The sequence below is a fragment of the Furipterus horrens genome, unplaced genomic scaffold (genome assembly GCF_987537825.1).
Source record: "Furipterus horrens unplaced genomic scaffold, mFurHor1.1.pri manual_scaffold_4, whole genome shotgun sequence".
Taxonomy (NCBI): Eukaryota; Metazoa; Chordata; class Mammalia; order Chiroptera; family Furipteridae; genus Furipterus; species Furipterus horrens.
This window is the reverse complement of record NW_028327174.1, coordinates 81642549-81786727: the sequence shown is the minus strand read 5'-3', so window position 1 is coordinate 81786727 and position 144179 is coordinate 81642549. Positions and strand designations below refer to the sequence as shown.

At 36.3% G+C, this 144179-nt stretch overlaps 1 protein-coding gene and 3 pseudogenes across 1 annotated transcript; all 4 read right to left on the bottom strand.

Annotated features, from left to right (window-relative positions):
- Positions 1–3397: 3397 nt before the first annotated feature.
- LOC150012296 (putative ATP-dependent RNA helicase DDX5 pseudogene) lies at positions 3398–5240 on the bottom strand (annotated as a pseudogene).
- Positions 5241–19021: 13781 nt separating this feature from the next.
- Positions 19022–19975, bottom strand: LOC150012295 (ribosome production factor 2 homolog pseudogene; annotated as a pseudogene).
- A 28664-nt stretch (positions 19976–48639) lies between these two features.
- Positions 48640–111354, bottom strand: LOC150012294 (C-myc promoter-binding protein pseudogene; annotated as a pseudogene).
- A 12643-nt stretch (positions 111355–123997) lies between these two features.
- On the bottom strand, positions 123998–124618 carry LOC150012293 (large ribosomal subunit protein eL20). Its single transcript, XM_090275670.1, has one exon. The coding sequence runs from the start codon at positions 124586–124588 to the stop codon at positions 124058–124060; it is 531 nt and encodes a 176-aa protein (XP_090131796.1). The 5' UTR covers positions 124589–124618; the 3' UTR covers positions 123998–124057.
- Between the last annotated feature and the right edge of the window lie 19561 nt (positions 124619–144179).

Here is a 144179-nt window from a genome sequence, read left to right as displayed (position 1 = left end):
GGTATCAACTTTAGCTTTTCCTGCCCAGTTTAAGCACATTTACATAAGTATGGGGACCCTTCTCCCAATTGTTTGTCAAGATCACAACCACTTTCCACATCCTTTATTTTTTAGGAATATTTTATTGATTATGTTGTTACAATAGTCTCAATTTCTTTTCTGTTCACTTTCAGCTTCCCAGCACCCCCCTTCCCGCTAGCAATTCCAAACCCCTTTATTTCATGTCCATTGGTCTTGTATATAAGTTCTTTGGCTTTGCCTTTTCCTATATTATTTTTAATTTCCCCCTGTATATTTTGTACCAGCCAATTATGCTTCTTAATCAGTGCAACATTTCCCCATTTCTCCCCCTCCATCCTCCCAGCTGATACCCCTCTAAATGAACCCTATACCTATGATTCTTTTCCTATCCTGGTTTGCTTAGTTGAACTTTGTTTTTCTTTTTTAGATTCAGTTGTTAATAGTTGTGAGTTTCTTGTCATTTTAGTGTTCATAGTTTTGATCTTATTTTTCTTAAATAAGTCCCTTTAACACTTCATACAATAATAGCTTGGTGATAATGAACTCTTTTAACTTTAGCTTGTCTGGGAAGCACTTCATCTGTCCTTCCATTCTAAATGATAGCTTTGATGTATAGAGTAGTCTTGGTTGTAGGTCCTTGCTTTTCATCACTTTGAATACTTTTTGCCAGTCTCTTCTTGCTTGCAAAGTTTCTTTTGAGAAATCAGCTGATAGTTTTATAGGCACCCCTTTGTAGGTAACTCTCTGCTTTTCTCTTGCTGCTTTTAAGATTCTCTCTTTGTCTTGAAACTTTGACATTTTAATTACAATGTATTTTCATGTGGTCCTCCGTGGGTCTAGCTTGTTTGGGACTCTCTGTCCTTCCTGGGCTTTTATGTCTATTTCTTTCACTAAATTTGGGGACTTTTCCTCCATTATTTTTTCACATAAACTTTGAATTTCTTGCTTTTCTTCTCCTTATGGCATTCCTATTGTTTATATATTGACACATTTAAAGTTGTCCCAGAGGTTCCTAAGCCTCTCCTCATTTTTTTTCAATTTTTGTTTCCTCATTCTGTACTAGTTGACTGTTTTTTGATTCCTTATGTTCCAAATCATTGATTTGAATCCAGGTTTTCTTCCCTTCAGCATTGGTTTTGTGGGGATTTTCCGTCATTTCAGTTAGCATAGCCTTCACTTCTTTCCTTATGTGATTGCTGTACTTAAGCATATCTGTCAAGCCTGTGAGCATCTTTATCATCAGTGTCTCAAATTCTGTGTCTGTTAGGTTGGCTATCTCCTCATCTGTTAGGTTGGCTTAGTTCTCCCACTGGAACCTTGATCCATTTCCCCTTTTGGGCCATACTTCTCTGTCTCCTCATCTTGACAGGTTCCTGTGTTTGTTTGCCTCTGTGTCTTACATAGGGCTGTCACTCCTGTTACATTTTAAGGGCAGAGCCTTAGGTATTCATCAGTAGAGGGCGACCCATTTCACCTCATTGTGGTGGTGTATGTGGGGGAGGGGTCAGAGAGGCAACAATGCCACTTGCTCAGCACTTGCCCCTTTTCCAGGCACTTCTCCCACTTCTATATGGGACTGGCGCCTCTCTAGCTGTTGCCCTGGCCATTGCTCTCAGAGTGAGTGGATTTGCAGATGTTTTAGGACTGTGGGGGCCCTTTAAACAAATGGACTCTCCTGAGAGACTGGCATTTTCTTCCTCCACCCAACTCCCATTGGTTTTCTCAGTCAGAAGCAATGAGGCTTTATTGTCTCCAGTGCTGGAACCCTGAGCTGTGTGATCTGATCTAGTGCTGGGAACGCTCACCAGGTGTTCCTCTTGACTTTTTAAAATGTTTAACTGCACTTTCTGCCAGCATATTTCTGCAGCTGCTGCAGCCACCACCACACCACATTCTTTCCACACTGGCTCTGCTCTTCTTACCTGTTTGGATGAGTATTTCTTCTTTATAGCTTTGTTTGTTGCATTTCCATATGGCTCGATTTTCTGGAACTTCTGGTTGTCTCTAGTTTTGAGGTAGTTGTATGACTTTTTAGTTGTGAAGGGAGACAGAGCATGTGTTTCTAGTCCTCCATTTTGGCTGGAAGTCTAATTTGTTCTTGATTTTCTAAATGCTTTGGATAAAAAGTTATATCCATGATTTTAAAATGTGTTTTTTTGTTATATATATTTCTCTGTAAGGAATTCCTTAGCAGCATTCCACAAAAGTTATATATATATATATATATATATATATATATATATATATATATATATATATATTTATGATTTAATTTGAAATACTTTCTAAATTCCCTTGTAATTTCTTTGGAATAGTAGTTATGTAAAAACACGTTATCTCTTTTCCAAACATTTGGGGATTTTTTAGGATAACTTTAAAAAATGTTCTTTAAGTAACATTTTAAAAAATAATATCTTAGTATTACTTATTTGAAACTAATTTAATTGTGGTCATAAAACATACTTTAATTTCAGTTCTTTGCCATTTTGAGTATTTATGGTGGAATACATTATCTATCTTTATGAACACTACATTTGGACTAAAAAAATGTGTATTTTGATTTTGTTGTTTTTAGGTTCTCAAAGTGTCTACCTAGTAGTTCATGTTGGTGATCAGTGTCCTTCAAATTTCTTACATTTTTACTAATATTTTTGTTTATTCTTTTAATTATTGGAAAGAAATGTTAAAATTTCCAAATATAATTGTAGTTATGTTTTTTCTTCTTTAAAACATGTTAAATTTTGCTTCATGTACTTAGAATTTCTGTTACTATAAGGTACATGCACATTTATAATTCCTGTGTCTTAATAAAATAGCCCTTTGATTATTATGAAATTTCTTTTTCTCTGGTAAATCAATTAATTGAAGTTGTCTGTGTCTAACACTAATATAGTAATATTATCATGAATATTATTTCTATGGTTTATTCTTTTTAATATTTCTACTTTTAACTTACTTGTCCATTTATATTTAAAAAGCATACCCCATTTCATCTGACTACGCCAGTGGCTTACATCCAGTCAGACAGTCTCTGTCTTTTAACAAGATTGATTAGGTTTTTTTTTTTTTCAGTTTTCAAATATATTTTATTGAAAGACCATGCATTGCCTTCATTCATTGTATTTCAAATCACTGCATATTTACTTTGGGAAAGCACTTCCTGCATCTTCTAGTGAAAAGAAAAAAAATACCCTAAAAGTTGTTTCAGGAATGTAGAGAAATATCCAACCTAAATTGTAAAAAAGTACACCATAACTACTGCTGTCCTGCAGTCATTTCTTCATTTCCCATGTTTCTTAAATAGTTATCTTTTCTGATAACACACAATATAAAGATCAATTATGAAAAATAGAGATTCACATAAACTTCTAAAGTCTTATTGAGAATATTCTGTTGGCGTTGGATAACCAATCATAGGTGCAGCTGCAGTAGCAGGATATGCATATGCCTCTTGGTTCATACCATTCATACCATTGTGCATATTTAGAACATTACTTCCATATTGCTGAGTGCTATCATAACCATTCTGGTAAGTCCATATTGGGTTACCAGTCTTAAAACAGGTTTGTATACCAGCAGACACAAAATCACTTCCAAAGCTCCCATTGGTGTAATTGTTAGCACTGTAAACACCATTCTGGGTTTTTGTCCCAAAATCTATCTTAAGCAGTCTAGAGTAATGTCTGTCATAATTTTCCATGTCTCTAAAGGTATTAAGTCCTCCCCTTTTGTCCACAGAGTATCTATCCCAATGTTCATCCTTCATGTTTTCTCTAACCCTGATATGACCTGAACCTCTATCTTCAAACAACTGAAGCAACTTGGGATTAATTGCTTGATTAGCTTCACAAAGCACAGAGATAAGGTTGCTCATCTACTTTATATTATTAAGTGTAAAGAAAGTGTATGCTGTACCTGTTTTGGCACTGTGAGCAGTTCTTCCAATTCAATGAATATAACCCTCTGAAAAGTTAGGGTAGTCATAATTGATGACAAATTTCACATTTTCCACATCTAACCTACTGGAGGCCACCTCTGTGGCAATCAGAATAGGAGTTTTTCCATGTTTGAATTCATTTAGAACCCAGTCATGTTCCTGTTGACTCTTGTGACCTTGGATATCCATGGCAGGCCACCCATCTTTCCTCATTTTTCAGGTAAGTTCATCACATCTTTTGGATTCAACAAAGATAATGGTTTCATTCTCCTCACTTATATTCTCTTCCCTCAGATAAGTACATTTTCATCCTTTTCTACATAATGTCACACATCCACAATCTCAAGAATGTAGTGATTTGAACTCAGTTCTAGTGCACCAATGTTTATATGTCTATAGTCCTTCAGGAAATCTTCAGCAAATCATCTCTTATTTTGGCCAAGTTGCACTCCAAATTAGGATTTGCCTATCAGGTCTTATCTGATTTACAATCTTTCTTATTTGGGGTTTGAAGCCCATATCAAGCATTCTATCTGCTTCATCAAGGACAAAGTAGATGGTTCTTCTCCTATTTGTTCTCCCACACTCTAAAAAGTCAATCAGTCTTGTAGGTGTTGCAACAAAAATTTCTACAGCTCTCTTCAAATCACATACTTGTGGTCTTTTGTGAGCACCACCATAGATGCAAGTAGACTTCAAATGACATGCTCTGTAGCATTCAGCAGCTACTTACTGCACTTATTGGGCCAATTCCCAAGTCGGTTCCAGCACCAAGAAAATAGGCCCATCACCTGTCTCCAGGAATGGCTGATGATTGATGTGGACAATGGCAGGCAGCAAATAAGACAATGTTTTCCCAGATCTGGTCTGTGCTACTCCGACCATATCTAATCCATTTAGACCAACTAGCCATCCCTGAGCTTGAATAGCAACAGGTTCAGTGAAGTTCTGTCTTTCAATCGAGTCCATGGTATTTTCAAGGAAGTTTTCTTCATAGAAATTCAGAACTGTCTTTGGGCAGTTGTGACATTTAACTATAATTTCCTTGCTGCTTCTGTATGTCTCCACCTCTTGAGCTGTGCATCTGGCCAAATCAGGGTGTTTTTGATAAAAATCCTTGTCAAATTTGGGCAACTCATCAAGATTCCACTTCTTTTTAACTAATTTCTCCCCATGGTTTCCAAACTTCTTTCCTGAGAGGCTCTGCTCTACATCCTCCAAATAGAGGCACACCAAACCCTCGATCCCAGCTGTGGTCTCAGTCACTGGAATAGCCAGACATGGCATCAATGATTTCAGTTGGTGCAGAAAGAAATGGAGAGACTTGGTTGCAATGAGTCACGGGAGGTGCCTTCGGCAACAGAGAAGCCTTGCGGGAGCGACGGCAGTAGGGTGACAGCTATGACAGCAGGAGGAGCTGCTCCCCTAGAGACCCCTGGATATGAATAAGGTTATATCATTTTTATTTAATGAAATTATTAATGCTGTTGAGCTTAAGTCAGCCATCTTCCTAACTGATTTGTATTTCTCCTATCTGTGCATTCTTTCTTTTTTCTCCTTTTGTTATTTCTTTTTCACGTTTTTAAAATAAAAATAATTTATTTTATTCCCTTTACTGCCTTTTAAGCTGTATCTGTAAATGTTTAGTGTTCAGCATAGACATTAAAAATTACTTTTGAACTTATCACAGTCTACTGTGTAAAGTAAGTCTACTTTAACTAAATGTAATAAAACCTTACAATGAATATCATTGATCCCTAAGCTATCCATTGTGCTACTATTGTAGTGTCTGTTACTTTTTTGTTTTAGCCTGAAGAATTTCTTATAGCAATTCATATAGTCCAAGCCTACTAGGTACAAATTCACTTGGGTTTTATTTATCTAAAATAACTTTATTTGTTTTCATTGTGAAATATATTTTCATTGTATTAAAAAAATTAAGTTGGCTTTTTTCTTTCAGCATTTTAAGATGTCCTTTCATTGTTTCCTGCCTTGCCTTGTTTCTGAGAAAAAGTTACTTTAATTGCTTACTGTTGTTCACCTGTATATAATTTAATTATATAATTAATTAATTTAAATCTGACTAGCGTTTTCTTTTGTTTGTTTTGTTTTGTTTTAGTAGTTTTCCTTTACTCTTGGTTTTCAACATTTTGGTTATGATGGGTATTCAACCTGAATATTATGTGTCAGTTCTTGAATCCCTGGGCTGATTATTTTTTTCTAAGTTGGAGGAAAAAATAATCTTTAAAAAGTTTTGTTTTATACTCTCACATCTAATTATAAGACCTCAAATGCTTGTGTGTTAGGCTGCTTGCTGTTATCCCACAAGCAATTGATACTCTGTTGATTTATTTTAAAATACATATCTCTTCCTACTGTAGTTTTGATAACTGCTATTGACTTTCCACATTCATTGATCCTTTCTTCTTTAGTTTTCAAGTTGTTCTTAAGTTCATCCAATACACTTTTTAAAAACATATGTTGTCTTATTTAATTATAGACTCTGCACCTCATTTTACTTTAGCTCTCATTTCTTTACATGATATTCCTGTTTATTTAAATATTTTCCTATAAGTTTTTAAAACATAGTTAAAATATTAATTTTAAAAGTCTTTGTATGTTAGCTCTCATTACTGATTATTTCTGGGTAGCCTTCTAATAATTGTGTTACCTGTTAATCTGGGGTTACAGTCTACCCCTGGAAAACATGCTTTTTTTTAGATTATTCTAGATCATTTTGTTGTAAAACTGTAGAGACAGAAGTATAACTATATTTCATTATTTTATTACAAGGCGATCCATGCCCTTTCTTTGTGTAATAGATAGTGAGGCTGATCCTTCAGGTTCTATTTCCCAGTAAACTGAGTGTCATCTGGGCCAAACTTAAGTAGACTGAATTCACCTGTAATTAGCCCAATCCAAACCTCACTGAATGTGCTTTTTTGTTAATCTTGTCATTTTTTTTGAACTTGTAGGAAATGGGGCTGCATTCCATATAATTTTAAATTATGCTTAAATTTAACTCAGGTGCAGCCCTAGAATATAGGTACCATGAACACATCATTTCTCTCTATTCTCCAGTCTCCTCTACTGTTGCTCTCTGTACAAAAGTTAAAAATAAAGATGTCATGAGAATTAGTAGGCCTAGTGATTTACTTTTGCATTTGGGAATCTTCAGGATTATACACTATCCCTCTAACTTATAAGTCATTCAATACTGTCTTGTCACTCTAAATTCTCCCCTGCACCAAGACTGTTCCGCTCCTCTGCTCATTGCTAGAAACAGCACTGCAATAATCTGTTGCACTGCAACAATCTGATGCTTTTTTGTTGGAATCCAGTTCATCAAGGCTTTCTTGGAATGGCTGTTCCTTATTAGCCCCATAGAAAGATATTTATGTTGTTCCAGCTTTATCTTATTTTATTTTTACCAAGGAAATGAGATTATTGTGAGCCCTTTAACAGCCTAATCTAAAGCAGAGTTCTCTATCCGAATTCTTTCAAAATTTATTTTAAGCTTGTCTTACTCTTCCATACTCATTCTGTCAATTTTAGATTCTGTATCAATTTTACCACCAAAGCTTTCTGATGCTCAAAAATACCTACCATAGAACTAGTATAGAATCCCAATAAACAGATCTAATAATAATGTTTTAAGCTCTAATAATTTTTCAGGTTTTGTCATCATTAATTTAAAACATTATTTCATGTACTCTAAACAGTCTTAGACATATCTCCAATTCCCAAGGTTTCCTTGAGTTAGGAAGGCCCTCAACTTTCACTCACCCAGACTTAGGAATTCTAGAATTGAATGCATTTTCTTTTCATCAAATATCATTTTAATTTATTTTTTAATGGTCTTTAGGAATGCAGGTTTTCAAACAATAGCATCTCCATCTGTGGTCAAAATATTCTGTACATAGGACAAAGTACTGGTGTCTAAATAAGACAATCTGATAACATGGAAAATCATGGTGTGGGAGTATTTGTCATGTAAGGGTATTCATTTGGTCCCCTGTAAACAGAACATATGAATCTAGTCACCAAGGTCATAAGTAACATTTCTAACTATTTCTCAGACACCACTTTTCTGCCCTCACTCTTACTCCATGAATGCTCATCCTAATCAAATCTTACTGGTGACATTCATGCTCAGATTTGGCTTATATATAAACTAATAGTGGAGTAAAATATGTCTGGATTATACAGATGGTATGGAAAAAAGAAAAAAATAAGAAAAAGACTGAGAGAAATATACAGTCTTAAATTATATATTTTGTAGCATTTTGTTGAATTTATTGAGGTAACATTGGTTAATAAAATTATACAAGTTCTGCTGAAAAAAGTCTAACTATTGTTAATATAACAAGAATGGTTTGTGTGACATTGATGTAACCTGACAGCCAAGGAGAGTGGACTGGAGTGTGCATGTGTGAACAATGACAACTTCACTGTACAGTTAGTGAGGTTGGTAGATGCTGTTGAGTGAGCATGTGTACTGTGCAGCTGTCACATTCAAAATGACTGAGTAACGAGTGCAATAAATCTGCATCAACTTTTGCATTATGCTTGAACATTCCTCTGTGGAAACTATTTGTATGATTCAGAAGGCCACAGCTATGGGCAACTCATGACTGACAGCTTTATCACAACAGCATGTGTGCTCATGCATCACATCTTGTGCAGAGTTTTTGTTGTTGTTGTTGTTTGTTTTGTTTTGTTTTTCAATGAAACATCAAATGACCCAGGTGACTCAGCCCCTCTACAGCCCAGATTTGGTGCCCTACAACTTCTGGATTTTCCCAAAACTAAAATCACCATTGAAAAAGAAGAGAGTTCAGATGCCTGATTAGATTCAGGAAAACACAATGGGGCAGCCAATGGAGACAGGAAGAACTGCGTGAGGTCCAGGGTGCCTACTTTGAAGGGGGCTGAGGTGTCATTGTCTTATGTACAATGTTTGTTGTATCTTGTATCTTTTTCAATAAATGTCTGTATTTTTTATATTACAAGGCTGGATACCTTCTGGACAGACCTTGTACAGTTCTACAATACATCATCTGTATATTGTATTATGCGTAATTGTATCTTGATATTCCTCATTTAATGAAACTTTCATCAGTGTACTGAACAAACCCAATGTCATGAACACTCTCTGAACATTTTTATATCTTTCCTCCTGACTTGCAGTTTTCTTGCTCTGAGCATTTTATTTAATAACCCAAGGCTACTTCCTGGGACATTTTATTAGCTGGGAAATTTAAAAAAATAATTTCAACTGGGGTTTTGGTTTTTTGCAAATCTAAATTGTGTTTTTAAATCATTTATATGTCCCTTGTCCTTGTTCTGTGATATGTCAGGCATCTCATTATATTCAGCATTACTGGCACATGTTGCAGTGATGCTTTTACTCCTGCCACTCACTTCTCAAAGACATCAATAGTCCTTTTCATATGTGAACTGAGTTGGTAAATACATATGTTTCAAGGGTTGGGTTTGAAGATTTCCAGACCACCAGTGTTCTTCAGAGTCTTTTGTTAAAGAGGATATGCCATCATTATTAAGCGCTCACAAATTGGAAGTGGAACTCTGTGAACTCCCTAGCTCCTCATACTTGCCTTCATTTCCATTCTGGCACTTCTTGAACAATACCATATTATACAGAAAATGCATGAGCAGCAAAGTAAAGAGAAAAAGAACATAAGATCCAGAAGAAAAAAAGAAGAAACAAAGAGAGCAAAAAAAGTTAACTATAAACATATTAGTTTTAGAATAGTGGATTTCTGATTGTGCCCCAATCCATATTTATATACTCAAGTATGAATAGTCTAAAAATATGACTATCAATTCTTGGCGACATTCTCTTCAAACCAATTATAAAATTCCAGGAACCTAGCTTTAGACTGTTAGAGTAAAGAACACTCCAAATACATAAATAGCAACTTAAAAGAATAAACAAACAAAAAATAATTAAGTAAAAAAAGGCAATAAATAGAAATGCAATGAAACAGAAAAGATAATAATTGCATAGCCATGAAGTCAATATTGTAATTTTTGATATTTAAAAAATTTTGCAACAGTAATTTCCATTACTCCAAATCTTTTACTCTTGAGATGCTCTTTAGAAAATACACAGACATGAGGTTTATGACCCTGTGATTTATCTATTCTGAGTCAACCAGATGCCACATGACTTACTACATATTTTCAGTACTGAAATGTAGATTTTATTTCATTACTATTGACCTTTGCCTTGTTCTTTGGTCCCTTCTACAAGGTTGTTTTAAAAATAAAACACACATGAATGATAGCACACTGTAATAGGTAAGCTATTTCTTCCCAGTTCAATTATCACTGAGTCTCCCTAATTGAAGACTGGAAGGCTAACCATATTCAAACCTAAGTATGATGGACAACCTCTCCTCCAATACTTCCCTAAAGGGAACTAACTATATAGCTATCTTAGAAATATGAGTGCCAATTAAAAACTTCACTTAAAAAAAATAATTTCCTTAGAGACATCCCATGGCAAGATTTCAGTACTCTGTGATTTTAGGAGCTTTTTAAAATTGGGTTTTTAGTCTTGTTTTTTTATGTGAAGGAGGTCAAACTGTTCTCTAGCACCTCTGATTTAACCCATAAATTATCCTTTTAAAATATTTATCTTTGACTCATTTAATATTTCAAAAGTTAACATCTTTGCAGAACAAGCCATCAAATCATGGGAGGGAGGGAGGGCTGGAGGAAAGGGGGAAGGGAAGTGGAGAGAGAGAGAGAGAGAGAGAGAGAGAGAGAGAGAGAGAGAGAGAGAGAGAGAGAGAGAGAGAGAGAGAGAGAGAATTGATATACAAACCCCAAAATAGAAATGGCCAACAGGAATTTCTTTTAAAATCTCTTACAGTGCAAGCCTGCACATACAAATTCACTCAGGTTTTCTTTCTTTAAAATGACTTTATTTGCATTCATTTGTAAAATACATTTCCACTAGATAAAGAATTTTAAGTTGAGATATTTTCTACAATGCTAACATGTGGCTTCATGCATGAATGATCACTTTCTTACACTTGTCTTCAAGCAACACTCAAGAAACGAAATCACCTCATGTGATCCAGTACAGCAAATAGCTGATCCCATGGTTTCCCTCATTGCACAGGCTTCAAAAATACTCACTTTTTCTTCTACATTTTGGCATAAGTTCTACAAACATATTCCCTTTTATTAATTATGTTTGTTTCATATACCACCTTGCATAGTTCTTAATAATTCACATTCAACTTGAAGATTTAGGCTTAACTTTAGTAGAAGCATTTAAGTTATTGGAAACATTTTTTTTTTTTTGTTCCTTGACTAGACCCTTCCCTTACTTATCCCCCTTCTCTCCCTCCCCCTCACCCTTCTGACTACTATTCTAGTATTTGCCTATTTAGTTCGTTTGTTTGTGTTGCTCTTTAGTTTCCTGTATTAGGTGATATCAAATGGTATTTTTCTTTCTTTGTCTGGCTTATTTCACTAAGGCTGTTTCCAGCACTTAGCTATTGTAAACAGGGCTGCTATGAACATAGGGGTGCATGGGTTTTTTTGAATTAGGGTTTTAGGATTTTTCGGGTATAATCCTAGCAGTGGAATTGCTGGTTCAAAAGGCAGTTCCTTTTTTAGTTTTTTTGAGGTAATTGCATACTGTTTTCCATAGTGGCTGCACTAGTCTGCATTCCCACCAACAGTTCAGTAGGATTCCTGTTTCTCCACATCCTCGCCAGCATTTGTTGTTTGTTGATTTGTTGATGATGGCCATTCTGACAGGTGTAAAGTGGTATCTCATTGTGGTTTTTACTTGCATCTCTCTGATGGCCAATGATGTTGAGCATTTTTTCATGTGCCTATGGACCTTCTGTATGTCCTCTTTGGAGAAGTGTTTGTTCAGGTACTTTGCCCATTTTTTAATTGGGCTGTTTGTTTTCTTGATGTTGAGTTGTATAAGCTCTTTATATATTTTGGAGATCAGTCCCCTGTCTGTGATATCATTGGCAAATATGTTTTCCCATATGGTTGGTTTCCTTTTCATCTTGCTGATGTTTTCTTTTGCTGAGCAGAAACTCTTTAGTTTGATGTAGTCCCATTTGTTAATTTTTTCCTTTATTTCTCTTGCCTTAGGAGATGTACCTGTGAAGATATTGTTACGTGGGATATCTGAAATTTTCCTGCCTATGTTTTCCTCTAGGACTTTTATGGTGTCACGGCTTACATTTAAGTCTTTAGTCCATCTTGAGTTTATTCTTGTGTGTGGTGTAAGTTGGTGGTCTAGTTTCATTTTTTTGCACGTCCCTGTCCAGTTCTCCCAGCACCATTTGTTAAAGAGGCTCTTCTCACTCCATTTTATGTTCCTTCTGCCTTTATCAAAGATTAGTTGACCATAGAGGCCTGGGTGTACTTCTGGGCTCTCTATTCTGTTCCACTGATCTATATGTCTGTTCTTATGCCAGTACAAGACTGTTTTGATCACAGTGGCTTTGTAGTATTGTTTTATGTCTGGTATCGTGATTTCTCCTGCTGTGTTCTTTTGTTTCAAGATTGCTTTTGCTATTCAGGGTCTTTTTTGGTTCCATATGAATTTTTGGAGTATTTGTTCTATGTCAGTGAAATATGTCATTGATATTTTAATATGGATTGCATTGAATCTGTAAATTGCTTTGGGTAGTATGGCCATTTTGATGATGTTGATTCTTCCCATCTAAGAACATAGTATTTGCTTCCATTTATTTGTATCTTCCTTGATTTCTTTCTTCAATGTTGCATAATTTTCAGTGTACAGGTCTTTTATCTCTTTGGTTAAGTTTATTCCTAGGTATTTCATTTTCCTTGTTGCTATAGTAAATGGTATTTTGTTTTTTACCTCTGTTTCTGATTTTTTATTTTTGGTGTACAGAAATGCCTTAGATTTCTGTATATTTATTTTGTACCCTGCTATTTTGCCAAAATCACTTATTATATCGAGTAGTCTTTTAGTGGAGTTTATAGGGTTTTCTAGGTATACTACCATGTCGTCTGCAAATAGTGATAGTTTTACTTCTTTCCCAATTTGGATGCATTTTATTTCTTTGTCTTGTCTGATTGCTGTGGCTAGGACTTCCAACACTATGTTGAATAGAAGTGGGGAGAGTGGACAGCCTTGTCTAGTTCCTGATTTCAGGGGGAATGCTTTCAGTTTTTGTCCATTGAGTATGATGTTGGCTTCAGGCTTCTCATATATAGTCTTAATTATGTTAAGGTATGCTCCCTTTATTCCCATTTTGCTGAGTGTTTTCATCATAAATGGGTGTTGTACTTTATCAAATGCTTTTTCTGAATCTATAGATATGATCATGTGATTTTTATCTTTCATTTTGTTTAGGTGATGTATTATATTTATTGATTTGCAAATATTAAACCATCCTTGCATCCCTGGGATGAATCCCACTTGATCATGGTGTATGATCTTTTTGATGTATTGCTGGATCCTGTTTGCCAAAATTTTATTGAGGATTTTAGCATCTATGTTCATCATTGATATTGGCCTGTAGTTTTCTTCCTTTGTTTTGTCTTGACCTGGTTTTGGAATTAGGGTAATACTGGCTTCATAGAAAGAGTTTGGGATTTTCCCCTCTTCTTGGATTTTTTGGAATAGTTTGAGGAGGGTAGGAGTTAGTTCTTCCCTAAATGTTTTGTAAAATTTGCATGTGAAGCCATCCGGTCCAGGGCTTTTGTGTGCAGGGAGATTTTTGATTACTGTTTCAATTTCCTTCTTTGTTATTGGTCTGTTGGGACTTTCTACTTCTTCTTGATTCAGTTTTGGAAGGTTATATGTTTCTAGAAATCTGTCCATTTCTACTAGGTTGTCAAATTTCTTGCCATATAATTGTTTGTAGTAATTTCTTATAATTGTTTGTGTTTCTGATGTATCAGTCATGATTTCTCCTCTTTCATTTCTGATTTCATTTATTTGGGTCTTCTCTCTTTTTTTCTTGAGCCTGGCTAAAGGCTTGTCGATTTTGTTTATTTTTTCAAAGAACCAGCTCCTACTTTTGTTGAATTTTTGGATTGTTTGTTTAGTTTCTATGTCGTTTAATTCTGCTTTGATCTTAATGATTTCCTTTTTTCTTCTTGCCCTAGGCTTTGTTTGTTGTTGTTGTTCTAGTTCTTGTAGCTTTAGGATTAGATTTTTTATTTGCGATTCTTCTAGTCTTTTCAGATATGCCTGTATTGCTATGAACTTCCCTCTTAGGACTGCTTTTGCTGTGTCCCATAGGTTTTGGGCTGTTGTGTGTTCATTGTCATTAGTTTCTAGAAATTTCTTGATTTCCTCTTTGATGTCATTGTTAACCCATTCATTATTTAATAACGTGTTATTCATTCTCCATGAGTTTGGGTGTCTTTGATTTTTTTTTCCTGAGGTTGATTTTTAGTTTCAAGGCATTGTGGTCTGAAAAGATGCTTGATATGATTTCAATTTTCTTGAATTTTTTGAGGCTTGTTTTGTGTCCTATTATGTGGTCTACCTTTGAAAATGTCCCATGTGCCTTTGAAAAGAATGTATATTTTGCTTCTTTGGGGTGAAAAGTTCTATATATATCAGTTAAGTCCATGTGGTTTAGTGTGTTGTTCAATGCCTGTATATCTTTGATGTTTCTTTGCTTGGATGATCTGTCTATTGTTGATAATGGAGTGTTGAAGTCCCCTACTATGAGTGTGTTGTTGTTAATATCCTTCTTGTGGTCTTCTAGTATTTCCTTTATGTATTTGGGTGCTCCTATGTTGAGTGCATATATGTTTATCAGTGTTATATCTTCTTGATGGATCATTCCTTTAAGTATTATGAAATGTCCTTCTTTGTCTCTTTTTATTGCCCTTGCTTTGAAATCCGTTTTGTCTGATATGAGGACTGCTACCCCAGCTTTTTTTTTTCAGGTCCATTTGCTTAGAATGTTTTTTTATATCCCTTTACTTTTAGTCTATGTAAATCTTTTGTTTTGAGGTGTCTTTCTTGTAGACAGCAAATATGTGGGTCCTGTTTTCTTATCCATTCCGTTACCTTATGTCTTTTAATTGGAGCATTTAATCCATTTACATTTAAGGTTATTATTGACATGTATTTATTCACTTTCCTTTGTATCTCTGTTCCTCTACTCTTTTTTTGTTTTTTCTCTTCCTTTTTCTTAGAATATTCCCTTTAGAATCTCTTGTAATGCTGGTTTGGTGGAGATGTATTCTTTTAGTCTTCTTTTGTCTGAGAAACTCCTTATTTCACCTCTATTTTGAATGAGAGCCTTGCTGGGTAGAGTATTCTTGGTTGTAGGCCTTTGTTTTTCATTGCTTAAAATATTTTTGACCATTCCCTTCTGGCTTGTAATGTTTCTGTTGAGAAATCAGTCGATAGCCTTATTGGAGCTCCCTTGTAAGTTATTTGCTGTTTTTCTCTTGCTGCTTTTAGGATTCTCTCTTTGTCTTGGAATGTTGCCATTTTAATTATGATGTGCCTTGGAGTGGGTTTTTGGGGGTTCCCCTTGTATTGGAACTCTCAGTGTTTCTTTTTGTTTTTTTTTTTTTTTGGAAGCTAATTAACATGTTATTAAATAAACAATGAATGGTTTAACAGCGAGATCGAGGAAGAAATCAAAAGATACCTTGAAACTAAAGAAAATGAGAACACAACAATCCAAAATCTATGGGATACAGTGAAAACAGTCTTACAAGGGAAATTTATAGCATTATAGGCCTACCTCAAGAAATAAGAAAATCTCAAATAAACGATCTAACTTTACATGTAAGAGAACTAGAAAATAAAAAAGCCAAAAGTGAGTAGAAGAATGGAAATAATAAAGATCAAAGCAGAAATAAAGTAGAGTCTAAAAAAAAAAAACCAAAAACAATATGGAAGGTCAATGAAACCAAGATCTGGTTCTTTGAGTACATAAACAAGATTGACAAACCTTTACCCAAACTCATCAAGAAAAAGAGAGGACCCAAAGAAATAAAATCAGAAATGAAAGAGAAGTAACAACTAACACCAAAGAAATTCAAAGGATTTTAAGAAAATCTTATGAACAAGGATATGTGAATAAATTGAATAGTCTGGACAAAATGGATAAACTCCTAGAAACATGGAATTTTCCAAAACTGAATCAGGAAGAATAAAAAATCCTTGATACACAGATTACAACTAACAAAATTCAAGGAATAAAAAGAAAAAGAAACAACTCCATTATTTCCAGATGATACAATACTGTATATAGAGAATCCTAAAGATCCAATTAAAAGAAAAAACAAACTGAAAAATGAAATCAGTAAAGTAGCAGGATATAAAATAAATATCCAAAAATCAATTGCATTTATATACACCAATAATAAATCATTAGAAAGGGAAACTATGAATACAATCCTGTTTACTAATGCATCTAAAATAAAAAATAAAATACCTAGGAATAAATTTAACCAAGGATGTAAAAGACCTGTACTTGGAAAATTATAAGACACTGAAGAAACAAACTGAAAATACTATACTATAAGGCCAGAGTAATAGAAACAGCATAAAAAATACGTAGACATATAGATTAATGAAACAGAATAGACAGTCCAGATATAAGCCATGCCTTTATGGCCAATTAGTATTTGATGAAGGAGGAAAGAACATACGATGGGGTAGACAGTCTAGTCAATAAATGGGGATGGGAAAATTGGACAGATATGTGCAAAAAATGAAACTAGACCACCTTCTTACAACATATACAAGAATGAATGCAAAATGGATTAAAGACTTGAATGTTGGACTTGAAAACCATAAAAATCCTAGAAGAAAACATAGGCAGTAAAATCTCAGATATTTCTTATAGCAATATTTTTCTAATATATTTCCTCATGCAACAGACACAAAAGAAAAAATAAACAAATAGAACTATGTCAAACTTAAAAGGGTTTGTACAACAAAGGAAATCATCAGCACAACCTACTTTAGGAGAACATATTTGTCAGTGATACATGTGATATGGGGTAACAGCCAAAATTTATAAAAAGCTTATAAAAACACCACCAAAAAAACAAAAAAAAAAAAACCCCAATTCAATGAAAAAATGGGCAAAGGACCTGAATAGACACTTCTCCAAAGAAGTGGCCATCAGATGGCCAACAGACATATGTAAAGATGCTCAATGTCACTAATCAGAAAAATGCAAATTAGAACCACAATGAGATATCACCTTACACCTGTCAGAATGGCTGTCATCAATATATCAACAAACAACAAGTGCTGGTGAGGATGTGGAGAAAAGGGAACCCTCATGTACTATTGGTGGGAATGGAGATCACTGCAGCCACTGTGGAAAACAGTATAGTTACCTCAAAAAATTAAAAATGGAACTGCCTTATGACTTAGTGATTCCACTTCCAGGACTATATCCAAAGAAACCCAAAACACTAATTCGAAAGAATATATGCACTCCTATGTTCACTGCAGCATTATTTACAACAGCCAAGATTTGGAAGCAGCCCAAGTGCCCATCAGTAGATGAGTGGATAAAAAACAAACAAACAAAAAAAAAAAAACAGTGGTACATTTGCACAATGGAATACTACTCACTGTAAGAAAAGAAAGCTTACCTTTTACGACAGTAAGCATTGATCTGGAGAATATAATGCTAAGGAAAATAAGCCAGACTCTTTATAAAGACAAGCACCATATAATTTCACTTATATGCAGAATCTAATGAACAAAATAAACTAACAAAGAAAACAGAAAGACTCATAGGTGTCAGAGGGGAGGGGAACTGGGGGTGCTGAGTGGACAAGATAAAGGGATTGAGCAAAATAATTTTAAAAAACTCAGACACAGAAAACAGTATGGTGATTACAAGAGGGAAAGAAGTGAGGGAGCAGAAGAGGGTAAAGGGGGAATAAATGGTGATAGACTTGACTGGGGGTGGTGAATACATAATACAATATACAGATGATGCATCATAGAACTGTACACCTGAAACCTATATAATTTCACTAATCAATGTCACCATAATAAATTCAATAAAAAAATTAAAAAAAAAGAAAATTTCATGAACAAAATAAACTAATGAGCAAAATAGAACTACAGGCATTGTATCATGGAACAGATTGACAGTTGTAAGAGGGAGGAGGGAAGTGGGGACTGTTTGAAAGAAGGTGAAGGGATCAAAGAACATGTATGATGGACCCATGGACATGGACAACAGTGTGGGGACTATGGAAATGGGGAGTGAGCTGGGCAAAGGGGGAAAAACTGGGACAACTGTAATAGCATAAACAGTAAAACATTTTTAAAAGCTCAGTGTGCAAACACCCGGGGCCTTTGCATGGCCTTTAGCTGCCTAGCACCCTGAAGTGCCCTGTGTCTTAAATCCTACCCATTCTTTCCTTTCTCACTCTACCCCTATTAAACTTCCTTTCTCTCAGAGAAGTGGGCCTCCAATTAGTAGCAGAATCTCTTGAAATAATCAATAGTTAGGTAATATGTCAATGATCAGGTAGTAAATATCTTTCTTAGAGACCTATGTTTTATGACACAAATATTAAAATTTCAAATTAATGTCTAACTAGTAGAATTTCAGGCAAAATAACTGAAAGGTAAAATATAAAAGCCAGATTATAGTTATGTTGGGAGATGGTGACAACTTTCCATGTAGGTCATGCTGCATGTGTACACACTTTCTTCAGGCCATTTCTACTTTTCACGGCTTCCTCCTTTTCTCTAAAGCTTAACTCAGAAATTCTCTGAGATACCAGTGGCTGTTCTGGAGATCCTCCTCACTTACCCAACCAATGAGATAGGGGATTTTGCAGGGTGGGTGGAGACACAGAGGTATATCATGGAGAAAAAAATGTCTTTAGTAAGAGGCTTACTTTCAACCTAATAATAGTACATTACTGTTCATAATATATGTAATTTATAGTTTATGTAAATTATTACTGTATAAAAATATACAATACAATCTTGTAAGAAACTTTGAGATAACTGATGATTGATAATTCTCTTTAAGTAAACAGACTACAATAAAACTAGTTACTGGCTAAGTTCCATCAATTTTTTTTAATTCTCTTTGATTTTTTCTCCTGGTCTTCTGTTATCCTTTCTGCAGGTCGCTTCTTCAACCCCTTCATTTTCCTGGTTTGTAGTTTGCTCAAGTCTTGCTTCTCCATATGAATCCTTCCATAAGTTGTACCGAAAGTATCATGGGAGATATTTTTCTTCTTCTTTGGCTTGAGGGATTTTGGCATTTTCATGGATAACTTATAAAGGTCATCTGACAGCAGATGCATCCTCCTTAGAACCAGATCCAATGAGGGTCCCATGTCCTCTAATTCAATCCGTGGTGTTCTGCAGCCAGATTTTTTCAACAGCAGCTTATAGCTTCAAAAGTAAATCTTCCCATTCAGTGCAGTGAAGTGCAGGACATAGTCTAAACCAGCCAGGCGGATATTTGATACTGTGGGGCCTCTGAAAAAATCAATAAGAAGACTTTTTAGCCTTCTGTAGTCTTCTGTTACATCAAAATCATTACCAGCAAATATTAACATGAGTTTTGTTCCCTCAGGACATTTACTATTCTTAATATCATTTAGAGAGACAAACTTCTCAATACCTAATTCAATCATATCCAGCACATGGTAGTCATACATACGACCTATTACCAGATTATTTGGCCGCTTCTTATTATGGGAGCCAAACATAAATAAAGAACAATCTGACTTCTTTGAAAAGAATTCCAATGATGTCTGATCCTCAAATGGTCTTGTTATATTTTTCTTTTTATACAGAACTCAATATGGTTTTTTCAGTGCATACACATCTCTAAGTACTTGTGTCACTGTTGAGTTTGCATTTCCACCTTTAATGAGCATGGCATTTTTAATATTTTCACTGAGTATCGGTTCTCTCTTCTCAAGGAATCTCTTGGCCCTTTTCGTTTTGGGTTTTACAACCCGATCCAAGGCATCCATCGCTACCGCAACATGAACTGAGGGAACACACGTCTCTCAGTGTTTCTTGAACTTGCATAACTTTTTCTCTCATCAGGTTCGAAAAATTTTCTGTCACTATTTCTTCTATCAGTTTTTCAATTCCATGCTCCTTTTCTTCTCCCTCTCTTATTCCGATGATCCTGATATTATTTCTTATAATGCTATCCTATAATTCCCTTACATCTTGTTCATATTTTTTCAATCTTTTTTCATTTTGCTGTATCGTTTGAGAATTATTTCCTACATTATCCTCTAACTCACTAATATGATCCTTTGCTTCATTTAGTCTGCTTTTGGCTGATTGTACTGTGCTTTTCAGTTCAGAGATTGCATTCTTCATTTCTTCCTGGTTCTTGTTGACAGTTTCTATGTCTTTTTTTATGCTGGTGTAGTTCTCTGCAAGTTCCCTGTAATTTTCTTGGAGCTGTTGGTAACTTCCTTGGAGATTGTCATAGTTGTTTTTGAGGTTTTCGAGCATATTGAGCTTCTTCACCACCATAGTTTTGAATGCCATGTCTGACATTTGGGCTATGTGTATTCCATCTACCTCTCTTTCTGGGGATTCCTCTTTTCTTTTCATTGAGAGGTTGTTTCTGCGTCTTACCATGTTGGATTCTTCTTGTTTGTTTTGTTATTTGGATTTGTCTGCTTTGCCTTCCCACCTTTGTGGTATGAGATTCCTTATGGTAGATCTGGGGGTTTCAATGGTGCAGTCTCTTTGATCTCCTGAGCCTGATGTTTTTGGGGTACCTTTTATATCATTTGTTTATGCTGTCTGGTTATATTTCAGATGTTTTTTGTTAGGATCTTCCTTCTGGCTAATTGATTGAGAGTCACTCTAACCACTTTATCTTGAATTCTTTTGTGGAGATGTCAGTTCAGCCTTTGTGTGTTGTCTTGTTTTTCTGTATCCACAGCTGGTCTAATGAGGTGGGTCAGAGGTTCCTGTTCCTTGCTGCAGTGGGCCCCCGCACTGCGCGTTCCTTCGGTGTCTGTTGGAGCTAGCCAAGGTGTCTTTGCAGGCACACCTGTGAGCGGGTAAGGTGGCCCGAGAGCCTGCCTCAGGCCTGTCGTGTAGCACTCCGGGAGTTTCCCAAGGTGGCCAGGGAATTAGCCTCAGGTCTGCTGCACTGTGCTCTGGGAGTTGGTCTCTCGCCTGCCAGTGCTGGGCCCCAGACACTCGTGTACAGTGGAAGTGAGTGATTGGTGTCTGTTGATGTCGGTGAGGTATTTTTGCACTCGTGCGTCCCTGCTTGCCCAGGGCAGCCGGGGATCTAGCCTCCAGGCAGTGCTCTGGGTGAGTGTCTGTGAGTCGCTGCTGCCTGCTGTTCCTTGCGCCACAGCCGCCCACTGTTCCCGCACCCGCCTGGGCGGGTACGCACCGAGCCTGAGTGAATGCTCTGCATTTCGGCCTGGCACTCGGGCCTGGCTCCCACTGGAGCTGGCCAGGGGCGACTGCACACAGTCTTCTGCGTATCCAGAGGTCCCTCCCTGTGCCCATTGGGGCACTGATCTTATGTCTGTTGGGGTGTGTCCGAGGGGCCCCTGGACTCACGGCCCTGTGCACATGGGCCAGTGAATGAGGGCACTTCCCTATGCACGCCCACGACCCAAGGGGAGTGTTGGGGAGTGAGCGCGTGCACCTCTGCGCCTACGCTCCTCAAGAATGTACTTTCACCCCCAAACATCCCCCCCTCCGTAGTTCACAAGAGAAAAATATAAAGAAAAAAATTATGATTTCACTTGCTCAGCAGCACGCTGTCTCCCGTCTTTCAGTGCCTATGCCGCCTGGTCGAGTCCTGTCTCTGCCAGTGGGCAGAGATCCGCTTTCCTCCTGACTTCCCTCTGGGGAAGCCTGTGGTTGCCAAAAAGCCTTTGTGTCCTTTCAGCTGCAGCTCAGGCAGCCACCCCAATCAGGAATCCCGTTTTGTCTCTTTTTCTTCTTTCACTATCTTCACTAAACAGGTTGTTCCCAGGTGGTTTTTCTCTAATCCAGCAGTGCCAAGGCTCAACTCCTGCCAGTGTCCAGCTGCTCACTGAGATGTTCTGTCTGCAATTAGTCCAAACTACAGATGGGTCTCGGGAGCCTGAGAGTGCAGCCTCCCCTCACTCCTCCGCCATCTTCTGCCACTTTGGCATAAGTTCTATAAACATATTCCCTTTTATTAATTATGTTTCATATACCACCTTGCATAGTTCTTAATAATTCACATTCAACTTGAAGATTTAGGCTTAACTTTAGTAGAAGCATTTAAGTTATTGGAAACATTTTTTGAGCGTCACTTATGGGATGGCCCTTTGCACTCTCTTTAGAATCTGTATTTTCTTAGTGATGCAGCACAAAAGAGTATTGATACATTTACTGAGATTTCTGCATGCAAAAAGACTTTCTCAATGACATACAATGTCTCCTTAAGCCCCCCAACATGATATATGGACTTGATATATGGGAGCTTTAATTCACTCCCTTTTATGGATGTTGAAACTGAGATGCAGGAATTAACTATTTTTCAAATATCTCAGAGTCTTTAAGAGCTGTGATTTAGAGCCAGCTTTGTCTGACTTCGAAATCAAGGTTCCTAAACATGACACACTACTGACAGGCACGGAACAGGTTGTCAATCAATGTCTGTTGATTGAATGAATGGTGGCATCAAATAATCAATCAAACAATGAGGCTCTTCCAGAAAGAGTGACCTTAGCTGCCTCTCCAGTCACATCAATGGCTTGACAACAAAGAGGTCTCTCTTAACCAGCTTGGTTGTGTGAAACTTTCACAGCAGGAAGCTGTATGCAACCAGAATTTTCCCCTAAAAATAGGTTGCACAAATTATTCTAACTGGACCATCACACACTGTTGTATGATGCACCTTATCTCTCATCAACCAATCCTGAAGTACTTTCCTGTAGCAACCTCATCACCAATAAGCTTGTTAACATATGTTCTGGGCTGTTAATCAAACTTGTCAAGCCAGACACTGTGGATTTCCTGTTTACTATACCAAGTAGTACATGATAAATGCTAAAATTTGGATATTTTTAAGTTTTAAGAGTCAGTCTGAGCCAACTGATCTACTAGCTAAAGTAAAAAGCTTAGTTTTCCTCAGAGCTCTCTCCCATACTATCTTTAATATTTATTTTTATTTCAGATTCAGCCTTTTCCGTTAGGTATGTTCATCTGTGCTAGGTTATTAGTTACTCACTCTTCAAGCCTAGGCAGTTCAAATTTCTCTGCTCATGGCCAAAAAATTGTTGCCAAGACCAATGGCAAAGAGCTTTTTCCCTGTTTTCTTCTAAGAGTTTTATGGTTTCAGGACTCATGTTTTTGTCTTTAATCCACTCTGAGTTAATTTTTGTGAATGGTGTAAAACAGAAGCTCAAGTTCACCTTTCTGCATGTGGTTGTCCAGTTTTCCCACCACTATTTATTGAAGATACTATCCTTTACCCATTGAGACTTGCCACCCTTATCAAATATTAGTTGACCATATATGTGAGGGATTGTTTCTGAGCTCTCTATTCCATTTAATTGATCTTTGGGTCTATTTTTTAAAGCAATTATGTTTTAAAAATGATTCATATTAATATGTACTAATACAAAATTATATCAGATATTTTACTAAGTCAAAAGCAAGGTTCAGAAAGTGTCTCTGTGTACTTCTTTGTCTGAATATGTGTTTGTAAGTGTGCATGTATCCTTAGAAAGAATACACACTACAGATTAACCCAGTGTGAGTTGGGAAAGTGGGCAGACAGAGAAATGAAAACACCCTTGTCTGCCATCCTAAGGATATTGTACTTGATTATACAGGTAAACTATTGAGGAAGAGAATTGAATAGTAGTGGGAAAGAAACAATTTTATTGCTGTTCTTTTGTATTCAATTCTTTTCATATAATATTGAATTGACCAAATAAATTGGTTTTTTTTCATAAGATGTATCTTGTAGTGCTTACTCGTCTTTAACTTCATTTGAAACAATTTTGTTAGATTGTATTGTGACAGCTATCATATCTGTCATAAGTTTTTTGTAAAAAGTTACCAAAATTGGTGAATTTCTGTGTAGCCATTTTAATATTGAAGATGGAAAAAAATAAGCATATTATACTTCATTATTTCAATAAAGGTAAAAATGCAGCTGAAAAAAAAAGAGTTGTGCAATTTATGGAGAATGCGCTCTGACTTATCAAACATATCAAAAGTGGTTTGCAAAGTTTTTGCCAGAGATTTCTCACTGGTTGATGCCCCATAGTCAGGTAGACCAGTTGAAGTTGAAAGTCAAATTGAGACATTCATTGAGAACAATCGATGTTATACCATGTGGGAGATAGCTGAAATACTCAAAAAATTCAAATCAATAAATGTATTGATGAAAATTTAAAATGTACCTTTTGTTAATTAAAAAAAAAAAACTAAACAGACTTTTCGGCCACCCCAATACATGTTAAAACAATAAAGAAATTAAATTCAAAAGTACTATGTTATACTTGGTTTTACACTCCTGTTTCTAAATTTATTTTTTTACCCAACCTTATGTACTAGGAGCCTTACATACTAGGAATTAATAGCTGTATATTATGTAAGTAGGTAATTAAATTGAGTATAGTACCCTTGATATGGACATAATATTCCCATTGTTGATCGCTTCTGGTCATATGTACCAAGTAATCTTCTTCCAAGTGACTAAAAAATACAAACAAATATAGTATATATTAATATACCCTTTAATTTTAATCTTCTGTGTCAAATTTATTTTTAGAATCAAGAATTCTTAAAGCTCTTGTGATAACTACCTTAATGCCAGGCAGAGATGAATCATTCTTATTATCCTTTTAAAGATGCTTAAATAATGGTTTTTCCTAAATGCCTATGCAAACTCTTGCTATAATTTAAATTTTTTTACTCAGTTTCTCCTATAAACAGAAAAAAATAAAAAATAAAACTATTAACATCCTTCTCTAAATGGATCTACACAAACTCATTATATCTTTCCTCATAAGAATCTAGTTATTATCCTTTTAGGTACTTTTATCATGCTTTATAGGGCCCTTTCTTATTTACTCAAATATTTCCTAAAAATTAATTATCAGAATTGCAAAGTTAGGTTCACTGTTGTACTCATATAAGATTCCAATCCGATTGTATTTATGCTACAAATGTCAAGATGACTTCAAATTATTATGTACTAGGGACATATTATATAATTCCAACTCTGTAATGGGAAAAATCAATACTTTTGATCTGATAAACATCTATTGAAAGTCTACTGTGTGTCAAACAATATAAATATAAAGTTCCATCAAACAATGTAAGAGACACTGAAATGAAGGGTCATGTACAATATGAGAAGAGCTTCAAGACAGGAGCACCCATGATGCTAATGGAACTGAAAGGACAAAACTTTTCATTCTGTCATAGTTCAGGGAGAGAGGGAGGGGAAAGAGGAGAGAGAGAGAGAAAATAGAAGATATTATTAGATAAAATACCATTTTAGTTAACTCTTATAAGGTAAATAAAAATGTTATCTAGTTAGATGAGAAAAAAAGACATTCCAAACAAAGGACATGTATAATATAAAAAGAAAAGTTAAGTAGCCAGAAATAAAACCAATGTGTATGGAACTAAATAGTGCTGCAATATATGGCTAGAAAAAACAAACGAACAAGAGACTAGATTATGAATAATTGAAATCAGCACAAATAGAAATGTGCAAGAGATTATAAAATTATGTATTAGAATTAACAAGATAAACTAGCTAATCCCAACCAAGGTGACTATACATACCCACAATATATGCATGCACACACACACACACACACACACACACACACAGAGTCATATATATACACATATATGTACCTCTCTGAGCACAGAAAGGCTACTGTGTATTTTTTTAAGTACTTGATGGAGGTATAATTGACATACAGAAATATGTACATATGAAATATATACAATTTGATAAGTTTGGAAATAAATATACATCTGTGAAACCATCTCCACAGTTTATACCATCAAAATCTCAAACACCTCCAAAACTATCCTTTTACTGTCCTTATTTATTACTAATTATTCCTGAGATAAGAATATTTAATATAAGAGCTACTCTTTTAGCGTATTTTAAAGCATATAATACTTTAAACTATAGGCATTATACAATACGATAGATCTCTAGGAGTTATTCTTCTTGTATACCAACTTCATACCTTTTGACTAGTACTTTCTTATGTCTCCCCCCCCCTCCTTCACCCTACTCCTGGCAAACACCAGTTCACTCTCTCTTATATGAGCTTGATTCTTTTAGATTCCTCATACCTGGGCATCATTCATGCAGCTACTATAGAATATAATATAAAGGTTTTTCAAAAAATTAAAAATAGAACTTCCATATGCTCCAGTAATTTCACTTCTCAGTACAATAAATATCCAAAGCAATTGAAATCAGAATCTCAAAGAGATGTCTCCACTTCCATGTTTACTGCAGTATTAATCATAATAGCCAAGATATAGAAATAAATCATATGTCCAACAAATGGGTAAAGAAAATGTGGTATATACATACAATGGAATATTATTCAGCCATACCAAATGTAAGTCATGCCATTCATGACAACATGGATGAACCTGGGAAATATTTTGCTAAATGAAAAAAGGCAGACATAGGACAAACTTGTATATGGTTTTAAAACTGGTAAATATCAAAGCTGAAATGTAGATGTATACCTAATTTAAACCATGCTTTAGTGCTTATAATATGTTGCCTCTGATTCTAATTGGAAATGGAATTGACCTTGTTTCTAACTTTATTATGTACATATTACTTTTAAATTTATCTTTCCTTAAGATCATGCAATGTCTTTGCTACAACATCTTCAATTATTTTCTATTGACTACATAATAAAGTATACCACAGCATAAATTCATAGTCTGATATCCATGACTCTATAACTTGTTCAAAAAGTTTTATGGCCATATTTCTATTTTATTGTTCAAAGAATTAAACTTTTCATTCTAGCATAACTGCTCTAAAAGTTGTTTTCCATTTTCATGCTTTTTATTACTGCAGTCCTTTCTACTTTGAATATCCTAAATCTTATGTTTGCTTATTTGAAATCCCTCCAGTCAATAAGGTCTTTAATATACTCATTTTGTAAAACCGTTTTTATTTATCTATTTTAAAGTATATACATACATACTCTGTGTGTATGTACATATATAAGACAGACAGATGCAGATATAGTGTTTATTGAATAAAAATGATTTATAATTTTAAACCAAATTATTGTCTAATATCTAGGATTTTTTGAATTCTACTGTCCTATATATTCCCAATTTTAGAAAACTATACTGTAATTAATGAGCAAATCTTTATTTTTTTTTACCATTGAGATAGGATAGAAACATTGCTCTGAAAAAACAAATACACTTCCTAAACAACTATCAGAAAGTGATTCAGAAATGACAGAGGCTGTCATTTTTTGGAAAATAAAAATAAAATTTTTTAAGGGGGCGATGCCCAGGGCCAGTGATGCATTTAGCCACCAGGCGCCAAAGCTGCTGGCCGAGCTCTGTGCCCAGGGGGCCCAGGAGCATGACAGCTGCCAGGATTTTATCTACCATCTGCAGGACCACACCAGACCTCGTCTCCACAACCCAGAAAAAGCAGAAGCTGAGCAATAACAAGATAAATCAGGCCCCATTCTCTGTCTTTAACCTGACAGCTGATCACATATTGAATAGATTAACAACTAAAGGAGACAGACAAAGGCAGTAGATCTCTGGTACTCTCCAACAGACTGCCTAGGCCCGGACTGGTACAGGATCTGATCCAGGAAGTGCAGATCAATCTAAGAAGCAACAACAAACAATAAGAGTCACAAAAATGGGGAGACAAAGAAACAACCCCCCCATCAAAAGGAAAGGAAGAATCCCCAGAAAGAGTGCTAAATGAAATGGAGGGAAGCAAACTATCAGATATGGAATTCAAAACATGGATTATAGGGAAGCTTAATGAGATCAGTGAGTTCAAAGAAAACTGCAAAGAACTCCAGGGAAACCACAAGGAACTCCAGGGAAATTATAAGGAACTAGTCCAGCATAAAAAATGGCATAGAAGCTATCAAAAAGAGCCAGGAGGAAATGAAGAATACAATTTCTGAATTGATGAACACAGTAAAATGAATTCAAAGCAGGCTAGAGAAAGCAGAAGATCGGATCAGCAAGCTGGAGAACAATGTAGAAAAACATTCCCAGGCAATGCAACAAAATGAAAAAAGAATAAACAAGAATGAAGAGGTTTTAAGAGAGCTGCAGGACAAGATGAAATGTAATAATATTGATATAATTGGAATCCCAGAAGGAGAAGAAAAGGAGCAAGGGATAGAAAAACTATTTGAAAAAATAATGACAGAAAACTTCCCTAACTTGATGAGAGAAAGAGTCACACTGTTCAGGAAGCACAGAGGGTCTCGATGAAGATGAACCCCAACTGGCCCACTTCAAGACATGTCATAATTAAAATGACAAAATTCAAAGGCAAAGAGAGAATCCTAAAAGCAGCAAGAAAGAAACAGCTAATAACATACAAGGGAGTTCCAATAAGGCTAGCATTAGATTTCTCAGCAGAAACACTACAAGCCAGAAGGGAATGGCAAAAAAAAAAAAAAAAAAAAAATTCCAAGCAATGAAAAACAAAGGCCTACAACCAAGAATACTCTACCAAGCAAGGCTTTTTTTTCAAAATGGAAGGTGAAATAAAAGGTTTCCCAGACAAAAGAAGGCTAAAAGAATACATCTCCACCAAACCAGCATTGCAAGAGATGTTAAAGGGTTTGTTTTAAGGGGATGAAAAACAGAGAGAGACAGAGAGGAACACAAGCTCAAAGGGGGAAAATGACAATGAATAAGTACCTATCGATAATAACCTTAAATGTAAATGAACTAAATGCACCAATCAAAAGACAAAGGGTAGCTGAATGGATTAGAAAGCATGACCCACATATATGCTGTCTATAAGAGACCCACTTTATAACAAAAGATCTATACAAACTGAAAGTGAAGAGATGAAAAAAAGTATTTCAAGCAAATGGACATGAAAAAAAAAAAAGCTGGGGTAGCAATACTTATATCAGAAAAAACAGATTTCACAGCAAAGACCATAAAAACAGACAAAGAAGGACAATTTATAATACCTAAGAGAAAAGTCCATCAAAAAGATATAACCCTACTAAGCATGTATGCACACAACATAGGAGCACCCAATATATATAAGAAAAATTTTAAAAGACTTCAGGAAGATATAGATCGCAATACACTCATAGTTGGGGAATTAGACACCCCATTGTCAACAATTGACAGATCTTTGAAACAAAGAAACACCAAAGATATTGAGGCATTGATCAACACTCTAGATCAAATAGACTTAGTTGATATATATAGAACTTTTCACACCACAGAAGCAAAATGTACATTCTTTTCAAGTGCACATGAAACATTTTGAAAGATAGACCACATAGAAGGACACGAAACAAGCCTCAACAAATTTAAGAAAGCTGAAATTATATCAGGGATCTTCTCAGATCACAGTGGCTTAAAACTGGAAATCAACCTCAAGGAAAAACTCAAAAACATTCCAAATTATGGAGAATGAATAACATGCTGTTAAATATTGATTGGGTTAACAATGGTATCAAGGAAAAAATTAAAAAGTTTCTGGAAACAAATGATAATGAACACATGACCCGAAACATATAGGATACAACAGAAGCAGTCCTGAGAGGAAAGTTCATAGCAATACAGGCCTACCTAAAAATGCTAGAAGAATCTCTAAAAAATAATTTAACCCTACAGATACAAGAACTAGAGGAAGAACAACAAACAAAGCCCAGGGCGAGTAGAAGGAAGGAAATCATCAAGATCAGAGCAGAAAAATGACATAGAAACTAAACAAACAATTCCAAAAAACAACAAAATAGGAGCTTGTTCTTTGAAAAGATAAACAAAATTGACAAGCTTTAACCAGGTTCATCAAGAAAAAAAGAGAGAGGACCCAAATAAATAAAATAAGAAATGAAAGAGGAGAAATCACAACCAATACCACAGAAATACAAAAGATTGTAAGAAATTATATGAAAAACTGTATCACAAGAAATGTGAAAACCTAGATGAAATGGAAAAATTTTGAAAAAGTATAATCTCCCAAAACTAAATCAAGAAAAAGCAGAAAGCCTAATAGACCAATAACAACTAGTAAAATTGAAGCAGTAATCAAAAACCTCTCGGTATAAAAAGCCCTGGCCCAGATAGTTTCACAGGTGAATTTTACAAAACATTTAGGGAAGAACTAACTCTTATCTTTCTCAGACTATTCCAAAAAATCCAAGAAGAAGGAAGACTCCCAAACTCATTCTATGAATCCAGTATTACCTTAATTCAAAAACCAGGTCAAGACTCAACAAAGACAGAAAATGACAGGCCAATATCGCTGATGAACATAGATGCTAAAACCCTCAACAAAATATTGGAAAACCGAATCCAGCAACACATTAGAAAGATCATACACCATGATAAAGTGGGATTCATCCCAGGGGTGCAAGAATGATTTAATATTCACAAATCAATAAATGTAATACACCACATAAACAAAATGAAAGACAAAAACCACATGATCATATCAATAGATGCAGAAAAAGCATTTGATAAAGTACAACACCCATTTATGATGAAAACACTCAGCAAAATGGGAATAGAGGGAGCATACCTCAACATAATAAAGGCCATATGTGAGAAACCTGAAGCCAACATCATACTCAATGTTCAAAAATTGAGAGCATTCTTCCTGAAGTCAGGAACAAGACAAGGATGTCCACTCTCTCTACTTCTGTTCAACATAGTCTTGGAAGTTCTAGCCATAGCAATCAGACAAGAAAGAGAAATAAAAGGCATCCAAATTGCAAAAGAGGAAGTAAAACTGTCATTATTTGCAGATGACATGATAGTATAATAGAAAACCCTATAGACTCTATGAAAAAACTACTCAACCTAATAAGTGAATTTGGCAAAAAAGCAGGATACAAAGTCAATATTCAGAAATCAAAGGCATTTCTGTGCACCAACAGCAGTGAAATATCAGAGACAGAAACTGGAAGAAAAATCCCATTTACCATAGCAATAAGAAAAATAAAGTACCTAGAAATAAACTTATTGAAAGAGGTAAAGTACCTGTACTCAGAAAACTACATAACAGTGAAGAAAGAAATTAAGGAAGATACAAATAAATGGAAGCATATTCCATGTTCATTGATGGGAAGAATCAACATCATTAAAACACCCATACTACCCAAAGGAATTTATAGATTCAATGAAATACCTATTAAAATACCAATAACATATTTCACAGACCTAAAACAAATACTTCAAAAATTCATATGGAACCAAAAAAGGAGCTCCAATAGCCATAGAAATCTTGAGGAAGAAGAACACAGCAGGCGGAATCACAACACCAGATATCAAACAATACTACAAGGCCACGGTAATCAAAACAGTCTGGTACTGGCATAAGAACAGACATATAGATCAATTGAACAGAATAGAGTGCCCAGAAATAAACCCAGGCCTCTATGGTCAACTAATATTTGATAAAGGAGGAAAGAACATCAAATGGAGTGAAAAAAGCCTCTTCAACAAATGGTTTTGGGAGAATTGGGCAGAGATATACAAAAAAAAAAAAGAAACTAGACCACCAACTTACACCACACATGAGAATAAACTCAAGATGGATCAAAGACTTAAATGTAAGCCATGACACCATAAAAGTCCTAGAGGGAAACATAGGCAGGAAATTTTCAGATATCCTGCAGAGCAACATTTTCACTGATATATCTCCTAAGGCAAGGGAAATAAAGGAAAGAATAAACAAATGGGACTACATCAAACTAAAGAATTTCTGCTCAGCAAAAGGAAACATCAGCAACGTGAAAAGGGAGTAAACCGTATGGAAAAATATATTTGCCAATGATACCTCAGACAAGGGATTGATCTCTAAAATATATGAAGAACTTATACAACTCAACACCAAGAAGACAGACAACCCAATTAAAAAATGGGCAAACGACCTGAACAAACATTTCTCTAAAGAGGACATACAGATGATGCAAAGACATGAAAGAATGCTCAACATCTCTAGCCATCAAAGAGATGCAAATAAAAACCACAATGAGATACCACCTCACACCAGTCAGAATGGCCATCATCAACAAATCAACAAACAACTTGTGCTGGTGAGGATGCAGGGAAAAGGGAGGGACCCTAGTGCACTGCTGGTGGGACTGCAGACTGATGCAGCCACTATGGAAAACGGTATGGAATTTCCTTAAATAAACTAAAAACAGAACTGCCTTTTGAAGCAGCAATTCCATTACTAGCATTATATCTGAAGAATCCTGAAACACCGATTCGAAAGAACCTATGCACCCCTATGTTCATATCAGCAGTATTTAAAATAGCCAAGTGCTGAAAACAACCTAAGTGCCCGTTTGTAGATGAGTGGATCAAAACACTGTGGTACATTTACACAATGGAGTTCTATGTAGCAGAAAGAAAGAAGGAACTTCTACCATTTGCAACAACATGGATGGAACTAGAGAGAATTATGTTTAGCAAAATATGCTAGGCAATGAAAGAAAAATACCTCATGCTATCACCTATTACAGGAAACTAATGAACAACACAAACAAATGAGAAAAATTGAACCAGAGAATACAACAAGGATGGCAGCCTGTTAAACCAAGCACACCGTTGTCTGGGGACAGCCAATTGACCTGTATCTGCAAGATCCTTTCCCATGTGGGAAGGCCACCCTCCCCTGCAAACCCCTTCTCTTATTAGGAATTTCTGGACCCATGGGTAGGTAGCCCAGCTTGAAGCAGCTAGAGGAGCACAAGACCTGCACCCATTGTCCTTTATAAGATTATAAAGGGTCTTAAGTCTGACGGGGGGGGGATTGTTATTTTTTATTGTTATAAAAATTAATTAATTATTTTTTTTAAAAAGAATAATATAGCGAAGAGTGAAGCCAGAGAACTTGGATGCATGACCCATGGGCATGGATGGGGGGGCGGGGTTGCTGGGGGAGGGGAGGTGCTGGGCAGAGGTGAGCAAAGGGGAAATAATTTGAACTATTGTAACAATATAATCAATAAACTATACTTAAAAATAAAGAATAAAAATTTTAATGGTTGAATAATTTATAATAATTTTAAAAACTATGTCTCTGTAAGTGTGCTTTAAAATTTCAAACTGCCACATTAGTAGACAAACTAAAAGTACTTTTTAAAAATGCAACTTTTGTTATATTAATTGATAACAGCTGTCATCATTTGTACTTTCCATGTGAAAAACTATAATTTGATATGAGTAAAAAATTATTGAGAAATCATTACATTTATGTATAGTTAGTAGTTTTGCATGTGTGTAAATATAGTTGTTGTAGGTACAACTAGGTGTTAATCCTCAGGTGTTTAGGAAACCTTCTATACTGCCTGAATCCTAAAGTTTTTCTGGGTTTATGTTTCTCCAGTGTTACTTGGACAAATATTGATTTGATTAAACTAATCATGTAGTTCTCTTTCCCAGAGTTTGAGTCTCAGTGGTCTATTTCTAAAGAGGACTTCAAGGATAGTTTCCTTCATACTTAAAAAGATACATACAATTTCTTAAATGCCCTTTCCATTCTTGTCTCTGGACTTTGGTTCAAGAGATGATCTTTAGGGTGTCATCTCTTGAGTACAAAAGAAACCCAGCAGTATACTAAAGACAGCAGAGGAAAATACAGCAAGACAATTCTGGGACTAGATGATTTGTTGAAACACTTGATTGCCTAATTTTAGATTCATCTATCTTTTGACTTGTAGTTAGTTATAAGACAATAGTTAGTTATGTTAATTTTCAGTTGGACTATTCCTTATGACAACTTGTATTTCACATGTGCAGTACATTTGATCTGACACACTTCTGCTTTTTCCAGGTCAGGGAGAAAGAGAGGCACAAAAAGACAGAAAGAGGGGGAGTTGAAATAATTGAACAGAGTAGGGTATTCTGTCTGTCACTTCTTTTCATGAGCTATGGGTAAAAAGGGTGTTAAATGGAAGGTGTGAATCCACTTTTCTTGCCATTCAGTCTGTGTCCATGTCAGCCATTGTGGGTAGCTAGCTTTTCTGACTGTGGTTTTAATGTTTGGTGCCTATTTTTCATACTATATGGTTCTTATAAGTCAACCACTACATTTGGTGTTCCTGAAATAAAGCTGTAATTTTCTCCAGCATTAGAAGAAAACCTGTCTGCACTAAACTTATTGAAAAATGGCACTCTCCTTTTCAACCAAGGTAAGAACTCTGATGGGTATATGTCTGATTTGATGAAACAATCCTGTATTCGTTTATCTACAAATCTTTTCATTGTGTTCAGAGGGTTATTGACAGCAGTAGAGTCATCAATACTACTAAATTCGTTGAGCAGCACTATATAACAAGCGCAATGCTAAGTGCTTTACTTAGATTAGCTCATATATGTTTAACAGTCATTGTTGAAGATGTGGTTACTAACCCATTCTTACAGATGGAGTTATCAGATTAATTGAAGACTCTACGGTTCAGAAAGATATGCCAGCTTATTCAGGTTTGTATAATTACTAAATAGTTAGCAATAACACTATTTATTTTTCTCCAATAGTTAGGAATAAAAGTTCAAATAAGTCAACCATTTACTGTCTTTCAGATAACAGATTGTTTTCTTCTAGTGCAATTTTGTTGTCTTTTGTTTTATAGAAATTAAGGAGATATTAATTGATTTGATGTCATCCTGTAACTAGGGAGCCAAAGGGAGAGACATATTCTGATATTGTGTTATTGCTATCATTGCATTAAACCTAATATATCATGGGCTGTTAGAGTAAAATATTATTAAATTATCCTTTATTATAATATCAAATTATTGGGGCAAAAAGATAGAAGTGCAAAAATAGGCACTATAAAAACAAATATCAAGGTTCTTTTGTGTCTACATATACATATATGTAGTGACTATGTTGACATTTAAAATACATTTAAAGAGAGAAGATGGCGGCGGAGTAGATAGCAGTGTGTCTGCTTGCTCCTATTGCGGAAAGGCTTTGAGTACAGGCATGGAGACTAGTGAGTGAGTGCGAGTTTCAGACAGCGTGAGCAGGGTGGGGAGTGCTGGACTGGAGTGGAAAGGGGCAAAGAGCTCACCCACGCTCTCAAGGGGAGTTACTGGGCCCACCGAGCCCAGTGCTGCTGCTGCACCAAACCCCAAAAGGGCAGCTGCAGACTGGCTCACTGGCCTGGAAACTGCTGCTTGCCATAGGCGCTGGGACCAGCGGAATCCCAGGAGGAGACAATATGAAGGTTTCCTTGAAACAGCTGGAGGTGCGGGTGATGGCAGGCGGCTGGGACTGTGGAAGCTGTGTGAACTGAGTCTGGGTGGAGAACCCCTGGACTGGCAGGTCTGAGCCAGGGGCCCCATGCCCCGGGTGTGCACATCGAGGTACCACTGAACAGAAAGGAAAGGAGCTGGGCCGGGAGAGCTGTGACAGAAACGCGGGCTTGGTGAGGGCCCCAGGTGTGCCAGCAGCATGCACAGACAAATGGTGAGACACTACCAGCCAGGGACAGAAACAGCCTGGTGCTGTGGCTTGGAGCACAGAGACTTCTTGGGAGGAGGAGCAAAGACAGGACCCAAGGCTGGGCGGGGTCTAGGAAGATGTGCAATGGCTTGCCAAAAAAACGGCGTTGCTAGAGAAGCCTGAGGACTGCTGGAGGGTGCCGCAGGACAAGTGGGGAGAGACCCAAGTCTGCGGCTCACAGCAGGTAGTTACAACAGGCCCCTGAGGGAGAGAAAAGCAGCCACAGAAACCAGCCAGAGCTCCTCACAGCCAGCCAACGAGGAAAAAACTTTGAAACACATGGAATTTTGACCAGGTGTGGATCCAGAAAAAGAAGACTGCACACAAAGTCTGAACTAAGTAAAAACTTTCTTTCAAATTTAATTTAAATTTTTATATAAATTTTTTCTTTCTTTTTCTCTTTAAACTATCTCTTTAATCTGTTTCATAAAACCTCTCCTTCCCATCATTCATCTTTAATTTTTGTTTGTTTGTTTGTCTGTTTTGTTTAGCCTCCCTTTCACATTAATTATATAGAATATAACTACTATATAAATCTAATACTATACACTAATACTTTCTTATTTTATCCTGCATTCTTTCCTCTCTCATTTTTTATTATTAACATACAATGTAAATATTATTTACTGTCTTGCACAGTCTTAACACTACTTGCTACTAGTATTAATCTATCATCCCTCTTCTCAAAAATCATGTTTTTCTTCATTTAAAACAAATTTTATCCATTTCTCCTATAGTATAATAGCCATAACCTCTTTACATTTATATTAATACTGGCTAATTTGATGCTGATAGTGGGATAGAGGATAGGGGATATTTTCGTGGGTGTGGGTTTCTTGCCTGGGCTGTGTGTTTATGTTTTTAACATCATCTCCACAAAAGAACTCAAGATAAGGTGGGCAGAGTGACTCTCAATCCACTAGCCAGAGGGAAGGTCCCAACAAAGAGCATCTGAAATATAATCAGACAACTTAAACAAATGACATAAAGCATACCCCAAGGACATCAGGTCAAGAGATCAAAGAGACTGCACCACTGAAATCCCCAGATCTCCTATAAAGAATCTCATACCTCAAAGGAGGAAAATCAAAGCAGACAAATCCAAAAAACAAAAACAAAAACAAACAAAAAGAATCCATCATGGGAAGACGCAGAACCAACCTCCCAATGAAAGGGAAAGAGAAATCCTCAGAAAGAGAGGTAGATGGAATAGACATAGAACAAATGTCAGACATGGAATTCAAAATAATGGTGGTGAAGAAGCTCAATGTACTCGACAACCTCAAAAATAACTATGACAACCTCCAAGGAAGTTACCAACAGCTCCAAGAAAATTACAGGGAACTTACTGAGAACTACACCAGCATAAACAAAAGATATAGAAACTATTAACAAGAACCAGGAAGAAATGAAGAGTACAATCTCTGAACTAAAAAACACAGTAGAATCAATCAAAAGCAGGCTAAACAAAGCAGAGGATTGGATCAGTGAGTTAAAGGACAATGTAGAAAAAAAGTCCCAGACAATACAACAAAATGAAAAAAGATTGAAAAAGTATAAAGATGGTCTAAGGAAATTGCAGGATAACATGAGACAAAATAATATCCAGATCATTGGAATAAAAGAGAAAGAAAAAGAAGAAAGAGGAATAGAGAAGCTGATAGGAGAAGTAATGACAAAAAATTTTCCTAACCTGATGAGAGAAAAAATTATGCAAGTTCAAGAAGCACAGAGAGTCCCAAAGAAAAGGAACCCCAAAAGGCCCACTCCAAGGCACATCATAATTAAAATGGCAGCATTCAAAGACAAAGAGAGAATCCTAAAAGCAGCAAGAGAAAAACAGCAAATAACGTACAAGGAAGATCCGATAAAGCTATCAACTAATTTCTCAACAGAAACACTGCAAATAACGTACAAGGAAGATCCGATGAGGCTATCAACTAATTTCTCAACAGAAACACTGCAAGCCAGAAGGGAATGGTCAAAAATATTTCAAGCAACGAAAAACAAAGGCCTACAACCAAGACTACTCTATCCAGCAAGGCTCTCATTCAAAATGGAAGGTGAAATAAGAAGTTTCTCAGACAAAGGAAGACTAAAAGAATACATCTCCACCAAACCAGCATTGCAAGAGATGCTAAAGGGCATATTTTAAGAAAAAGTAAAAGAAAAAGAGGCGAGGAACACAGGTACAAAGGGAAATGAATAAATATATGTTAATAATAATCTTAAATGTAAATTGATTAAATACTTCAATTAAAAGACATACGGTAGCAGAATGGATATGAAAATAGGACCCACATATTTACTCTCTACAAGAAACACACCTCAAAACAAAACACTTACACAGACTGAAAGTGAAGGGATGGAGAAAAATATTCCAAGCAAAAGGAAATGAAAAAAAAAGCTGGGATAGTAATACTCATATCAGGCAAAATGAATTTCAAAGCAAGGGCCATAAAAAGAGATGAAGAAGAGCATTTTATAATACTACAGGAACAATCCATCAAGAAAATATAACACTGATAAGCATATATGCACCCAATATAGGAGCACCTAAATTCATAAAGAAAATACTAGAAGACCACAAGAAAGATATTAACAACAACACACTCATAGTAGGGGACTTTAACACTCCATTATCAACAATAGACAGATCTTCAAAGTCAAGAAACACCAAGGATATACAGGCATTGAACAACACACTAGACAACATGGACTTAACTAATATATATAGAACTTTTCAGCTCAAAGAAGCAAAATATACAGTTTTTTCAAATGCACATGGCACATTTTCAAAGATAGACCACATGATAGGACACAAAAGCCTCAACAAATTCAATAAAATTAAAATTATATCAAGCATCTTTCCAGACTACAATGCCTTGAAACTAGAAATCAACCTCAAAGAAAAAAATCAAAGACATCCAAATTCATGGAGAATGAATAATATGCTATTAAATAATGAATGGATTAACAAACACATCAAAGAACAAATCAAGACGTTTCTGGAAACTAATGATAATGAACACATAATAGCCCCAAACCTATGGGACACAGCAAAAGCAGTCCTAAGAGGGAAGTTCATAGCAATACAGGCATATCTGAAAAGGATAGAAAATTTTTAAATAAAAAATCTAACTCTACAGCTACAAGAACTAGAACAATAACAACAAACAAAGCCTAGGGCAAGAAGAAGGAAGGAAATCATCAAGATCAGAGCAGAATTAAATGACAAAGAGACTAAACAAACAATTGAAAAGATCAAGAAAACTAGGAGCTAGTTCTCTGAAAAAATAAACAAAAACGGCAAGCCTTTAGCCAGGATCATCAAGAAAAAAAGAGAGAAAACACAAATAAACGAAATCAGAAATGAAAGAGGAGAAATCACGACTGATACCACAGAATTACAAAAGATTATAAGAAATTACTACAAACAACTGTATGGCAAGCAATTTGACAACCTAGAAGAAATGGACAAATTTTTAGAAACATAATAACTTTCAAAAATGAATCAAGAAGAAGAAGAAAGTCTCAACAGACCAATAACAAAGAAGAAAATTGAAATAGTAATAAAAAATCTACTGGCACACAAAAGCCCTTGATCGGATGGCTTCACAGGCGAATTTTACAAAACATTTAGGGAAGAACTAACTCCTACCATCCTCAAACTACACCAAAAAATCCAAAAAGAGGGAAAAACTCCAAACTCTTTTTATGAAGCCAGTATTACCCTAATTTCAAAACGAGGTCAAGACACAACACAGAAAGAAAACTACAGGTCAATGTCACTGATAAACAAAGATACTAAAGTCCTCAACAAAATATTGGCAAACAGTTTCCAGCAATACATTAAAAAGATCATACACCATGGTCAAGTAGGATTCATCCCAAGGATGCAAGGATGGTTTAATAATCACAAATCAATTAATATAATACATCACCTAAACAGAATGAAATGCAAAAATCACATGATTATATCAATAGATGCAGAAAAAGCATTTGATAAAGTACAACACCCACTTATGATGAAAACACTTGGCAAAATAGGAAAAGAGAGAGCATAGCTTAACATACTAAGGCTATATATGGGAAACCTGAAGCCAACATCATACTCAACGGACAAAACTGAAAGCACTCCCCCTGAAATCAGGAACAAGACAAGGATGTCCACTCTCTCCACTCCTATTCAACATAGTGTAGAAGTCCTAGCCACAGCAATCAGACAAGAAAAAGTAATAAAAGGCATCCAAATTGGGAAAGAAGAAATAAAACTATCATTATATGCAGATGATATGATAGTATACATAGAAAATCCTATAAACTCCACTAAAAAACTACTCGATATAATAAACAAATTTGGCAAAATAGCAAAGTACAAAATGAATATACAGAAATCTAAGTCATTTCTGTACACCAACAATAAAATATCAGGGGCAGAAACAAAAAAGAAAATATCATTTACTATAACAACAGGAAAAATAAAGTACCTAGGAATAAACTTAACCAAAGAGATAAAAGACTTATACTCTGAAAATTACATAACATTGAAGAAAGAAATTAAGGAAGACACAAATAAATGAAAGCAAATACCATGTTCTTGTGTGGGAAGAATCAACATCATCAAAATAGCCATACTACCCAAAGCAATTTACAGATTCAATGCAATTCCTATTAAAATACCAATGACATATTTCACAGACCTAGAACAAAGACTTCAAAAATTCATATGGAACCAAAAAAGACCCTGAATAGCCAAAGCAATCTTGAAACACAAGAACACGGCAGGAGGAATAAAAATGCCAGACATCAAACGATACCACAAAGACACTGTGATCAAAACAGTCTGGTACTTGTATAAGAACAGAGAAGGAAAACTCTGACTCCAAAAAACCTCCGCTGCCTTGCGGCATACCTCTTCAGAGGAAAGGCTAAGGGAGTAAACCCCGACCGAAAATCCGGAGCCGGAGTCCCTAAGGCGGTTTGACGTTGTAGTCAACACCGGCAACTCCTGCGGCGCACCTGAAGCCAAGCTGTATTGACTCCGTCTTTCCCTTAGACCCTTCAGCTGCGGAGAGGGGGGGTCTGCTGCATGGGCAACAGCAGACCCTCCATATCACCCTGCCCAGGCTCTGTAGCTTCAGCTTCACTGGAGAGGACACTCCAGCGTCATCGCAAGATGTCGATTCAACACGGGAGGAGACAGATACCGTGTCACTCCCGAGTCGGACTGCACAGCCATTCTCGGCGGTGCAGATAGACTCTTAAGAAGCTACACCATCGTCTCTCGAGACGGACGGCTGCCGCCGCCGCCGACGATAGATTAAAGGAACAGAATAGAGAGTCCATAAATAAATACAGGACTATGCGGTCAACTAATATTTGATAAAGGAGGAAAGAACATAAAGTGGAGTGAGAAGAACCTCTTCAACAAATGGTGCTGGGAGAACTGGACAGGGATGTGCGAAAAAATGAAACTATACCTCCAACTTACACCACACATGAGAATAAACTCAAGATGGATCAAAGACTTAAATGTAAGCCGTGACAGCATAAAATTCCTAGAGGAAAGACTAGGCAGAAAAATTTTAGATATACCACGTAACAATATTTTCAAGGCAAGAGAAATAAAAGAAAAAGTAAACAAATGGGACTACATCAAACTAAAGAGTTTCTGCTCAGCAAAAGAAAACATCAGCAAGATGAAAAGGAAACCAACCATATGGGAAAACATATTTGCCAATGATATCACAGACAGGGGACTGATCTCCAAAATATATAAAGAGCTTATACAACTCAACATCAAGAAAACAAACAGCCCAATTAAAAAATGGGCAAAGGACCTGAACAAACATTTCTCCAAAGAGGACATACAGAAGGTCCATAGGCACATGAAAAAATGCTCAACATCATTGGCCATCAGAGAGATGCAAGTAAAAACCACAATGAGATACCACTTTACACCAGTCAGAATGGCCATCATCAACAAATCAACAAACAACAAATGCTGGCGAGGATGTGGAGAAACAGGAATCCTACTGAACTGTTGGTGGGAATGCAGACTAGTGCAGCCACTATGGAAAACAGTATGCAATTACCTCAAAAAACTAAAAAAGGAACTGCCTTTTGAACCAGCGATTCCACTGCTAGGATTATACCCGAAAAATCCTAAAACCCTAATTCAAAAAAACCCATGCACCCCTATGTTCATAGCAGCCCTGTTTACAATAGCTAAGTGCTGGAAGCAGCCTAAGTGCCCATCTGTAGTTGAGTGGATCAAAAAACAGTGGTACATTTACACAATGGAATACTATGTAGCAGAAAGAAAGAAGGAACTCCTGCCATTTGCGACAACATGGATGGAACTAGAGAGAATTATGCTTAGTGAAATAAGCCAGGCAAAGAAAACAAAATACCATATGATATCACCAAGTACAGGAAACTAAGGAACAACACAGAACAAATTAATTAAGTAGAACAAGGAGCAGAATAGCAGTCAATAGGGGGGAGGGGAGAGGGAGAGAAGGGGTATAAGTAAGGGAAGGGTTTAATCATTGACACGGGCAACGGGGGGGATATGATTGTGGGAGAAGGAGTGGGATGGGTGAGGGGGAGCAATGGGGGAAAAATGGGGCAACTGTAATTGAAAAACCAAAAAATAAAATTAAAAAAATAATAAATAATATAAAATACATTTAAATGATTACTACAGATACTAAATATTTCCCACTATAAAACACAACTTCACAGAAAGTACAACATAAAAAAATGACCTTTTTGCTTTTCCTATATTGTACATACAATAACCAACTTATTGACCATTTTGTGCAGATTTTTTCCCTGGTGTCTCAAATGGCATAATCAATCAAATTGACTATAAAATAATCCAAAATAGCCATTAAGAAGCAACCTTGAGGTGAAATTCTATGACCTTTATGAAACTTTAAAAATTGGCTTCCCCAAGGATCAATTCCTGACCCTATACTTTACCTTTGGAAATTGATACCCTGAGGCACTTTATCAATGTAACATTTGTTGAAGTCTTTCACTTTTTTAAGAGTTGTATGCAACTCCATTTATGATTTACTTTAAGTGAAAAAATACCTCACAACAATAACCTGGAAATCTATAAGAATTAATTCCACAATAGGTCCATGGGGGGTGTAAAAGTTATGTATTTACAGGTTTTTTAAATAAAGAGCTACATGATAGCTCTCCCTTGGTTAATACATTTCCTAGGAAAACTCTTAACTCAGGCTATAATAAATTACATTAGAATTGAAGAATAATATTATACTACAAACAAATGCAGTACACCCATTTATAACTGGCGCAAAGTGGTTACTCAATCCTCTTTGGAAGTATAATAAATATATGATGTCTGCCATATACAGGGCATCATTCTCCATACTATGGTAGAAATCTGATTTTGGCTCTAAAGAATAGAAATTGAATCTGAATAGTCTAACACAAATTTTTTGTAAAGAATTCTTGATAGATTACAGAATTCAGAGAAAATTTAGAAAATTGAACTGTGGATCTCAATAGAGCAATCAGTCTAACTGCCAAAGAGTATTCTCACTGTGCTTGCCATTGCTGACATCATTACACCATTGGTGAGCTCCTGACACACTGTTAAACATTTCATCCTCTCAGCACTTTTAATTGCACATGTGGGTGTTCCACTCAGCTACAGCCATAATGAAAATCACAGTCTGACCTGGGACCTTTATTTCATCCTCTCAAGCATCAAAGTACAGGACATGTACTTTTTCATTATGTTGGAATCATGCCTCAGGTACTAGGTAAAAGGGAAAGGAAAGGGAGTATATAACATATCATCCTGGATCCTATAGTGGAAGGAGCTAACAAGATCATTTGGGTTCCCAGAAGCCAGAACTGAGATTAGTTAGTGGTAAGGATACACTCTATACTGATATTTCCAAAATAAGGTAAAGTGGAGTGGCAGAAGTAAAAAAACAGGTATTCTTTACACGATTCCAGAGAAAAGATTCCATTTGAGCTGTGGAATTGAACAAAAATATGTATTAGGAGGTATTATATATGAAATTTAAGTGGTTCTATTCAAACCTTAAATTAAAAATAGTACTAGTCTTAAACGTTTTCAGGAAATAGAGAAGACTTTTCAACCTGTTCTGAGGTTAAGTACAATACAAGCCTCTTACCAAAACATTATGAATATATTTGAAGATAATTAGAGACCAATATCCCTTTTGAGGACAATCACAAAAATCACTAATAAAATATTAACAAATTTAACTCAACAATATATAAAATTATATTATATTATAACCAATTGGAGCTCATCAAGAATACAGGGATAGTTTTACATTCAAAAAGCAATAAAAGTAATGCATGGTGTTAACAATGTAAAGAAGAAAAATTATAAACTCATTTCAACAGATGCATTAAAAACATTTTACAAATTCAGTGCTTATTTATGGTTTTAACAAAAATATTCTCAGCAAAGTAATTTATGAAAACCTCTTCTATCTAATTATTAAAAAAAAAACAACAGTGAATATATACTTAATGGTGAAAGTCAAAAACTAGTCAAGGATATCAGTTATTTAATTCTATTTAATATTGTACTAAAAGATAATTAAATAAAAAGCATAGATATTAGAAAATAAAATATAAAACTGTGATTATTTGTAGATGGCATTGTTATGTACAAAAAAATGCTACTCAAACTATAAAATTATACTGAAAATAATTAAGTAAATATGCAAAAACTCAACTGTTTTTCTATATATTACCTGAGACTAGCAGACATGAAATAGAAGCTATATCATGTACAAATTATCAAATGGCATTAAATACCTAGAAATAAATCTAACAAAAATATTCCAAAATACAAAGCCTTGATAAGACAAATTAAAGAAGATTTAAGAAAAATATCTAATATGATTGTGCTATAAGATTAAAGTATTAAAATGTCCATTCACTGCAAAGTGATCTATATTAAATTTAATGTAGTTCTGGTCAAAATTACAGCAGAATGTTTTCTGAAAATTGACAAGCTGATATTAAAACTTTTATAGAAATACAAAAATATCAATAGCCAAAGTAATTTAATAAACAAGAGCAATGTTAGAGAACTTAAAACTACCTGACTTCAAGATACACTATAAAGCTACAATAGTCAAGACAGACTAGAAACAGATAAATTTAATAGATGAGTGGTGAGATAGATATCATACATATATATTTAACTGATTTTTAACTAAGATGCCAAATTAATACATCAGGTAAAACAAAATATTTTGACACTGCAAAAAATATCCATGAGGTGGAAAAGAACCTAAACCACTCACTCTATAGGTAAATGTTAAGTAGGGATACATCATGACTTTAACATTAAACCTTGGACCATAACATTTCTAGAACATACAGGACAGTATGTTTATTATATATATATATTTGTTTTCCAAATCACCATCACTAAATTTATTTGAGGGAGAAATTCTCATCAACTTAATGATGATACCTTGTGTGCAGGGTCTAGTTACCTGTGTAATTGTGCACACCCAGAAGTTAGGCAGATCAGTGTCTCTAGTCCTACCCAGTTTAAAAGTTCCTGATAATGTTTACAATATTGAGTTCAAGTTATCCTCATGGAGTTAGAAATTTTTGAGCATCAACAGGAATTTGAAAACTATGTACACATCGGATATATAGAAAATGATATAATATTTACCTATTATATTAACAAACATTGTTAAGTACCTAGATATTGCTAATGTTTAGAATACAGCAGGGAAGAGTGCAGACAAAATCTGTGTTCTCATTGCATAGGAAGAAAGGAAAGAAGGAGGAAGGAAGGAAGGAAGGTAGGAAAGAAGGAAGGAAGGAAGGAAAAACTATTAGAATTACTCAACAAATCCAGGAAAGTTGCAGGATACAAAATCAACACACAAAATTAGTTGTCTTTCTATACACTACAAAACATCTACAAAAGAGAAAAAAATAATAGTATTCTTAATGGCATCAAAAAACAATTGAATACCTAGGAATATCTTTAACCAAGGAGATGAAGATCTCCTCCCGTGTTGAATCGACATCTTGCGATGACGCTGAAGCTACAGAGCCTGGGCAGGGTAATATGGAAGATGAAGATCTGTGTACTGAAAACTATAAATTTTGATAAGTAAGATTGAATAAAACACAAACATAGTAATATTTCCTGTATTTATGGATCAGAAGAATTAATATTGCTAAAATGTCCATATCCAAAATTATCTATAAATGTAATTCAATGCCTATCAAAATTCCAGTGACATTTTTTACAGATATAGAAAAAAAATCCTAAAATTGTTATGGAACCACAAAAATCCTGAATAGTCAAAACAATCCTGAGAAGAATGAACAAAGCTGAAGTTATCATGCTTTCTAACTGCAAATTATACGGCAAAGTTACAGTAGCTAAAACAGTATGGTACTGGCATTAGCAATAGACATAGGCAAACAGAGGGGAACGGACACCTCAGAATTAAACTGTCACAAAATGGTAATCTAAATTGTGACTAGGAAGCAAAGAATACTCAATAGGGAAAGGATAGTTTCTACAATAAATGGCATATGGAAAACTGGACAACCAAATGAAAAAATAAAATAAAATTGAAGCCCATCATACATCACTAATAAAAGTTAACTCAAAATAAATTAAAAACTTAAACATTAGAACTAAAACCATAAAACTCCCAGAAAAAAACACAAAACAAAACAAAAAAACAAACAAGGAAACAAACAAAAAAAAACAGGGGAAAGCTCCTTTACATTAATCTCAAAATCACTTTTTTTGCATATGACACCAAAAGTACGAGCAACAAAAGCAAAAATCAACCTGTGTTACTACAGCAAACTAAAATGCTCTACATAGAAAAAGAAAAATCAACAAAATAAAGAGACAATCTACAGAATGGGTTGAAATATTTACAAAACATATCTTATAAGGGATTAATATCCAAAATATATAAAGAACACATACAATTCAATAACAACAAACCTAATGTGATTTAAAAATCAGCAGAAAAATTGAATAGACATTTTTCCAAAGAAGACATAGAGATGGACAACAGATACACAGAAAGAAGCTCTGCATCACCCATCACGCAGAAATGCAAGTTAAAAAACACAATTAGATACTGCCTTACACATATTAGAATTGCTATGATTTAAAAAAAAAGAGAGATAAGTGTTAGCTAGCATGTGTAGAAAAGTAAACTTTTGTGCACTGTTGGTGAGAATATAAATTTGTGCAGCAACTATGGAAAACAGTATGGAGATTCATTAAAAATTAAAATAAAACTACCATATGATCAGCAATTCCACTGATGGACATATAACCAAAAGAAATGAAAACAGGATCTTGAAGAGATATATGCACTTCCATGATCATAGCAGTGTTAGTCACAAAAGCCTATATTTAGAAATAATCTGTCAACATATCTATGGATAAATATACATACATATATGTATACTCACACATATATTACATAAATATATGTTATATATTTTATATATGTATGTATGTATGTATAATTTAGCCATTTACAATAGCACTATCTTGCCATTTAGGACAACATGGATGAACTTTGAGGGAATAATACTAAGTGAAATAAATCAGTGAAGCAAATACTACATGACATCACTTACATGGGTAATCTAAAAAATCTGAACTCATGAAAGCCGAGAGTAGAATGGTGGTAACCAGGATGGGGGAAATGGAGAGAAGTTGATCAAAGGGTACAAACTTCCATTTATAAGATGAGTAAGTTCTGGAGATCTAATAAACAGCATGATAATTATAGTTAAAGTACTGTATTAAATACTTAAAGTTTATAAGAGATTAGATCTAAATGTTCTCACCAATAAAATGAAATGGTATTATGTGACCTGATAGAGGCATTAGTTAACACTATGGTGGTAATTATTTTGCCATATATAACACCGGGGAACACAATTTTCATTGAGTTAGATCTGACACTTTTTTTGACTAACTTTTGGCATCTGAATCCAAAAATGACACCAGTTTTTCTCTATCACATCAATTTTTCAAGCTACAGGATACCCTCCCTTTGTCCCAAAAATCATACAAAATATACATACAAAGGAACATAAAGAAAAAAAATTACTCAAATATACTGTTTATTTAGAGTTATTTTATTCATATAAAGACTATATATTGTTACTCTAGTCAAATTGTGTACAAGTAGTAAAGTTCTGCTGCCAAACATACATATTAAGGTATTTCATCTTTTCAAATGATAGGCTAGGAAATGCCAAAATGAGATACTTGAAACAGTCTCCTTCAGTTGGCAAAGCTTTAACAAATTGCTTCATGAGACCCAGTTTTATGTGCAAAGGTGGAAATATAATGTTTTTTCTATCAGCTAGTGGCTCCTGGAGAATGTTTGGATCACCAGGTTTGAGGTCAGATCTTGGAGGCCAATTCAACTCCACCCAATGCTTCTCATGAGCTCTACTGTCCCACATACACAGAAAACAGGGATACTTGGTGTATGCGCATTGCTGACCAAGAAGGAAGCAGGCCATTTGAAGGTCAACACAAATGATCCAATTGTGTTTATGACATTGCAACAGATCAATGTCTCTTTATATCTTCATATTCTTCATGAAAACAAACTGGATGGCCAATTGGGACTGCACCAAATCAGTTGCCCTTGTGGAGGAGGACACACTTCAAGCTCCGCTTTGAGCTATTGATGAACAGTCACCATTCAGTTGTGTTATAGATTGGAATTCCCGATTCCTCTATTAAACCATGTATGTTACGGCAATACACAAAGCCAGCATCACTTCAAAAGTACTGCAGAATGGACTTTCTCTTGATTGAAAGGAGGATACCTTCGCTCCTTTTTCAAGCAAGTTTTTCTTGTGCAGTCTTGATGCTAGTAGTTCTGAAGCCTTTTTGGATAGTCCCAAATCTCATGCCAAATCATTCAACTCATGCGGATCACATCCCTTACTAACTGAGTCATCTTCAATTTCAAAATCGTCATTGTTGCTGCCACTTAGTTCTTCACCAGACTCCTGTTTTTTGAAAGAGGGTAGTTCAATGAAAACTGGCACTGGGATTTCAGCTGAATGAGGCACTGGGCATATAGCTGATGGTAGACTAGAATACTCTATTTTACATTTATTTTTCTTGTTATATCCTGACGTTCTCACTATACAAAAGTAACAGTCACTTGAATGATTTCTGGGCTCTCGCCAAACCATCGGTATACCAAGTGGTAATTTATCATGTGTTCCCTTTGTCCACATCTGTAAACTCTTGACACACTGCTTGCATACCTTGTGAGGTGCCCAAGACTTATCTTGATCACCAAGTTTTACTTTAAAATATGCAAAATAGGCTTGCCTGACATATGCGCTGATGTCTGTTCTTTGACTGGAAACGGTAAAACTGACACAGATATAACAAAATGAATCAGGGTCATTTAGGCACTTATGATAAGAAATAGCAGAGGCAGACATGATCTGAAGGAAAGGAAATATGTATGTATGTACATAAAAAAATAAATTCTGCTAACTCCTTGAATACAGACAAGAACTCAGACTACACCTAGGAATATGATTCACTATATAGAGTGGCACACAACCTCTCACCACACTGTCTCATGTGTAACTGAATAGCCTAGGCAAGTAAAAACCTGTCACTGGTCTCCAAGGTCATCCTCCTCCCCTTCACACTTGAGGGAGATTTGCTCTCAGCCAATAAGAGAGCAATAGTGCTTCCCTCAATCCAGGCTTGATCCATCCTCGAATGGTCGCATTAAGAAGCTGTAGAGAAAAATGATGTGATAGAAGAAAACAACTGCAGTTTTGAAATCAGCCTGCCTGTTTAAGTCTAAAACAGCTGAAAAATCAAACTTAACAGGAATTATATTAAAAATTGTTTCCCTGTGCAATCAACACATTCTATAACTTAAATAATATATTGTCATATGTTAATTTCTCAATAAAGCTGGAAAATAGTAAATAAAAATAGCTTAACTTGAAAATTTTCTTTGACTCTAGTCATTTGAGAGTGGAGTTTCCATATCTCTATGGTGTTATCACTCCTAAAACCACAACTACTAAGGAGAGCATCTATGATTCCATAAAATATACTCTTTTGAATGGCTCTCTAAATTTGGTTTTAATTATAGTTCCATTATTTGAAGCTTACTCAAATTATAAAAAGTATTAAAGGCAAACTATAAGCCAATGTAAAAATTAAAGCTTGTGAAAGTTGTTCTTTGTCTCAAATAGCTAAAAATATTAGTCATACCTTTAACAACATTAGGTTTTCTAGATTATTTTACAAACTACTGTTCATGTACAGTTTACCAAAATATTTAAAATCATAAATAAGTAAAAGTGCCAATTTTGTTAATTAATGTACATATATAATTTTATATTAGATATGTGTGAGAGAATTATCAAACTCTTAAATGATATTGGCAAAAATCACTAAATAAAATAAACTATGACACTGTAAATGGCTAGATTACAATTTCACACCTTTATTTTATTTTATTTATTTATTTATTTATTTATTTATTTATTTTAATGATTTAATGTGTTTTATTGATTAAATTATTACATTTGTGCCAATTTCCCTTCCCTCTGCTCCCCTCCACCCGGTGGCCCCCCTCCCTCCAGTTGTCCCCCCCTTTTAGATTATGTCCATTAGTTGTGCATACAGTTCCTCCCAATCTCTCTCCGTCTATTCCATTCCCTCCTACCTTGATCCCCAATTCCTATATCATCTCCCTCCCTTTCCCCATTCCCCCTCCCTGTTGACCTCCCCCCAATATGCTTCCCGTACCCACAGTTCCTCTTTCCCTCTCGTTGCCTATTTAGTTTGCCTTTGTTTCATCTCCCTAGCTTCTGTTTTTTTTTTAAACCAGTCCCTTTAACATCTCATATAACAGTGGTTTGGATCTAATGAACTCTTTCAGTTTTATTTTGTCCTGGAAACACTTTCTCTGTCCTTCTATTCTGAATGACAATTTCGCTGGATAGAGTATTCGTGGTTGTAGGTTTTGGATTTTCATTACTTTGAATATTTCTTGCCAGTCTCTTCTTGCCTGTAGGGTTTCCCTTGAGAAGTCAGCTGATAGTCTAATTGGGACCCCTTTGTACATAATTCTTTTCTTCTCTCTTGCTGCTTTTAAGATTCTCTCTTTATCTTTAATTTTTGACATTTTGATTATAATGTGTCTTGGAGTGGTTCTCCCTGGGTCCAGTCTCTTGGGAACTCTCCTTGCTTCCTGGACCTGCAAGTCTATTCCCTTCCCCAAGTCTGGGAAGTTCTCCTTTATTATATTTTCACTCAATTTTTCAAGTTCTAGTTCATCTTCCTCATTCTCTGGCAAACCAATGATTCTTATGTTGGGCCTTTTATAGCTGTCCCAGAGGTTTCTGATCCTTTCGTTGTTGCTTCCTATTTCCTCTCGCTGCATTGGTTGACTGCTCGTTCCTTCTCCATATTCCAGTTTGTTGAAATGAACTCTGGATTCCTCACCTTCTGTCTCGTATGTGGTTTTGTTCCTTTCGTTATGAAAGTTTTTCGCTTCTTTCTTATCTTTTTCCTGCTCTTTTGTGAATTCTGTAAGCCACCTGATAACAATGGCCCAGAACTGAGCCTCTGACAGGTTTCTTATCTGTTCATCTGTCAAGTTCTCTATCTGCTGCCTGGTGAGTTGTGTTACCGGTATTTCTAAAGTTGCCTGCCTCATTTTGACAGATGCTTTTTGTTTTCTTGGGCTGGCTGTGGGGGCAGTGCCTGTGTACGCGTCACAAATTAGCGACCGGCGCCTGCTTGTCCGCGACCTATTTCGCAGCCCTGTGGTGCTTTCTTTGGGGGCGGGGGTCCAAGATGGATTCACACAGTTATTCAGGTAGGAGACCGGGATCCGTCCTCCCGCCCCCCTGGGCCTCACTGTTCAAGGCGATGCGGCGGCCGCTCTCCCCAGCTCCGGAGTCGCGCACCGCCAGGGACTTGGCCACCGGGACTCCTCGCCGGGGTCGCTCACCGCCAGGGGCTTGCGTAGCCACTCTCCCCAGCTCTGGAGTCACGCACCGCCAGGGACTTGGCCACCGGGACTCCTCGCCGGGGTCGCGCACCGCCAGGGGCTTGGCCACCGGGACTCCTCGCCACCCGCGGCTCCGGGTGCGACCGCAAACAGCACTGCCCACTTTAACTCTTACCTGCCCAAATGGCACCGTTGGTTTATAACTTCATATGTTGGACTTCCGTGTAGTTTTATTTTCTGGAATTTCTAGTTATCCTTTGTTTTGAAGTAGTTGTATTCCTCTATAGTTGTAGAGGGAGACCTAGCGTGTCCGTCTAAGCCTCCATCTTGGCCGGAAGTGATTAACACCTTTATTTTAAAAATCACACTATTACTGTTCTTTTTCCTTTGAGGTAACAATGCTCCCTGAAGTTTTTATTTCCTAAAGTAGCTGATTCAGTGTATGATTTTAATGTCACCTTTATTTACTAGGCAAACACTTCAGCCTGCTCTTTCATCTCTGTCATTTTATACTGAATTAGTTGTCACAAAAACAACATAAATCTTCTTTATTATCAAATACAATTAGTCTGATTTTATATCTATCTATATATTTTCATTCTTACTGTAACATCCCAGAAAGTTGAATTCCATGTGACTTGAGAAGTTTATAATCTGTGATCCAAGTCAAAATGAAATATTTCAAAATGCCATAGTTTATATAAAAATGTATTTATTGTTTATGGTATTTTTCCCTAATCTTGGATTTGCTGTGAATTATGAGCTATGAGAAATCTCTACGTTCTAAGTGCTTCCAATATTGGGGGCAAGCCATTTCTCCAGAGGGTTGGCAGAAAGGCACTTTGTGGAGTCTGGAATACCTTATGCATGAACACACTTCACTGGAACAAATGCACTGCTTTTCATCCTTATTGACAAACAAGGAACACTGTGAAAGAATTAGCAAGAAAATGTTCTTTAAAAGATGAATGGATAAAGAAAAATTTATATACATGCACATACAGGGTGTGGCAAAAGTAGATTTATGGTTGTTTGTATAAAAATAATACAATAGTAAATAATAATACAAGAATAAACTTTTTTTATGTACTCACAACTGTAAACTTACTCTTGCCCCATCCCATATATTCAGCTTGAAAAAAAAGGAAGTTCGGTTACTCACAACAATATCGATAACACTGAAGGATATTATGCTGAGGGAACTAGTGCATGACTTCACTTATATGTGGAATCTAAAATAGCCAGACTCAGAATGAGAAAGTTGAATGATGATTGCCAAGGATGAGCTAAAGGGAGAAATAGGGTAAAGTTGATCAAGGGAAACAAATGTTCAGTTATGCAAGACTAATAAATTCTAAATACCTAATATATAACATGGTGATGATAGTTAAAAATATTGTCATACAAACACACAGAAATGATAACTGTGTATAGGTGATGAGTGTTAATTAGCTTGATTGTGGTGATCCTTTTACAATGTATACATATAATATCAAGTTGTATTTATATATATATATATATATATATATATAATTCTTACATGTCAAGGATATCTCAAGAAAGCTATTAAAAAATTAATATATTTGAACCACCTTATTTTTCTTAGGTTGGAAAATAATAAACAACGTATTTTCTGATTTGGGTGGGACAGAGAGGATGGTGAGCTTGGAATAGATGAATCATCCTGCACTTCTACCATCTGTCCTGGTTCTCAAGGAAGTAGCTGGCAGTGTACACTAAGGGGTTATGGGACCTTAGAAGTCAAGTCTGGCAGAATACAACCTCTCTAATGAGAGCTAAGGTAAAAAAAGAGAAAGTAACATTACTGAGGTATAACTCCCATGCTTGGAAAATGCATTCAGAGAGAGAGAGAGAGGACACTCAGGGTCCTCAAAAGAACACACTAATGTGTTCAGTGAAAAGAGGCAGCACTTGGCCACCCTGTATAGAGAGGGAGTGGAAACAGCTAGGGAGGCTGGGACAGTTTCAAACTGAACAGGACTGATTCCCAGTTAGAATCAGACTAATAATCTTTGAAAAGTCAAAAATTATTGCAGATATGGAAACAGTTAAGCATCCTTGGTAGACGACTGGATAAAGGTGATGTGGTACATACAAAGAATGGAATACTACTCAGCCATAAGATGAAATACTTCCATTTATAACAACATGAATAGGCCTTGAGAATATCATGCTAAACGAAATAAGTCAGAGGAAAGTTAAGAACATATTATTTTACTCATATATGGGATATAAAACTGATAGCAACAAATGAACAAAGAAACAAAAACTCATAGACACAAACAGTATGGTGATTAGCAGAGGAAAGGGGTTAGTAGAGGGTAAAGAGGATCAAAACTATGGTAATGGAAGAAGGTTTGATTTTGGTGGGCATACAAGGCATTATACAGATCATTTATCATAAATATCTATAACTGGAACCTATATAATCTCATTAACCAATGTCACCCCTATATATTTATTTTAAAATATTAATGAAATATACCATTAAACATTTATTAAATTATAAAAAGTGTACCATTAAATATATTTATTCAATTATAAACAGGAATTTAAAATAACCTGGCTAGCCACAGTTATTATTTCAAAAATTTTAGTACATCAGTGAGCCAAAATTTACAAATTAAATTATTTTGCTACATGCTAGCATATTTTAAAAATACAATGTATTTTGAATGAGTATAAGATTTAGAATTTAAATTCTGATTCTGTCACTAATTATTTATCATTGAGTAGCTCAATCATCTCTCTAAATCAGTTTAAAGAAATGGATATCAAAATCTCACTTATCTAATGCATAGAGTTATTTTGAACATTAAATTAAGATAATAAACAAAAAATAACTATAAACTGCAATACAATTCAATGGAACTAATAGTATTGGAGGAGAGATTTGGAAGCTATGTAATGTGTGTTTGATTCCATAGCATAAATCTTTTCCTCATTGTTCCGATGCCTTTCACCTCTGTTTTCATAACATATGAAAAATTTCAGAAACATAAAAGCTCAATGTGCCTTTCAGCACAAGATTACTTTACAAAGAAAACAAAACTCATGGGATAATCTGGAAGAAAGGCAGAAGAAGATTGAATGATGACAAACAAGATTATCTTATGTTTGCTTTTCAAATTCATTCGTTTTATGTTTAGTCAGTATCTTAGGTGTAAGTCACTAATCTAGGTGCTTCTGTTTTAAAAGAATTCAATTGTTGAAGGAAAGGATGAAATCAAAGTTTCAGTGGGAAAAGCAAGATATATGTATACATGTATATAAATATAGACCAGATATAACACATATGTATGTGTGTATAAAACATGTATATATAACATGTTTATATTCATATTCCTGAATGTTTAGGAAATTGAGTTTTATGGAGCAAAATTATAGGAAATAATATAGAAATGATAGGTTATAAAGGTCAATCTTATTATTTTTAATAAGGTGGGCAGAAAGAAATGGTCTCTGAGAAAATTATATTTAAGGACACACCTATATGAGGTGAGGATTCCTGTGACTAGAAAATATTCCCAGTCATAGATATAGGTTAGGAAAAAAGGAACTTTTCCTGGAAATGGTCCAACAAGAGGTTGACTCAATAATAAAAAAAAAAAAAAGAAGAAGTTAAGAAGGGTCCAGATTATAAAGGCCTCAAATGTGCTTGGAGTCTTATGGGAGATTTTGAGAGGGAGTTCTGTTGCTCAAAGGTAACTCCAGGAGGTTTATGGGGAAACTGATTCCTATATCATAAGCTAATAACTATGCTAACTTTGAAAAGAAATTTGTAGTGTAGACACAGTGGTGGAGATAGAGAAGATAAGAAATATTTATAGAAAGGATTTATTTTGCATGTAGAGACCACAAAACTTGGAAATGGGTAGTTAACTAGAGAAATAAATTAAGCAAAGCTCCAAGATTGTTGTATTTTAATGAAAGACACAAAAGAGAGAAAGAAGATATGACCACTGTATAACCCAGTTCAAAAAATGTGTGTCTTTCATCCTGTTTGTACATTATTCTAAATTTGTTAGCTTATGTCAAATCTTTGTTTTTGTCCTCACAATTAACTTTATATTGATTTAATAAAGCAAATGTTCAAAACACTTAAATTTGGTCTTTGTGTATTTCTGTTCTATGACATCCAAGATAGCTTGCCTAATAGAATACTTAGATGCTGTCATTCCCTCAAGATACTTTCCCACATCATAGAGGAACAGAGAAATAAGGCAATAAGTGGAGAGATGTGGGGATTTTAAAGAGGACTCTGAAGAGGGGAGATAATAAAAAATTATTATTTACTGTTGACAATGATCCATTAATGGGACAAAATTATGATACAAATTAGAGAGCTTACATTAACACAAAAACCAGTACACTAGTACTTAAGTAGCTTTATTGATAATAGTTCCAAACTGGAAGTAACCTAAATGTCTTTCAATGGGTGAATGGCTAAACAAATTGTGATCCATCCATACCTTGGAATATCAGTGACAAAAGGAACAGCTTGATGCAGCCAACAACTTGTATCAAGGGAATTATATACTCACTGAAAAAAAGACCAATCACAAAAAGTAACATACTGTTTGATTCCATTTATATAACAATCTGGAAATAAAACTATAGAAAGGGATGCCAGATCTTTGTTTTTCAGGAATTATAGAGGAAGGAAAGGTGGTAAATGTTCCCATAAAAGGGTAGCATGAAGGATGACAAAACTACTTTTTGCTTTCACTGTGGTTGTGGCCACGTGAATCTACACATGTGATAAAATTGCACAGAATAAAATATACACACACACACACAAATGACTGTATATAAAACAAATAAAATTTTAATGAGATCAATGAATTGTATCAATGTCAATTTATATCAAGTTATACAAGATATTACCACTTGAGGAAATTGAATGAAGGTTATACAAGATAGCATTAATATTTCTTTCAACTGCTTGTGAATCTACACTTTATCTCAAAATAAAATTATATATTACTCAATCAAGAAGATGGAATGTGAATAGAATCCTGTCTCTCTGAAAATATTTACTCAGTAAATAAAATCTTCCCACAAAGAAAGCGTAAAACCTTGATGACTTCAGAGAATTTTTCCACCCACTTAAGAAAGGAATAACATCAATTTTAAATCTTCTCCTCCAGAGAATAAAAAGAAAAAAAACTCTGATAATATGCATGCCTAAGTATTTACTGGTGAAGTATACTTATGTATGTAACTTAATTCAAAGTGCCTCAAGTACAAAATGAATTGAGAGATTAACATATAAATGCATAGATATGTAATAAAGCAAGGAAAATAAAAGTCTAATTGTAGAATCTAGATTGTAGGTTCATATGATTTCACTGTACAATTCTTTAAAATTATCTTTGTGTTTAAGTAGTTCCTTAAGAAAATGTTGAAAAAATTGAAGGCAAAAATTAGAAACTATGAATTTAGACAGAATCTAGATATCATTTGGCAACAAAATCTTAACTAGATGAGAGAGGGAAATTTTAGAGATTGGCTTTAGATGATAATATGTATAGTTTATATATGCTGCTAGTTATGGGCATAAAAGGCAACCGATGCAATTCAAAACATTACATAACAACAAGAATATGCTCTAATTTTTTATAAAATGTAGAAAAATTATTTGATAAAAATGAACACTCTTTTATGGTTAAAATCTCAGCAAGCTAGGATTATAAGGGCACTACCTCAATTCTAACAAATAAATATACAGAACATTGACTGCTGACAACCTACTTAATGATGAAATATTGAGTGTTCTGCCTTGAGGTTGGGAGTAAGATAAGAATAATCTAGTATTATTATTTTTATTCATCATTGTACTGGAAGACCTAACTATTACATTAAGGATTAAGATAGATAACATAGATAGATATAGATATAGATATAAATATAGATAGATGTATAGATATATAGGTATAGATATAAACTATGATTCAGCCACTTATTTTTTAATAAAAGAAAAATAATACCTTTATAATAGATGCAATCATATACAAATATATGCTTTGTACTTTCAACATTAAACAAAACCACAACTACTATATAGTTAAAAAGCTTACATTAAAGCAGTAAAAAAGATTGCAAAATTCCAATTCTTTCTTTCTTCCCTCTTTATTTACATTTGCAATATTGTAAGAACTTATGATCACTTCGCTAGATACCTCATCCAATATATTAATTTGGTAAGAAGCTAAATTACAAACCAACAGCAAGGATATGCTATAAATAGCTAAGAATCGTCCTTATCTTTTTCCTGGTGAACCAAATGGTAGGAAAGCAAATCAGAAAAGACAGGTTGGCCTTTCTTCACAGATTAAGGCCAAGTTCACTCAGACTCAAGTTCTTATTCATGATAGTAGTATCTAACCTTCCCATGGATACAAATTGTGGATATTTGACAGATAGCAATCATAAAGGAGTCCTGAAATGAAGCCAAGTATGCTACAGCTTGGAAGTGTTGCTTATTATAAAAGTCTGTAGACAATTTCAGGGCCTCATGGTTAGAAGGAAATACTAGTAACTGATGCTTATTGGTCCAGACCCCAGGCAATGGAAGCAGATGTCATATATAAAGACATGTTGGAGAACCATAGAATAGCTTTATGGAATTCTTCACATTTGGAGGTAGAAAAGATAGTAGGAATTAACTACTTTTTCTTTTTAGTTAAACACATGAAATACAAGAAGGAGCATATCTCTTGTTTAAGTTCAAAGACATGAGATAGCTAAGGCAAGAATCAGATTTCCCATACCCAGTTCAAAGTTCTGCCCTCAATAACATAGTGCTAATAACCACCATGCAGAAATCTATATGTAGGTGCATATAATCATCTCAGGAAATATTGGGCATCTGCTAGTAGTTATTTGTCTTCATTCATGAATTTCATGTGCCATATTATATTGAACAGGGACCAGGTGCTACATTCAGATAAAAGATTTGAGCAATGCATTGCAGTAATATCACATCATCACAGATGATCCAACCTGGAATGTAGTAAGGTGAAGAACTTAGTGCTTCTTGAATGTGTAACTGTCTGATGAAGCAGGGCTGTATGGAATGTAAATTTTCATTTGAATGCCTCAGTAAAGAGTGCTTGGCCCCAGTTGAAACATGTTGGAACATATTTCACATTGTAGTTATTACTTTAGCTTGAAGTAAATTAGAATTCATTCAATGAATGATTAATAAATTGGCTGAAATTTATTTTTGAAATGTCCTGAATCTGAAGAACCTAATATTAAACCATTGCACCAAACATATATTTTCTATCCTCTCTTCATCTCATTATGTTTATAGGTCAAAGTGGGCAGGGACACATTATGACTTTCATGGGCCTTTGTTACTTTTGCCTTCTTAGGCTCATTCCTCCATAAAAATATTTAAATTACATCTTAAAATATAATAACATAAAACAAATACATTAATTATATTGTAAAACAGTTTCTTTAAATTATACGTTTTTATAATGAAATGTTTAAAAATTAAGACATTTCTGTAGCTTCAACTTCACTGGAGAGGACACTCCAGCATCATCGTAAGATATCGATTCAACACGGGAGGAGACAGATACCGTGTCACTCCCGAGTCGGACTGCACAGCCATTCTCGGCGGTGCAGATAGACTCTTAAGAAGCTACACCATCGTCTCTCGAGACGGACGGCTGCCGACGACGAATGTTATTGTGAGGTTGGGGTACTGCATCTACTGTGTTTGGCCCTTAGAAGACAGATATTTTCCCTTAGAAACTGAAGAAATCCCTTGGATTCCATAAGTCAACAGTCAGGAACGTCAATAGTTGCTTAGGTATCTTCAATTTGTCAGCAGTAGAAACATTTGACTTGCTTTTAAAGGCCATTTTTATATAAAAATGGGTTCTTAACTCACCATACTCCGCCCTTAGAAATGACTAAAAAATAAATAAAAGGGTCAGTATTTTAGATAGATGTTCCTCAACAGTAAGTGTAACACACAAGCCTTAGCTCTTGGCAAAAGGGTTTCACTCTTTTTCTCAGCAATTTTGCACCTGATTTTGAGTAAAGGAAATTGCACAAGTTAGATTTAGCAATAACAAAGTCCACAGTACTTTGAAAAATTTTTATGCTAATATATATTTTAAACATTTTCTTTCCTGTAATAAGCTCATTTTATTTCATGGGATTCATAAAGGTGGGAAAGGAAAAATGTCTACATGTAAGGTTTTAGAAAAGAGTTAATCTAGTTTTGCATCACTAAGCCATTAGTCAACCATACACTTTCAGCAATTTTTTTGGTCAGGTAATAATCATCTGAAGCAGAAACAAATTCTCAGTAGAATAAAACAAAGGAGAAACAAAAGAGAAATAATGGTGTTGTTACACGAGGGAAGAAGGCCATCCCCCAAAGTCCCCTCAGCTTGTGGTTTGGGGAATGTGGGATGGGACTCGGGAGCACAGCCATTTTTCCTGAGATGTCTAAAGCTGGAAGGATGCTGCTGTTAGTCAGCTGAGGTAGGTACTGCAACCCAGGCAGGTGCTTTTGGTTCTGCCTTAGAATCTTCCTTATTGGTTTGTCATAATTTTTTGTCAAATTCCCTTTTTCTCTGAAGCTGTCAAAATATGGCCGATAGCTAGAGTCTTAGTTATGCAAAAGGCCATGCCCTTCCAAGGTGCCAGGGAGATGGGAGGGGTTTTGACCATAGATTAGTGACAATAAAGGTTATGGGGAGTCTGAGCAAGATTCCATGGGTGGCCATGATTGGTCGCCCTATCCACTGCATTACAGGCCACAGTCGGGGATTTAAAAATAAGGTGGCAGCCATTGAGAGAAAGCCATGCAGTTTGAAAGGTGGTAAAGCAGAGAACCATGGGGTTTTTGAGGGGAAAGAAAGGGCCATGCAGTCTGAGAGAAGGAAGGGGAAGCTATGCAGTTTGTAGGGATAGTTTGGCCATGCGACCTAAGCTAGTAAGAAAGCCCTGGCACGCTGCTACTTTCATCGTGCCTGCTTCAGCTGACTCAAAAGCCACGGAGGATCCTGCCTTGTAGAACTGAACTTTTTTTTCTTTTTTTTTTTGGACTTTAGGAACTTGGGACATGCAGAAAGGTCTCTGTTAAAACCTGGACTTCACCAGGACCCAGTGCAACACAGCACATGGTTTCTTGGACTATTATATGGAGGCTGATGACATTGTACCCCAGATCCGGAAGAAAAGAGCTGACAGATAAGGGGTGGGGAACTTCTGGGCATGTTTTTGGCTTATAGTTTTTTGAGGAGCAAGGGAAGTGCTCAGTCCCATGGGAGAACAGGGTTCTGACCTGAAGTGCTTACTGCCTTCTGCAGGTTGAACTATTGTAAATAAAGACCTGTTTTCCTCAACACAAATTGTTAGGTTTTATACCAAGGTATCACATGAAAGAACCCCCTTTTGCTCAGTAACAGTGACTTGCTTTATAGTTTATGGTTGTTGGTGTTTGATATTAATAATTAAGGTTTCTATCATGTTCATTTGTGTAATTTTTATCACTTTTTCAAATAAGTGCAACAACAAAAAACTTACCTTCAAAGACATTAAATACCAAAATTTAGTGCTTGAAAACTTCCAGACATTAACAAACCTGTTAGTGAGAGTGTCTTAGTTATGCAAATGGCCATGTGAGAGTATATAAAAATATGCCTAAGCTGTTTCTCTTTTGTCCTTAGATTAATTATATTAAAATATGTTTCTATAACAAAAAATGTCAGTAAATATCTCCTTCGTTTTCTCTATTTTATTATTTTTTAGATTAAAGTGTTTTATAGTCCTGAGAGCATTTTCAATTGTGCAGGGTGACTTGGTGTTGTATAAAATAATCTCTAGAGGTGTTTTGGCTTCCACTCTTGTGGTAGCAGCTTCACGTTTCCCCAGTTGTCTGTCTCATAAAAATTTAACTGGAATCAGGTGCAGTAATATGTTGAACTTCTGGTTGAATGACACACAGTGATTTAACCCAGAACCCAATTATATTCAACTCATTAAACTAAAAAATGCTTTTCAGTTATTCAGATAAAGTCTATAATGAAAATCCAAAGGACAAGCACTCTAAATACAGCTGTTTCTTTGACCTTATTTTGTCTGTCTGTTTTAAGACTCCTTCTGGATTGGGTCATATGTGATAATCTCCCATTTTGGCGATACACTTTGGCAAGACAAATCAGTTTGGAAAGAATGAAATTGAAGTAGCAAACTATAAAATGAAAATCATTTGCCTTATGGAAGAGACAACAGTTAATATCTCCATTCCAGAGCTTCCTTTCTTCTCTGTTTCCCTATCCTTAGGCTTAATGTTACCAATATTATTACTATGTAGCTCTTATTAAAATGGCACACTTTGCTTCCCATTACTTCATCCATGATGAATACTTTTGTGCAAAATTTCGAAATTTCAGTATTATGAAATGCACAATTATATGCCACACGAAATAGCTTTTCACTGTAATCCCCATGTATCCTACTAATGGGATAATTGAATAGTTTTGGCATTGAAATTATAGCCCATGTGTATAAAATATACAATCTAACAAGGAAAACAAAATTAACTTGAATATTTGCAATAGAAAATAGAAAAACATTAGCTCTGCCACCATGTCAGGTTAAACTTATATTTCTGATCTCATGGAGAGACAAAAAAGTGAATACCTAATTTTTTAGTGATAAATATTTCTCCTTGCTCTAGAGGTGCTTCTCCTCCAATTTAGTACACAATAAACAATGAACTTGGTTTTCTTCCGCAGCTGCAGGTATCCATTCCATTCCTAAAGATTTTTTTGTGTGTGTATTTTTAATTGTTTTACTTTTCCAATTTATGCTTCTAAAAAGTTCATCCTCAGAATCTGAAATATTTTAAGCTATAGGAAAAGGAAAAAGAAATTTGATGCAATCTAATGGGAGCAGCAAAATGTCTTTTGGGGTTTTGGATTTTTTCCCATTGCCCATTTCCTCAGAAAATTGCCACAGTCATTACTTAGATTGCCTTTCTCTGGTTTTAAAAGAGAAAGATTTAGATGTTGAGATCAGTTACTGACTGGCCTTCAACTGAGGAACTCCTTGAATATTATCCTCCATGGTAGTATTAGGCTTGGCTAGTTGACATGATTCTGAAAAAAAATAAAATAAAATGATTGTGTTTGGAGGTTTCTTTGGAGTGCAGAGTTTTACATTTATATTTAAGTTTTGATAGTCTGCTTGTGATTAAAGTTGGTATGGAGCATTTTAATGTCTCATATTTTCATTCTGGCCAAGTTAGACCCAATTGGATAATCAAAAATATTGTAGAAACCTTAAAGGCTCTATGGTTCAGTTCACTGTCAAGATTAAACAGTTACCACTACATACTCAGCAAGTGATAATTATCCAGGCTCTGCTTATATAATTGACATGATACCAAACACAGTCCTATCTTAATGGTTAAATATTAACACTTCATTGATAACAGCTAGATAGTCATAGCCCTACCATTACCACCACTGTGGGATACCAAAAAGATTGAATTTAAGGCCTTCAAATGATACAGAAATAGACAGGAAAAAAGAAAAATAGTAAAGAGAAAAATCTCTACTACTTTGGCTACCTGGAAAAACAGAAAGCATGCTTTAGAAAATGAATATGGCATGAGATAAAAGTCTCTAAATTAGTTGAAAACATATCTATATATCTCAAACTATGAATGAGCCTCAGCAATGAAATGAAACTTTGATGTATTTTAAATATCTTTATACAAAAACATTCATTATGGAAAACTGGTGGGAGAAAAAGATAGTATATATCATTGGAAGAAGAGAATTATTAACCCCCTCCAAAACTGGATAATTCAAAAAACTAAAATAGGGGATACAGAGAGAATGTATGAATTCCTATAATTTGACTATGGTAACCAATAAACTTGAAAGTTATAAATGGAATTTAATATCAGTATTAATAATTAGTATTTAGTAATATTAATATTTGTACATCCATGTCTGTGTGCATATATGTATATGATATATATCTTTATACTTAAAGAAAATTATAGAAAAATTACTTATTTCTTATTCATTGAAATATTTCATTGATTTAACTTAAACAACTTGTATTTTTAAATGTTTGAGATAAATACCCAATTTTGGTTCTTTCCGGTCTAAATAGTCCACAGTTGACAACTCTGCCAAAATTCTGTTACTCTGAGTTAAAAGGTCAGTTGTGAAGCACTCTATAAAAACAATGACAAGTATTATCACTGTCTATGGCCTTCCTTGAATTCATAAAGGAATTAAAAAATGTATTAACTCCATGGTAGTTCTTCTATGTTGGCGAGAGTACCACCAATGTGTACAGTTCACTAGAATTCAAGGCCCAGGCAAAACTATCAGAAAGAATCTCTTAAGGATAGTGCCTATAGAGCAAACTCAGGACATTCTCCTACATAAAAATTATGACAACCATTTCCGTCATTGCTTTGAATCAGCTACAAGTTACCAAATATAACTAAAACATGAGACTAAGATTCTTAAATAATTAATATGTTGTTTATAGAGGAGAAAGCTGTGGATAATTAAGATGTTTAGGAAGACTGTTTACAAAAGAAAAATCAACATACAGCATTGTATTTATGTCCTAGAATATATACTTGAAGTATTCATGTGCAAAAAGACAAAAAATGTGCCATGAAAAATTAGGACCTGTCTTGGATTCTCATTGGCTTCAACTAGATCTACTTGTTGATCTACCTGTTGGGGACATTGATTGGCTTCCCTCCTAGAGCTTCATTAGGCAGGTGCATACCTTAGCATCTCCCTTTGTTATATTGAGTAATCACAGAAACATAAAAAAAAAAAAGGATCATATTTCTCTAATTTGTGCACAATGCAAACAATTCTTTTAACAACATATTGAAAAGAAGGTGATCCAGCTTTTACTTGAATGCTTCAGAAATGGGGAGCTTACTCCTAACAAGATAATATAGACCTTTGCTTGATATTTATAACGTTCTAAGTCTTAATGTTGGACTGAAACATGTTTCTATGTTAATTCCATATGGTAGAACATCAAGATCTAAACATGATAACCATTCAACTGTCTAGTGGCAGCTATCAGTTTCCTGTCCACATCTTACCCCTCTCTCTTCTTCTCTAATTCTTTCAGCAATTCTAGATATGGTAGTTTCTGGTGTCCCTTCACTATATGGTATGTTCTTCTCTAGATAAGCTCTAATCAGTAACTTTGTAACAAAATACACCCTCCTATAAGTATAGAAAGATTTCACAATCTAGTGTGAAGCTCATTTTTGCACTGTCCAAAAGATCAAATAAATATTGGTGCATTTAGGGCCTGAAAGCAAAGAAGTAAATTTTCATTCTTTCTCTGCCATTCACATTGCACTTGACATTAGAAAAAAACCCATATTATCTCAAAGATACTAAGAAATTATTAAATTTATGATAAGGTATTATTTTAAATAATATCCTTCAGGGATAAATCATGTCAAATAGTTAAAAGTAATTGTGAGCAGTAAAGCAATGATTTCTATTTGGCTTCTAAATGGAGAATTTAAAATGGTGTTCACAAGTTGATATCAGTATTCCTTTCAAGTGCTACAGAAATTGTAGCCAACACTTTAGAAGCTCTGATTTATGAATTTCTTATCTATGATCCTACCATATTCTGAGATTATGAATGGTAATTTCATTGACTGCTGCTTTGAACATTAATTTTCTTACCTCTTCATTTCACATTTCTACCTCTTTTTTGCCACTCCATTGCAAGTAATAACACTACACTCATTTTCAATTTATTTTTATCTTCATAAAAATTTCACAAATGATAGTATAGTTGAATAAGCCATGGAGATGATTTAGTGTGGTGGAGTTTCATATTTTCTGATCAGGTAAAAAATAATAATCTCTGTGGAAATTCCATGTGCTAAACAAAGACTTAATCCCACACAATGAGTAAATATAGTGCATGCTTAAGTTGCATTAACTACTATCTGTTCTGTTAAGCAATAGCCAAGAACAATTTTATATGGGCTTTAATTTGATGTAAATAGGAAAATACTAAGATAAGACAACAAAAATTAATACAAGTCATTCCTACTCCACGAATTACACATCCTTCACACTGTAGTTAAATAGTCATGGGGATACAAAGTACAGTATAGGGAATATAGTCAATAATATCATACTAACTGGAGAGGAGAAAAGATGGCGGCAGAGTAGGTAGCAGTTTTGTCTGCTTGCTCCCATCATGGAAGGACTTGGAGTAAAAACACGGAGAGGAGTGAGTGAGTGCGGATTTCAGATAGTGCGAACAGGGAAGAGAGTGTGCAAGTGGCATGAAAGAGAGCAGAAAGCTTGGCTGCACTCTCCAAGTGGAGTCGCTGGGCCTTCCAGACCAGTACCTCTGCTGCACTGCACCCAAAACGGGCAGCTGCTGACAGGCTCATTATCTGGGAGCTGCTTAGAAGCTTCCCCCTGCCACAGGTGCCCCAACCAGCAAAGTCCCGGAGGGAGTCAGGGAGAAGGTTTGGTTGAAAGAGCTGAAGGCATGGGAAGACAGTGAACAGCCTGGACTGTGAGAAACTGTATGAACTGAGTCTAGGTGGGGACTCCCTTGGCTGACAACCCTGGGCTGACAACTCTGCACCCCTGGCTGCTCACACCATAGCTCCACCCAACAAAAGAGCAGAACTAAGCAGGGGAGAGGGGCCCATATGGGAAAGCTACAGTGGAACTGCAGACTTGGTAGGGACCCCAAGCAGGCAAGTGACACACGCAGGTGTACAGGCAGGGACACAGGCCGGTGTGGCAGCTTGGAGGGAACACAGAGACTTTTTTGAAGGCGGAGCAGAGACAGGACCTGAGGCTGGGCAAGGACTATTGGCATGCACACGCTGGCCCACCAGCAGAAGAGTGTTGTTAGAAAAGCCTGAGGAGGGCTGAGGTTGCCGCCGGACCTGGGGGGAGGGGACTCAACTAAATCGGTTCACAGCAGAGCAGTGGCAGGCCCACAAGTCAGAGAACAGCAACCCCAGAATCAAGCTAGATCTCCTCACAGCCAGCCAGCCAGAAAAGATTTGAAACCCATGGAATTTTGACCAGGGGCAGATCCAGAAAAAGAAGACAGTGCCCAAAGGTTGTACTAGGTAAAAACTCTTTCTTTAATCTTTCCTACCTTCTCTCCCTCCTGTTCTTCTTTAATTTTTTGTTTGTCTGTTTTGTTTATCATTTCTCTCACACTAAACATATACCATATAAGTGCTATATAAATCTAATACAATACACTTCCACTTTCTCACTTCATTCTGCATTCTTCCCTCCCTTTTTCAACATACAATGTAAAAATTAGTTACTGTCTTGCATAGCCTTGACGCTATTTGCTAATATTATTATTCTATCATCTTCCCTCTCAAAAAAAGAAACCATCTTTCTTCCATTTAAAACAACTCTTATCTGTTTCTTTTATAGTACAATAGTCTTAACTTATTTACATTTATATTAACACTGGCTCATTTGCTGCTGATAGTGTGATTGTGCATGGGAGATATTTTGGAGGGTGTGGGTTTCTTGCCTGGGTTGTGTGTTTATGTTTTAACATCTCCACAGAAGAACTCAAGACAAGGTGGGAAGAGGGACTCTCAATCAACTATCCAGAGGGAAGGATCCACCAAAGAGTAACTGAAATATAACCAGACAGCTTAAACAAATGGCGTAAAGGGCATCCCAAGTGCATCAGGCTCAAGAAAACAGAGACTGCACCACTGAATCCCCCAAGGTCTCCTATACAGAATCTCATACCACGAAGGTGGGAAATCAAAGCAGACAGATCTAAGAAACAAAAACAAACAAGAAGCATCCAACATGGGGAGACACAGAAACAACCTCCCAATGAAAGGAAAAGAAGAATCCTCAGAAAGAGGGATAGATGAAACAGACATAAGCCAACTGTCAGACAAGGAATTCAAAAGAATGGTTATAAGGAAGCTCAAAGAACCTGACAAACTCAAAGAAAACTGCAACAAACTCCAGGGGAATAACAAAGAACTCCAGGGAAACTACAAAGAATTGCAAGGAAGCTACAAGGAACTTATGGAGAAACACATCGGCATAGAAAAGGACATAGAAACTGTCAATAAGAACCAGGAAGAAATGAAGAACAAAATTGCTGAGTTGAAGAACACAGTAGAATCAATCAAAAGCAGGCTAAATGAAGCAGAGGATCAGATAAGTGAGTTAGAGGATGATGTAGAAAAAAATTCCTAGACAATACAACAAAATAAAAAATAATGAAAAATAATGAAGAGATTGTAAGAGAACTGCTGGACAACATGAAACAAAAAAATATTTGAATCATAGGGATACAAGGTAAAGAAGAGGAGAATGGGATAGAAAACTTGATTGAAAAAGTAATGACAGAAAATTTTCCTAACTTGATGAGAGAAAAAGTCATGCAAGTCCAGGAAGCACAGAGGGTCCCAATGAAAATTAACCCAAAAAGGCCCACTCCAAGGCACATCATAATTAAAATGGAAACATTCAAATACAAAGAGAGAACCCTAAACACAGCAAGAGAAAAATAGCAAATAACATAGAAGGAAGCTCCAATAAGGCTATCAACTGATTTCTCATCAGAAACACTACAAGTCAGAAGGAAGTGGCAAAAAATACTTCAAGCAATGAAAAACAAAGGCCTACAACCAAGACTACTCTACCCAGAAAGGCTCTCATTCAAAATGGAAGGTGAAATAAGGAGTTTCTCAGGCAAAGAAAGACTAAAAGAATACATCTCCACCAAACCATTGCAAGAGATACTAGAGGGAATGCTTTAGAAAAAGAAGAAAAGACACAGAGGGAGAGGAACACAGGTACACAGGGAAGTGAATAAATACCTGTCAATAATAACCTTAAATGTAAATGGATTAAATAGTTCAATCAAAAGACATAGGGTAGTGGCATGAATACAAGAGACACAGCTGAAAACAAAAGATTTACATAGACTGAAAGTGAAGGGATGGAAAAATGTAATCCAAGCAAATGGACTGAGATAGCAATACTTTTATCAGACAAAATGGATTTCATGACAAAGGCCATAAAAAGAGACAAAGAAGGGCATTTCATAGTACTGGAGAAAATAATCCATCAAGAAGATATAACCCTGGTAAACATATGCACCCAACATAGGAGCACCCAAATATATAAGAGAAATATGAGAAGACTACAAGAAGGATATCAACAGCAACACACTCATAGTAGGGGACTTTAACACCCCATTATCACCAATAGACAGATCTTTCAAGCAGAGAAACACCAAGGATATTGAGACATTCAACAACACACTCAATCAAATGGACTTAACTGATTTTATATATATATATATATATATATATATATATATATATATATATATAACTTTTCACCCCAAAGAAGCAAAATATACATTCTTTTTAAATGCACATGGGACATTTTCAAAGCTAGACCACATGGTAGGACACAAAAAAAGCTTCAACAAATTCAAGAAAGTTGAAATTATATCAAGCATCTTCTCAGACCACAATGCTTTGAAATTAGAAATCAACCTTAAGGAAAAAAATCAAAGACATTCACACTCATGGAGAATGAATAACATGCTATTAAATAATGAATGGGTTAACAATGACATAATGGAAGAAATCAAGAAGTTTCTGGAAACTAATAATAATGAACACAAAACAGCCCAAAAGCTATCGGGTACAGCAAAAGCAGTCCTGAGAGGAAAGTTTATAGTAATACAGGCCTATCTGAAAAGGCTAGAAGAATTTCAAATAAAAAAATCTAACCCTGTAGCTATAAGAATTAGAAAAACAACAACAAACAAAGCCCAAGGCAAGTAGAAGGAAGGGAATAATCAAGATCAGAGCAGAATTAAATGCCATAGAGACTAAAAAAAATTAAAAAGATGAACCAAAGTAGGAGCTCGTTCTTCAAAAAAATAAGCAAAATCAACAAGCCTCTAGCCAAGCTCATCAAGAAAAAGAGAGAGAGGACCCAAAAAAACAAAATCAGAAATGAGAGGAGAAATCATGACCCATATCACAGAAATACAAAGGATTGTAAGAAATTACTATAAACAACTGTATGGCAAAAAACTTGACAACCTAGATGAAATGGACAAATTTCTAGCAACATATAATTTTCCAAAACTGAATCAAGAAGAAATAGAAAGCCTGAACAGACAGATAACGAAGAGTGAAATTGAATCAGTAATGAAAAAACTCCTGGCACACAAAAGCCCTGGACCGGATGGCTTTACAGGCAAATTTTACAAAACATTTAGGTAAGAACTAACACTTACCCTTCTCAGACTATTCCAAAAAATCCAAGAGGAGGGAAAACTCCCAAACTTTTTCTATGAAGCAAGTATTACCCTAATTCCAAAACCAGGCCAACACACAACAAAGAAAGAAAACTACAGGCCAATATCACTGATGAACATAGATACTAAAATTCTCAACAAAATATTGGCAAACAGGATCCAGCAACATATTAAAAAGATCATATACCGTGATCAAGTGGGATTCATCCCAGGGATGCAAGGAGAGTTTAATATTTGCAAATCAATAAATATAATACACCACCTAAACAAAATGAAAGACAAAAACCACATGATCATATCAATAGATGCAGAAAAAGCATTTGATAAAGTACAACATCTGTTTATGTTGAAAACACTCAGCAAAATGGCAATAGAGGGAGCATGCCTCGACCCAATTAAGGCTTTATATACAAGAAACCTGAAGCTAACATCTTACTCAATGGACAAAAATTGAAAGCATTCCTCCTGAGATCAGGAACAAGACAAGGATGTCCATTCTCTCCACTCCTATTCAACAAAGTGTTGGAAATTCTAGCCAGAGAAACCAGACAAGAAAAAAAAAAAAAAAAGGCATCCAAATTGGGAAAGAGGAAGTAAAACTGTCATTGTTTGCAGATGACATGATAGTGTACACAGAAAACCCTATAAACTTTACTAAAATACTTCTCGACATAATAAGTGAATTTGGTAAAATAGCAGGGTACAAAGTCAATATGCAGAAATCTAAAGCATTTCTGTACACCAACAATAAAATATCAGAGATGGAACTAAAAATATAAATTCCATTTACTATAGCAACAAGAAAAATTAAGTACCTAGGAAGAAGCTTAACTGAAGAGATAAAAGACTTGCACTTGGGACTTCCGGCCAAGATGGAGGCTTAGACGGACACGCTAGGTCTCCCTCTACAACTAGAGAGGAATACAACTACTTCAAAACAAAGGATAACTAGAAATTCCAGAAAATAAAACTACACGGAAGCCCAACATATGAAGTTATAAACCAGCGGTGCCATTTGGGCAGGTAAGAGTTAAAGAGGGCAGCGCTGTTTGCGATCGCACCTGAGACCGCGGCGGGGTGGCAAGAAATCCCGGCTGCGGTCGGGCCCCTGGCAGTGCGCGACCCCGGCGCTGGGGAGAGCAGTCACCACATCGCCTTGAACAGTGAGGCCCAGGGGGGCGGGAGGACGGATCCCGGTCTCCTAGCTGAATAACTGTGTGAATCCATCTTGGACCCCCGCCCCCAAAGAAAGAAAGCACCACAGGGCTGCGAAATAGGTCGCAGACAGGCGCCGGTCGCTGGGTCATTACGAGTACACAGGCACTGCCCCCGACACCCGGCCCAAGAAAACAAAACGCATCTGTCAAAATGAGGCAGACAACTATAGAAATCCCGGTGACACAGCTCACCAGGCAACAGATAGAGAACCTGACAGATGAACAGATAAGAAACCTGTCAGAGGCTCAGTTCTGGGCCATTGTTATCAGGTGGCTTACAGAATTCACAAAAGAGCAGGAAAAAGATAAGAAAGAAGCGAAAAACTTTCATAACGAAAGGAACAAAACCGCATACGAGACAGATGGTGAGGAAAAAAAATCCAGAGTTCATTTCAACAAACTGGAATATGGAGAAGGAACAAGCAGTCAACCAATGCAGAGAGAAGAAATGGGAAGCAACAATGAGAGGATCAGAAACCTCTGGGACAGCTATAAAAGGCCCAACATAAGAATCATTGGTTTGCCAGAGAATGAGGAAGATGAACTAGAACTTGAAAAATTGAGTGAAAATATAATAAAGGAGAACTTCCCAGACTTGGGGAAGGGAATAGACTTGCAGGTCCAGGAAGCAAGGAGAGTTCCCAAGAGACTGGACCCAGGGAGAACCACTCCAAGACACATTATAATCAAAATGTCAAAAATTAAAGATAAAGAGAGAATCTTAAAAGCAGCAAGAGAGAAGAAAAGAATTATGTACAAAGGGGTCCCAATTAGACTATCAGCTGACTTCTCAAGGGAGACCCTACAGGCAAGAAGGGACTGGCAAGAAATATTCAAAGTAATGAAAATCCAAAACCTACAACCACGAATACTCTATCCAGTGAAATTGTCATTCAGAATAGAAGGGCAGAGAAAGTGTTTCCAGGACAAAATAAAACTGAAAGAGTTCATTAGATCCAAACCACTGTTATATGAGATGTTAAAGGGACTGGTTTAAAAAACAGAAGCTAGGGAGATGAAACAAAGGCAAACTAAACAGGCAACGAGAGTGGAAAAGGAACTGTGGGTACGGGAAGCATATTGGGGGGAGGTCAACAGGGAGGGGGAGTGGGGAGAGGGAGGGAGATGATATAGGAATTGGGGATCATGGTAGGAGGGAATGGAATAGATGGAGAGAGGTTGGGAGGAACTGTATGCACAACTAATGGACATAATCTAAAAGGGGGGGACAACTGGAGGGAGGGGGGGCCACCGGGTGGAGGGGAGCAGAGGGAAGGGAAATTGGCACAAATGTAATATTTTAATCAATAAAACACATTAAATCTGAAAAAAAAAAAAAGAAGACTTGCACTTGGAAAACTACATAACGGTGAAGAAAGAAATTAAGAAAGATACAAATAAATGGAAGCAAATACCATGTTCATGGATGGGAAGAATCAACATCATTAAAATGTACATACTACCTAAAGCAATTTACAGATGCAACACAATCATTATTGAAATACCAATGACATATTTCACAGACGTAGAACAAATACGTCAGAAATTTATGTGGAACCAATAAGACCCCGAACAGCCAAAGCAATCTTGAGACAGAAGAGCACAGTAGGAGGAATCACAATACCTGACATCAAACTATACTACAAAGCCACTCTGATCAAGATAGTCTGGTACTGGCATCAGAACAGAATAGAGAGCCCAGAAATAAACCTAGATCTATATGGTCAACTAATATTTGACAAAGAAGGAAGGAGCATAGACTGCAGTGAGAAAGCCTCTTCAACAAATGGTACTGGGTAAACTGGACAGGGATGTGAAAAAAAATTAAACTAGACCACCAACTGACACCACACACCAGAATAAACTCAAGATGGACCAAAGACTTAAATGTAAGCATGACACCATAAAAGTCCTAGAGGAAAACATAGACAGGAAAATTTCAGATACCCCATGTAGCAATATTTTCACTGATACATCTCCTAAGGTAAGGGAAATAAAGGAAAGAATAAACAAATGGGACTACATCAAACTAAAGAGTTTCTGCTCAGCAAAAAAAAAAAAAAAAAAAGAAAGAAAGAAAAAATAATCAGCAAGATGGAAAGGAAACCAATCATTTGGAAAGACATATATGCCAGTGATACCTCTGACAAGGAACTGATCTCCAAAATAGATAAAGATCTTATACATCTCAACGCCAAGAAGACAGACAGCCCAATTAAAAAATGGGCAAAGGACCTGAACAAACACTTCTCCAAGGAGGATACACAGAGGGTCCATAGACACATGAAAGAATGCTCAGCATCACTAGCCATCAGAGAGATGCAAATAAAAACCATAATGAGATACCACTTTATACCTGTCAGAATGGCCATAATCAACAAATCAACAAACAACAAGTGCTGCTGAGGATGTGGAGAAATGGGAACCCTAGTGCACTGTTGGTGGGAATGCAGACTGGTGCAGCCACTGTGGAAAACAGTATGAAGTTACCTCAAAAAACTAAAAATAGAATATCATAATAAATGTATGGTGCCAGGTGGGTACTATACTTTTTGGGAGAATCACATTGTAAGTTATATAAATGTCTAACCACTATGCTGTACACTTGAAACTAATATGATATAATATAATATTTAATGTCAACTGTAATTGAAACAAAATTTTAAGTGACATTTCTGGTTATATAAGGTCTGTGTACAAACCTCTGAAGAAAGTGTTTAGAGTCATGTCTGTGGATATCTCACATTTAGAGATGAAAAAGGAGAAAAGATGACCACCTGTATATGAAAACTTTCATCTAGATTATTGTTACCTGTCTAAATACAAAACAAAAGTCATACTGAATTTCTTTCACTTTGAACAAGTCAATTATAGTAAATTTTGAGTTATACAAGAATGTTTTCAACTTTGTTATTAACATCTGCCCCAAACAAGGTAGATCAGATCAAACCATTAACATCTACCCCAAACAAGGTAGATCAGATCAAACCATTGGAATTGGCACACGCCAATTCATTACTCTGAATGAATCTTCAGAGTAAAGAATCCAATCACAATTAAGGAACATCAGTCTTTTCAATATGACAGTCTCATAAGAGACAGACGATTGAGGCTGGATCTTCTTAGCATGAAGAGGATCAGGGAGAATTAGACACTATTAAAGACATTGATGTGGACATCTTACATGTTTCTAATCTTTGAAACAATTCTCATTTTAAAGCAGCAATAAAAATTGGGACACAGAAAAATGTAAGATAAGGTCCACAGGAATCACTAAGAAATATCCATAAGCTGCTACAACAATCTAAAATAAAAATATTTACATCATTATATTACATTTATTTGAGTCCAATCTTAGGCACAGGGTTGGAAGATTTAGGAGAATAGGCAAATTATAGCACTACACACAATGTAAGGCATGTCTTACTTAAATATCTCACGCTAAATATACTCAATTTCAACCTTCAATTATATTAGCTGTCTCGGAAGTCATATGCAATAGATGCCTAGAAATAATGCCCCTATAAGAGATGTCCGTGTCCTGATTCCTAGAACCTCTAAATAGGCTACTTCCTATGGCAATTGGTTTTTTTCAGGTGTAAGTTAACAATCTTGAAATGAGGAGATTATTGTAGTCTTTGTGAGTAAAAGAAAAGGGAGGATAGTCAGACGCACCTGAAGATGCTACAATCTTGGCTTTGAAAGTGGAGGAAGTTACTAGCCAAGGAATGCAGGAAGTTTCTAGAAATTGGAAAAAGCAAAGAGATTTTCCCATACAATTACCAGAAAAAAACCAAAAACTCACACATAAAACCCTGCAGACATATTAATTTTAGCTCAGTGAAACCTTAGACTTCTGACCAGAATTGTGAGATAATAAATGTGTTATTTTAGGACATTACGTTTATAATAATTTGTTACACAAGTAATAGAAAACTAATTTAATGGTATAACATCACTGGCAAGATAAAACACAAACTTTACGTAACTTAAAGTCCTTCCAGGCCATCTTACCAATTTCTTTATTCATATCTCTCAATGTTCTTCAATAAATAGTCTCCAATAATAAACTACTTGTACTTCCTATATTTTTAAAAAATTAAAATTTATATTTTGAATTGTAGGTTCACATGGGGTTGTAAAATAATAGAGATCCCGTGCACCCTTTGCCCAGTTTCCTCACAGTGCAACATCTTGCAGAACTGTATCGCCAACCAGATACTGACTGCTAAGTGTGAGGACAAAAGCACCCCACTGAAGGCAGTAAAGCAGAAGATAGAACTGGGGTGCTTAAGGACACTGAAGGCTTCTGAACTAAGCTACCCGGAAATTACCATTTTCCTTCTAGGCTGCTACATATGAGATAATAAATGATCTGATTATTAAAGCCATTTTTAATTTCAGTTTTTTCTTATCTTAATTTTTTCAAGGTACAGCACTGCTTTACTGACATTTTGTAAAAACGTACAAAACTGACATTTTGTAAAAATAGTGCAGTAGAAATGCTTGTCATTGGTCCAAAGTTAACTAAATTTTGGAAGCTACTGCTCCATTTTAACAACTTAAAATCTGAAAACACTGCAATAGCAACACATTTTCTTACATCCATAAGAGAAGTCAGGGCACAGGGCAAACGACTGTCCCCCAAATTGAAGAGATCAATCAGTGAATAGAGAGAATCATAAAAGATCAGAAACCCACAAGTCGAGAACTGCACGAGAACCACTGCCAGGGCAGGGAGACTGGACTGTAATTGATGGACTACTCTGGAAGTAAAAACTCCAGGGGACTCATTTACAAAGGAGGTGAGCGGAACCCACACATTTGTGTGTTTTACTTTCTAGACTCATTCCAGGTTCTCACAATGAAATTTGGAGAAAAATCCTATCATGTTTGCTACAAGAGGAGAGGGAAAGGAACCATTCTGAAATACACCACAGCATTTTCTTCTTCTTAAAAATGTCAGCCTTCAGGAGAAACTATTTAACCAGAACCTAACCTGCAGATGTTTAATCAAAGCCTAAATAATCTAGGGGAAGGCAAATACCCAACCTCAGCTGGCTCTCATCTTCCACATGGAGAAAGGGAAATACCCCACTCCAGACCTATTTTGCCTGCTACATGGGAAAAGAAAAACATCCAACTGTAGTTCACTCTAACCATTCTGTCTCACCTAAGTCATGTGGTGGAGTTGGAGGTGGCTAAAAAGCTCTAAGTGAAGTTAATAGTCTGGAAGGACCATATTATTGAAAGACTGAGACCTAATCATAGAAGTATAGAATACTTTACACCCCCTCTACATTTTATCACCATATTGCTAAAGGCATATTTACAGTAGTTTCTTTGAATCAGTATATCATGCAGATTCAGATATGGCAGGGATGTTGGAATTATTAGATGGGAAATTGAAAACAACTATGATTAGGGCTTTAATGGATAAAACAGACAGTATTAAAAATAGATGGGGTAATATAAACAGAGAGATGGAAATAGTAAGATACAGCCAAAAAGAAATGCTAGAGTTCAAATAGTTATAGAAATGAAGAATGTCTTACTTAGAATTATTAGACTGGTCACAGATGAGAAAATAAGTTCTGAACTTGACAAAATCTAAATGGAAACCTCCAAAAATTAAAAGCAAACAGAATAAAGAAATAAAAAATTACAGAATATCCAAGAACTGTGGGACAAATGTAAAAGGTGCAATATGCATAATGGGGATACCAGAAGAAGAAAGAAAGAAGGAACAAAAGCAATATTTGAAACAATTTTAGTTGATTTCCCCAAAATTAATGTTGGACACCAAACAACAGATCCAGGATTCTCTGAGAACTACAAATAGAATAAATGCAAAAAAAGAATAATACTCCTAAGCATATTATTTTCAAACTACAGAAAATAAAAGATAAAAAAAAATCTTAAGAGAAGGCAGAAAGAAAAAAAAAGAGAAAACTATAGAGAGCAAAGATAAATATTACATCAGCATCTCCTCAGAAAACATGCAAGCAAGAGCAGAATGGAATGAAGTGTTTAAAGTCTTTAAGAAAAAAATCTACCAACCTGGAGTTTTATACCCTAAAAAATATCTTTTATACATGAAGGATACATACAGACTTTCTCAGATAAGAAAATACTGAGAGAATTGGTGGCCATAGACCTGTTTTTCAAGAAATATTAAAAGAAGTTATTCAGAGATAAGGAAAATGACATAGGTCAAAAATTCAATTCTACAGAAAGAAAGAAAGAGCAACAGAAAAGGAATAATTGAAGATAAAGTAAAACTTTTATATTTTTATTCTTGATGGATCTAACAGTTAAATGTGTCCAAAATATAATAGCAACAATTTATTTGATAATGTCCACTTATGTATACATCTTATGTATGTGTGTGTGTGTGTGTATATATATATATATATACATATATGTTTATGTACTCTTATACTTATGTAAAAGTTAAATAAATGACAATAATGATATAAAAAATTTGGGAAGTACAATTATTTTGTTATTATAAAGTTCTGACACTAATCCTAAATTGTTATAGTGTTTGAAAGTGTACATGGATAAGTTGTAAATACAAGGGTGGGCAAAAGTAGGTTTACAGCTGTAATACAAATAAATAATACAACAATTAATACATACAAAAGAATAAACTGTTTTGCATATTCACAACTGTAAACCTACTTTTGCCCACTCTTGTACATATTGCAAAATCTAGGGCAACGATTAAAAAACTGATATGCTAATAAAGGAGAAAGGGGAGAAAATGTAACCATAGAAAATGCTCAATTAAAACAAACAAAAAAAATAGAAGAATGCATATGGCAGAAAAAATAGGAACAAAGAACGAGAGTAGTTTCTCCAGCCATAGTCCATACTAAGTGCTCACTATTGAACTGAACTGAATGTTTTTGTTTAGGTTGTAAATACTATATAAAGTGTGTTACTTCTTTTTATAGTTATAGTAAAAGAGTCACAGGTTTATGTAAATTAGAAAAACTAAAATATAGGGTAAAAATAGGTAGTGTTAATATAACCATTTTCCCTTAATTAGTTTATCCCTGAGAACATGAGAAGATTCTTGCTTGACCTTTTCTCAGAAGAGGAAGTGCAGAACAATATGATCTGCAGCAGGTTCTGAACAGACTTGATGGAAAAAGAGGAAATTGATAGCAATAACAAAAATTGAAGGAAATATATTTCTTTTAGCTATCTCTATGAATAAAAAATCAAACATTTTAATTATAAGTCATTTATAAAAAATAAAATGTCCAAGTTAAATTGTTCTCATATTTACTCCTCAAATTCACTCCTCTGCAACTGTATTTATTTCTAACAAAAAAAGAAGAAAGAGAGAAAGAAATAAAGAAAGAGAGAAAGAGAAAAAAGAAAGTTTTATTTGACTAAAAGAATTTGGTGTCAACTCACCAACAAAGTCAGATATTACAATCCCTTTGCACTGAGGAGTTCATGCTTCTGCTGGTTTCTTGGATCTGAGATTCAAAGGCAGAAATATAAAACTGCTGCTACATTTTACTGGATTACAAAATAAGCAGCACAGTTAGCCTGGATGTCAGAAAGGAACTTAAAAGTGCTGGGAGAATTAAAGCATTCCTTCGGGGGTTGCTCCAGGAATTTAGTCTGATATCTGTCAGCTTCTGCAGCAGATAGGACTTGCGCTTTGCAGTTAGGAATTGTAAGAAAAGTTTCCAATCCTGACTCCACCACTTACTCATGTGAGGTATTTAAATTAGCAGCCTCAGTGTTCTCCTTTATAAGTGAAAATCATACAAATTTACCAGGGCTATTGTGAAGCTAAAGGAAAATAATGTAAACAAGATGCTTTGTCCCAAACTTAGCATATGGGTAAGTGCTAAGAATATTAATGTCCCCACAACATTAGCAATAACCACACAAAGGGGAGCATCAGATTCCTCACCAGAAAATAAAAACAAAACAAAGGATAAGAAAAATGACACAGACCATGTCTGTGTAGAAATTTCATCTCTCCAAGGAATGAACTAAAAACTTAACAAGAAGAAACTGTTAAAACATTTAGTTTTGTGAAACTTATACTGAGATAAAATGAGACAACTGTAAAACAGAAGCCCTTAATAGTGATAATTTATATAATAAGGAAAATTAACTGTATGGAAAAGGGTATTTTCAATGAGAATATTGGAGCTTTGAAAAGAGTTAGCAGAGTTGCAGGATTCTTTTATTTTATCTGTTCAACTTCTGAGAATGATAGAGCTGAAATCACAGCCAGCTAAAAAGCAGCAAAACAAACAAAAACAAAAACATGGCCAGTGGAATACTGGAAGAGTCCATGATATGTTCTCTTTTTACTGCTATTAAAACCATAGGCATTACTGTGTTTATGACAACAAAATACATTTCACATAAGACTACCTACCACTATCTGCACCCCTACTACCCCATCCTATGCCACCACTGTCTCTCCTGGCCCTGAGTCATAACCTCCCAACTGGTTCGTCTGCGCTGACTTTTGTCCCATTTTTCACAAGGCAGCAAAGGCGGTGCTTAATGTAAGTCAGTTCCTTATGTTCCTCTGCACCAAATCTAGGAGCTTTGCATCACATAAATAAAGCATGAACTCCTTACCATAGCCTACAGAGCCTGACATAAACCAGCAACTTTCATTGTCTCTAACCTTACCTTCAGACCTGTCTGCCTCCGTCATTCAGTTCTCTTTTTTATCGAATTTACTGGGGTGACATTGGTTAATAAAATTACATAGCTTTGAGCCCCAATGGGGTGCGTTGGTTGGTTGTGTGACAGTGGAAAATTGAAACGGTGAGAAATTGTGACCTACCCTACTATTATTTTGACATTGTTTTTGTAACTGCTGACTCTGACTAATATGTAGCTTGTAAATGAACAGCACGTTTGCCTAAGAATCGTGGGAACTAGTTTCAAAAGATACAGATTGCAAGCTTCAAGCATCCCAGCTCTGAGAGATTTGCTGACATTCAATCCATGGAGCCAGGACGATGTGGTGATGACATGAAGCCAGGATGACTAAATCAGGATGACACACACCAGACCATCACTTGCCTCATGGGAATGGACTGTGCTTTTCTGCACGTAGAGAACTTTTCACCCACCTCCCTCAGTCTCTTTGTTCTTTCTCCCTCCTCTTCCTTATATGACCTCTGCCTCCACTGAGTTGTAGAGATGGGCTTTGAGATGAGTCCTCCATCTTCCAAGTTGCAGGCACCAGAAAATAAACCACTTTCCTTTACATCACATGCTTCTCAAGTGTCAGCTTTCTTAGTGACAGGCAGCCAAACCTGCATTCAGTTACAGTTTTTGGAAACGTCAGATGGGACAATGTGGACCCCAGTAAGGCCTGGAGGGTTTGGGCAGGGGTTCCCAGCAACTTGGGGCAGGCTGACCCCAGGGTAGGGATTGCAGGAATTCCCAGCAGCTCCCAAGAGTTCTTTATCTGGGGATTCCCCCTGCTGTCCCTCTCAAGGCATCAGCCACCTTTATATGCTTTATTGGTGAAATGAAACAGGTTGTTGGTGGGCTGATGAGTCCATTTGGGTAAGTCCCCAGTGTGTACAACCAGGAGCCCCTGCCCCACCACTGAGGTTCTTTGAACCATTTGGGATTCAGTAGGAATCAATAGCTGCCACTCCGCAGTAGGCATGGCTTAGTGACAAGAAAAAAAGTCCCAGTCCCCAGGTGGGATTTGGTTGGAGTGCTCTTTATGTTTGGGTTTGGGTATTGCTTGGTTTTCTTGTTGCACGCTGCTTTTTAATTGTCTGTTAGTTTGGTTTCTCTGTTCCTCTGAGGGAGAAAGTCTCTCTCTTTGAGAGCTCTCTTCTGTTCTTCCCATCTCTCTGTCTTGGTTACAGTTATTCTTTGTTGCTTTCTTACCTTTTGGGTACTTGGTTTGATCTTTGCTGTTTTGTATACACCAAGAATCTTCTGTCTCCGCCATTTGATCTGTGCCATTTGGACTTTGTAAATGTAATTCATGGTATCAGTTGGTATGAGATAATGTCTCTGTTGTTTGGGCTTTTGTGCCATTGGGGCCTCTTCAGGGTCGTTTGTGGTACTGGTTGGTGTGAGAAAAGATTCTAAGGCAAGTCACAGCCCCAGCTGTGAGAAACAGCCTCACCCCATCCAAAACTCAAGAAATAGACTTGGAGACAAAAAAGTACAGTGGAAGCGAGGCTTTAATGATGGTCTTGCAAGATCCAGAGTCTGCCTGGTAGGCAGGCACACCCAGTGGAGACACAGCAGGGTTTTTATTCCCTAGTGCATAGGTCCCTCCCCCCAGTTCCTCACTGGCTGAGTACTATGGGAGGTATAATCTTTTCAATTGTGTCTAAAACTGATTGCCTCCTCCCTCCCCGCTTTGTTCTTGAAGGCATTTGTGGCAAGTATTGGAAGTCCCCTGCTCCTAGCTCTAACTGCCACATCTTCTCTCATGCATCCTGTGCATTTTGGCACATCTACTATGCTGTTTGTGCAAGCTAGCCACCACTTGTTTTTTATTGGCTGTACTACCCTGAAAATAGACCATGAATATCCCTATTCCTTACAAATTCCCTCCTATTTTATTTATACTCTGAATGGTCTTATTTTCACCCTTGATTCTTTTGATTCTCAAATCTTCCCACAGAGTCATCTCGGTGGTCAAGAGCACTTGGTAAGGACCTTCCCAGCTTGGCTGGAGCTTGTCCTCTTTTCAGGTCTTTAGTAAGACTTGGTCCCATGACCGAAATGGGTGCAGGGGCTTGTCAGGTGGATAGACAAACCTGCAATGAGCAAACTTCTGCAAAATGATTAATTCACACAACAACCCACAAACAAGTCTCTGAATCTGTAAGACTGTGGAGACATCCAGTCACAGGGCCATTGCTGGAATGATATTTAACAGAGGCAATTTGACAGATCCTCCTTGCCTATAAATTGAGCATCTTTGATGATGTTACAAACCCGCCTTCAACTTCCAAATGAAAACAAACTGAAACAATTAGCTGCACTAGTCTAATGTCCCCCACTGAGCATTACGATTTTCCTTGAATCACAATTTTTCTCCTTAAGATCACCCTCATTTGTCATTAAAGGACTGTATTAAATCCAGTTTTAATCCTGCTTGTTTGTTTGCACAAACACAACAGGAGCAGCAGTAGATTACATATGATCTTTAAGTCTGCTTTGCTGGAACTCACATAAGGAACATTTAGATTGACTCTAGTCTTCTTCCGGGCACAGAAGCTGAGCCACACACCTGACATCTGGCTTCACTTATACTGCCCGCTTCTCTGAAGTCCTTGAATTTTCTGTTGTGCCTCAGGGTTTTTTTAACAATCTTTCAGGAAAGCAACCTTTGTTCCTTCCCTGAAAAGACTGCTACTAACCGCACAACCAACCAAGGTACCAGGCTTTCCCCAAGTGGACTTTTACTAGCTTTGAAAGTCAATCCCAGTTCCTCGGTGCTTTCTGGTGACAAGAGCCTAGGTATGCCTCCTTCAGGCATGACATCCCAGTCAAAGTCTTGGTTGACAAAACCACCGTTAGCAACTGGTCTTATTGGTTTTATGCACAGCTACAGTAGAAACCATGATTTTAGCCTTTTGCTTCTGTTTTTCCTCTTCCCTTCAAACAAATACTTTTTGTGCCTCTCTGAGTAATTCTTCAACTGATCTTTCATTCCATCCCTCTACCTTTTGCAACTTTTTGGAAATACTGGGTCAGCTTCTGGTCACAAAGTTGACTTTTAAGAGACCTTGTCCTATTGGATCTTCAGGATCTAACCCAGAGTATTTTAATATCTATTCCTTTCACAGCTTTTAGAGGATTTAGTTTGAGAGTACTTATTTGAACTTAGTCTTTGCTTTAGATTTTGCTTTTGCTTCCATTTTGAAAGGAATGGCTTGGTCTGAGTTCCATCAGAGTCCATTAGGTTGTGATTAGACTGATTAGAATTGTTTTGCTAAATGTCTGGTAAGTGGGATAAGATCTCTACTGTGCAAGCTTTCATGTCATTACATCATAAAGATTCTACTCAGAAAGGATTAAAATTCATAGTTTAAAAAGGGGGAAATATCTCATTCCCCTCTCAGAAAGTACAACTCACAAAGGACAAAAATGAGAAAGTGAGTCTTTTAAACACTCTGAATGCTCCTCTTGGAGGTGCAGGAGTTGTAGTGGTCCTGGGAACAATGGGAAAATTAATACCACCCCCAAAACCTTGTAGAAATAGCAGGGGTGACAGCTCCAACTCAATGTGAAGGGGAAAAAAATGGCATTTTTAAACCTAAGTAGCTAAAGCCACGTCAACTCTAATACCTCCCCCAACTTCTTTTCAAGCTTCCTAAAAGTTGTCTAGAGCACTAGATAATGAAACAGCTCACTTTTAACCACACTGAAGAAATTTGGTAATCACCAAGAATAAAAATATGAGTGTAAGAGGGGGACCCAAAAAGAAATGGAATGCATTTATTTAAAAAATGTGCGTTTATTCTTACATGTCTAAACTTCAGTCATCTTCAAAGTACCCTATATTTGAGTCAATATACCTATCAAAATGTTTTTCTTCACTGCTCAAAACAGATAAAGTATATTTTATTGATTATGTCGTTACAGTAGTTTCTATTTTTCCCCTTTGCTCCCCTCTGCCCAGTATCCCCCTTCCCTCCAGAAATTCCACCCTCCTTAGTTTATGTCCATGGGTTGTGCATACATGATACATTCTTTGGCTTCACCCTTTCCTATACTGTATTATTATCAACTTCCCCCTATATATTTTGTACAAACCAATTATACTTCTTAATCCCTGCACCATTTCCCCCTTTCTCCCCATTTCTCCTCCCAGCTGATAACCCTCCAAATGATCCCCATACCTATGATTCTGTTCCTATTCTGGTTTGCTTAGTTGGATTTTGTTTGTATTTTTTAGATTCAGTTGTTGATAGTTGTGAGTTTGCTGTCATTTTGATGTTCATAATTTTGATCTTCTTTTTCTTACATTTCATATAATAATAGCTTGCTAATGATGAGCTCCTTTAGCTTTACCTTGTCTGGGAAGCACTTTATCTGCCCTTCCATTCTAAGTGATAGCTTTGCTAGATACAGTAATCTTAGTTGTAAGTCCTTGTTTTTCATTACATTGAATACTTCTTGTCAGTCCCATCTTGCCTGCAAAGTTTCTTTTGAGAAGTCAGCTGATAGTCTTATAGACATCACTTTGTAGGTAACTGCTTTCCTCTTGCTGCTTTTAAGATTCTCTCTATCTTGAACCTTTGACATTTTAGTTATTATGTGTCTTGGTGTGGTACTTTTTGGGTCTAGTTTGGTACTCTCTGTGCTTCCTGGACTTGTATGTCTATTTCCTTCTCCAAATTTGGGGAGTTTTCCTTCATTATTTTTTCACATAAGTTTTCAATTTCTTGGTCTTCCTCTTCTCTTTCTGGCACCCTTATGACTTGGATGTTGGCACATTTAAAGTTGTCCCAGAGGTTCCTAAGCCTCTCCTCATTTTTTTCAATTCTTGTTCCTTCATTCTGCACTGGTTGACTGTTTTATTTCTTCCTTATGTTGCAAGTGATTGATTTGAACCCCGTTTCCTTCACTTCACCATTGGTTTTGTGTGGATTTTCCTTCATTTCATTTAGCATAGCCTTCATTTCTTCCCTTATGCGTCTGCCATACTTAAGCATATCTGTCAAGCCTATGAGCATCTTTATCACCAGTGTTTTGAATTATGTGTCTATTAGTTTGGCTATGTCCTCATTTGTTAGGTTGGCTATCTCCTTGTCGCTTAGTTCTCTCACTGGAACCTTGATCCATTCCCTCCGTTTCCTCATCTTGACTGGTCCTGTGTTTGTTTGCCTTTGTGTCTTAGGTAAATCTATCACTCCTGTTGTTGTAAGTGGCAGAGCCTTAGGTTTTCTCATCAGTAGAGGGCGACCTGTTTCACCACATTGTGGCGCTGTATGTGGGGAAGGGGTCTGAGAGGGAACAATGTTACTTACGCAGCACTTACCCCTTTTCCAGGCACTTCTCCTACTTTGTATGGGATTGGTGCCTCTCTAGTTGTTGCCCTGGCTGTCATTCACAGAGTTGGTGACTCTGCTGAGAAACTGGCAGTTTCTTCTCTGCCCCAACCCCCACTGGTTTGCACAGTCAAAAGCGATGAGGCTTTATTTTCCCTGGTGCTGTGACCGTGAGCTGCATGGTCTGATCTGGTGCTGGGAGTGCTCCCCAGGTGTCCCTCTTGACTTTTTAAAATGTGTGACTGTGCTTTCCAGCAGCATGCCACCACCACCATTGTTTTTGCCACCACACCTTGTCCTGTCTGCCCTGGTTCTGCCCCTTCTACCTGTCTGGATAAGTATTTCTGCTTTATATCTTTGTTGCACTTCCATGTAGCTCAGTTTTCTGGAACTTCTGGTTGTCTCTAGTTTTGAGTTAGTTGTATTCCTTCTTAGTTGTAGAGGGAGATGCAGCATGTCTTCTAGGCCTCCATCTTGGCTGGAAGTCTCAAAACAGTTTTTGAACTTGTCAACTTTGATGTCCTTTAGTTTTTCTGCTGTTTTTTGTTTCACCTCTCCCACATAGACAAAATATTTCCATTTGAGTACTTTTTTTTATCCAGGGAAACAAATTAAAAAACAAAACAAAAAAAAAGTCACTCAGGGTGAGATAGGGTAAATAGGGAGGATACAGCACGAGGGTCATGCTGTTTTTGGTCAGGTGTGCTCATAAAGTACCCATTATGAAGTAGACAAACATGATGAAAGATTCTGCAAAAAAATTTACTGAAGCCAAACACAGCCTCTCACAATAACACCAGCTGGGTTTCTAGAACACTCACCCAGTGGACTAAGCCTATACAATAAGGGACCTGCCCTCCAGAAAATAATTCTAGGTTGGTTTGTTTTTTTGTCCCTCCTCCTATTTGCCAATGAGGAATAAAAACTGTTTCTGAAAGTAATGAAATATATTTATAAATTTCTCAGTCTAGAGAATGGTAATTACTTACTTTTAGTTGTCACAAAAAAATTAAAATTTGAATTAAATTTGAAAAATATGTGGTTTTTAGTAATAAAATTGAAAATTCTGGCAATATACTTTGAAGGAAATAGAATTGAAAGTGGGTTATTCTAAAGTTGATTATGCCCAGATGAGTTAAAAAGGCAAACTAAGAGGGACTAGGAAAGTTTCAAAGGGTTTTTGTATGCTGAAGGAAGATTGTATAACTCGCAGAGGATCTGTGAATGTAGAAGGATTATGTAGAGGGTGGAAGCAAAAAGAGAAGGAATTGAGAGAGTAAAAAAAAAGGTAAGAAAGGTTAAAGAAAAGGGATATGCATATTACAGGAAGGAAGGATATTTTGGAGACGAAGTTCTCAAGAAGGGAAATGGAAATTGAAGAAAGGAATAAGAAATAAAAAAAGGGGGAACATAGATGATAAAGCAAAATAATGATTTTACAGACAAATAAAAAAGCCAAAACTCCCTTTGACTTTCCAAAACCAGTTATTATTTCCCAACAGAAATCCCAGATACAATTGACAGTGTAGAACAGATTAATTTATTTTGTATATGATGTATTTTCATTTTTAATTTTGAGTGTTATCTTAATATGTTGTTACAAAAAAGCGAATTCCTTTGTCAATTACATTTTAATCACGTCTGTATCTATGTCCTTTTAAGTATTGTTTTGGTCATTTAGAGGCAGCCATTGTTTTACTGATTCACTTGCAAAAATGTTACACATTTTGACTACTTTAAAATATAACTTTTTGAGGATAAATTTTCAAATTATACTTTGAAATAGATGGATATTTGCAGGGCTCTAGGGAATAATGGTTTGTAAAGATACTGGCAAAGATAGGATAAATAACAGTTGATTGTGGGGCTGATGAATTGAAGATAATTATTGTTCTTATAACTTTGTTTAAAATATTGCTGATTAAAAAAAGTGTTTGTTTTTATAGAGTAATATGATGAATTGCAGAAATATTGAAGCATTTATATTTTTCTTCATACTTGATCCCTCCAGAATTTGAAAACTCTTAATGGGTATTATTATTTTTATTGCAATATATTTATTTGCATGAATCTAATAGAAATCTGACTTTTTCCAGTTTCCAATTGTAGATTTATTAGCCAAGATTTGACTGGAATGTCATGTCTGAAAGAGACATGTCTAGATGCTGGATGTCAGGAGTTAGCTTTAAGGAATAAAGATTGAGTTTGAAATGGCCTGGTACCTTGCTTATCTACATTATTCATGGCAGTCTTTCCTGAAAAGAAGCAAAGGTTACTTTCTTGGGAGATGGCAAGGAAGAGCCTGAAGACATTCTGAGGACCTTGAGAACTTGATGAACTTACTCAAACATATAGGTATTGCAGGTAGACCTTGATGGAAACAGTGGCTTGGCTTCTTTGCCCAGACAGGCTAAAGTTCAATCTGAAAATTTCTTGCAACATTCTAGCAAAGTAGATTTAAGAAAGCCTATGTGATCAATTGCTATTCCTGTTGTGTTTATGTAAATTATCAAGCCAAATTGAAACTGGACTTAATGCATTCAATGAATTAATCTTGATTTGGCTCTTTGATAAAAATGAGAGTGATTTTAGGAGAAGAAGTATGTTTCAATAGAACCTGTTTTACACAACTATAAATACTAAACTGTAATTCAGTAAATTGTCTGTAAACTTTAATTTTTTTCCTATAAACAAGAATGGATCCTAATTTTTTCTAGGTTTTTTAAATGTCTTGGTTAAAACCTTCTAACTTCCAGAGAAATGGAAGTAAAATTATCAGTGGGGATTTGTAAGAGTGGAAAATTGTAATGGTAGGAAATTGAAACCCACTCCACCACTCTTTTGACATTGTTTTTGTTAAGTACTGACTCTGAATAATATGTATCTTGTAGATTAACAGCATGTTTGTATCAGAATCCAAAGAACTAGTTTCAAAAGATACAGACTACAATCTTCAAACATCCCAGCTCTGGGAGATTTGTTGACCAACCATGGAGCCAGGGTGACGTGAAGCCAGGATGACTAAACCAGGATGATGCACCCCTGACCATCACTTCCCTTATGGGAATGGACTGTGCTAGTTTGCATGTAGAAAACTTTTCAACCCCTCCCTGGTCTCTTTTTTCTGCTCCCCTCTTCCTCCTTATAAAACCTCTGCCTCCACTGAAATATGGAGATGAGCTTTGAGATGTGAGTCCCCCACTTTCTCAGGAGATGGGTTTTGAGACAATTCCCCATCTTCCAGGTGGCCAGCACCTGAATTTAAACCCTTTTCCTTTACGTCAGCACCTGCTTCTTGATTATTGGCTTTTGTAGAGGCAGGCAGCCAGACCTGCTTTTTGTTACAGTTGGAATGTTGTCTCATACACCTAAAGGCTGCAGGTTCAATTCCAGGTAAGGGCACATACCTGGGTTGCAAGTTTGATCCCTGGTCAGGCCACATTCAAGAGACAATGATCTCACATTGATCTCTCTCTCTCTCTCTCTCTCTCCCCTTTCTTCTTCTCTAAAATCAATAAACATGTCATTGGGTGACAAATAAAAATAAATAAGTAAATAAAATAAAATTATATAGATTTCCGGTATGCAATTCCATAATACATCATCTGTAGATTGTCAAGTCTCTACTCATCACCGTTTATATCCCCTTTACCCTTTTCTACTTCCCCCCAACTCCCCTTCTCTCTGTTAATCACCAAACTGTTGTCTCTGTCAATGAGATTTTTCTTCTTCCATGTTTTTGCTTAATCCCTTCAGCTGTTAGTCTGTTCTCTATGGGTCTGTTTGTATTTTGTTTAATAGTTTATTTTGTTTATTAGAGTCCACATATGAGTGAAATTGTATGGCTTTTGCCTTTCTTTTATTGGTTTATTTCACTTAGCATAATGGTCGTCAGACTTTCCTATGGTGTCACAAAGGGTAAAATTTTTTTCTTTCTTTTTTTTTTTTTTAAATGGCCAAGTAGTATTACACTGTATAAATGTACAGTAGATTTTAATCCACTCATCTGTAGATTGGCACAGGGGCTGCTTACAGATCTTGGCTATTGTATATAACACTACAGCAAATACAGGGGTGCAAATATTCTTTTTTTTAAGTATATTTTATTAATTATATTGGTACAGTAGTCCCAATTTTTCCCCTTTGCTCCTTTCTGCCCAAAACCCCTCTTCCCTCCAGATATCCCACCCCTCCTTAGTGCCCAGCACTCGCCCCTTTTCCAGGCACCCCTCCCACTTCCGCACTGGACTGACACCCCTCTAGCTGTTGCCCTGGCCATTGTTCCCAGAATGGGGGGGGGTGGTCTGTGGATGTTCTAGGACCGTGTAGGCCCTTTAAACAAGGGACTCTGCTGAGACCGGCAGTTTCTGCCTCTGTCCCAACCCCCACTGATCTGCACAGTCAGAAGCAATGAGGCTTGATTTTCCCCAGTGCTGGGACTGTGAATTGCTTGGTCTAGTGAGGAGCTAGGAATGCTCCCCAGGTGTCCCTCCTGACTTTTTAAAACATATGACTGTGCTTTCCATTGGCTCACTGCTGCTGCCACCGCTGCTGCCACCACACAGCATCCTCTCCACCCCGTCTCCGGCCCTCCTACCTGTCTGGTTGAGTATTTCTTCTTTATATCTCTGTTTGCTGAACTTCCATGTAGTTTAATTTTCTGGAACTTCTGGTTGTTTCTAGTTTTGAGGTAGTTGTATTTCTTCTCATTTGTGGAAGATGCAGCATGTCTGTCTACACCTCCATCTTGGCTAGAAGTCGCAAATATTCTTTTGAATTCGTGTTTTGAGTTTCTTCAGATATATTCCCAGACCTGGAATCACTGGATCATAAGGCAATTCCATTTCTAATTTTTTGAGTTAACTCTATACTGCTTTCCACAGTGGTTGCACCAGTCTGCATTCCCAAGAGTGCAAAGGGGTTCTCTTTTCTCCACATCCTCACCAACACTTGTTTTTATTGATTCATTGGATGATGGCCATTCTGACCTGTGAGGTAATATCTCAATGTGGTTTTAATTTGTATTTCTCTGATGATTAGTGATGTTAAACGTTTTTCTATATATGTCTATATTATCCATCTGTATGTCCTCTTTGAAGAAGTTCCTTTGCCCGTTTTTTAATTGGGATTTTTCTTTTTTGATGATGAATTGATAAAATTTATAAATTTTAGATTAAATTTTAGATATTAACTCTTTATCAGATGTATCATTGATGAGTATGTTCCCCTACTCTATAGGTTGTCTTTTCACCTTGTTGATGGTTTACTTTGATGTGCAAAAACTTTTTAGTTTGATTTAATCCCATTTGTTTATTTTTTATTTCCCTTGCCTGGGATGATATATCAGAAAAAGTATATTGCTGTGAGATATGTCCAGGATTTTACTGCCTATGTTTTCTTCTAGGATTTTTATGATTTTGAGTCTAACATTATGTCTTTGATCCATTTTATGTTAATTCTTGTGTATGGTGTACCTCATTCAGTTCCTAATCACACTATCTTCCTCAAATCTTCCAAACACAGCAGTCCTGCCTTGGCACAAGCAGCTTGCCTGCCCAGAACATTATTGTTCCAGGTCTTTCCTCCCTTAATTTGTCTGTGTTTCTGGTCAGATATGTGCTATTCAGAGAGCTTTTCCTAGCCACATTATTTAAAATAACCTCTCTCTACTCCCTGACATGTTTTATGCACTTTTTACAGCTATAGGTTTCTTCACAGTACCTATAAGTACATATTTTATGTCATATATTTATTTATATCTTTTTTTCTCATTGTCTGTCTACCCTAATAGACTGTACAGTCCTTGAAGATAAGACCTTACCTGTCTTATTTATTGCCATAAATACAAAGCTAACAAGTGTTCCTGGTGCAAAATGCAATATAGTAGGAATGACCACCTCTCCACGTCTTGGTTTCATGTAGCCTGGTTTTTTGGCTCTCATTTCTGGAAACAGCCCTAGCGTTTGGCTTAGCTGATGAAAAGGGCTTGGTTTTAGAGCTACATACATTTCTATCAATCTTAAACAGGCAGCTTGCTAACCATATAATCTTGGCAAACAAACTTACTGGGGTTTCGGTATCTACTGGTTAAATTAAGAAAAACAATACTGCAAAGATTTATTGCAAATATTAAAGTAACTCACTTTTCATCCCAGTTCTCAGTTTATGGTATTTATTCAGTAAAATTTCATGGCCTTCCCCATCACCTTCTACCTCTACACCAAACTGCCTCTGCCCCGATCTCCTCGCCGGGCTCTGACTTTCCTGCCTCCAGAGATGATCTCACCGTCTGAAGACTACCTCCTACTCCATGCTCATGTTACAACTCTGTTTTATTCCTGATTCTTATAGCTGGAACTAATGAATACAATATATGTATATTATTTTTTAACTTTGCTCTTTTTCTGAAATTGTGTTACTACCTAAGTTTGATAACATGGTGGATACCATATACATTAAACATGGTGACATGGTTTGGTTAATTATGATACTGATGGTTTCTTATTTTCTCAGTTGTTAACTGGTTCATATAAATACATAAAAACTAAATGGTGATCAATTTATTAAGCTCAGCAGCTTCCAGTGTCATTTGAAAAATTAAACACACCTAAAATTAAATCCCAAAATTAAATTTGAAATTAGAATCTAAACAGATTATCTTTCTACATTTAATATGCCAATCAGTTTAATTTCATGAGTAATTCATGGTACTATATATAATTTTATATTTTGAAATTAACAAAATGGCTAGATTTATAAAGGAAATGAAGGTATATTACCTTTTCTATTTCTACCCAGTTTTTTAAAAATGTAATTTCTTCAACAAATTCAGAATTTCAAGAAACATTGTATCTTTTTCCCATAATACCCTTCACGGGAGGAGTAAATCTCTGTAGGTTGGAGAGGCTAACTAACAAATGTGTTGAGTTGATCAGTGTGGGCCACTGGCTTTGAGGGTACAGCAGATATGGGACTGGGAGGATGCTTTGCCACATTACTCAGTACCTAGGCCTACAGCTAGTATCTACAAGGCATGATTTAAACATGATTTAATCAAATTATATGTGTATATTTATGCATTAAGGTTATGTGTACATATTTGTTTTGTGTCTTAGCTTTGTTTATGTGAGTGGTATATAATAGAAATTATGAAGAAATAGGTACAAAATGTGATTTTTAAACCCTTCTCTTAAGAGCAATAATGTAACTAGTTTCAACAGTGTGAGAAACGGATAAAAGTGACACTCAAACCGGTAAGAAATAATTAGCAACAAAAAAGAAATATGGTAAGCAGGTTAAGAAAACTTTCAAAAGGAGCTAGAGACACAGATAGTCAGAATTAAGAACTATTTGTCACCTGAAAAACAGTCAAAGTTAACCCAAAATGTAAAGGACATAATATTTATAACCTGGGAAAATGTGGTAAACAGATTAAGAAAACTTTCAAGAGGGGCTAGAGACACAGATAGTCAGAGTTAAGAAATATTTATCACCTGAGAAACAGTCAAGAGTTAACTCAAAGTGTAAAGGACATAATATTTATAACCTGGGAAAATGTGATAAGCAAGTTAAAAAAACTTTCAAGGGGAAATGAGGCTGGAGACATAAACAGTCAGAATTAACCAAGTGTGAGGGGCACCCATCATGAAATATTTATCACCTGGGCACTATGCATGATCAGTGAGATAAGGAAACTTATTCATGAGCTAATTGCTGCCCTTAGTTGATTTAGTCAATTGCATTAGATTGTAACTCCAGAGTATCCAGTAGGGAAAAGCAGAGAGGAAGGGGAGGGGGAAGAAAGGGGGGATTTACTCGCTTTAGAATAAAAACGGCCTGCTCTAAGCCCTGGGGTGTGCCCTTCGTTAGGCTGCGCCTGGACTTGCAAATCTGTGAGTAAACAAATGCCTCATTTTACTGCTTAAGTCCTGTGTCCCGTTGTTTTCTTGTGATCATTTCTCACAGTAATGTCAATATAGATTAATATATATTTAAAACTCAAGGTACTTAAATGATAACTGAGGATATAATAATATAAACTAATGAAGAGTGATTAGACAACTTACTGTGGTTTGGAAAAGGTCTTTAAACTTTAACCTGAGATCCACAGGATAAAGATTATTTCAGAACAAAACAAAACTATCAGTCAAGACACAAGGTAAGAAAGGAACTTACAAACAGAATAAACTGAAAGAAAGCAAAGTAGTCAGAACATATATGGAAGAGGAGTAGAAAAAAATGCAGGAGCCAGATTATGTACTACCAGATAGAACATAAGGAATTTGTATTTGCAATTGGGTGGCATCATGCAATTGTAAGGTGTTGAAGGATTTTTCTTTTTGTAAAGGAGAATAACATTGTTCAATTCATAATTCTAAAAGACTATTCTGATTGCTATATTTTAAAAAAGATTTAAATGAACGTGAGACTTAAAGATGAGACTGGTTAAGAGGAAAATATAATATATAATTTAAGTAGTTTCAACTTAAACAGTCATAGAGTGTGTAGAGAAAAATGAATGAGTATGAGACATATTTGGATGGTAGAAACAAAAGGAATTGCAGATTGAGTCACCTGTTAGGTTGAGAAAGACACTGAAGTTTTCAGCTTGAGTATCTTGGTGGTGGTGTTAACAATTACTGAAACAAGAAAATCCCAGAAGATGATCAGATTTGTTGGATGAAATCAAGAGTTTCTTTTGGAAAATATTGTTTGATATATCTATGAGGCATCTATTTGGAAATGTCAAGTAGTCCAGTAACTATATGAGTCTAAAGGTCAAGGGAGAACTGTACAGAAACAAAGATATTATGAGTTACTACTATCAACAGAATGTGCAATCACAGTTCTGACCGTTCCTTGTAGAAAAGCCTTCAAAAGTTAAATCTAAAATGTATAAGTTATTCATGCATTGAGTGAGAAAAAGTCAGAAGGAATTATGCATATCACTACCCAAAATAATCACAATGGACTCTGCTCTGGTATTATGCGGTTAGTCCTCAAGTAAGAAGTGTGTTCCTAATGTTTCAATGCTCTCTGAAGTAACACTTGAATTCTTGGAATGAAATAACGGCAAATCCAAAGAAGATAGAACAACTCTGGTAGACATCTTTACTTATTAACTACATTGACTTTAGAATAATTTGAAAGTACATACTATGTTAATACAAGCCTAATTCTTAGGTTAATGTTTAATTACTGGATTTAGTGACCTACTATAATTTGTTAATATGATAGTACATATTTACAGAAAGGACATTCATTAACTTTAAGCTGACTTGCCACATGACTGAGACCCCACTATATAAGAAATGATTATGTTTGAATCATCTGAGTTATAGTATCATTTTGATAATTCTCATATCAATCATCATTTTACTTCAGCAACTCATCAGTATCAGACACATAGTAGTACATCATTGTTGAATAAATTAATAAATGAGGAGTAGCAACATTTCCAAGCCCTGAAGCTAATAAGTTAAATTTAGGAACTTTGTATTTTGAAAATTTGTGTTTTCTGTTTTGTTCTTTTTGTTTTCTCTTAAATTGAATGAAAACTACTCTCATAAAGTTTTGCTTTTGCAAACAAAAATAATAGAAACATTACGATATGGTCAGGCATTGTTATAATTACTTTAACTGCTATATTAACTCATAAGTTTTTCTGCACTCCTCTGAAGTAGTAATCTTAATTATCCGTGTCTTACCTCACACAAGTCATATAGGTAATAAATCTGTAGAGTTTGAATGACAAGATTTACAGTTTCTTCTTTTCTATAGGATTCTGCAGGGTTTTTAAATTTTTAATTGTAAGACTTATTTCTTAAGGGTCACCCCTGTGTCTCTGTAACTTAATGTCTAACCAATGATTTTGGCATATATTAAGCTAAAAAATCTTAAATTTTACACTTCTGATGATCAATCTGTGTGTTGGTTGATGAGATCATTAAAAGGTCAACAAATTCTCAAAAATCCTTGAATTTACTTTTCACTTGACTCTATTGTATGCAGTTTCCTACACAGTCAGAGATGCATAGAGTTTATCTAGCCATTATATGTCTCTCATTTCCAAAATTTGATAAAGTTCAAGCTCAGCCAACAGTCACTCCAAACCAGATCATAGTCTCAAGCTATTAAAGATGTTTTCCTCCATTTGCTTTTTAGTACATTCACCACTTCTGTCTGCAAAGTTTTGTGTTTTCGTTCTATACAAGTTGAGTCCACACCCTCTGGCAGCAGAGTTGCATTAAGTTTATGGAGCTAGCCCCAGGCTGCTAAATTAACAGTCTTCATCAACTCAAGTTTGGAGGAGGTAAGGATAGAGCAGCATTAGGCAAAAAGGCTAAGGGCTCCCTCCCATTCTTCTTCCCTGTAGCTGTAGCAGTTTCTCAAGAATTAGTGATTCTCAGTTTCTCTTCTGCCTTTGATCATTTTTCCCAGAGTCTAGATATTCTTTTCAGAATTCTGTCTAGTGTTACACATGTGTGTGTGTGTGTGTGTGTGTGTGTGTGTGTGTGCGTAGACGATCATCAACCTATGTATTCTCTTTGCATATCTGCATAGCTGAAAGTCTTACTTCAGTGTTTATTATTTTAAAAATGTACCCGAAAGATCTACATAGCATCTTTATATAAAGCACTCAATGCATTTCCTCTCATAGTGAAAAGTCCTGAATTACTATTTGTTTTAAAATTTTATTTCAAATAAATAAAAGTTCTCTCAAGGGAAAAACACTGTATGTTTTGATCAATTTAGCAAAAACACATTTGCCATGCTTAAACCATATTTTTAGTGGCTCTTTTTAGTCAGTGCTATTAAATATAGCTACTAAGTTATCTATCTTGACAGTTCCTTTTAGTTGTACAATATTTGTCTTTCTCTCAGATAATAGGATTTAAAAGAATTAATTTGTTCTTATGAAAATGGTTATAATTTGATCATTTCAAATTATAGTCAAATATCATTAATTCTAATTCCACTAATTCTGTATTTATGACCAATTTAAGGCTATCTAGCAATAAAAATAGATAACCAACTTAACAAAAAATATTTTTAATCAGAAAGAAAATATTACACTCCATAAAAGAATAGATGTCAGCCCCATGAATAACTTAACAGCATCTAATTGCATATGATTTACATGTCAATAATAAATCTTTAATGATTCATTAAAGCTGGTCTTCAGGTATTTTAATGTGTCACATTTTTTTGAAGCTGATTGCAAGAAGCTCTTTTATTGTAGACTATACCTACAAAAGTATTTAGGAGATTCATTTTGAATATTTAGAAATATAATAAATTAATCCCTGAATTATCAAAACACTATATCAACTAGTAGCCAATTGGTGTTCAAAATTATCTGGCCTTTCAGGCTAGGTTTAGTACATATTCTCTATGTACCAAACATGTAAAAAGCATTAATAATTATTGAATAAATGAATAAAACTCTCTAAATTATGTTTTTTTAATCTTCAGAATAAGCATAACATCAAGCTGACTATTCAGTACCGTTACTCTGAGTAACTTGGTGTTGAAAGTAAGAAATTTATTGTGGGGTAGGCCATGGACTGGAAGCTTTATTTAAATCTCATTAAATTTTAATACTGACCTTGTGAAATGTCTATTAATACCCCTTTTATATACTAAGAGATTAATATTTACCTTGTACATAGAGCTAATACATACTAAAGCCATATAGTTTAATCCATTTGCTAGAGTCCAATGTCTATGAACTTTATACAATGTTTCCACTCTGTAAAATTGCATGATAAATCACTTGGAAAAGTCAAGTACTATATAAATATAACTTATTGCTACTTGAAAAGAATCACAAAATCCTATGAAACTTGTAAAATTTGCCCAAAATAAGTCTATTGTATAATCATTGTGTCTTCCTAATTTTTTTGCTAGTTTGATATATACTTGGATACTTGAATAAAGTGTTTAGATGTGTTAATAAGATGTTTATGAAATGGGAGTTGGGAAACAGTGTTAGGCAAATTAACAAATGCCTTAGTAATTATATATAGTATTGGATAAGACTTTAATTTCAACCTTAGAATAAATCCTCATTGGAACTCTATAAAGTCATAACCATGTCATTACTTATCTATTATTTTTGTCTTATGCACTAGATGTGAACATAAAAGGATTCTTATATTTTCAGAAGGGAAATTATATAGATAACAACAATATTGTGACCAAATCAAGATTTAATTTGATAGTGAGGAACTAAATTCCTAGGCTACTATGACAATAATAAAATGTACACAAACTTTTATGCTGAAAAATAACTAATAAAAGTATATAGAGGAAGAAAAAATACTTGACATGTGTTAATGTGAAAGTTATCTGTGACTGTGTGTCTCCTAATGAGCTAGAGATGAGTGATGTTTGCTTACAATAGATAGACAATTTCAGGAGTTTAAATAAAGTAATAATCTCCCTTCAGTAAAAAAAGGCAAACCAAGTTTACTCTGCACTACACAAACCAAAGTTAAAATATTATGTACAATTATCATCATTTAAATATACTGAGAAGCCAAAGTAAATTAAGAGAAGAAGAAATGAGAGAGAAACTCAGTAAATGACCTGAAAATATATCAAATAGTACCTAAGTATAGAAACTTAACATGTAGCATAGAAAAGTTTAATGAAAAAAGAAACATGCAAGTTATTTTTTCAAACATCTAAAGAATTTCTCATGAAAGAGTCTTATTTTATGTGGCTCCTAAGAGCAGAACTAGAACAAGAAGTGGAAATAAGAGAAACAGGTTTTGAATTAACATAAGAAGAACCAGAGACAAGTTAGATATCCATAAAAACAGAATCTGTTGTCTTTAGAGACAGATACCCCTCTTTCATTGAAAGTATCTCAGCAGAAGTGTGTGTAATAGGTGAGAGATTAAATTATCAAACATAATTTCTTGGATTCTTAAAAAAGTGGTAAATAGCAATAACCACAACAGTAATTGGTTACCCTCTCCTGTTTTTAGAACTACTCTGATTTTCAAATATTTAAAGTACATGCAAAATATTTCTGTAAATATATAATCAGAGGTGTATGAATAGCATGCTCACGTCTCTTTTATGTCATGTAAACTCCTCTTCTAGGTCTTGCATCACTCTATCATTTTTCTTCTATTCTGGGTCAGGCTTCAAAGGCAGTTTAATCTCACTGACCTTAGACACCTTCCATTTACTCCTATCTCCCTGGATTCAGGGTTAAGATCACCATAATTTCTATATGAATACATTTCGACTCAACCATTCACTGCCTAGAATTCCCTACTCCCTTGGATTGTCTGAGGCTAAAGCTATCCATTGCCATTCAAATTCCTACTGGCTGAATTTAGCAACCAAATAGATTCAGAAATAGGAGGAACCTAATGAACACAACAAACAAAGGAGCAAAATAGAACCAGAAGCAACAAGGAACAGACTGACAGTGACGAGTGGGGTGGGAGAGGGGGATCAGGAGATAAAGAAGGGGAAGGGACCCATGGACATGAACATGGACAATAGGTGGGGCTTGATTTAGGAGGAGGGGTAAGAGTAGGGGCAGGGGAGAGCAATGGGGAAAAAAACTGGGACAACTGTAAAAGGACATGAAAAAAGGCAAAAATAAATAAACAAACAAATAAATAACATAGATTCTGATGGTGAAAGACAACTTTCCATGATTTTATCTATAATCCAGACTCTTCATTACTTAATTTTTCATGCAGTTATCCACCTCTATCTTTCTGTTTCCCATTTTCCAGACTTTTCCCTTGTTATTCTTTACTTTCAAGACTTCACCTATTTTCATGGTTTCAAGTACCACTTATGTAGTAATATTACAAACTACATTTTTAGTATTGGCCTTTCCACTGAGCTCCTGTCTTATAAGTACAACTAATTCACTGCTCATTTGACCCCTAGAATATTCCTGGAACTTGAAATACAATTTATCCAACATTGAACATATCTACCCCTCTCCTTCAAATCTAATCTTGTGTTTTCTATCTTAGTCATGGCTTTCATCATCAACCTCAGCATACAGTCCATAAAGCTCTTTGTCATCCAAGGCTTCTCTCTTTCCCTCACATTCAACAACTGACTGAGATTTGCTCAATATAAGCAAGTTTTAGTTTAAGGCTCACATTGATGATCACAAGCCTCTAAATATTTATGCCTGTTTCTTGCTCTCATTCTAAACTTTCTGCAAATTCAGCCTTTATCTTCTCCCAGTTAAACAGTTCATGCCACAGGTTAAAATACTTTAATATTCTTGTCTCATGTAGACAACTAATGTCAAGAGTAGAGCTAGCAAAGTCAAATGTCTACTTGGGCCAGATAAAAATAAAGCTAGATGGGTGTAAGTACATGTGACAATTTGTGTAAGGGGAGGCCACAGTGTCGTAACAGAGAATGCACGCCCTCAGCAGAAGCCTTGTTACCTCCAGGGGCTGATTGCCAGGAAGAAATAAAGAGTTGGTGTTGCCATAAAAGCACTGAGAGGTCAAAGATCTCATTTTAACATGAAGCCTGTCATTTCTAATATTGGTCCAATATAGACTACAAAAAAAGAGACTCTGTAGATATTGGTTTTTTAACATTTGATCTACAAAACCTTCTTCCTGTCCACTCTCCTTATCTCTGAATATAAGGTCTTTTATATCCTACTGTCAGTCAACTTTAACCCCTATCTCTCAAATCAGGCTCTAGCAATAATCAAATTCTTTACTTATACAAACTATGCTGGTTCATAACTTTACAACTTTGCTCATGGTACCACCAGTCCCTAGAAATACTTACCAACCTTCTACACTTGGTTAACTCTGTAAATTCTATTTAAAAAAAAGTTTTAAAAAAAATGTCTCCAAGAAAGTTTCCCAAAGTCCTCAAATTGGAATAAATCTTCTCCTTTATTTCCTATGTCACATTGTTCTTACTTCGAGTATAGAACATATAATGTGATTTTCAGTGTGCGTTTACTTAAGTGTCTATCTCACAAGATGGTAATCTCCTTGAAGACAAGGATCATTTTTTAATCATGTGGCATTCCAATCACCTGAAATAACAACAACAATAATGACATATAGGGTAGGGACATCATAATAAACATTGTTCAAATTTGATCCCACTCTCATACCTTTTGACCTGCCCAAATTTCAACTGTTTCTCATAGTTTTTGTAGATGGAAAGTTCTGGTATCCCATACTTGCCTTTTCTTTTCCTCAGTAAAACTCCATAAGAATTAGAAGGTTGTATGTGCTGAATTCAAAAATTCAAGGGGAATTTATTTCTCTTGTAAGTTCTGCACACACAGTATAATCATTCACCTTTTGGCCTCTTAGTGTATCTTTGCTCTCATCTCTTCCTTCCCTCTTCTTCACTTTATTTTAGGTATTTTATTTCTGGCTATGGTTACACATGTCAAATAATTTTCCCTTGCTTCTCCACCCTCAAATGGCTCCCCATGTTTTAGCTCTTCAACTGAGCCTTCTTTGGATTATCCCTGGATCCCTGCAAAGGCAAATGTGTATGATTCTCTGCTTAGACTTCCTCAGAGCTTTTGCTCTATATGTGCTCAAGTTCAATACCAATTTTAGCTTGATAGTAAGAAGATTATGCCTAACTTATGTAGTAATAGCACTTTGCTATGTCACTAGCTCACAGTGAATGCTAAAAACTATATTATTTATTTGTACCTTCCAGAAAGGAGAATCACACATACTATGTGAAGTCCAATCATTCTTTGATTAATATTGTATATTTTAACTTCCTTACATGTTGAAAGGCTATTAGCTGCTTTCTGATCTTCTCCTAAACAGTTTTATTTTTACTATATTATTAAAATTCTTATTCCTAAAGTAGTTTAACTGAATTTTAGGACAAGCATTAAATATTGTATCTATGGAGGGGGCAAAAAACCCCATAATTATCTTCTCAAAGGTGGGTTCCTTGTAGTACAGGCTTCCCTCATTAGGTGAGTATTCTAGGGATCCATTCGAATCAATGTACCAGCTGGCATTGTTGTGAGAGGCTGTAATAGGCTTTAGTAAATTTTTTCAAGACACATTTGCTCGTTTCATGATGGGTGATATACAAGCACACCTGTCCACACCACATGCACTGAATGTTCAGTACTTTTTGATCAAAGGAGCATGACACTCCTGTCCCACCCTCCCAATTCACTCAGTCTCACTCTGAGTGACTTTTTTTCCCCCCTGGATGAAAAGAATCCTCAAGGTAAACATTTTTCCAATGTGGAAGAAGTGAAACAAAATATGGCAGAAGCACTAAAAGGTGTTAAAATTGACAAGTTCAAAAATTGTTTTGAGCAGTGGAAAAAAAGTCTTGATAGGTGTATTGCATTAAATGCAGAATACTTTGATGGTGACTGAAGTTTAAACATTTAAGGATAAATACACATATTTAATAAATAAATCCCATTTTTGGGGGGTCTCCCTTCATAATTCTCCAAATATACACTTCAAAGTTGTTTTAGTAAGTCAGTTGGATAGGAGAAAAGGGAGATCAAGATAACAGTTTCTACAGTTTTCCAGGTACTGTTCTCTGCATCATTACTTAATTGTGTACTAATGCTGAAATTTGACATTAACTTATTTTACACAGAAATATAAAAGATGCTTAAAAGTGATGAACTAATTCACCCAAGGCTGTACTAGCAAATAGTCAATTCGGGATTCTAAACCAATGCTGTAATCATTACACTTGTATACTAAGCACTTATGAGATATTTACACCAAGGTGCAGAAGCAGAGCTAGTAAAAGAGAAGAATAACCACAAAAGAATGAAGAGAAATCTGCCCTGGAAGCAAATTCACAAGACATGACATTAAGTACAACTGATCATACCTATGCAAACACACCAGTTTGACTACTTCAGAGAGTTGTACAATAGCAGATCAGTTTAAATAAAGAAGCAGTGTATTTTTTTTTTCCCTAAACACATTTAGAAATGAAATTAATCTTTCAAAAAATAGATTGTGAACTTCTGCCAAACTGGAGCCTAGATAGACATGCTGCATTTCCCTCCACAACTAAGAAGAAATACAACTACCTCAAAACTAGAGATAACCAGAAGTTCCAGAAAATCAAGCTGCATGGAAGTCCAACAAACAAAGATATAAAGAAGAAATACTCATCCAGAAAAGTAAGAGGGGCAGAACTGGGGCAGAAATGATGTGGTATGATGGCAGCAGCAGCAGCAGGCCAGCAGATAGCAGAAGCAAACATTTAAAAAAGTTGAGAGGGACACCTAGGGAGCGCTCTTAACACCAGGCCAGATTGCACAGCTCATGGTTCCACTGCCAGGGAAGATAAAGCTCCATTGCTTCTGACTGTGCAAAGTAGTGAGTGTTGGGGTGAAGGAAGAAACTGCCAGTCTCTCAGTAAAGTCTGCCTGTTTAAAGGGCCCCCAAAATCCTAAAAGTCCTCAGACCCACCAACACTGGGAACAATGGTGAGGGCAACAGCTAGAGAGGCCCCAGTCCCAAATGGGAGGTGGGAGAAGTGCCTGGAAAACGGATGAGTGCTAAGCAAGTGACATTGTTCCCTCTCAGACCCCTCCCCCAAACACAGTACCACAATATGGTGAAATGGGTCACCCTGTACTGATGAATACCTAAGGCTCCGCCACTTACAATGTAACAGATGTGACAGCTCTACCTAAGACACAGAGGCAAACAAACACAGGAGGCTGTCAAGATGAGGAGAAAGAGAAATATGGCCCAAAAGAGGGAACAGTTAAAGGTTCCAGTGGGATAACTAAGCGATGAAGAGATAGCCAACCTAACAGATGAAGAGTTCAAAACACTGGTGATAAAGATGCTCACAGACTTGACAGATATGCTTAAGTATGGCAGAGGCATAAAGGAGGAAGTGAAAGCTATGCTAAATGAAATGAAAGAAAATCCACACAAAACCAATGGTGAAGGGAGGGAAACCAGGGTTCAAATAGATGATTTGGAACATAAGGAAGAAATAAAAGTCAACCAGTACAGAATGAGAAAATGAGAATTGAAAAAAATGAAGAGAGGCTGAGGAACCTCTGGGACAATTTTAAACATGCCAACATTCGAATCACAGGGGTGTCAGAAGAAGAAGAGCACGAAATTGAAAACCTATGTTGAAAAATAATGAAAGAAAACTTCCCAAATTTGACAAAGGAAATAGACAACAAGTCCAGGGATCACAGAGAGTCCCAAACAAGCTAGACTGAAAGATGACCACACCAAGATACATTGTAATTAAAATGCCAAAGGTGAAAGATAAAGAGAGGGTCTTAAAAGCAGCAAGAGAAAAGCAAGAGTTACCTGCAGATGGGTGCCTATAAGACTACCAGCTGATTTCTCAAAAGAAACTTTGCAGGCAGGAAGGGACTGGCAAGAAGTATTCAATGTGATGAAAAGCAGGGACCTACAATCAAGATTACTCTATCCAGCAAAGCTATCATTTAGAATGGAAGGCAGATAAAGTGCTTCCTAGACAAGGTAAAGCTAAGGGAGTACATCATTACCAAGCCATTAGTATATGAAATGTTAAAGGGACTTACTTAAGAAAAATAAGATCAAAATTATGAACATTAAAATTACAACAAGCTCATAACTATCAACAACTGAATCTAAAAATAAAATCAAAAACAAACTAAGCAAACAACCAGAACGGGAACAGAATCAAAAGTATGGGGATCATTTGGAGGGTTATCAGCTGGGAGGGGTAAGGGGGAGAAATGGGAAAATGGTGCAGAGACTAAGAAGGATAATTGGTTGGTACAAAATAAACATGAGGAAGTTAAGAATAATATAGGAAAGGGTGAAGCCAAAGAACTTATATGCATGACCTATGGAAATGAACTAAGGGGGGTGGGATTGCTGGAGGGAAGGTGGGTACTTGGAAGAGGGGAGCAAAGGGAAAAAAATTGGGACAACTGTAACAACATAATTAATAAACTATACTTTAAAAAAGAAAAAAGAAAAAATAGATTATATTTTCTACATAGAGAGTAAGAAAGTCACTACATATAATATTTAAATTCTTTAATAGTTTAAATTATTAATAATTTAAAATACAAAAATAAATACTTTCATAATCTTTTCATTTTAAAATGTCATTTTAAATAAATACCAATTTTGACATAAATTGTATTGGTGATAGACCACCATCCTTGTAGAGACCTGAAAATATTTATGGAATTTACAATGACTTGTTTCTTAGAAGTATTCTGCTCCCCAAAGAATGTGGCTCATTGCTTTACAAAATCACAGAAGATAACTGACAGATAAGAGGACTGAACTTTTATGATTTCACTTTCTTCTGGCAGGTCCCACTAGTCCAAGAAGTTTTATAGCAAATGCTGAGCCACCTTAATAATTTGCATACTTTGAAACATATATATATATATATATATATATATATATATATATATATATATATATATGCCCTGGCTGGTTTGGCTCAATGGATTGAGCGTCGGCCTGCGAGCTAAGTGTCACTGGTTCGATCTTCCAGTCAGGGCACATCAGAGAAGGAAAACTCTGACTCCAAAAAACCTCCGCTGCCTTGCGGCATACCTCTTCAGGGGAAAGGCTAAGAGAGTAAACCCCGACCGAAAATCCGGAGCCGGAGTCCCTAAGGCGGTTTGACGTTGTAGTCAACACCGGCAACTCCTGCGGCGCACCTGAAGCCAAGCTGTATTGACTCCGTCTTTCCCTTGGACCCTTCAGCTGCGAAGAGAGGGGGGGTCTGCTGCATGGGCAACAGCAGACCCTCCATATCACCCTGCCCAGGCTCTGTAGCTTCAGCTTCACTGGAGAGGACACTCCAGCGTCATCGCAAGATGTCGATTTAACACGGGAGGAGACAGATACCGTGTCACTCCCGAGTCGGACTGCACAACCATTCTCGGCGGTGCAGATAGACTCTTAAGAAGCTACACCATCGTCTCTCGAGACGGACGGCTGCCGATGATGATATATATATATATGAAAATAGTTTATTTTTTAAAGAGAGACTAGACTGGTGATTTTTTTTTAACCAGGACAGAAAATAATTTATTTTCAATTATTAAACATATAAACAAAACTAAGATTAAGAAAATAAGAGACAGCTAATGTAGCAAAGGGTATTTTTCTCCAATGCGATTGGCCATGATTCTCCAAAATCTATGGTCAACAGAGAGAAATTGAAGGAAAGTATGTATAAAGTTACTTTATAGGATGATCTATATTTTAATTTTGTTTTGAGCAGAGTTTATCACTTCCTATTCATGTTCTAGGGTTTTCTAAAAGACTAAATTCATGCAAATAGTATTCCCTGGGTATTAAAAATAGAGGAAACAAAACTCAACCTAAAGCAGAAACAAAACTATGTGTTGGGGGAGGAGATACAAATCAGTTTCACTTTTCCAAATAAGTCTTAACCACAAGTATCGTATCGGCAGCCGTCCGTCTCGAGAGACGATGGTGTAGCTTCTTAAGAGTCTATCTGCACCGCCGAGAATGGCTGTGCAGTCCGACTCGGGAGTGACACGGTATCTGTCTCCTCCCGTGTTGGATCGACATCTTGCGATGACGCTGGAGTGTCCTCTCCAGTGAAGCTGAAGCTACAGAGCCTGGGCAGGGTGATATGGAGGGTCTGCTGTTGCCCATGCAGCAGACCCCCCCTCTCTTCGCAGCTGAAGGGTCCAAGGGAAAGACGGAGTCAATACAGCTTGGCTTCAGGTGCGCCGCAGGAGTTGCCGGTGTTGACTACAACGTCAAACCGCCTTAGGGACTCCGGCTCCGGATTTTCTGTCGGGGTTTACTCCCTTAGCCTTTCCCTGAAGAGGTATCAGAGAAGGAAAACTCTGACTCCAAAAACCACAAGTAATGGGCTTTATTTACCTCATCTTTTTTGGTCGGGTATTTGAAATCAATAAACTGTGATTCATACTGTGTTAAAGATAAGGTAAACAACAGTGAAAACTGTTCTTATAAGAGAAACAAACAAATAATAACAAAAACAGACTCAAACTCCAGAATCCTGTTTGCAGTGATGTTTGTGGCCATTGCCAAAAGCCACACCTATCACATGCTTCTCACTCTGACAACTTACAAGTGATTTAGAAAACATAAGACTCACTTAAAATGTGAAAGTTTGATTTGAATATTGAAAGATAAAACTGAAGAGGTATTTACAAAGGAGAGACAGACACACATGTGCATAGCACCAGATTTTTCAAGTAACCAAGTTCAGCCCCAAACTAACAACTAAAATTTTACATTTTTAAACTATACCCATTTCCCAGATTAGAAAGCTGTGAAATGTTCCAGCTTGGTGATATTCACTATGGTGTGAACTCAAAAGGTGGTTTTTCTGCAGCTGAACTAATTCTAAGTCTTAGGACTCCATGGTATCTCCAGTCCAAATGTCCTGGACTTGACTGACTTTTTACACATAATTTGGGATCATCAATTTTTTTTCTTTAAAGTTGGCTAAGGAATTTCTTCCTTAATGACAATGTATGCAAACACACACACACACACACACACACAAGCACGCATACACACACCCATTGAAAATCTATAAATAATTCTAACAGCCAAAGAATACTTTTGATCAGAAATTACCAAGAAAACAATATTAGAAGTAATGGGACTAAAAATATTTTTTAGAATCTGCTTTAGAGTCTTCCCATGGTACTAAAACATTCAATGTATTGTCTAAATTTTGGATATCTCTGGACTTTAGATTCCATAAACTTCATATTCTAAGGCTTATTGAAAAAGAGAAATTCCTCAATACAGGATATTCTCTCTGACTTTACTTTTAAATAATTATTATTTTTCAATTTTTGAAAAAAAATAGAATATTTATATGTATATATAATATTAACAGAATACTCCAGGAGGTCATATTCCTGATAAATGAGGTACAATTTGCATCATACCCAATATTTTAGATATTAAGGTTTAAATTTGGAGAAGTGTAAATTGACATATTTCCCAACATATTTATGTAGAATATTAAAATCTAAACTGATATTTGGCTTTGCAAGCTGTTTTCTCTGTGTACTGTACATATCTATCATTAATGGAGAAAGTTTGGAACTGTGATATGCTGAGCCTGACTTTGCAGAAGAGATTTGGAACCTCTTGGGCTCTCCTTCCACAGGATCCTTGAGTCTGTCTCAGCAGTGCACACCTTGGCCACAACTCACTGACTGCAGTCAAACTTGGGAGTGCTAACAGGCAAGTCTAGGACAGCAAAAACACTAGCACTGACTTTTTAAAATCATTCTCCCAAGTAATCAGTATCGTATCAGCAGCCGTCCGTCTCGAGAGACGGTGTAGCTTCTTAAGAGTCTATCTGCACCGCCGAGAATGGCTGTGCAGTCCGACTCGGGAGTGACCCGGTATCTGTCTCCTCCCGTGTTAAATCGACATCTTGCGATGATGCTGGAGTGTCCTCTCCAGTGAAGCTGAAGCTACAGAGCCTGGGCAGGGTGATATGGAGGGTCTGCTGTTGCCCATGCAGCAGACCCCCCCTCTCTTCGCAGCTGAAGGGTCCAAGGGAAAGACGGAGTCAATACAGCTTGGCTTCAGGTGCGCCGCAGGAGTTGCCGGTGTGGACTACAACGTCGAACCGCCTTAGGGACTCCGGCTCCGGATTTTCGGTCGGGGTTTACTCCCTTAGCCTTTCCCCTGAAGAGGTATGCCGCAAGGCAGCGGAGGTTTTTTGGAGTCAGAGTTTTCCTTCTCTGATGTGCCCTGACTGGAAGATCGAACCAGCGACACTTAGCTCGCAGGCCGACGCTCAATCCACTGAGCCAAACCAGCCAGGGGTATCCCAAGTAATAAAAAATATATAAATAGATATACATATAGAGATCTGCAGCTGTACTAATTACTTCAAAAGCAGACAAGAAAAATTGGCACTTAATTGCTTGTTTTATAAGTTTAAGTTCATTTTAAGTTTGTTATATTAAGTTTAAATTTTTAAAAAAAAAATCAACTTACTATAAACAATTTAAAATATGTATAATACCACTTCATGGTCAAAACATTTGACTAGTCTATGAAAACGGGAGATACTCTGACCCTACATTAGTTTGAGTTCTATACATGAGTTTTTAATATGTCTCTTCCAAGAGAAACCATAAAACAGTTGTTTTATTTTATGGGAACTAATTTTGTTTAGGGATTTCCTCATCACAAAAATAATTACTTGTTACAGGGAAAGTACAGAAAAAAAAAGGGAAATGGGAAACAAAGTGGCTCTCTCCCCACTTGTCACTGTTCTCTTCTACATAAGCTATATAGACATTCTGAATCATTTACAAATACATTAAAAAATTGAAGAAAAAAAGTTTAAAGTCTAAAAGTGTTATTTTACACACTGACTATACAATACATACTAAAAGTATACACACACACACACACACACACACACACGTTTTTAAGGTAAGGTTTTCCAAAACTTTTTTGACTTTCCATCACCCCAGTACTTGGTACTCTATCACAGTTGTGTGTACTCTTGACTGGGTGTGATATATACCATCTTATATTTTTTATCAAATGCATCTATATCAATGTTTGCTCTTCCCAGTGCCACAAATGAGAGAAATAGTATTTCTCTATATAAACTCCTCTGTCTCTTAAAATGAGGACATTTATTCAGTGTCTCTAAAATCTGAATCATTGGTCCATAGACATCATTAATGTGTTTTACCCTATTTTTCAATAGTTCCTGGTTAAATGAATAATCACCTTTTTACAATAACTGGACCATTGGATACTTTTGGGAATGGGCATTCCAGAGGCTGTACAAGGGTTTTCGTGGATCCTGATGTAATTTTATATTGTCCCATAACACTTTATCAAAACATATTTACTATCTTCAGACATACAGTGGCGTGGAATCTTTGAATACTTTTTACAATGCTCAGAAGAAAGAATCAATCCAGGTTAAGTTATTGGGTAAGTCAAGACATCTAAAATATCACACCAGGTTCCAAAACACAATTCGATGATGGTCCACAAAGTCTGCCACTGTTATTGCATGATCACCTTAATTTTCCAATAAGCTTTCAAGCTCCTTCCATATCACCAAAGGACTAAGATATGAGACAGTGATAGGATCTGGACTTGGAAGGTGCCATTCTAATCCTAAAGAATCTGTAGCTCCTTGTAAAGTAGTTGGCAGACTGACAATAGGAATGAGCTTCTGCTCTCCAGTGTCTTCCTTATCCAAAGAACCATAAGTACTGACACACTTGGCCATTGGAAATATTGGAGATTTTGATAGAGCTGTTTTTGATCTGTCAGCAGGGATCTGAATACATTGGGCATATGTGTTTTCCAGTAGTTTAGATTTGCTATTTAAATCAAATTTCCCTTGAACAGAGATAACAGATGTGTCATGACCAAAGGCTGATGTCGAGATACTAGGCTACCTTGTCTAACTTGAAAAGGAGGATGGAAAATGCATATTTTCTTGAGATGGACTTGACTTCAAAAAGTAGCTTTCAGGTCATCTTAAATCTCTTATTTTAATATTCAAAAATGGCAAGAAAAGATTGCCACAAAATGGGCATGTAGTGTTGAGATTTTAATCATCTGTTATCCAGCCAGCTATGATTTCCTCAACATGGACAAGACAATCACAAGTTTTACACTAAGAACAGCTTGAGATGAGAAGCTCCATTGAATAATTATGGAAGAAATATGTATTACATGTGTTGCAGGAAAATGCCACCTCTGATTTTCCAGGTAAGGCAAACTTTGACAGGGATCCTTCTATGGATGCAGAACTTTCTAGGCTTCTTCTGCTGAACTCAGCTCCCTTAGTGTGGTGGTACCACACTCTTTGGAGGAAGTGGCTCCTTCCAACACAGGGCAGACATCTTCGTGTGTTAAAGTGGTGGATTCAGAATCTTGGTCTCCCACTGAAGAAAGACTGGTACAATCAGAACTTTGATCCTTAGATGATGTGGTATATATGGTGAATCTTGAATAGCATTTGCTTGCTTTCTCTGCAACTCTTTTTCCAGCAGGGAACATACTGTTCCTTTGAACATTTAGTTTAGGTACTAGTAGTGTAACCAAATTAAATGAAGGTAATGAATGGGTTAATGTATTTTGAGATTCTTTCTTTCCTAAATGGGCAAGTAGGTAAGAAGGCTGGAGAAGCCCAGAGTCTATCCCTTGGTCTGCTTTCAGTTTTTGTATAGCTTTTAGATTTGGTAAGTCTCATTGGACTAGGAGAATTATGAGGCAGGCTAGATCTTCTGCATGCCTTGACTAAAGTTGGACTTTTCTTATTGGTTAATTTATCATCACATTCTCATTGTAAATCAATGCTTGGTGTCCGACTTGTCAAATAATTGGTCATGTTATTCATGTACATCACAATTTCTTCTGCTAAATCACATCTAGCAGATGGTGTCGGAACACTTTGGCTATCATGTTCATCTTCTTCTTTCTCCTCCTTTTGCTGCTGATTGGTTTCAGCAACCAAAAGAGAGAGGGGATCAAATCCTGTTGCAACATCAGTTTTTCTAAAGGTTTTACCAAAAAGCTGCTGTTTCTTTGGGGATTTTTTGTAGCAACATATCCCATTTTCGACCCACAAATTTCTTTGTCTAAGTGTTCTAAGTCATAAATTACTGGAGAGTCCACTTCATCTATCAAACAATTAGAACCATCAAAAGTTATATCATCATCACTAGATTCCTTTCCTAGACTCTTTTTGATCTTAAAGATGGCCTTCTAATACCAAGACTGTTTGGTTTTGTGCTTTTTGAGACGGCATGTGAAAGTATTTTTGCATCAGCTCCTAAGTTTTCAACCATATCTCTAGGGTTTGCTTCCTGGTTAATTCTATTGAGCATAGAAGTTCCATCACTGCTCCTCCACTAAGATTATGGTTTCTATTTCCTCAGGACATTTGCTGCTGCAAATTAGATTCACCTGGTAATATCTTAAGTAACATAGATATTTGCTACCAGCTCATAATTTCCTGAAATTACTAATGAAATATATTTAAATGAACATTCATGATATAAAATTTTGTTTGAATTCTAAATGGCAACAGTCTTAACTTTTTAAACAAAAAATGCCATGAAAAAGAATAATAAGAATAAAGACTCCTTTTTGATTTTAAAAATATTTTTCTAACTTTTTAATATAAAATTCAAAAAACAAACAAAAAATAATTTGTTTACTTTTTATACATGTAACTAATTCAAATGAGTTATTCTTCTCATATGCTAAAAATGTTCAATGTATTTTAAATTATCAAAGTAATACCTCCTCATGATGACCCATGGACCAATGCAAAAACATATACATATACTAATAATCTCTCCTCCATATTTTTCCATGTCTAATTCTGGAGGTAGTAGTTATAAGTACATTGTGTATCCTTGCCCATATAAATCTAGTCATGTTTATTTTAGATAGACTGGGGGGGACGGCTGATGTGTTGCTTGTACAAAAATCAGTTTATACTATCTGTATTAATCTGCAGTTGTTTTTTCTGTTGAATACCTCACATGATTATGAATATATCATAGAATTATTTCTTCTTAAACTTGATTTATTTTAGAACTATCAATATTAAATAACAAACAAAAACCAAAATTTATCAACTTTCCTGAAAATCTACTGAAATAAAATTCATCTTCAAAAATGTAGCCTCCTCACTGCTCCCACAAGTAGTCACAAAGAAAAAAAATTACTTTAGAAAAATAATTCTGTATCAATGCACTCTAGAGGAGTAACATTTGTTATTAATATTATTTTCATCAACACCAATAGTATTAATTTTTACTGAGTACTTTGAAGAAACCTCTCACTGCTCTTAGCCATTTGCATATATAATCTAATTTAATAGCTCTTATAATAATTCTAAATATTTAAGAACCATTATAAGTTCAAATTAAAGAGAGATTAGTATTTTGTTCACATGGTCTCAAACTAGAATGCACCAAAACCTCTATCAAGTATAAAATAATGCATCCATAGCCCCAAATATTAGAGTAAGAAATGGTAAGAACTTAAAAACTGTGGAAACAGGAAAAGGTAAAAAAGAAAAAAAGAGAAAAAATAAGGTCCTTTAATTTTGTATCACTCTTCTATGTTACTGGGTTGGCTAAAAAGTCCATAAAATAAAAGACACATTTTTTTTTTCACCAATATCTTTATTGATTTGGATATTTTGATTATGTTGGCTATCTCCCATGTGGTATAACATTGATTTTTCTCAATACTGTCTTGATTTGATCACTATAAACTTCAACTGTCTACCCACGGAGCATTGTCCAGTGAGAAATCTCCAGCACGTAACTTCACAAACCCCTTTTGACACATTTGATCAGTCACAGCACCTTCTCCATCCACCACCCAAATCCTTTTTTTTTTCCTTTTTTACATTTCAGTTGCATTTTTACCTTTCTTGAAATAAAGCATAATATGCCATCTTCAATATTTAAAATGGCTACACAAAAATTTACAAATTTATATATTTTTTAAAATGCACACTGCTATGACTGCTGTCACAATACAATCTGACAAAATTATTTTGAAAGAAATTAAGGACAATTAAGCACTACTAGAGCCATCTTAGGGAAAACAAACAAACTTTTGGCCAGCCCACTATCATGTGCATTTGTCAATAAAAAATTATTTACAACATTTCCACATCTTTGTGTATTTAGAAACTCTGTAACTCTTAACACGTTTTCTAGGTTATTATACCATAAGTTTACTAGATATTTATTTTCAGAGGCACATGAAATTCATTTATAAAACAATAAATCTCTTCACTGACTTCTACAATATTTAAAGAACTGGCTAGTTAAATTGATAGTACTAACCCACAATGTGCTGAATGTGCAAGAAGCGAGTAAGCTACCTTCATATCGTAGCATCTTACTTTATTAAGTTGAAGGCTATGTATACTGATAAAATATAAATAGAACCATCCTCTAAAAATAGGTCCTGGTCTTTCAAATATATTAATATTTGAGGGCATATTCACATATATTTAAGTTAAAATATGTAAGAAATCCTTGTATTTTATTTTACTGATTTCTGATTTAACAGACTTTTTTTTTTGACCAATCATATTGGTCAAGATTATACTAGATAAGAAGGGGTCTAAAAAACTACTTAGCAACCACAAGAGTTAGTTAGAGTCAATATAGATGGCTTTCTAAGTGGTACTTCAAAGTACCTGACTTTTTATATTTAAAAAAAAATTATTTCTTTAACAGAGGTGAGAAAAATAAATATAAGAACAGCAAGGAGAGTAACAATTGACCAAGAGATCCTGTGTGTTAACGTCTGCCGTCAACTTCTACTTTTGATTTTTGTCTTGCTGCAGGAGATAAGAATCTCTTTTAATTGTGCCAGAATACTTCTGGCTCTCCCGTCATATCCTGGTTTGAGAACTGGATGACATAAGCCACACTTTTTTCCGTTGGTTCATTGATGACAGGACAAAACCAATCAATTTCACAGGCCTTTATAATTAATATTGTTTTAATACTCAAATGCTAAAAGTGAGGCATGAAATAGTATATTCTCTTACACCACTTAGATCATATTTCAGTTCACTCCAGTGGAAATCCATAGTAATTGTGATGCAAAAGACATGCCAGATGTCATTACCCAGAACCTGCAATAAAACTCTTGAAGTCACTGGGCAGAAAGTTGTCCAATCACAGAAAACCATCCTGAGGACTTGCTTCTTAGAAAAACTTATGCCTTTGTGGGGGTTTCCAAATAAGCTGATCCTGAAAACTCTATTCAAGTATAATTAGTTTATTTGGAATATAATTCCAGATAATTCAGGTAGGAGATAGTAGAATGAGACAGAGGAGAAGACAACCAGGAAAGTACGAATATAATCAAGTTACCACTCAGTGAAACAATAGCTTAATCCCCTGGTGTTGGTTTGCAAACTGGCTCCCATACACAGAGGACAAGGAGACAGCAAAGAAAGAGGCAGGCCACTCCAGCTTGGCAGGTAGCAGGTTTAATAAGCAAGGAAACTTATATAGGAGGTTTGTCATGGGTGCTGCAAAAACAGTAGATCACACCTGCCTGCCAGAATCTTAAAGTTTATATAAAGACCTTACCTGTGTTCAGTAGAGAATACCATCCACATGGTCTCAACAACATATTATGATCTTGTGGCTATGTCCTCAAAAACAGCTGCCACCATGGGAATTATTGTGGGCAGCGCGTACATTCCAATGACAGGAGGGAAGTGAGAAGCCTCCAATTACCCAGGTCCAACTCTGTGGTCAACTCGTGGCTGCACCCTCTGGATTACATCTACCAACAACGGGGGAATTCTGGGAACTTCTATTAATGTGACACTGCCAGCCTGCCACGTGGTCTAAAGGCTCCAATGCCCAAAGAATTAATGAAAAAGAAAGTTTCTAGCAATTGGAAACCAGGCCTTTGTGCATGGATGTGGGGGGGAGGGGCAGGGGGTCTGGCAAAACCTGCTCTAGTGTGCTCCATCTTCCAGGTTATCGATGTTAAGTAGGCAGTTTTTCCCTACAACTAACTGTTTTAATTCATAGATTTCCCCCTCAAAGTTACATATTTTAACCTCTCTAATCGTTTTCTTAAACATTAGTTTTTTTAATATTATGAACCTTACTTTCAGCAGCAGCAAAATGAGCATCCTGCTCACTGGTTTTACACATGTTTTATAAGAAATATGCTTTTTAAAAAATTATGCTCTTATGCAAAGTGTTTCATGTAATCTCATATGAATTTTGATTACATGATGTCTCTTGAGACAGTCTAAAGGAAGTATATCTGGAGACGCATGCATCGCAATTAGAGCACTTCATTAGCAAGTTAAATGTGAAAGAATATGAAATGCAGGAACTTCATTACAAAGAAAAAATAAGAACACTGGTATTGTCTATATGATTCAAACATTGTCTCTGGACTCCAATTCACATTTAAAACAAATATACATACCATATATTAAAAAATAATAGTTAAGTTGAATACTTTAATCACTAAAATAATTGAAAAAGTAATGAAAATCTTTTTATAAACAAAATTCTAAAACCAGTTATATCTATGTATTTTATCTGTGTGTTCTAAGAATAGATTAATCTAAGCTTATATAAAATTTTCTAGAATATAGAAAATTTTATGGCACTGCTATCCTAATCTTAAGAGAAAAAAAAATAAGCAGAAGCAGATGGAGATAGTTAAGGGGGGAAATTCATTATATTTGTAAAACGTACACTTATGACTGCTGATGAAAATATTCCAAACAAAATATTAGCAAACAAAATATATCATAAAATCATCCAAATAAATGCCAGAAAATATTTATCTAAAATACAGTACTGTAGCATCATTTTTAGGAGTATAACAATGGAAGGAAATAGTTTAAACTGAGAAGGGGAATTTATATAAAACCCACAGCAATCATCATACTTAATGAGAAAAAGTTAGTATTTCCTTTAAGAACAGACATAACATAAAGATACTTGCTTTTACAGCTACTTTTAAACATCACGCTGAAAGTCCTGGCTAGAAAAGAAAGAGAAGGAAATAAAATGAAAGGTATAAAGGCTACAAATAGAGAAGAAGAAATCAGTATTTACAGAGAAAAGTACTACCTACATAGAAAATTGAAAAGGATCTAAATAAGAGTTAGGACTCATATGATATTTCATAGTTTTTATTTTCTAAAATTATTTAAATTAGTTACATTTCTATACACAAGCAATGAATATGTAGTACACATAATTAGAAAAAAAACATTTATAATTCAACAAAGTTATAAGTACCCAGAAATAAACAAAGATGTGCATAAAATGTGTGGAAAAAATTAGGACTATGGTCAAGATGGAGGCATAGATAGACATGCTTCACCTTTTTGTACAACCATAGAAAGAATGACAACAAGATCCCAAAACTAATAACACCCAGAACCATCATAAAATTGAGCTGTATGGAAGTCCAACAACCAACAATTTAAAGAAGATGCATTGATCCAGGCAGGTATGAGGGACAAAGTCACGGAGATGGGCAGAGAGGCAGCACAGTGCGGAAAGGGGGCATGGATGGGAGGGATATCTTAGGGTTGAGCAAGCCCAGTCCCAGGCCAGACTGCATAGCCCAGCGTTCCAGCACCAGGAAGATAAATCCCTGTTACCTCTGGCTGTAAAAATCAGTGGCGGTTGGTGTGGTAAAAGAAATTGCCGGTTTCTCAGTAGCCTCCATTTAAAGGGCCAACGTGCTCTTAAAGTAGACACAAACCCACCCACTCTGGAATTCACCACTAAGGCAACAGCAGGAAGAGTACCAGTTGCATACCAGAAGGGGGTGAAGTGATTGGAAATGGGGCAATCACCAGGTGAACTGGCAGAAGCCAGGTGTTTGCATGGTGCCCTCTCTAAGCCCTTACCATAGAGCCACAAAGTGATAAGTCAGGTTGCCCTGCAATGGCAATTACCTAAGCCTCCACTCCAAACAACTTACTGGTGCCTTTGTGACATAGGCCGTGCTACTAAGACAGGGAGTAGAAGCAGCTTTAACTAATACACAGAAGCAAACACAGAGAAGCTGCTAAATTGAGGATACAAAGAAATATGCCACAAATCAAACAACAGAACAACACCCCAGGAAAAGAACTAAGCAAAATGGAGAAAGCCAACATATCAGATGTAGAATTCAAAACACTGATTATCAGGAAGCTCGAGAACTCCTTGAGTACAGTATAAAAGTAAATGAAGGTTACACTAAGTGAAATAAAGAGTAATCTACAGGAAACCAACAGAGAGGGGAAGGAAGCTAGGATTCATAACAATGATTTAGAATATAAGGAAGAGATAGAGAGTCAATGAGAACAAAAACAAGAAACAAGAATTCAAAAAAATAAAAATAAAAAGAGTCTTAGGAAGCTCTGGGACATCTAAAAGTGCCCCACATGAGAATTAAAGGGATACCAGAAGGAGAATAGGAAGAGCAAGAAATTGAAAACTTATGTGAAAAAATAATGAAAGAAAATATCTCTAATTTTGCAAAGAAAATAGATATATAAATCCAGAAAGCACAGAGAGTCCCAAACAAGTTGGACCCAAAGAAGACCACACCAAGACACACCATAATTAATATGCCAAAAGTTAAAGATAAAGAGAGACTCTTAAAAGCAGCAAGAGAAAAACAGAGTTACATACAAAGAAGTTCCCATAAGAATATCAACAGATTTCTCAAAAGAAACTTTACAGGTAAAAAGGGACTAGAAAGTAATATGCAAAGTGATGAAAAGCAAGGACTTACAACCAAGATTACTCTATCCAGCAAAGCTATCATTTAGAATAGAAGGGCACACAAAGTGCTTCCCAGACAAGGTAAAGCTAAAGGAGTTCATCACCACCAAGCCATTATTACAGAAAGTATTAAAGAGACTTATTTAAGAAAAAAAAGATCAAAACCATGATCATTAAAAAGGCAACAAATTGGTAACTTCCAGCCAAGATGGAAGCATAGGTAGGCATACTTTGCCTCCTTCCACAACCATAAGAAGGATTACAGCTACCTCAAAACCAAAACTAAACAGTACTACCAGAAAATTGAACTGCATGGAAGTCCAACAAAGATATAAAGAAGCAATACTCATCCAGACAATAGAAAGGACAGACCTGGGGCAGAGAGATTGCAATGTGATAGCTGTGGCAGCCGGGCAGTGGTGGCAGCTAGGCAGTGGCAGGCCATTGGAAAGTGTAGTCACACATTATAAAAGCCAGGAGGGACAACTGAGGAGTGAACCCAGTCACATGCAAGACCATGCAGCTCAGTTTCAGAGCCAGGAAAATAAAGACTCATTGCTTCTGCCTCTGAAAATCAGTGGGGGCTGAGGCAGCAGAATGAACTGCTCATCTCTCATGAGAGTCTTTTTAGAGGCTCCCCAGTCCTAGAATGTCTGCAAACCCACTGACTCTGGGAAGCATCACCAGGGCAACAGCTAGAGGGGCTCCAGTCACATATGGAAAGCAAATGAAGTGAAAGGAAAAGAGATGAGTGCTGAACAAACAGCATTGTTTCCTCTCTGACCCCTTCCCCACATACAGTAACACAAGGTGATGAAACAAATCTCCCCCTTCTTACAATGTAACACGTGTGACAGCTCTACCTAAGACACAGAGGCAAACACAGGAGACCATCAAGTTGAGGAGACAGAGAACTATGGCCTAAAAGAGAGAACAGATCAAGGCTCCATTGGGAGAACTAAACGATGAGGAGATAGCCAACCTAACAGATGCAAAGTTCAAAACACTGGTGATAAAGATGCTCACAGACTTGACAGACATGGTTGAGTATGGCAAACACAAAAGGGAAGTGAGGGCTATGCTAAGTGAAATGAAGAATAGTCCACATGAAACCAATAACAAAGGGAAGGAAGCCAGGGTTCAAATCAGTGATTTGGAACATAAGAAAGAAATAAACAGTCAATGAGTACATAATGAAGAAACAAGAATTGAAGAAAAAAATGAGGAGAGGCTTAGGAACCTCTGGGATAGCTTTAAATGTATCAATATCCAAATCATAGGAGTGCCAGAGAAGAGGGAAAGCAAAAAATCAAAAACATATGTGAAAAAATAATAAAGAAAAACTTCCCTTATTTGGCAAAAGAAATAGATATACAAGCTCAGTAAGGACGGAGAGTTCCAAACAAGCTACACCAAAAGAGGAGCACACCAAGACACATCATAATTAAAATGTTAAATGCTAAAGATAAAGAGAGAATCTTAAAAGAAGCAAGAGAAAAGAAAAGAGTTACTTACAAGGGAGTTCCCATAAAACCGTCACCTGATTTCTCAAAAGAAACTTTGCAGGCAAGAAGGGATTGAAAAGAAATATTCAAAGTAATGAAAAGTAAGGGCCTACAACCAAGATTACTCTATCCAGCAAAGATATCATTTGGAATGGAAGGGCAGATAAAATGATTCCCAGACAAGTTAAAGCTAAAGGAGTTCATTATCTCCAAGCTCTTACTATATGAAATGTTAAAGGAACACATTTAAGAAAAAGAAGATCAAAACTATGAACATTAAAATGACAAACTCATAACTATTAACAAATGAATCTAAAAAAAAAAAAACAAACAAACTAAGCAAACAACTAGAACAGGAACAGAGGCATAGCTATGGAGATTATATGGAAGGTTGTCAGTGAGGAGGGGGGAGGGGAAGAATGGGTGAAAAGATATATGGATGAAGAAGCATTACTAGTAAGTACAAAATAAACAGGGGGACATTAAGGATAGTATAGAAAATGGAGAAGCCAAAGAAGTTATATGCATGACCCATGGACATGAACTAAGGGAGGGGGGATTGCTGGAGGGAAGGGAGGTACTGGGCAGAGTGGGGCTAAGGGGGAAAATTGGGACAACTACCTCACACTAAAAAGTTTTTGCAGAGCAAAGAAAACCATCAGCAAAATAAAAAGATAACACGCAGAATTGGAAAACGCATTAGCTGATACATCTTATAAGGGATTAATAGTTAAAATTTATAAGGTACTTACCAAACTCAATACCAAAAAAAAAAACCCCAAACAACCCAATTTAAAAAATGGGCAAAGGACCTGGATAGACACTTCTCCAAAGAAGACATACAGATGGCTAATATACATATGAATAGATGCTCAAGGTCACTAATCATCAGAGAAATGAAAATTAAAACCACCATGAGATACTAATCTCACACCTGTCAGAATGGCTGTCATCAATAAATCAACAAACAATAAGTGCTGGGGTGATGTGGAGAAAGGAGAGCCCTTTTGCACTGTTGGTGGGAATGCAGATTGCTGCAGCCACTGTGGAAACCAGTATAGAGATACCTCAAAAAGTTAAAAATGGATCTGCCTTTTGACCCAGCAATCCCACTTCTGGGAATATATCCAAAGAAACCCAAAACACTAATTAAAAAGAACATAAGCACCCCTATGTTAATTATAACATTATTTACAATTGCCAAGATATGGAAGCAGCTCAAGTGTCCAACAATAGAATAGTGGCTAGAACAACTATGGGACATTTACACAATGAAATACTACTCAGTCATGAAAAAGAAGAAAATTTTATCCTTTGAGATAGCATGGATGGACCTGGAGAACATTATGCTAAGTGAAATAAGCCAGTCAGATAAAAACAAATACCATATGATTTTGCTCTTATGTGGAATCTAATAAACAAACTGAAATCATAAGCAAAACAGAATCAGACTCATAGATGGAGAGCAGATGACAGCTAATTGAGGGGTGGAGATTAGGGGTGGAGGGATTGAACAAAAAGGAAAAATAACCCACGGACATAGACAATAGTGTGGTGATTGCTGGGAGGATGAGTGTATAAAGGGAATAAATAGTAATGGAAAAAGTACAATAAAGATTAAATTAAAAAATTATATAAAAGTATTGGCCTTCAAGACCATTCATCATGCTACTTTTGATCTCATCAGTGGCTCTATTCCCCACCCTCCTTATTCACCCTTTCTTGCCTGAACAACTTTTTTTTTTTTCCCCCCAGGATAAAAGAAATCCTCAAAGGGAAACATTTTGCCAATGGGGAAGAGATGAAACAAAAAATAGCAGAAGCCATAAAAGGCATCAAAATTGACGAGTTGAAAAACTGTTTTGAGCAGTGGAAAAAATATCCTGCTAGATGTTTTGCATCAAATGAGGAGTATTTGAAGATAACTGAAGTTTAAATCTGTAAGAATAAAAACATAAATTTTCTTATAAATTTCAGGTTTCCTTGTGTCCCAAGTCATGTATGTTTAAAATGCATTAATTACCTTTTAAAGCATAACTGAAATTATCTTCATCACACGCATCACGTATCACATTTTCTTTATTTAATTATCCATCAAAGAATGTTTCAGTTGTTTCAATGTCTTGGCCACTGTGAATAGTGCTGCAATGAACATTGAAGTGCATATATCTTTGCAAATATTTTCAAATTTTGGGGGTGATACCCAGAAGAGTTGTTGCTGGGTCACATAGTAACCCTATTCTTAATTATTTGAGGAGCTTCCACACTGTTTTTTATAGTTGCTGTACCAGTTTACATTCCTAACAACAGTGAATAATGGTTCCTATTTTCTTTACAACCTCTCCAACACTTCAATTACCTACCTGTTTTGTTGATAATAGCCATTCTAAGAGGTGTGAGGTGGCATCTCATTGTAGTTTTGATTTATAGTTCCCTAACAGCTAGTGAAGTTGAACACCTTTTCATATATCTGCTTGCCATTTGTATATATTTTGGGGACAAATCTCTGTTCAGGTCCTATGCCCATTTTTTAACTGAGTTGTACGAGTTTTTTAAATATATTCTGGATATTATCTCCTTGTCAGAACTGTTGCTTGCAAACAACAGCTCTTAAGTCTTTTGTAATTTACAGTTTTCACTCTAATTTTTCTTTGTAATTTATTATGAAAAAAATCATGAATTTATTTATTTATTATTTATTTATTTTTAGTCCTGTCAGTTTCCCATGGTCTAGGAGTACTGCTTTCTTTATAGTGACATCATTTAACATGTTTATCTCTCTCCTGTATTTATTATAAATGTATAGTTAGATCTAGTGTTTCCAGGGTCATTTCACAGGACACACTTTTTTTAGGAGGTGCCTAATATCAGCTTTGCCTCTTTCTGTGATGTTGGCAGTGGTCATTGTTTTGATCCCTATTTCATTATAAATTGCAGAATATGCCCTGGCTGATGTGACTCAGTGGATTGAGTACTGGCCTGAGAACCAAAGAGTCACTAGTTTGATTCCCAGTCAGGGCACAAGCTTGGGTGGCAGGCCAGGTCCCCAGTTGAGGGTGCATGAGAGGCAACCACACATTGATGTTTCTCTCCCTCTCTATCTCTCTCCTTCCCCCTCTAAAAATAAATAAAATAAAATATTTAAAAATGGCAAAGTAAGTCAAACAAGAAAAAAAGAAATTGCAAAATGTTTATATTTTATTTAAATTATCTGTTTTCATGTATAAACTAGGATATTTTTATAAAGATCTCCTCATCTACTATTCTGTTTCCCTGAGGTACTTACTTTGTAAAAAAGAGAGAATAAATACATGTCTCTTTTGTTTTAGACAAGCTTTCAAAAAGAGTTAATTTCTTACAATCTTCTCTAATCACAATAAACTTATTGTGGGAGGTGTTTTTTTAATATCACAATAAATTTATGGATTTAAACACATTTGTTGTGCTTTGGTTTATTTCAGTTATTAATTCTATAGAGGCTCAGAATGCTCCATCTCTTACCAGTAGGAGCCTCCTTAACTTGTAGCTCAAAATCAGTTATGATGAGAGTATTTACACCAAAAAAATTAACAAACATAAATCAGGGCTCCCCTCCCCTCAAGAAAACTAGTTATCAGCAGTTACCTCCTCATTACTGGCATCCCATCCTATTCTGTCTCATCATCATCAAGTTCTAGCTCTGTGGACATATATATACTTAATGCTCATTTGCAGTCTTGATGTGATCAGTTCTTTAGTTATTTTGATTGCCTCACTGGCATTCCCTATTAAACCCAATCAAGAAATGCTAATGAGTTCTTGGTTGTTTGTGATCTTTGTGGCCCTTATACATAAAAATTACAGTTCCTGGATATAAAATCCTTGGATGACATTTTATTTCTTTGGATATCTTAAATAAGACATTGTTTTCTGGAGTTCCAGGCTTTCCATGTTGCTTCCACTGTTATTGGGGTGGGGGTGGGTTTGTCCTTACTGCAGACAGGAATGAAATATTGGCTCTAAATTTGGTTTTCTCTGACACCAGTTGGTAGGTTTGGGGGATTGGGATGCTTGGTTCCAGTATGAAGATGCTGAAGGTCTGGGCTTCACACCCAGTCTCCACTGGTGAGGGTGTGGCTTGGGTGACAGTTTTTTCTGCGGTGTTTGGCTGAAAAGTAGTTGTTGTTTTTTAAAAGTTTTCTGTATTGCTGGGTTGTCCCTTTTCTATTTCCTTTGCTAGGGAAAGCAGGATTTGTTAGGGTTTTTCTTTTCCTTTTCGTTTTCTTTTTTTTCATTTGTTGGCATGTTTAGGTTGTCAGCTTCTTCAGCTCCAAGTCATAGGTATTTGAGGCAGAAAGAAAACCCTGAGATCTCACCACCATGTCACTCTTTGGATCCTGAGTTCCCAGCCTTCTGCTTGTGTTCTCTCCATCTTTCAAAGTCTTCTTCTGTTTGCTTTACCTAATATCCAGGGGATTTATGGAGAAGTAGATTTTTATCTTGCTGAAAGTTAGAACCATAAATGTCATTTTAACTTAATTATTTTTTAAAAGAGCTTATGTGTCATGTTTGAGAATGTGTACCTATACACTTGACCTTTGAATAAAAATTATGTCATACAGGGGTTATTATTCTATTATACAACTGTTTTTATCACCTTTTGAGTTCTTATTTGACAGATTTTGTTTTTATTTCATAACATTGTATCTAAGGTGATTGGAGGAAGTTTCTCCTCTAGATTGAGTTATTTTCTTCTGTATAAAAATATTGGTTATTGCACACTTTTTATTTTCCCTCTGAATCATGCTGTTTCTTTATTTTTTTTTGTTTTTTTTTTTTTTTTTTTTCCCAAGGAGTTTATTTGGGCAGACCAGGGGACAGGGAGGCTCTGCATCTAAAAGAAGGTGTTGGGCCTCTTGGTGGTGAAGCGTGGCTTGTGCTGGCGACGAAGAACCCGATGGGGCAGCGGGAACTTGATCTTGGAATCATGGAACTGCTTGACAGCCGGTCGGCGGCACTTGCTGGCTGCAATCTCCTCCACCTTCATGATCTGGATTGAGTGGGCGCGGGCACGGTGCCGAGCCCCCATGTCTCGGTAGCACTGGGTGACAGCGCCTGCGGTGGTCAGGTCCCGGTACTCCCGGTACATGTTGTGGGTCCCACTGCGGGAGTCATAGCGCAGCCAGATACCGAAGTTCTTCACCCTAAGAGGGGATTTTTCAAACACCTGCCCACAGTAGACAATTTCCCCTGAAGATTTCTTCATCTTCTTAAGTTGAGACACAAAGTACCAGAAGCGGGACTTGGCAACAACATGGTTAGGTGCAAAGATGCGCATGCGGTAGAGGGGCGGTGTGCGGCACTTAGGGGTGGGCAGGCAGCGCCCCACCACCTTGTACTCTCGCAGCGTGCCCGACGCCTTCATAGCACTCTCTTCACGTTCGCCACCACCCACAAAAGGGTGTTTCTTTATTTTTTATAATACATATCAGTCTGTCCATGGCATTCTGTCATCTCTCTTCTTATCTGAACTTTAGTTTTTGGTTTTTGTTTCTTTAAAGACAGTTTGAGTGATCCTAATAATTTCTGTTGTATTGACTATTCTATAGCTTGAGGAACTTGTGAGGGAAGAACTAGAACTAAAATGACATTGCCGTTTAAAAATCTGGGATTCTGTCATTTTGCTATATGGTCTTACCGGAATTCATTACATTAACAGGAGGAACCCCATTTTCAGAGATAGTTACTCTCCTGGTTCCTAATTTAGTGCCCAGTTTTGGAATCATTTTCATCAAAGAACCTTAGCACCATTGTTAATTCCTCTATTTCACCTCTTCTCTTAGTCATTTTCTTTACTGCTTCTCCTTCAGGAAAGAAAACTAAACAGAAGTCTACTCAATTTTCCTCTCTCAGTTATAATGTGCAGGGCTCTGTCAACTTTTTGTCACAGCTACTATGAGGAAGAGGGAACGAGAATCAATCTGTGGGGCACCTTCCTCTCTATTTCATTTTTTTCTTAATTTCTGCTTTTATGCAAAAGCAATAGTTTTTATAGTTTATGACATTATGCTATGCCCCTTACCTTGTGTTGTCAATCTTTTTGTTGTTGTTTTTGGATATTTTTGGTTATTGTGCTGTTTTATACATTACTTTTGAGCATTTTATTATGTTTTAGAGAAGAAAAATTCCAGGATGCTATTTCAATCAACTTACTTCCAATTGGTGAACAATTCCCATGAGTCTTGTCTTAAATGAGACAATAGGAACAAGTTAGAATTTATTTACTAATGAATCACAGTCATAAGGCAGTAAAAATCGATAAATATATACTTCAACCTCCAAATAGCACTTTTTCCCCATTTTCATAAATTATATTTTAGTTTTAATGGATCTCACTAGAGCACAACACAAATAAGGGCTACATTATATATTTGATAGATTTTACAATTACAATCTAAATTATAATCTAGTATAAATCATTTGCTTTTAAAAGTCTTATCTGAATTTAAATTGGGAATGATACACATTACTTTTTGGGGGATGACATAGATCTTTCACAAAAGTAACAGGCATTCATAATTGGAAGAAATTCTAAAATTCATACAATCCATATAGATTTTTTGCCAAATGGTCATCTGAGTGTGGTTTAATTACCGCACCAGCTCCTCAGGCAGCTCATTTGATCTCTTGTCTGATTTTTATAAGTCCAATATGGACATGAACTAAGGAGGATGGGAATGCTGGAGGGAAGGGGGGTACTGGGTGGAGGAGAGCAAAGGGAAAAAATGGGACTAATGTAACAACATGATCAATTTAAAAAAAAAAAAGAATCCTGGAGATTTGGGTCTGCCCTGGTCACGGTGACCTCTAGCCTCCCCCCAACCCCAAGACTACACAGTGGGGAATCTCATCCAGATGGGTGTGGCTGGAGTGATCCTGGTGATTTGGAGTGTTGCTGTTTCAGGCTCAAAACAGCCCCAGAAGCAACCCTAATGCAGCCAGGATGTGAGCACAGGAGGAAACAATGCACCGTTCAGCGTGGGGGAGCCTTGGGACACATCTGATGATCCCAGGAGGTGGAGAAAGCCAGTCAATATGTTGTGCTAGTGATGCTGGAAATCAAGACTTCTGATTTGAGGTATGTTTACATGCCTCTCGGTCCAGGTGTTTAATGATCTGAGCAGAGAGCTAGACTTGCTGCTGCTGACAGTCTCTGACTGCTCAGGACTCAGGATCTTAAAGACATCCTGTGACTTAAATAGAATCTTGCTGAGTACTCCATCTTCCCTGACGTTGATAAGGAGATCAGACAAAATTAAGTACAAATGGTGTTTAACCTTAATTGCTTTCTGACAAATGGTGTTTAACCTTAATTGCTTTCTGACAAATGGTGTTTAACCTTAATTGCTTTCTGAACAGTGCATCGTTCCCTAGCCTTAAAAGAGTAAGTGATTAGATTTCTGTTTTTCTGTCTTTCTGTCTAGGAATGCTGTATAGACTTGTTGGTCAGGAAGCGCTCTCTTTAGTTAATTCTTTAAGCTTCCTCTGTTGTAAGTTTCAAGTATTTTGTAAACATCCCCAGGATCTGCCTGTGAGCTCTTTCCTGGACCCTCCCTGTTAATTAGCATATCTGTAAAATCCAATAAAAGGAGGATGAGGCTTCCTGCTCTCCGCTGTTGGTCTGAGCGAGCCACAGTCCTCCGTGGGTACTGGCTATTCATCCTGCTTATTGGAATTACCTCAGCGTCCCCGGCCATATTTAACATCATATCTGTACACTATATGCTAGATACATTAGCACTTCTTCTGGGAATGAGAAAAGTCCATTTTCATTTTCTATGGAAGGGGCTGGGACCCGGTTAATTTGCATAGAGTTCATTTGCATATGTCAAAAGTTTAGGTGGGCAGTCCAGCTGCCACCATGTTCTGACAGCAACAAATAAAAAAGAAAAAAAACAAAGCCATAAATTTAGACATCAGAAAAATTGTTACCAGAGGGCAAGGGGAGTAGGGGGAGGATGAAGAGGGTAAAGGGGTTCAAATATATGGTGAGAGAAGGAGACTAGAATTCAGGTGGTGAACACACAATGGAGTACACAGATGATGTATTATAGAATTGTGCACTTGTAATTTGTATAGTGTTATTAACCAATGTTCTCCCAATAAATTTACTTTAAAATTTTAAATTAAAACAATAAACTTCATCTCAGTTTTTAAAAGCCTTAAAAAATCAATGACCTAAGGTGTTACATCAAGGATTTACAAAAAATAGCTAATTATTCCAAATGAAGGTAGAAAAAGGAAAATAATAGCAATAAGAGTAGCTACTGGGGATAAACAAAAAATAGAAAAAATCAGGGCAGCCCTAAAATTTTATTCTTGAAAATATTAATCACACTTACAAATTCTAACACAAGGGACAGGGAACAAAGGGAGAAGGCACACAGTACACCAACAGGACAGCATCACAGAACCTACATTATAAATAGGTAACACAACATTATAAAGTCCGTACACCCAAGACACAAATAATGGTGTATGTCAATAACACTTTTTGAAGAATTAATAAATTTTAAAAAGAACATTATGAACAATTTTATACCAATGTATTTTAAAATTTAGATGAAATGGACAAAATCCTCAAAAATACAGTTTACCAAAATGATGGACATAAAATTTAACAGAAACTCTGAACTGTCATTAATTAAATATATTTAACCTGTATTTAAATTTTTTTTCTACAAAGTGAACATGGATTCCATGGAGGTTCCCTGGTAAGAGCTTCTGAATACTTATGCATATATGAACTGCACAACACATATACACATGGACATGAATAGATACACACACACACAACAACCTTATACAAGCTTCTCTGAGAATAGAGAAAACAGGCATATTCTTCCAACACAGTTTATCAGTCCAGAAATAAATTGATAACAAAACCAAACAAGGGAGCTACAAAATGGGAACATCACAAAAGCTCTTTCGTGAGAACTTAGGTGTAGAGTCCTAAACAAAATATTCTAACGAGATTTGTTAGTAAATAAAATCAATAGTTAATCATGACCATGGAGGTTCGTGTTTTTGGGAACGCATGGTTGGTTTCATATTTAAAAAATCAATCAATATAATTGAAACATTAAAAGAAAAGATAGCAAAAAAGATAATCGATGCAAAGCTTTTATTAAAATACAGCATGACTTTATAAGAGAAAAACTTCAGAAATAAAAGGAAATTTTTATCACTTATCAAAGCATCTTTCAAAAGCCTTATAAAATAAATACTGTTTAAAGGTAAAAATATGAAAGTTTTTTGCCTGCAATTGAGCCTGGGACAAGAATATTCATTATGGAGCGTGCTTGCGCAGTCTTGCCGCAATCCACGCCTGCGTGCTTTGCCAGCACTGCCCCGTTCCCCACCTATCCAGTAGATTATTCAGGTCCTAACCCTGACTGGTTTGGCTCAGTGGATTGAGCGTCGGCCTGCGAGCTAAGTGTCGCTGGTTCGATCTTCCAGTCAGGGCACATCAGAGAAGGAAAACTCTGACTCCAAAAAACCTCCGCTGCCTTGCGGCATACCTCTTCAGGGGAAAGGCTAAGGGAGTAAACCCCGACAGAAAATCCGGAGCCGGAGTCCCTAAGGCGGTTTGACGTTGTAGTCAACACCGGCAACTCCTGCGGCGCACCTGAAGCCAAGCTGTATTGACTCCGTCTTTCCCTTGGACCCTTCAGCTGCGAAGAGAGGGGGGGTCTGCTGCATGGGCAACAGCAGACCCTCCATATCACCCTGCCCAGGCTCCGTAGCTTCAGCTCTTAAGAAGCTACACCATCGTCTCTCGAGACGGACGGCTGCCGACGACGACGACGACGACGGCCGACGAATATAGTTATCTGAATTCTTTTCTCATATTGACTCACACTTTTTAATTCCTCCTCTAGGGAACTTATATGATTCTTCCACGTGAGAACATTATCAATATTTTAGAGAAATGTTTGTATCTTCTCTTGGGCATTAATTCATATGAAAAGTATTTTAGTGTCTTCCCCATTCTAGTGTCTCTGACTAGAACACATTTGACAGGAACAAACCCTGGTGAAGTAAAGCTTTAAACATAAGCACAATACTTAAATTATGTCTTCCCTAAAAAGAACATCATAGTTTCAGTATAGATAAAAATGCAGGTTTCTTTTTTTTCCCCTTTAATTTTCCCCTAGTGACTGCAAAGCTCAGGGTGTTTAGCACTTTAGTGATCATTTCATATTGTTGACTAAAATTATAGTCACTAGTCACTAAAACTGCTGCTGAGAACTTTTTATTCTCTTCCTAAGTTTTATGCATTTGGCTTCCTATTCCTGTTTGCTTTCTCACATCCAAAACTGTTGAATTTCATTTTTAAAAGGTGCAATCTACCAGGATAGATTTGGAACCCTATTTCATTATCCAGTGCATTCATTCCCCAAAACTTATACTAGATTTGAAGAATTTGTAATTATATATCAGTCAAGTCCTTTGTGACAAGAGGAGAAATAGGAAAAAGAGAGAAACTTAGTAAGAAAGAACAAAGGGATGTAAGGGGAAAGGAAAAAAGTAAAAAATAAAAAATGAAAGGAAGTAGCAAGTTGGTCAAGTATAAAGAGGCTGTGCATTTCATTCTCTTTATGTGTAACCCAAATTCAGAGATTTAACAAATTTAAAAACAGTGAAAAATGCAGCCTTATTAAAATGATTGTAATCCTACCTCAAATTCATTTCAGAGAAAGCTATAAAGTATAAATAAATGAATAAATATGTTCTTGCCTCTCTAATTACTTTGCATATTTCCTCAAATTGTTCAAAGTGCTGATCACACATCTTATTTATTATCTTCACACATATACATATACCTGAAGAAGGAAACAATTTCTCTAGGGGTTATTTTTTTTAATAACAGTAAGCAAAAATCCTGAATTTCTGTTCTATTGAAGATGATAATAATATGATAGAAAAATGACAGGGTACGTCCAGCCAATATGGAGACGTAGACAGACACTCTGTGTCTCCTTCCACAACTAAGAAGGAATATAGCTACCTCAAAAAGAGAAACAACCAGAAGTTCCAGAAAATCAAACTTCATGGAAGTCTAGCAAACAAAGATGTAAAGAAGAAATACTCATCCAGACAGGTAGGAGGGGCGTAGAGGATGCAGTGTGGTGGCGGCAGCAGCAGCGGAAGCAGCAGGACAGTAGAAAGTGCAATTACATATTTTAAATAGTCAGGAGGGACACCCGGGGAGCATTCCCAGCTCTTCACTGGACCTCGGAGCTCACTGTCCCAGCACCGGGGAAAATCAAGCCTCATTGTTTTTGACTGTGCAGACCAGTGAGCGTTGGGGCGGAGGCAGAAACTGCCAGTCTCTCAGCACACCACTTGTTTAAAGGACCCCCACAGTCCTAGAAAGTCCACAGACCCACCCACTCTGGGAACGATGGCCAGGGCAGCAGCTAGAGGGGCGGCAGTCCAGTGCGGAATTGGGAGAGATGCCTGGAAAAGGGGTGAGTGCTGGGCGGGCGGCATTGTTTCCTCTCAGACCCCTCCCCCATATACAATGCCACAACGTGGTGAAACAGATCACCCTGTAGTGATGAATCCCTAAGGCTCTGCCCCTTACAACATAATAGGAGCGATAACTCTACCTGGGACATGGAGGCAAACAAACACAGGAGCCTGTCAGAATGAGGAGACAGAAAAGTATGGCCCAAATGGGGAAATGGATCAAGGTTCCAGTGGGAGACCTAAGCGACTAGGAGATAGCCAACCTAACAGATGAGGAGATAGACAACCTAATAGACACAGAATTCAAAACACTGTGACAGAACCTCTAGGCTGCTCTGATTAAAACAGAACCCACAAGCTGTTTAGTTAGGGGCCCGATTGCCCGCCACCAGAAATACTACTCTCAGTACTAGAGTCTAGTGAAAAGAAAAAGAACTGTTTATTTAACAGGTAAATAGGTTTATATTATTTGTGAATTTCTGCTGTTGAGTCTTATGTTCTTTAAAATACCCTCAAACACATAGTTCTGCCTCCTCCTACTAAACCAGGCCAGCCTTAGAAAAGTCAGAAACACCATTTCCCTAATTCCTAGGACAGTTCAGCTTTACCAGTAGCTGCCAATCACTCAAATCTGATTGGGGAGATCCTTTCTGCACCGTGGTGCCCTTCAGCTTTTAATGCAGAACCGCATGGATTCTCAGCCTCCTTGTAAGCTGCCTTCTTCCTGCAAACTGTGTGGATCTCCTCTTCTTTTCAAAACCGCATGGTGAGAGCCTCTTAAAACAGCCTGGAGAGCCCTCTCGAAACCACAAAGAGAACCCAGTTTCTTTAATCAGCATGGAGAACCTAGCTTCTCAAAACCGCATGGAGAAGGCCCCTTCACCAAGCCGCATGGAGGGAGCATGAGAGTGAGCAAGAGAGCCAGAGAGCATGAGGGCAAGAGAGCTAAAATGTCTGTAGCTGCTTGTATCCCTGACTGTGTCCTCTGATGCAGTGGGTGTTGCAACCAGTTCTGACCATTCACAGAACCCTACACAGGCTCTGTAGGCTCCTTCTGTACCATCCCACAGTTCAAGACTCCTCCCATCTTCGTGGGGCTTGGAAGTATCAAAGCCATTTTGCATAACAAAGACACTAGCAACTAACCCCAAGCATGCAAAGGTATCTTAAAAGCTGCTTCCTTTTCCCCATACCCCAGCCATAAACTCAGGGGTTTGTTTTTGGACACCCCCGTTTCTGTAACAACACTGGTGATAAAGATGCTCACAGGCTTGACACATATGCTTGAGTACGACAAATGCATAAGAGAAATGAAGGCTATGATAAGTGAAATGAAGGAAAATCCACACAAACCAATGGTGAAGGGAAGAAAACCAGGGTTCACATCAATGATTTGGAACATAAGAAAAAAATAGTCAATCAGTGCAGAATGAGGAAGCAAGAATTGAAAAAAATGAGAAAAACTTCCCAAATTTTGCAAAAGACATGGACATACTGGTCCGGGAAACATAGAGGGTCTTGGGCAAGCTGGACCCAGTGGAGGCCACACCAGGATGCATCATGACTGAGATGCCAAAGTTGAAAGATAAAGACAGAGTCCTGGGGGTAGCAAGAGAGAGGTGGAGAGTTGCCTACAGGGGGCTGCCTATAGGACCATCAGCTGATTTCTCAGAGGACACTTTGCAGGCAGGAAGGGACTGGCAAGAAGTATTCAATGTGATGAAAAGCAACCTACAACCAAGATTACTCTATCCAGCAAAGCTATCATTTGGAATGGAAGGGTAGATGAAGTGCTTCCCAGACAAGGTGAAGTTGAAGGAGTTCATCATCACCAAGTCATTATTATATGAAATGTCAAAGGGACTTACTTGAGAAGAAAAAGATGAAAACTATGAACACTAAAATGACAACAGACTCACAACTATCAACAACTGAATCTAAAAACTAAAAACAAAATCCAACTAAGCAAACCAGAATAAGAACAGAGTCATAGGTATGGGGATCATTTGAAGGGTTATTAGCTGGGAGCAGGGAGGGGGAGAAATGCGGAAATGGTGCAGGGACTAAGAAGCATAATTGGTTGGTACAAAATAGAGAGGGGGATGTTAAGAATAATATAGAAAAGGGTGGAGCCAAAGAACTTATATGCATGACCCATGGACATGAACTAAGGGAGGTGGGATTCCTGGAGGGAAGTGGGGGGGGTACTGGGCAGAGGGGAGCAAAGGAGAAAAAAATTGGAACTACTGTAACAACATAATCAATAAAATATACTTTAAAATGACAGGGTAATAACTGTAATTAAAATACTATATAAAACTTGCTGACCACAGGGAAGAGGTGAGCAGGAGATAGTGATAAATTTTTAAGTATGAACAAGTAAGATTCTGGGAGAATAGCCGTGATATATGTAGTACTGAAATTTATTCAGAAACAACTTAAGTTAAAAAGATAACTTCAAAAACTCCAAAATATGTTGTTTAAGAATATGAACATGAAACTAGTAAGTATAGGACTATAGTCATATAACATAATAATTATAGTCAACAACACTGTGTTATAAACTTCAAAGTAAATGAGAGATGGAATCTTAATTATTCCTAGCATTAAAAAAAAGGGGGAAAATGATAATTAAGTAACATGATAAAGGTCTCAGCTGATGCTATTGTGGTAATCACATTGCAATATACAAATGAATCAAATAATCATGTACAAGCCTTAAAGTTACACATTTTATGACAATTATATTTCAATAAAGGAAGGACTCCAAAATAAAAGCAGGTAAAGACAAACTAGCAATGGCTAAACTGTCTGCTTAATATCAGAATTGTACTAGAGAAAGTAGAAAAAAACCAAAGTCCTTATGACAGAGCTTAGATCCTGAGAACTCCAAATCAGTATCATGCACTCACTGTAAGCTTTTCAATCCATTCAGAAAACAAAACAAAACAAGCATTTAAAGCTGGTAGAACACATAGTAATCACCAATTTGGGTGAGAGTTCAAGGAATGTCTGAAAGTGGTAACCGTTATCTGGGAACCTGTGCCCTATGACATCTACAAATCACAAACTAAAGCACCTTTTCTGGTCAGTATTCTATACCGAAGAGATATGGTGAGGACAGAATCCAAACTGAGCAGTATGGAGAGCTGCACCAATAAAATGGCATTGGGCCCATGAAGATGGCATAAATTATGCAAAACAAAATGGAGTCACTCATGTCAGCTAAAATGGCTCTCAGTCAGCCGTGGCACTTTGGTTCAAGGGGGAAACTACCTAAGTCACTCTAGACACATCTGGCAAAGGGACACAATTTATCTGCTCACGTGATCAGAGCAGACATGTCTGGCAAGGAGACACAGCTGAGATATCTGCACATGTGTTCAGAATGGCCATGTCTACAGACTGGGACCACCCATAGATAGGATGCTGGGGAAATTCCACTCTTGCCAGCAGGGGTGTCTAACAGAACAGCCATTGTCCACCCATAGGCTCCTGGACAACTTCCACACTTGGCATCAGTGGTGCCAAGACATTTATTGAAGAGACCCAGAAGGGTGGAGTATACCACTTTCAAGATATAACTGCAGCAGGTTTCAGACCACTGCTGAGACACTGAGCTCCACACACCAGAGTGCTGCTCCATGCCATGCTGATCTTCCCAGGCATCAGCTGCCAGAGGCTCTGCCCTGCTGGACTGAGGACTTCACCTGCCCTCCTGCACACCTGGCTCTGGAGATCCTTCCTTGCAAGATGCTGATGACTCCCTTGCCCACTGCAAACTGAAACTTTGGGACTTGGATTTGTTATCCCCTGTTGATTGCTGTGTGAGTGTATTATAATTCTCTTTGATTATTAGAGTATGAGTAGGATATTAATGCATGTTGATGTTCTACTTTGAGTGAATCTGCATTCAATAAAAGCTGGGTGAATAACATAGTTACTGTGTGTGCCTCTTATCTATTCCTTGGTGCCAGGCTGCTCAGCAGGCAGCTATCCAAGCATCTGCCTGGCTGACTTAGAGGAAAGACTATATCATGACCATACACTTGTGACAATCAGGTCAGGGTAAATAGGAGCAAAGGAATAGAACATTCAGATAAGGGCTGAGGGAAGCAAAACTGCATGGGAAATAGTGGATGAAGTTCTCAAAATTTAAGAGCATATTTTTGATTAGTTGGTGAAATAACAGAGGAAGGGGCTTTAGGGTGGTATAACCATAGTTAATATCCTTGCTCACTTCTCCTTCCTAAAAGTACAATATGATCACTTTACCCATAAATGCATAACAGAAATCATCTGTAGCAGAATCTCATATGAATTTATTATCATTTTTTAAAAATAGGAACATAATTATATTCCTTTTCAAAATAACTAAAATAAATTAAGAAAGATTATAAAATTTAAAAACATATAGTATATCAGCAAATAAATTGAAAGAAACACTTTTAAATTATAAATAGTTAAGATAATTACACATCAGAAACAGAAGAAATGTGTTAATGAATTGATGAAGCATGATATTTGCAAGTATAATAAATACTTTCATAACCCCAAATATAAACTAAATATCCATGAGTTTATACTAATATAAATAAATGACTTAATAAATAAATGAGACAAATAGAAAAATCTCCTGAGCAGAATTTCAATAATATATGTAGGTATTCTGTTCTAAAGAAAGTTAAACATACCTCCCATTCCTAGAGTGGGAGCTGTGCATAGTGACTTCCTTCCAAAGAGTAAAGAAAAGATGGAGTGTTGGGGGAAGAGTAACTAACACTACAGTGATAAAACAGAAAAATACTCTCTTGGTCTGGTGACCAGCTTAACATCTACAGTGGTGTCAAGTTTAGTGTACAAGTATGTACCCTTGATTTTTATGATGAAATGACATTTATCCTTTATAGTTTTCCCTTCCCCCAAAATTTATAATCCTGTATAATAATAAGAAAAACAAAAGACAAATTCAAAAGGAGGGACATTCAAGAAAACACAACTAGTACTCCTGAAAATTGCCAAAGTCATTCAAGTAAAGGAAAATTCAAGAAACTCTCAAAGCCAAAAGGAACTGGAGGAGACATTATGATAAAATATAATTTTTGCGGGGATACTGAAACAGGAAAAGGACAAGGAACAATGTTTAGATTTGAGTTACTAATATAATTATAATACATCAACATTGGTCCATTAACTGTAACAAATGTACCACAGTAATATAAGATGTTAATAATAGGGAGAGCTGACGGTGGGACATGTGAAGCTCTCTGTACTATCTTTTCAATTTTTCTCATTATTTCTGTAGTCTAAAACTGTTCTAAAATTAAAAGTGTATTTTTTTAAGTAAAACTTTTTGCAACATAAAGATCAAAAACAACATAAGCACAAATTCAGATAATGAATAAACTTAAAAGGAATAAGAAGACAGAGAGAAAAAAATTAAAAGCCAAAAAGCAATGACATGATAACAGTGAAATACCACTAAACATATTAGAATGGCCGAAATTCAGACCATTGACACCACCAAGGAGTGACAAAGATGTGAGACAGCAGAAACTGTCACTCATTGATGGTGGACATTTGAAATGAAGATAGCTTGGTGGTTTCTTTCCAAAGTAAACATATTCCTACCATATGATTCAACAGTTGTCACCCTTGGTATTTATTCACAGGAACTGAAAACTTATGTCTACATAAAACCCTACACATGGATGTTTATTACAGCTTTACTTATAGTTGCCAAAACTTGGGGAGACCGAGATGTCCTTCAGTAGGTAAATGGATAAATAAAATGGGGTACATCAGAAAATGGACTATTGTCCCAGCTGGTGTGGCTCAGTTGGTTGGGGCATCATCCCGAAGACCGAAGTGTCACAGTTTGGATTCCTGGTTGGGGCACATACTCAGGCTGCAGTTGCATCTCTAGGGGCAGTGCATATCCCAGTCAGGGCACGTACAAGAAGGCAGTCATTGATGCTTCTCTCTCGAATTGATGTTCCTCTCTCTCTCTAAATAAATGAAAAAGAAAATGTCCTCAGGTGAGGATTAAAAAATGAAATATTATATAGTACTAAAAAAGAAATAAGCTATCAATGTGTAAAAAGACACAAAGGAAACAAACGCATAAGCTTAAATTAGAGAAGGTAATCTGAATATACTGTACACTGCATGATTCCAGCTATATGACATGTTTGACAAGGCAAAACTATGGAGACAGTAAAAACATGAGTGGTTGCCAGGGGTCAGGGGAAAGAGGAGGGATGAGTAGGTGGAGCACAGAGGATTGTTAGGTCAGTGAAACTACGCGGTATGATACTGTAATGATAGGCAAAAGTCATTACACATGTATTCAAACACAAAGAATGTACAGAACAACAGTGAACCCTGATGTAAACTATAAATTTTAGGTGCTTATAATGTGTCAACATAGATTCTTCAGTTGTAACAAATGTACCACTCTAGTGGGGACATTGTGAATGTGAATGAGCCTATGCATGTGTGGGAGCATGGGATATATGGGGAATCTGTATACCGTTCTCTCAATTTTGCTGTTACAGTTAAACTTTAAAAAAATAAAGAGATTCAAAGGATATTAGAGGTGATATCGAAGACACACACACACACACACACACACACACACACACACACACACACATATATATATATATATATATATATATATATATATATATATATATGTGGTATTCAGTAAGTGCTCAGTAAGCAATGGAACAGAATAAATACTCAAACCATAGCATTTCACTCTGCCTAAAGACACCCCTCAAAATTTCAACCTGAAATTTCATTACAGACCTGGGTTAATCACTCAAAATGAGTGACCCAGGAATTTGTTCTAGTAAAATTCTTAAATGGAAAAAAATTATTGGGTATTAACACTTTATGCTAGAAAACAGTTAGAAGGCAGTGACAGGGCACCCATTCCATCAATAAGGTAATAGTGTCAGGGGAAGCACGATGGAAATTCAGGACGTTCATCCCCACTCAACACTAAAGAAGACAGGTTAGAACTGGTGTAGAGCAGCAACTAGCCACTCCCACTGCTCCTGGCTATGGATGTCTTAGTGAAGGCCTAGTGGGAACCCAGAATGGCTACCCCCTCTGAATAGGAACAAGATATACCCCCCTCATGTGTCAATGGAGGCCAAGGGGCAAATCTGGATTTTAACCCACCCAGGCAGTAGAAGCCCACTCTTCCCTGACAAGAATAATTTCAGAGGAAGCCAGCTAAAACACAAGTTTGAAGTAAGACTCAGTGTCCTAACATAACACCCCACACACCCATGTTTTGATTAAAAAAAAAAAAAGTTATGCCCTGACTGCTGTGGCTCAGTGGATTGAGCGTCGGCCTGCGAGTCAAGTGTCGCTGGTTCGATTCCCAGTCAGGGCACATAACTAGGTTGCACGTCAGGTCCCCAGTTGGGAGCGTGAGTGAGAGGCAACCACACAGTGATGTTTCTCTCCCTCTCTTTCTCCTTTCCCCTCTCTCTAAAAATAAATAAATAAATAAAAATAAAATAAAAAAAGCCTTTAAAAAATATAAAAAAAAAAAAAGTTATAACACCTGAAAAAAAAACATGAAACTAAATGAAGAAATAATCAATAGGTGCCACTACTAAAATAACAGAGATGTTAAACTTATCTGACAAACTTTAAAGCAACCATTGAAAAATTCTGCAAAAAGCAGTTACAAACATGCATGAAATAAAGAATGGAACAGTCTGAGCAAAGAAATAGAAAGCTTCATAGGGTAAATACAAGCATAAGGAAGAATCAAGGGGAAATTCAAGACCTTAAAATACATTTTAAAAAATAGATGGACTAAACACCAGAATGGAGGAGATAGAGAACAAATCAGTTAACTAGAACAAAGAGCTGTAAAAATTATCCAGTTCAAACAAGGGATAGTAAATAAAATAAACCGATTATCAAGAAATGAGCAGAGCTTCAGGGACCTGTGGGACAATAACAAAGATTTTAAAATCAGGTTATCAGAGTCTCTGAAGGAGGAGAAAGACAATGGACTTTTAAAGGTATAAAAATTAATAATAAGTGCTGAAAATTTCTCAAATTCGTAAAAGGTATACACTTACATATTCAAAAAGCTTAACAAGCCCCAAGCACTGGGGTAAAGTTGTATAGAATTTAATAAACACAAACAGACACAAACACACACTTAAAAATAAGAGTGGGGAAATCTGAATAATATAGGTGGGTTGTAATAATGTGAATATCCTTTTTGTGATATTCTACTAGAGTTTTATAATGTTACCATTTGGGGAAACTGGACAAAGTGTGCACGAGATTTTTCTGTACTATTTTTACAACTGCATATGAGTCTACAAATACCTGTTAAAAATGTATATTGCAATCCATTCCCAATTTAGTTGTACTCTTGTTTCACTATCTTGTAATCTAAAGCAGGGGTCCCCAAACTCCAGCCTCTGACCAGTACCTGTCCATCGCCTGTTAGGAACTGGGCCTGAGGTAAGCTCACCTAAGCTCCACCTCCCGACCCCTTCTGAACTCTGCCTCCTGTTCTCCCCCAACCTATCTGTGGAAAAACTGGTCCCTGGTGTCAAAAATGCTGGGGACCTCTGCATTCTAAAGAACCTCAAAAAAAGTTGGGAAGAGGTGCATTTGATGTTTCTTATAATCTTGAAATCACATTATTATAGAAATGGAGATTAGATTACAGTTGCCAGAAGTTAAGAGGAGGATGGGATAAAATGGGAGTGGTTATGGCTATAAAACGGCAACAAGGGATGCTCCTCTGGTGTTAGAAATTTTTTGTCTTGACTGTATCAATGTCAATACCCTCCTTGTGATATTATACTGTACTATCCTCCTGGAGAGGTTACCACTGGGGAAAATTGGGTAAAGTATACATAGCGATCACTCTGCCTTATTTTTTATAACTGCACGTGAATCTATAATTATCTCAAACTTTAATGTTTAATTAAAAGTGAATTCAGCCAATTAAAATAAATGTTTAGGAATTATATATATGACCAGTAATGGGTGCTGAATCCATTTATTGTGTCAGAGTGACCATAGCCAGGATCCCCACTTCCATATGCATGTATTTTCCCAGGTCAGTCTTATTTAGGAGAATTTTAGTGCACAAGTGTATGCTATCTCATAGTTCCAGTTGGCTGCATGCCACTCCAATTTCATATATATGAGCCCTTGTTGTTCAGGTAGTGTGGATGATCTTGGTTCCCATGACTCCCGTTTTTTGCCAACCACTGTGAGACTGAAGGCAGATACTATTGTTCCTATCCTCAGCTGCTGCCATGAGACTGAAGATGGATTTGATTTCTGTTCTCACTTGTTGCTGTGAGAATAAATTGGTATGAATTCCCTCTCTAATGCTCCAGTGTTTTTTTCCAGTCTCACCAAATCCAAAGTAAATCTGCCCAGAGCTGAGTTCCTGTACTACACCACTAAAGGTAGGAATAATCCTAATTACCAAATAACTATGGGAACTATTATTTCAGAACATTATAATTTGAGATAATGTGAAACTAAGAAATACAAAAAGTTAAAACTGATAGCTAAGGCGCAAGTGTTACGGAACATAAATATGGTTCTGCTCCCCACTGCCCACCTCTAGGCAAATTCCATAGGCAGAGATACAGTGAAAAAGGAAAGTGGACTTTTATTCAAAAGCTACACAATTTTGGAAGAATGGCAGCCTGCTGCCTCAGAGCCCAACTCCTCCAAAACACCCAGAGAAGAACCCTGCCACCTTCTGCCAGACCAGCCCAATGCTGCTCCCAGAGTCCTTTTTCTCACTTAAAAATACTATCCTTTGGGAGTCACAGGCCATGGATAAGTCATCCTCTAAGCACTTCAGCTTTCCCCCCCATTACTGTCAGGCCCTGGGCTTCTTCTGAAGCCAGTGTGCACTGTCTGAACCACCAGCCGCCACCGCCACTTCCTGCGGCAAGGGCCAGGGCCTGCTGCCTGGCCTCATGGCTTCCAGGGCCCACTCGTCCAAGGGTGTTCCAGCCTGCCCTTGAGTGTTGTGGAACCCAGAGTAAGAGAAAGGGGAAGGGGAGTCTGGGACCATCAGCACAGTGGTGGAAGGCACCGCATCATCAACAGGTCACAACTGGGGCACGCATCCCAGGGGCATGGCCCAGAGCACACAACTCAGTCTCATTGCCAGCTGGTTTCCCACAGGGCAAGCGAGGGGGCAGGAGGAACACGTTTCTCCCTTCCCTCCATTTAACTTTCCTGGCCCAAAATTCTGCACCCCAGAAGGGTCCAGTGCCCCAGCCAATTTCGTCTTTTCCCCAAGCTAGACTTTTTCCCAGTCAGCACCTCCCCTTGCTGCCATGTAGTGGAAGGAAGTAGGAGGGCTTTTCATTAGCATCTGGCTTGCTTCCTGCAAGGCCTGCTCCTTTCACATATCTGCCCCCAGGATAGGGAAATCTATCATCATATGCTGCATTAGCAGTGTGGATTCACCCCAACCTCCCCAGGTGTTTCCTGTGACCCCTCCCTCACTCTGGGGCTTGGCTAGTGGCCAGTGTCACTATCTTTCACAGAAAAGAAATAATTTATCAATGTTACTGATTAAAATTATACCATTAGTATGTCAATTGTTTGTATTATATTTTTAACATTATAGATACCACTTAGGAAGAATATTTCTTCTAGAGAAAAAATATTTATTTGAATTTCAAAAGTTTTACTTTAGATTATTTGTGTTGCATTGCATTTAAATAAAAGTAAATGTGACATTGTTTAATAACCCAGTACAGTGTATAATATGACAATGATGTCCATGGAGCTAGAGGAAGGAAGGGTAGGGAGCCATCACATGTAGTGGGAGACTTAGTATACATCTTTGGAACTGTCGAGAAATGGATTTGCAGCTTTGATTTAATATTTACTGGCTAAGAGTCTTAAAGCAGGTATTGAATTTTTCTGAACCTCAAGTTAATTTTTCTCTAATTTAGGGTAGTTCTGCTCACATTACAAGATATTTATAAGAACTGAATGGGGACACTTGAAACACAATACTTGACACAATCTCTACTCTGTACCTTGTACTTAAACATACATTAATTTCTCAATCACTACTAATTCCTTCCTTCCTTCCTTTATTATATTCCATTATATTTAATATATTTCCATTAAGGTCATTGGGACTTTCACAGTATATTTAAAATAATTTCTATTTAAAGTGGTTAATTGTTCAGAAAAGAATAGAATTCCATCGTCATCTGCTGTCTAGAGAAATCTCTCAGAGACACTCAAGTACACAGACTTGACTGCTCATAATTTACCTTTTTTTTTTTTTTCTTATTGGAAATTTTGTGAAACCTCTCAGGTTTACCAAGGACAATTTTTCTTGTTGAAAATCCCTGAGATGGGTAAACAAAAGATAAACTTGGAAGCAGAAGTGTCAGTACTGACACAATGTTCCAATTTGCTTTCACTAGTGGACATCAGGCTGTTGGCAGGGACTAGCCAAAAAATTTATGTATTTCTTAACTTCAGTCAGGCAGCATCTGGTTTGCAAGGGAAGACTGAACATTTGTCTGCCTTTTTCTACCCCAGCTGTCCTCCCCATATGTACTCACAGAGGTAAAGAAAACTTCTAAATCAGATTAACAAAATAACAGATCATTAAGCAAAATATGGTACCTTTTCCCTCATTAATCAAGGGTTAAAGAGTAAACAAATCTGCTCCCAGCACAAGTGATGATGCAGCCATATAGCTTTGCTGACTGGCTCTGGACCTTCACATAACTTTGGTTCAATGTTCTGCTTTGTCACCCCCTGAGGCAAACTAATAAACTTGCTCTGAATCCAGTGACTTGTTTTCTCAGCAGGGATCCTCCTGACATTACCTTATGAAAATTATCTCATCCACAGAACACTGAAGGATAGACAGGTAATCACAGCACCACCACCTACAGTCAGTGTGTGAATCACCTGCCTTTTTCTGGAAAGTAACTTGGACAGATTCAGTACCTCCCCCTTAGCAACAAGATCTATACAACAGCTAGCAGCTAGCAAGTACTCTATACAAGAGTTGATTAGTTTACACCACAGGTGGTACATCATCTACTAATCACAATTCAGGTGTGTGTTTTCATGAGATCATGAACCATATTCTTGAAATGGTATAAAAATTGGATGAACCTATTATTTAAGAAATAATGTTTTTAAAAACAGGTGGTATATAGAGAAGTTAAATACCAGTTACCCTGACCTGACTTATATTTATAGAACACTATGCCCCCAAACTGAAATAAACATGTTCTTCTCAAGGCTACATAGGATTTAAACGAAGTGGACCATAGCAAGGGTCTATAAAGTAATTCCCAATGAATTTCAAAAAGTTTTAATCTCAACACAGTGAAACTAAATGAGAAATGTATAAAAGCTAATATGTATGAGGTCACAAATATTTGCAAACTAAACATTTCTTTTTCGAATACCACATAAGTTAAATAAAAAAAATCACAACCAAAAATAAAGAATAGTTTGACATGAATGGTAATGAAAGTCCAACATATCAACATGTGGGATGCAGCTAAAGCACAGATTAAAGGAAAATATATAGTATTAAAAGCCTAGACAAGATCAGAATGTTAATATTAATTGTCTATATTTCTACCTCAAGAAGATAAGAAAGAAAGACAAAAATAAATTCAAGGTAAGTTTTTAAGAGATAAAATAAACATAAGAAATCAAGTAGCAAATAGAAAAACAACAAATACAAAACTTGACTCTTTAAAAAGAGTAAGAGTTCTTAATTTTAAAATATTTTTGAGTAACTCTCATACTGTTTCCCATAGTGGCTGCACTAATTTACCGTTCCACCAAAAGTTCACAAGGATTCCCTTTTCTTCATATTCTTTCCAACACTTATTTATTATATTTTTAATAATAACAATTCTAACAGGTGTGAGGTGATATCTCATTGTGGTTTTGATTTAATTTCCCTAGGAATTAATATTTTGAATATCTTTTCATGTACCTGTTGACCTTCTGTGTATCTTCCTTGGAAAAATGTCTGTTCAGAGTATCTGCCCAGTTTTTAATTGGGTCATTGTTTACTTTGTTGTTGTTCAGTTGTATGAATTCTTTATATATTTTGCATATTAATCCCTTATAAGAAATAATTTTTGCAAGTATCTTCTCCAATTCAGTTGGTTGCCTTTTGATTTTGTTTGATTTCTTTTGCTGTATGGAAATGTTTTAGTTTGATGTAGTTCCATTTGTTTATTTTTGTTTTTGTTTCCTTTGCCATTGGAGTCAAATCCAAAAAAATGTTACTAAGACCATTGTCTGGGGGCTTAGTACCTATATTTCATTCTATGAATTTTATGGTATCAGCTCTTACATTCAAATCTTTAATCTATTTTGAGTTAACTATTTTTTTGTAATTTATTTATTTCTTTGTTTATTTGTTTATTTATTTTTAGAGAAAGGGGTAA

Bases quoted from the DNA above. Each gene is read 5' to 3' on its own strand.
- LOC150012293 (XM_090275670.1), bottom strand. From the start codon at position 124,588: ATGAAGGCGTCGGGCACGCTGCGAGAGTACAAGGTGGTGGGGCGCTGC.